Genomic DNA, 144,179 nt, shown 5'->3' with positions numbered 1-144,179 from the left:
AGAAAACTTGTATCTTCTTTACTTTAAAAGATAAAGGGCCCTCAAAATGCAACTTCGTCCATCCAGGACCAACTTTGATGGGTCAGAACTCCAAAAGTAAAAATAATTTTACTGTCCATTTTTTTTGCCAGTCAGAGCCCTTTGGTAGGACATTACTCTTATACAATATTGAGCCTATTAGAATACTTTTAGCTGAGATATAGCTCAGACACAATGCCCCACCATCAACTTCAGGTATGTTGAAGATATGTCCTTGGACAACATTTCTGAGATATATTGGCTTGGGGTCTTGATGGCTTCAACACATCGCTTAGGTTTGCCTACACTGTTAAAATAAAATTAAACAAGTTGTTTAAAATTTTAAACAACCACAAGTTACCAGGTGAATCGCTCAATAGTTGTTTAAAAATTAAACAACTCAAAATTGTTTAATTATTAAACAGTTTGTTGTTTAAAATGTTGACCAAGATTTAAACAACTGTTGTTTAGTGGTATAATTAAACAACTTAGTTGTGTAAGCCTAGATTAAACAACAGTGTTTAAATTGTAAACGGTTGTTTAAAGAAGGTTGTTTAAAAATATGTTTTTATTCACTGAATGTTGTTTACGTTTTATCAAACATTTTACTTGTATGTGTACACGTTTTACATTGAAATCGTTCGCTATTCTATGTATACATGCTGCTGCTAAAACTGAATGTGATTTTGTGATCTGTGTGGTAAAAAAACTGAGCATAATGATAATATTGCTGATGTTAACTATAAGCTTACCTGTACTACAAGCATACTGTATCTTACAACACAGTAAGCTTACAGGCATAGTATCAATTTTTAACCACATGTGGATCACAAAATTGCTTCCAGTTTGTGCACAGCAAACATTTACATAAATAGAGAGCGATACAGGCCTAAAACTTGTACACTTGCTGTATAAAGTTCAATAAAATTCCTTCGCTTCTCTCCACACATGCATGCTTGTCAAAACGGCCATCTTGGATTATGCAAATAATATTAAACAACTCGATGTTTAAAATGCCGATTTGGCGGTAAATTAGCATTTTTTAAACAACTCTGTTTAAATTGATTATTTTGCCTTTTCATTTGTTGTTGTTTTTACAATCAAGCTCCAATTTTTTGATTTTGAACAACTCTGTTTACTTTTCTGAACAACATTCTTTTAAACAGCAAAATTTTAAACAGTGTTCTAACGGTGTACTCCATAGAGTTATACACATTTTTGATTTCGCATGTACATGTATATAAATGACTTAATATAAAAATTAGGTATTTATTGCAACCATTGGTTTCACGCACGTTTGCATGGCGATCATTAGGCAAAAATGACCTGTTTATAATGTTTGTATAATGACTTATGTACAACTCTATGGAGAATGCAAACCTAAACTGATGTGTTGACGCCATCGAGACCCCAAGCCAATATCTCTCAGAAATGTTGTCCAAGGACATATTTTCAACATACCTGAAGTTGATGGTGGATCAAAATGTCTGACATTGGTTTTCAGGGGGGTCAAAATGTTTAAAAAATGTACAATTGGGGTTTTGCATGGGTAATACCTCAGCTAAAAGTATTCTAATAGGCTCAATATTGGATGAGAGTAATGTCCTACCAAAGGGCTCTGACTGGCAAAAAAATGGACAGTAAAATTATTTTTACTTTTGGAGTTCTGACCCCCCAAAGTTGGTCCTGGACGAAATTGCATTTTGAGGGCCCTATATCTTTTAAAGTAAAGGAGTTACGAGTTTTCTGATGTCAGATTTGAATTCTACACAAATAAGTACCCCAGGATACATACTTTTCAAAGTTGTAAAGAGTTCCCTTTATACATTTATGGACCTCCAAACATCGTCTTTCGCGTTGCGACACAAAAATACTCATACATCTCTTTTTTATGGCATGTTTCAGGAGATAAAGTTGGAGTAGCCCCGGGGAGTAGCCTAACTACAGAATACCCCTCTCGGGGGTATAGTTGTATAAGTTGTAAGAGAAAAAGTTCCTAAAATTCCTAAATGTCAGTTGACATAAGCCACTTGTAATTTCGTTCTATTAATAAAACATGAATACAAATTTGACGATATTTTTGCCAAGCAAAGCACTCTGCAAGATATATTTTGCGCACAGCCATTATGATTATGTAGCCAGAGGTTTTAGTGGTATTAAAATCTCAGCTTTTGATTTGAGAAAAGTGGGGGATTAGATGAAGCTGTGGATCACAAAATGTAAACCATGAAACATGAGAAAGCAGTTTAGTTGGTCCAAGCTCCAACAGTGCAGGTTTGCGATATTGTACTTTGTGCCGTTTACTATGATAATCCTGATAGCACCATATTGTGGGAAATATATACAGGGTGTCCCAGAATGATTTGTACCGTGTTTGCAAAAATAACTAAAAATAGAAGACGGGCAGTGTATCTATTTTTAATGACAGCATTATAATGTTGGACATGTCTCCTACTTATTCTGTTAATTTCAGCACGCTACCTTTATTTGTTTTGGCGTGACATGCAATAATGTAAAATCTATGAAAAACGACTCGCATACCTTTGAAAAATGGCACGATACGATTAAATGACGAACGTGGGATGTTTGGCACAGCATTTCGACGACAACTACTGTTGGGGTTGCGCCTTAAAGCTTGCCGGACAGCTGCAATGTTCGCTCTAGTTCTTACAGTCTTACGAGCACCTGAAGCTTCACTCTGCCGATTCCTGACAGTTCCGTGCTCGTCAAACTTCTTTACGTTATACACTATCGTCTAATGAATCTTCTTTGCGTCTCAACATAGCTGCCGGTTTGCCAGTAAGTTTTTGAAAGAAATCCACGCTACTGTACAGTAAATTGAGGAGCCGTCTTTTCTGAACCACAACCAGTTCGATCTCTGCAAGCATTTCAAATGACATGGACCTCACACCACATTAACTATATTTAAAACTACCGCCAAAGAGAGAATGGGATTAGGCCACACATTCTTAATTCCATATAATGATTGCTTCGTAACATCATAAATAATAGATAGATATCGGCTATTTAGTGGAAATATGAACAGGGCACAACTAAAATACCTGCATAACTTTTTTCCAAATAACTTTGTGCTGAACGGTTAGTAATGTTACAGATTTTCAAAATAGGTTGCGTTGTCAAAACTTAGAATTCACCATTTTTACGCAATCTTCTATAACTTCTACTAGAAACGTCCAATTTTTAAAATCTAAAAAATCTGAGAAAGCTAAATATATGTAGAACTAAAAATGCAAGACAATATGACCATTCAACATGCCCTTCATACCAAAAAAATTCCATCTTTCCCGGTACAGATCATTCTGGGACACCCTGTAGATTAACAATGATAAGAATGTTGCGTCGGTGAACAAGTTTAAAATTAACGTATAGAATATGAAAATGATGAATGAACCTATTGATAAAGACGTGATCAAAGGTGTATTTCCGCTGAACACAATGGCGACAAAATTTCATGACAGGCCACATACTTGGCTATATAGGTTAAGTCAATATAGGTTAAGTCAAAGTCAATGGAGTCTTAACAGGGATTTCCCCTTCAATTCCCCGACACAAATGCTGCAAATATATATGCGCGAAAAGTAATGTAGGCCTATGTGTGGTATGTTATCTACTATTCTTAGCATGCTGTGGACCTATCATGAATGATGCATGTCTACTGCTAGCAGCATACCACGCTTTTATGCATAACGGGGCCAATAATAGCATTTTGTGGATTTATAGATCATGCTATCTACTGCTGATAGCATTTCATGTGCTATCTACTACAGTACTGATATCATTTGATGGGTTCATATGCTATCTACTGCTGACAGCATTTTATGGGTTCATATGCTATATAGGCCCTACTGCTGAGAGCATTAATGAGTATGCTATCTATACTACTGGCAGCATTTTATGCATGGGTCCATATGCTTTATACTGCTGATAACATTTTATGGGTTCATATACTATCTACTGCTGATAGCATTTTATGGGTTCATATGCTATCTATACCGCTGATAGCATTTTATGGGTTCATATGCTATCTACTGCTGATAACATTTTATGGGTTCATACACTATCTACTGCTGATAGCATTTTATGGGTTCATATGCTATCTACTGCTGATAGCATTTTACGGGTCCATATGCTATCTACTGCTGATAGCATTTTATGGGTTCATATACTATCTACTGCTGATAGCATTTTATGGGTTCATATGCTATCTACTGCTGATAGCATTTTATGGGTTCATATGCTATCTACTGCTGATAGCATTTTATGGGTTTATAATGATATCTACTGCTGATAGCATTTTATGAGTTCATGTGCTATCTACTGCTGATAGCATTTTACGGGTCCATATGCTATCTACTGCGGATAGCATTTCATGTGTTCATATGCTTTCTACTGCTGATAACATTTTATGGGTTCATATGCTATCTACTGCTGATAGCATTTTATGTGGTCATATGCTATCTACTGCTGATAGTATTTCATGGATTCATATGATATCTACTACTGATTGCATTTTATGGGTTTATAATGCTATCTACTGCTGATAGCATTTTATTTTTTTATAATGCTATATACTGCTGATAGCATTTGATGAGTTCATGTGTTATCTACTGCTGATAGCATTTTATGGGTCCATATGCTTTCTACTGCTGATAACATTTTATGGGTTCATATACTATCTTCTGCTGATATCATTTTATGGGTTCTTATGCTATCTACTGCTGATAGCATTTTACGGGTCCATAAGCTATCTACTGATGATAGCATTTTATGTGCTCATATGCTATCTATTGCTGATTGCATTCCATTGGTTCATATGCTATCTACTGCTGATAGCATTTTATCGATTCATATGCTATCTACTGCTGATAGCATTTTATGGGTCCATATGCTATCTACTGCTTATAGCATTTTATGTGCTCATATGCTATCTACGGCTGATAGCATTTTACGGATCCATATGATATCTACTACTGATTGCATATTATGGGTTTAAATGCTATCTACTGCTTATAGCATTTTACGTGTTTATAATGCTATCTACTGCTGATAGCATTTTACGTGTTTATAATGCTATGAGGTCATGTGATATCTACTGCTGATTGCATTTTATGAGTTCATTTGTTATCTACTGCTAATAGCATTTTATGAGTCCATATGCTATCTACTGCTGATAGCATTTTATGGATTCATATGCTTTCTACTGCTTATAACATTTTACTCGTCCATATGCTATCTACTGCTGCTGATAGCATTTCATGGGTTCATATGCTTTCTACTGCTGATAGCATTTTATGGATCATATGCTTTCTACTGCTGATAACATTTTATGGGTTCATATGCTATCTACTGCTTATAGCATTTTATGTGCTCATATGATATCTACTACTGATTGCATATTATGGGTTTAAATGCTATCTACTGCTTATAGCATTTTACGTGTTTATAATGCTATCTACTGCTGATAGCATTTTACGTGTTTATAATGCTATGAGGTCATGTGATATCTACTGCTGATTGCATTTTATGAGTTCATTTGTTATCTACTGCTAATAGCATTTTATGAGTCCATATGCTATCTACTGCTGATAGCATTTTATGGATTCATATGCTTTCTACTGCTGATAACATTTTACTCGTCCATATACTATCTACTGCTGCTGATAGCATTTCATGGGTTCATATGCTTTCTACTGCTGATAGCATTTTATGGATCATATGCTTTCTACTGCTGATAACATTTTATGGGTTCATATGCTATCTACTACTGATATCATTTATGGCTTCATATACTATCTACTGCTGATAGCATTTCATGGGTTCATATGCTATCTACTGCTTGTTGCAGTTATATGTGTTTATATGCTATCTACTGCTGATGGCATTTTATGAATTCTTGTGCTATCTACTGCTGGTTGCATTTTATGGGTCCATGTGCTCTCTACTAGCTACTGCTACTAGCATTTTATGTGTTCACATGCTTTTTACTGCTGATATCATTTTATATGTTTATAATGCTATCTACTGCTGATAGCATTTTATGAGTTCGTGTGCTATCTACTGCTGATAGCATTATATGGGTTCATTTGCTTTCTACTGCTGATAGCATTTTATAGATTCATATGCTATCTACTGCTGATAGCATTTCATGGATTCATATGATATCTACTGCTGATAGCATTTTATGAGTTCATGTGTTATCTACTGCTGATAGCTTTTTATTGGTTCATATGCTTTCTTCTGCTGATAGCATTTTACGGGTCCATATGTTATCTACTGCTGATAGCATTTGACGGGTTCATATGCTTTCTATTGCTGATAGCATTTTATGGGTTCATAAACTATCTACTGCTGAAAGTATTTGATGGGTTCATATGCTATCTACTGCTGATAGCATTTTAATGGGTTCATATACTATATACTGCTGAAAGCATTTCACGGGTTCATTTGCTATCTACTGCTTGTTGCAGTTATATGTGTTTATATGCTATCTACTGCTGATGGTATTTTATGAATTCATGTGCTATCTACTGCTGGTTGCATTTTATGGGTCCATGTGCTCTCTACTGCTACTAGCATTTTATGGGTTCACATGCTTTTTACTGCTGATATCATTTTATATGTTTATAATGCTATCTACTGCTGATAGCATTTTATGAGTTCGTGTGCTATCTACTAATATCATTTTATGGGTCCATATGCATCTACTGCTGATAGCATTACATGGGTTCATTTGCTTTCTACTACTGATAGCATTTTATAGATTCATATGCTTTCTAATGCTGATAGCATTCATGGATTCATATGATATCTACTGCTGATAGCGTTTTATGAGTTCATGTGTTATGTACTGCTGATAGCTTTTTATTGGTTCATATGCTTTCTTCTGCTGTTAGCATTTTACGGATTCATATGATATCTACTGCTGATAGTATTTTATGGGTTTATAATGCGATCTACTGCTGAGAGCATTTAATAAGTTCATGTGTTATCTACTGCTGACTGCTGATAGCATTTGATGGGTTTATAATGCTATCTACTGCTGATAACATTTTATGAGTTCATGTGCTATCTACTGCACTGCTGATAGCATTTATGAGTTCATGTGCTATCTACTGCTGATAGCATTTATGAGTTCATGTGCTATCTACTGCTGATAGCATTTTATGAGTTCATGTGCTATCTACTGCTGATAGCATTTTATGAGTTAATGTGCTATCTACTGCTGATAGGATTTTATGAGTTCATGTGCTATCTACTGCTGATGCTGATAGCATTTTACGGGTCCATATGCTATCTACTGCTGATAGCATTTTATGGGTTCATATACTATATACTGCTGATAGCATTTTATGGGTTCATATGCTATCTACTGCTGATAGCATTTTATGGGTTTATAATGCTATCTACTATCTACTGAGTTCATGTGTTATCTACTGCTGATAGCTTTTTATTGGTTCATATGCTTTCTTCTGATGTTAGCATTTTACGGGTCCATATGCTATCTACTGCTGATAGCATTTCATTGGTCAAATGCTTTCTATTGCTGACCTACTGCTGATAGCATTTTACGGGTCCATATGTTATCTACTGCTGATAGCATTTGATGAGTTCATATGCTTTCTATTGCTGACAGTATTTTATGGATTCATATGATATCTACTGCTGATAGTATTTTATGGGTTTATAATGCTATCTACTGCTGAGAGCATTTAATAAGTTCATGTGTTATCTACTGATGACTGCTGATAGCATTTGATGGGTTTATAATGCTATCTACTGCTGATAACATTTTATGAGTTCATGTGCTATCTACTGCTGATAGCATTTTATGAGTTCATGTGCTATCTAATGCTGATAGCATTTTATGAGTTCATGTGCTATCTAATGCTGATAGCATTTTATGAGTTCATGTGCTATCTACTGCTGATAGCATTTTATGAGTTCATGTGCTATCTACTGCTGATAGCATTTTATGAGTTCATGTGCTATCTACTGCTGATAGCATTTTATGAGTTCATGTGCTATCTACTGCTGATAGCATTTTATGAGTTCATGTGCTATCTACTGCTGATAGCATTTTATGAGTTCATGTGCTATCTACTGCTGATAGCATTTTATGATTTCATGTGCTATCTACTGCTAATAGCATTTTATGGGTCCATATGCTATATACTGCTGATAGCATTTTATGGATACATATGCTATAGTACTGCTGATAGAATTTTATGGGCCCGTATGCTGTCTACTGCTGATAGCATTTTATGGGTCCATATGCTATATACTGCTGATGGTATTGTAAGTGTTCTAATGATATCTACTGCTGATAGCATTTTATGGGTTCATATGCTGTCTACTGCTGCATGCTGATAGTATTTCATGGATTCATATGATAGGCTATCTACTGCTGATAGCATTTTATGGGTTCATATGCTATCTACTGCTGATAGCATTTTATGGGTTTATAATGCTATCTACTATCTACTATCTACTGAGTTTATGTGTTATCTACTGCTGATAGCATTTTACGGGTCCATATGTTATCTACTGCTGATAGCATTTGATGGGTTCATATGCTTTCTATTGCTGATAGTATTTCATGGATTCATATGATATCTACTGCTGATAGTATTTTATTGGGTTATAATGCTATCTACTGCTGAGAGCATTTAATAAGTTCATGTGTTATCTACTGCTGACTGCTGATAGCATTTGATGGGTTTATAATGCTATCTACTGCTGATAACATTTTATGAGATCATGTGCTTTCTATTGCTGATAGTATTTCATGGATTCATATGATATCTACTGCTGATAGTATTTTATGGGTTTATAATGCTATCTACTGCTGAGAGCATTTAATAAGTTCATGTGTTATCTACTGCTGACTGCTGATAGCATTTGATGGGTTTATAATGCTATCTACTGCTGATAGCGTTTTATGAGTTCATGTGCTATCTAATGCTGATAGCATTTTATGAGTTCATGTGCTATCTACTGCTGATAGCATTTTATGAGTTCATGTGCTATCTACTGCTGATAGCATTTTATGAGTTCATGTGCTATCTACTGCTGATGCTGATAGCATTTTACGGGTCCATATGCTTTCTACTGCTGATAGCATTTTACGGGTCCATATGTTATCTACTGCTGATAGCATTTTATGGGTCTATAAGGCTATCTACTGCTGATAGCATTTTATGGGTCTATAAGGCTATCTACTGCTGAGAGCAATTTAATAAGTTCATGTGCTATCTACTGCTGACGGCTGATAGCATTTGATGGGTTTATAATGCTATCTACTACTGCTGATAGCATTTTATGAGTTCATATGCTATCTACTGCTGATAGTATTTTATGGGTTCATATGCTATCTACTGTTGATAGCATTTTACGGGTTCATATGCTATCTATTGCTGATAGTATTTCATGGAATCATATGATATCTACTGCTGGTAGCATTTTATGAGTTCATGTGCTATCTACTACTGATAGCATTTTATGGGTTCATATGCTATCTACTGCTGATAGTATTTTATGGGTTCATATGCTATCTACTGTTGATAGCATTTTACGGGTTCATACACTATCTACTGCTGATAGCATTTTACGGGTTCATATGCTTTCTACTGCTGATAGTATTTCATGGAATCATATGATATCTACTGCTGGTAGCATTTTATGAGTTCATGTGCTATCTACTGCTGATAGTATTTCATGGATTCATATGATATCTGCTGCTGATTGCATTTTATGGGTTCATATGCTATCTACTGCTGAAAGCATTTCATGGGTTCATGTGCTATCTACTGCTGATAGTATTTCATGGATTCATATGATATCTACTGCTGATAGCATTTGATGGGTTCATATGCTATCTACTGCTGATAGTATTTCATGGATTCATATGATATCTGCTGCTGATTGCATTTCATGGGTTCATTTGCTATCTACTGCTGATTGCATTTTATAGGTTCATATGCTGTCTACTGCTGATAGCATTTTATGGATCCATATGCTATCTACTGCTGATAGTATTTCATGGATTCATATGGTATCTACTGCTGGTAGCATTTTGTGAGTTCCTGTGCTATCTACTACTGATAGCATTTTATGGGTTCGTATGCTATAGTACTGCTGATAGTATTTTATGTGTTCATATACTATCTACTGATGATAGTATTTTATGGGTTATATGCTATCTACTGCTGATAGTATTTTACGGGTTCATATGCTATCTACTGCTGATAGCTTTTTATGGGTTTATATGCTATCTACTGCTGATAGCATTTTATAGGTTCATATGCTATCTACTGCTGATAGCCTAGTATTTCATGGATTCATATGATATCTGCTGCTGATAGCATTTTATATGTTCATATGCTATATAATGCTGATAGCATTTTATGTGTTCATATGCTATCTACTGCTGATAGCATTTTATGGGTTCATATGCTATCTACTGCTGATAACATTTTATGTGTTCATATGCTATCTAGTGCTGATAGCATTTTATGGGTTCATATGCTATCTAGGCCTACTGCTGATAGCATTTTATAGGTTCATACGCTATCTACTGCTGATAGCATTTTATGTGTTCATATACTACCCGGTATCTACTGCTGATACCATTTTATGGGTTCATATGCTATCTATTGCTCTATCTACTGCTGATAACATTTTATGTGTTCATATACTACCTACTGCTGATAGCTGTTCACGGGTTTATCTGATATCTATCGCTGATAGCATTTCATTGTTTATTGGTTCATAATGCTATCTACTGCTGATAGTATTTTATAGGGCTATCTACTGTACATACTATTTCGAGGATTATACTTTTGAGTTCACTGTGAGCTACATTAATTGCTGATAGTATTTTCATGGGTCCCTATGCTGTGTATTGCCGGCAGAATTTAATGGGAATGCTGATAGCATTGCATTATATGGGGGGTGCTATCTCCTTACTTAAATCATTTATGGTTACTATGCTAGGCTATCTTTGTCATGGATGTGAAAACATCTGTCGCACGATATTTTATACTACTTCACATTTTAAATAAGAAATGAGTTTGGTTTGCTTTTTACTGTCAATATTTTATTCATAATGTGAAGACAAAATCTCATATTTCTTCGGCAATGAAAATGAACACAGGTTGGTTTTTGAAAAATATGACCTTTTATATATAGTATACAGCATAAAAATAGTCTGTGCCAAACTGTTATTGTTCAAATTACTTATAAGTTAGATATAACTTATAGGCATTTTACACGAAATTAATCCTTTGTCAGCAAATTTAGCATTAGTCTCGTTTCATTACTTCAAAAAATGTTTCATTTAAAAAATGCGTACCATACTCTGCATACTGACGTCACTGCGATCAAAGTAACAGTAAGAAAAACCAACTTATGACGTCAAAACATCAAGATTGCTTGAGTCTACACCAGATGTGACCAAGTAAAAGATTAACAGTTATGATAAGTTAATTTAGTATAATCATTCATAGTATCAAGCACTGATCTAAATTCGCATAAAAATACTTCGTGTATAGCTATATACTGTATACGAATGACGCTCTACGACCTTGTGGTGCGAGTCCGAAGAACAAGTTAAAAACAATAATAAACAATGATATAAAAGTGCAGCCTCGCGATGTATAATACAAGGTTTTAATGCTGTTTAATAATAAAATAATTGAAACAAAAAGTATTTTGTATCTAATCCAAATTCAAAATAACTCGAGGAAAGGTCTTACTCACTCCAAAACAAATGCGAAACACAACAGGTACAATATAACCCTTTGTTATGGATTCAAACATCAAATGACCACAATTTGGAGGTTGGATGCTTGGCTTTGTTACACCCATCAAGGTTAAATCAACTCAAAAGAGATTTGGTGATAACATTACACATTTGTTTTGTGTTTTGAAGATAGATATATATATCGTGATATATGAATTACAAATAAATTGTGTTTGGTTTAGACATGTAACAGCTGGGAGTCATGGCTTATAGTTAGAGATAAATGAATTCATAGAATTTTGAAATTACACGACTCATCGATTATCCATAACTTACCAATTCATCTTATTGTAATATTAATGTCAATTTGGAACAGATTGTAGCATATTTTGTAACAAAAAGACAATTTTCAGACAGTAATTGCAGCAGAGAGTCATTGATCTGTGGCACGATCCTTTTCAACTTAAAATCAGACAAAATTAATTGCATAAATTTACAATCAAGTTATTGTGTATAAAATAAAAGAAGAAAAAAACTGGTAATAAGAGTTATGAGCTGTTTTAGCCTTTATCCGATTTTGTACGGGACAGAAATATGTTTAGGTGTGTAACATTATGATACGAAGTACGTATTCAGCGTCTCCACAGTTTCTTGATGTTTGTAATATTGTGCCTTCTTTTATTTTATAGACGTACATTTTATAATGAACTATGAATCTGTATTGGTATTACGAAATTTTTAAAAACGTTGATCGTGTTAATAAGATATTATTTAATATTATATTTCTCAGTATAGAATACTCTTGTTTTGTGAATAATGCCATTCTTTAACATCATGCATATCTGCAACCATACAGTACTCGTAGAAAAAAAAAGTTCTAAAAATGGTTCTAGAGCCCTCACATTCGATCCCGCAAAAAGTTCCTGAAAATTCAAGAATTGTTTTAGAGAACCAATACTGGTTGTGCAGCCTCTTTATTTTTAGAGAACCAAAAAAGTGCATCAGAGCAAAGATCCTTTTAATTAAGAACCATCGAGGAATCTCATGGGGTTCTTCTGAGAGGAAAGAACCCTAATTGGATTTTTAAAGAGTGATTGGTACTGCCATACAGCCAAATCCACTGCCATTATTCACTCTATTTGAAATACAAAACAATGGCAATGACAATGACAGTAGGTCTATCAATTGAATAAAGATATTCCTAATAAAACTTCCGATGAACTCTAGGTCTGAACCAACGAACCACTTAATACCGTGCTTTACCAAATGCCAAGTATAAACTTCACTGATTTAAGGCGATACTGAACCAATCCTTGTGTTCCTTTTGCTATTACGCCTATACTTTTTTCGAATTGTTTCTTCGCTTGTTTTTGTTTTGTTTGTTCATTGGTTTGTTTATAATTTAAAACATTATTAAGCGTTATAATTGAGCTTCGTTAATTGAAAAAATTAAATTAAAAAACAAACAGTGATACTGAGGCGCTATTTTTCAGTACATAGGCCTAGTGCACGCATTCACGGTATATAAATAATGATAATAATAATAAATATATCAATAATATTATTAATAATGATATGATAAGAATAAGAATATAAATATGAATAAGAGTGCATGAGCGTAAATTATATTTCTTTCAAAAACATAAACTCGAGGGGTTAGTTTAAGAAAGTCGTAAGTGACATTTTTTTCATTTTACAGTAGAAGCGTTTTTGTGCTTCAATTTTTTAAATTTTAAACTTTTTAATTAACATTTAATTAAATACTTTAAAGACTTGTATGCCTAAGCTTTAAATGTTTGTATATACCAATATTGCCATAATCCAGTAATATTAAATAACCCAATAACTTTCTATTTTTTTAATAGTACTGACCCCTCGAATGGTAGGCCTATTTTCAAAAGAAAAAATAAAGTTATAATAAAGCGACGGGACGGGTTACTATCACCTTAAGTTACAGAAGTACACGATTCAGTGAACTAAATTTGCATACAGGTGTAATGCCGTGCATGGCGCGTGTCAAAGATATACAATAATTGTCAAAATATAAGGTGGTCATATATCGGAACTACTTTTTCATTCAATTGTTATCATTGTCAGTTATTCATATAACACCTTGGAATGGGCTCGTACATTCCATTACACGGGGCCACCTTATCGTTGAATTTTTTTGGTTGAAAACTTAAATTGGTAACTGTAAATAAGCCTATGGGGGAAAAAGAAAAGAAGGTAATCAAAAGTATGAAAGTTTTTTTGAAGTCTAATGATCAGGAAAGATGACCATAAATGCATGATGTATTCGTATTATGTGATCGTTTATATTAATGTAATGAGTTTCCGTTTGATTTAGTGATTGTGCAGCTCATCCCTACGATGATTTAACTCAAAAAGGTCGTATGTCCTTTCATGTAAATTGCCGAACTCTAGACAAATATCATCCGATCTGGAAAAAAAAAAAAGACAATGACAATTTAAACATTTCATCGCACAAATTGTTACACGCTGATTCAGTTTCTAGTAGGCCTATATAGGCTTAAAATGCCCAGGAGATATAAATTTAATAACAAAAAGATGAAAAGCTACAATCCGATTTAGAAATTAATATTAAGTGTGTAATCTTCAAAAACTGACCGACATAAATACCAGAACTGTCATATATTTTTCTTGCTTATTATATCTATAATTATATAAAATTTCAGCCAAAATCAATGTTTTGGGCTTTAATATTGTTTCTGTTCTTCTAATGCCTACATTTCTGTTGACGATAATAATGATGGTTATAAATGGTGATTAAAGACAAAGATAATGGTGAAGATGCTACTTATAAAGATGAAGATGGTCGAGTATGAAGATGAAGATGAAGATGGAGATGAAAATGAAGATGATGAAGATGAAGATGAAGATGAAGATGAAGATGAAGATGAAGATGAAGATGAAGTTGAAGATGAAGATGAAGATGAAGTTGAAGATGAAGATGAAGATGAAGATGAAGATGAAGATGATGAAGATGAAGTTGAAGTTGAAGATGAAGATGAAGATGAAGATGAAAATGAGGATGAAGATGAAAATGAGGATGAAGATGAAGATGAAGATGAAGATGAAGATGAAGATGAAGATGGAGATGAAGATGAACATGAACATGAAAATGAAGATGAAGATGAAGTTGAAGATGAAGATGAAGATGAAGATGACGATGACGATGAAGATGAAGATGAAGATGATCAGATGAAGATGAAGAAGAAGATGATGATGAAGATGAAGATGAAGATGAAGATGAAGATGATGATGAAGATGATGACGAAGATGAAGATGAAGATGATCAGATGAAGATGATCGGACGAAGCCTTATATGAAGATGAAGGTGATGTTGATGATGAATGAAGAAGAAGATGATGATGAGGTTGATGATGAAGATGATGATGCGGAGGAGGAGGGGAGGATGAATAGGAGGAGGAGGAGGATAAGCAGGAGGATATTGTATAATACTATAGGCCTTATAGCATTCAACGGCTATCACAAATGCCGACAGCATCATGTTTACAGCCGGTAGCTTTACTATCGGTTTATAGAGCACAATTTATGTTACTTCAAAACTGACAAATTGGCCACGTCAATCTAATGAAAGAATCAAATAAAAGAAAATAATAAATTAAAATTCTCAATTTCCGTCACCAAAGGGAAGGCAGCTGAACTGAAAATAAAGAACTAAAACGGTGGGTTCTAATTTGAATTCAGGTGCTTCATCCATTTCCCTCTTATAGACAACTTTCTTCATCAAGTAATAAACATGTTAAAACTTGTACCTCAAGTTCGTTCAACTTGTATTATTATTGCCCATTTTTTCTGGTCAAGTTGTTTGACAAAATAAATAAGTCCCCACATTGGCCTCTCTTAAGTTCAAATTCAAAAGCATTTGCATGCATCGGTCTTTGAATGTAGCCTATAGAGCCTCACCTGCATTCGTCAACATACGAAGTTGGTGATATAATTGACGCTAAATTGGACGGCAGGTGGGTTTACTACAAACCACCAGAAAAGATTGCTTTCAAAAACCGAAATTTTGACAGAAATTTACTAAAAAGGGACACTCGAGGCAGACATTCATGCAACTAAAGAAAGTTTTGTTTTAAAACACTCATTCAGCGTTAAATAGTCTCGTTATCTGAATGTGGTACGCTAAATCATGTTTTATTGAAGTGTGTGTTTACTTTCCGTGTACATGGCAGTTTGCGCAATGGCATGGATAGTGATTGAATGGTAAAATTAACCCATGCCCTATATTTGAAAGTTAATAAATATTTACCAGGTTCAAACAATATTAGATTTATGTCAAGGAATATGTTAAAGAATATCGTTTTTTTTAATTTTCATGGAAATAACCATTCTTGTGTCTCAACAATTTTGTAATCTTCGACCCAATTAATCAGCTGCTGCTGAATTTACTGTACACTTTTCTGTCATCTCAAAATAGTAATAATGCTTTGCATGATGATTTTGAAATCAACGTTTTGGAACATCGGTGTTCCGTAACCATGAATTAATATAGACGTACCCCCGGCTTGTATAGTTGTCATGAGTTAAAGAGTTAATGACCACTTTAAGGTTTATTTTGACACAAAATATTTGATCTAAATGCGAAAGAACTTGTAGGCATATTTCTAGGCGACTTGCCCGAAGTAATAAAGTAATGTTTTGGTAAAAAAAAACCCAAAAAAAACAAAACAACAACAACAAAACAATAAAATTAGCATCTGCACATGTAATACAACATTAGAATCAAATTTACATTTCTTACACAAAAACCAACATTACCGAAAGCTACCGAAAACGATCGCGTTCATCGTAAGTCATGAATGCTAGTCATTGCTAGTCATCGATCAATTATTTTACTTAGCAGGTTTAAGATACTGTGGTAAGACAAAGACCATAGAATTGACGATGAGTCAAAACAGGCATAGGTTTTACAATGAAATCTCACACAGAATACTAACTTACTGTCTTGTATTTGATATAATAATATTTTGATACTGAAATTCGACAGTTTGTGACGGTCGTGGTAGCGTAATCACACGCATGCACGCCACGCGAACGACAGGTGTACAAAACAGCTTTTACTCGACTTTTTTCTTGGCCCATGACCGTGAAAATATCACTTATTAGATTTAATACACCTGGTAAAAGAATAATGCTTGAAAAGAAAAAGTTTATGTAAATATTACATGGAGTCCCAGACTGTATTGTGAGATGTAATTGTACTGTCCGCAACCAACCGCACAAGATCAACTGATTGGAATATTATAGTGTATCTCGAGAAAAATATATACAAGGAAAATAGATTCGCAAAGGTTGTTATTTATATTTATTTATTGTAAATTTAATAAAATCAACATCAAAAATATTGAATATATTATACAATTGCATTTAAAGTATGCACACTTTATACAAGATGGAAAATACTACACTCATAAAATTAGAAAGTGCCATAAATAATGAAAATGAAATTCATCTATATTGATTGCACATAAATAATGTGATGCATCATGACTGCAGAGAGGAATTAGCCTGGTCACAAACAGTGCCTGTGCGTATTTTTTTTTTCAAATTTTGTTTGTTTGTTGTTAAAATGTCATTATGCATGAAGTCATAACATGAGATTAAAAAAGCAACAAAACTACGAGAAAAAAACACCAAAAACAGAAACACAACGAAGTATTTTTTAATCATAAGAAATAATTCAAAAACTCATGCCTGCAGCAGCAAACCTGAAATTGTGGGTGGACTTTTTCACGGGACACAATGTAAAGTGAAGGAATGTGGCATATCATTACCTGTTATTGTTAATTGGCACGGTTTGTTTCATTGGGCAATAGGTACGCATCTCAATAGTAAAACCACATTGAATAAAAGGTGTATTCGTGCGTTTGTGTTTTTGCTTCTCTACTAATTATGCGTCATTCGACGGCTATAGCTGATTACTTTTTAATCTAAGATTGTTTTTATGACTTTTATTTGGTAAAATAACCAAAATGGTCTTTCAAAATACATTAGAGAATTTGGCCTCATTAACTCCTGTAAGCCCTCTCATTACCTTTCATAAACATTGCAATGAATGGCTCATTTAATGATACAAACCTGATTTAGACATTTAGAAATGGGTTTGAAATTGATCAAAGCATCTTTCCAAAAAAACCGACATAATATGGCTTTCCAATAATCCGACATAATATTATTTTGTCTACTCCTGAATGCAGAATATCTTCCCCGTAACGTAGCATTGGCATTCACCAAAATAAATGAAAACTAAAAACTAGCTAATTAACTAACTACACTACAAGATTCCTGGCGACGGTGTACCTCTGCTGCACTGGTACTTTGTAGGTACTACTGCTGCTACTACCGAGTACCCCATCCCGTGGTAGCCGACGTTGGTACTACACCAAAGTACCAGCGTCGGCCACCATACTGTAGATACTCCCGTAGTTGAGTACCTATGTCGGTACTCCACCATGCGTCACCTCCGAGTCAACTGCGGTGTACCGAGTAGGTGACTTATAGGCACACCATAGTGTGGGTACTTCTAATAGTCCTTCCATGGAAGTACCTGCACAGTAGCCGCACCTACTGTGTACCCATGTGTCACCTACTGTTTACCTCATGTGTCACCTACTGTGTACCCCATGTGTGAAGTAGCAATGAAGGTACTCTTGTCGTGTTTTTGCATTCCTAATCGAATCGCCCAGCGATCACCGTGATGCGCGTACTCACTCATATTTGGCCGTGACGACGAGTTACGAAGAAACATCATCATTTTCTCAGTTTTTAAAACAAAAAAAGTCAAAATTTCCTGATGTTTATGTCTTCAAATGTTGTGCATGTAAAGATTTGCTGACTTAGATCATATTAGGCCTGGCATTTTCGGGTAATTTTGTACCCGGGTACCCGCCGCAATTTTCGGGGCGGGTAACCGGGTACCAGAAATTGAAAAAAAAAAAAAAAATAATAATAATTTTTCGGTTTTGTAGTGTCTCTGGACCTAGACCTAAATGCCAGGATCATTCATGGTTGACCTAAAAAAAAAATAAAAAAAAAATAAAAATTTCAAGATATTTTGTTATTTTTTATATGAAAATTGATAATTTGTATTCATGTCATAGTCTATTAATGATTTCAAAATGTATTGAATTTGAATGCATTTTGAAATCATTAATAGACTATGACATGAATACAAATTATCAATTTTCATATTAAAATAACAAAACATCTTGAATTTTTTTTTTTTTTTTTTTTTTTTTTTAGGTCAACCATGAATGATCCTAACATTTAGGTCTAGGTCCAGGACACTCCAAAACCGAAAAAAAAAAAAACTTAAAAAAAAAAAAAAAACAAAATTTTTTTTTTTTTTTTTTTTTTTTAAAGTTCGGGTACCCGGGTAGGGTATTTCCTACCCGGGTAATGTAATCTCGGGCGGGTACCCGTTTACCCGACCGAAAATGCCAGCCTTAGATCATATTGGGCACACAGTAACTCTTGAATTGTAAAAGATTTTGGAATGAAAGGTTCGCCAAATCACCGTAGATAACACACGCAATTTTCCTATTGGACTGTACGTGATGTGGGTTGCATACTCCGTGATTTTCCGTTGGTGTTTTTGGCATTTTTCGTCACAGTATAACCACTTCAGTTGTCTCGAATGTTCGGTAAGTAACTGAAGCCGATAACTTAAGTAAGCTTTATTCTCAATTCATCACCAGTTTGATATTAAAAACGTGCTAATTAATATTATTTATAATACCATGAATACGTGGTGCTTTGTTACTGTTAAACTGTATGTTGACAGATGTAAAATGCACATTATTGCCAGGCTAGCCTAGCCTATAAACATGATAAAAAACTTTAAAAGCATACTCATACTGTCACTGTGATTCGAGTCATCCCGGGGAGTATTCTCTGTTCAGTGACAGTTTAAATGTGTATTAGGCGTAATTAAATATCTGGACATGCTAGACTAAATTAAATAATAAAAAAAAGAGTGAGAGGCCTATCTATGCCGGATTTGTCGCCCTAAAAAAAGGGGGCACGCCTGTGTTAATTAACATTAGCATGTGTTCCTCACGGACCAACCTGGGTAAACAAACAAACAAACAGGCCGGAGTGCCCATCTCTCTTTCAAGGACAAGGTGATTGGGGCAGACTCCTTCCTTCATGTAATGTTGCTGGGGGAGGGTCAAAGTTTCAGGCCACTGTACGTGTGCCACCTTGTCCGTGCCCCTCACTACAGTGCCACCGTGGCCTAGCAGGGCGTATTAAAGATAATGCGAGACACAAATGATATATGTGTGCGGATTGGACATATACGATGCAAGCATAAGAAATTGTGCAAAAAAATGAATATGATCGGGGCAAACTGAGAGGCCGTTATTAAATCTACTAAAACTTCAGTTCAGAATATAAATAAACACGTCATAGTCTGGCAAACAGGTGATACAGTATAAACATAGCCTACGATCTGTGCCTAACTTAGGCTAGGACTAGTCTAAAAGGGTCACCTTTTTGTATGATTTCTAGGCTATTACAGCAATTTTGGTTCACAATAGGCCTGTCAGTGACAATCAATGTATATGTGTGTGTAGTCTGGATTAAAGAAGATACACCTTGTGTAGAGGGCACATGCCTAGGGCAGCTAGGCTTGCACAGATTAGGCTTCGAATAGGAAGTTGAGGCCGGGCTTACTATTTTAGTCAAATGACATGTCATTAAAAGATTGAAGGGTAAAAAACACTGAGGCCTAGGCTAATTGATAAATAATAGGGCGGGCTATTATATAAGGCTTAGGCCTATCTTAAATTTTTAAAGACTATTCAGGTCACGGGTCAGGTCAGTATTAAATTCTGAAAAGTTAGGCCTACTATCGGCTTGGCTAATAAAATAACAACATACCGGTACAAATCATGTTTCTTGTACTTTCCTCATTCAATTAGGTCGGTGCCTTGAAGTGAACTGTTGCAGCAACTTAGCCACATGATAGTTGTGAGGAGAATGTGTCGATGCAACTAACGTCTACGTCTACAGAGTTTAGTCCAGAACGAACAGATTGTGTTCCATATAAAAGACCTGGTATGTGTAAGTTTTTTGATTTTAAGGCACATGCTAATATTTTGATTTCATGATGTGGTAGTGGTACAATCATAATTTCACTATTAAAAAGACAATGATCCCTGCCATGTGACAAGGCACTAAACGATAATGTTCCACGTGACATGCCGAAATGACTTTTCCACTACTTTTGATGTGTGTATGTAGGGTCGCCATAAAACTAAATTTGTATTTACAATAAAACTCAAAATCTCTTGAATGTCCCTTTAATAATAATAAACAAACAAGTGCCCTTGGAATGCACAATTTACTAAAAGATGATTATGATCTCATGTGACTATATGAAAACGATCTTTCCTGAAAATCTTTAGAATCATAAAACTCAGAATCTCTGAATGTCCCATTAATGAAATAGTAATACAAATACTGAATCAAACAAACATCTTTAAACAGTCTTTGTGCACTTTCCATTTTAGACTTGTTTTAGTTTTTAGTATTAAAATGTCTTGTCTAAACTTGTCTTTAATTATGTTCCTTGTTTCAGATGAAAAGTTGCACATTGCACAGGAAGGAACTGGCCTAGATACAGCAACAAGCTAAAGACCAGAGAATAGGATGGATGATCGTCCCTACATGAAATATCTTCATTTGGCAATTGGATATTGTACCACAGTGAAACTGACCTATAGGGCACAGTTGCACAATATCAAGACATCAAGAACCCAACCCATCAGCTTTAATATCATACCTCAAAGAATAAGAAAAACTTTGGTGACAACAATGCATCTTGGTCAGAAAAGAATTAAAGGTTAAACAGGCGTCAAATTTCATATCTTGTTAAAAACCACACCAAAGTATTCCTCTGATCATAATGAATCTGAAAAAGTATTGTTTGATCTATAAAAGCACTATGTTCTCTATTTTAATATAAACAAAAATTTCAAGGGTCACATTTTTGGCTCCATGGGGATAAAATTTCAAACACTCTTTAAGATTTTCCTAAACAGTTATGGTTTTTGATACCAATTCAAATAATGAATAGTTTGCACCATCTAAGATGTTTCGGTACATGATGACATGATGAATACTTTGTAGGGCTTTTAACTTTTTTCTGAGTAAGGTGTATTTTTTCTACCAAAGTTTTTCTGATCCCTTAAAGTCTTAAAGAACTCAATTGCAAGCTCCAACGACAAATATCGCACAATGTTTGAAATTCATGCATCATTTATCTACAAATGTTGGAGGGAAAACCATGACTGATAAAAAATTTAATTTAATGAAAAGAGTCATTGAAATATAAAGATGAATATTCAGACCAGGGTCTTACTTAAATGGTGGTGTTCCTCAAGGCAATGTCATTGGTCCTGATTCATTCCACTGATGCCTCGGATAAGTATGTGGTTGATTTGACTGTTGGTGAGAACAGAGCCTATGATGGCACCAGCACAATACAAGCCCCAGTCTATGATGTTATGTACACTTTGACTGATAACAACAAATGGAGGCTGTCAGGTGTTGTTCAAGTCGTAGTTTCCAATCTATAGGCTTTGATTTGTTTGGGCTCCCCATATTAGCATTTATCTGACATTCCCATTTGAGAATAATTTCTTATTATCTTGTTTTATCTTTATATGTTAAAATGTTTGTACATATTTCTAGTGTGCAATTAAACATGTTTTTCAGTATTGCAATTAGTGTAAAAATCATGTAGGCTAATTCAGCCACTCGGCTGCAATATGAACCAATACATAATATTGAAATTATTATACTTAGTTCTCTGGGTTGATGAGATGTACACATTTTAATCTTTACCCAGAGCAGCCAGTGCACAGCGCAGCGGCGCACATCGTTGAAAAAAACCCACCTATAGCAAACAACTATAATCTGTATACCTTCCTCGAGTCAGTAAAGTGATTGTATCTCTAAAGGTAATGATGAGAAGTATACAAAAGTATAAATTTTCAGAAAGGAAATGATGCAAGGAATCCAACTAGCATAACAGATTCCTGAAAAAATTAATAGTTTTTGAGAAATTCTCAAAATTTTATTTCACTTTACTGACTCGAGGAAGGTATATGGACTATAGTACATCTGGTCGGGTTCGAACCGGCAACCTTCGTAATACTAGCATGATGCCTAACCAACTGAGCCACAGAGGCATGTTGCAGAATGGTTAGAGCGTCATTATAGTATTATGAAGGTCGCCGGTTCGAACCAGGCCAAATGCACTATTTTTTTCAACGTTTATGTGTGCTGCCTGCTCTGAGTAAGGCTAAGGGCCTGTGCAATAATCATGAGCCCTGGGGAGCAAGAATTTTGGTTGGGAAGCTAAAAAGGGGCAAGTAATTTTTGGCAGAAAGGGTCCCGGACAAACGATTTTAGTTTAGACACACATTCATGAGGAACGCACTAAAAGGCTTAGGAAAACAGTACGCGGTACGGAAACGTTTACGTTATAAAAGATTTCTTTTGAAACTTTTGCACTATTGATGCGATCAAGCAAAGTCAGTCGGAAGTCTGCAACATTAAATTTTCAGTTATGTATACGATAGTAAAAAGCATTCTATACAAAGCTGAATTTTGCAGAACACCCCATTGAAATTGAACATGCAGTTCCAAAGATATGACCAATTTAAGAGTTTCCAAAACAATAGGAAACAAACGGAAATAGTTGCTTTGTTTGGCTATATCTCAAAATCAATATTGCCGACTTCCGACTGATTTTGCTTGATCGCATCACAAATGGTTTCGCCTATCATGGTCGGTAGGCATCATCAGAATGATGTTTGTTGATCCTTCTGATGTTGTCTACAACCATGATAGGCAAAACGGTCAATATTGAGTAAATGTTTTGGTTTTGTTCAAAAGAAATCTTTTATGTTTAACAACAAATCTGATGAATCTACTTAGTGACGTACGGAAATATTTTTCTGTTCACCGCGCTCGCATTATGTATCAAATATATTTTGGCTGGTCAATGGAAGGGGGGGGGGGCAATTTTTGGCACGCCCATTTTACCTCCGGGGGCTCAATTACATGACAAAATGAGCCAAAATCATGGAAATTTCTGGTCATTTTAATATTTAATTCATGTGTATAACATTTGTTCGTAATACTGTGGGGCTGGAGAATCTGGCACTGAGCCGTCAAAATAATGACTGACCCCTTTATAGGCGATGATAAAAACCCCATGTTCTACGGGCGGAAGGCCGTTGCAAACATATTCTAAAAATATTCAGCCAAAATGAGTAAAATTTAGCCCCAAAACGGCTGATACCGCTGATTTTATATGCTTTTAGCCAAATTAAAAAAATGAAATTCTCCAAAACGCAAATTCTGGGTCGGTCGCCCGGGCCCGTAGAACGGGGTTCTTTTTTCGTTGTCGTACGGAAGATTGAACAAAAAAAATCAACAACCAGGAAAACTTATAAGGACCCCCTCTCCCACTGACTGTCGGTCTGTAAAATGTATAGTAGCCATAGACCCCATTAGGCCTACACCAAATTAATGAGTATAGAGGCCGAGATGCCACTTTTCAGGTTTTAGCCAGGTTTTAGTGAGTCCAAATTCCGCTTTTTTATTCATTTTCAGCCCGTTTTGGGGCTTTGTGGCCTGCATTCACATGCTTTTTCAGGTTTTTCTCACCAGTTTCAGGTTTTTTGAGTGAAACTGAGTGGCATCTCTGTAGAGGTCAAAGATAAACTTACAAATATTCCGGTGGAGTATAATTCTGGCCCGGTTTTTAATACTCGAACAATTGTGAGAATATTTTCAATGTTACACTAGCCACAAATCAAGGTGAAACTTTGTGTTTACTTGGCCAATTTGCAGTTTTTACAATATTTTAAAGCCCCCAAATCAATGTGTTTGTTTATACTAGGCTAAAAAGGAAAAAAATAAGATTCACAGCAATTCTGGTGATACGAATATACCCGGCGGAGTGCAAATTTACAAGGGGCCCATATTGAAAAATGATCCATCCCCATCAGTCATCCAAAATGATGTTTGCCATATTGAACTGTCTTTCTGGTAACAAACCAGTAAATATACCTAAAGACACTTGCAAGAGTGTTGCAAGTCCGTCATGTCATAGGCCGTCAAAAACATTTTTGAAGGCCTATGGGCGTCGTGAGAATTCTAAATTTTAGAAAGTGAAATTGCATCTTTATTTGTAAACTTGACGTCGAATGTTCTATTTAGTATTTGTTGAGTGGTTGGTTTTTTTTGCCTCTGCCGATATAGCTGTATTCCGTGTTTTGGATTGAAAAAAAGATTTTTTTTTAAATTTCTGACCCTGACTCGAATTCCGTGTGAACCTTCGCAAGCCAAGGGTGCAGACCTGGGTGCAGAATAAAAAATTTGACGCTTCCATTTTTGGAAGGTATTCGATCCGTGATTTTGTTGCGGTCGGATGTTATATCAAGCACAAATATATTAAACACAAAATTTAAGTTTTACCACCAAACCTCAGTATTTAAAAAAAGTCTCAAATCGCGGCGATATTGCATTGTGATTTGAGTGACGAACTTGCAATTCTAAGTTAGTCCACCCCGAGGCCGGGACGCATATTTTTTTTCCAACCATAGTCGTGGGCCGTAATACGCTAAACCTAACACTTAAACCGAACCGTGCGCCCTAACCAACCCTAACCCTTTCCTATGTGTTCTGGGTTGATAATATTTTGCATCCCGTTATGGTTGCAGAAAAAAAAAAATAAAGCGTCCGGGACATTCTCCTCCGGCCGACGGCCTCCCCATGTCTTGAAATCAAATGTAAACACAATGTCAGAGCGCACATGGATGTCAAAGGTCAAGCTTATGTGCGGGGTTTCTGTGCCCTTGAATCTTCTTCAGTGTTCTTTTTCAGCTGCAATGTTATATTTAAAAATGTTGTTAAAACCCATTCACTGATTGAAAAATAAAAATAAATCTATCTATTTTTATAACTGTAATAATTCTGTACATTATAATAAGTTTTCTATATAAACTAATGTTATAAACTAATGTGTATTAAATACAGGAAATTCAAAAGCAATAAATTATTAAATATCACGCTAAATAAATCACCCATGAGTTTGAACTCTTTATTATCATAGTGAAGTAAAATTCCATATATATGTGGATAAAGGAATTTTCTTTACGATGAGGTTAAAAGTTCAAACTCGGATATTTACGTCATTGTTTACGGCTGATATTTACGTCGGTATTGCTGTTGAATTACCTCGTATTTAGTACCAGTAGTCGGTATAGAAAACTTATTATAATGTACTAGAATTATTACAGTTGCAGCCGGCTTGATAAGATTTATTTCTGGTTTTCAACAGTGAATGGTAGCAAACAACATTTTTAAATATAATCCGAGCTGTAACTAAAAGAACACTGAAGAAGATTCAAGGGCACAGTAACCCCGCACATAAGCTTGACCTTTGACATCCATGTGCGCTCTAACATTGTGTTTAGGGTTCATACCACTAAATCCGCGTGTGAAGCGGTTTCCGGTAAAAGTTTATCACGACTATAGTCCCAACTTTGCATAAAAAATGTGCAAAATCGGTACAATATTAACAATTTTAGTGTTGCAAATCGTGTTTTGCTAGAACTTGTGAATGTGATCTCTACTAATTTGAACAGAAAACGCGAAAATTTGAGTGATGTTTACGATGATGAGCGCATGAACACACGAGGTCAAAACGCGGTTAGCAGTCAGACGTAAACACGGGAAAATCGGGACTTTTTATATAGCGCTATTTTTCTCAAAAAGTAGACCTAAAATATGGTGTCATTTTCAGATATGTTATGCAGAATTTTGTTCTGATTAAAATGATATCAAATATATATTTCAAAGTAAGACGTAACTCGACTTATAGCCTAAAACGTGACCCCTGTTTTGCACGTAAAGTCTATGGAAAGCTATTTGGTGGCATGTACCCTTTAAGGAGCAATTCCATGCGTTTTCCGCGCGTCTTTATCTATTTAAAATGCACGCGAAGAAAGAGGAGGGACATCAACAAGCGCGTTTATGGACGCCGCCAGGTTTTTCGCTGTATGTGCGTTTGCCGCGAATAGGCCTGCTTTTATTTCCAATTTAATAAAAGTTCCGATTTTGGTAGAAGTTTGAAACCTTTTGATATGAATAAAGAAGAGTTTCAAAATATTGAAAACATTGTTTATTGGTGTTTACATTACAAAGAAGTTTTTCAATTTCATTGTTATTTTTAACCAATTTTTTGTCATTTAAACTCAAGTTTTGGCCTTCAATTTTAATAAAATTACATAAAAAATTAGATTTAAGATATTTAAGTTTCTAGTTTGCTTTATTTATACCACTGTCCAGTATTTTAAATTGTTATAACATTCAAAGTTTAATTTATATTAATATTTAATTTCAAATAGCCATTCATTACATTTGCTTTTTGGACAAAACGGGTTAAAAGTGACGATGGAGGGGGGTAGGCCTACTTGATTGACATTTCTTGTCTTTTTAAATATTCTGTCTGCCGGTACTGAGAATGTTTTAATTTTGAAGTTATGCACTTGCAAAAGATGTTCAAAGAACGTTTACTATTAACATCAATTAATATCTTCATGAAAATAGCAAATCAGCAACCATTGTGCATTCATGTGCATCAAAATGACGAAAAATGGCAATTGTCGGCTATCATGCTTGTGCTTGAAATCGGCATCCTGTCTAAAGTATGAAAGAAAATAACCCAAAATTTCTTACAATTAATTAAAAATGTAGTGAAAAAGATAACAAAATCATTTTCAAGGCCTAAAAACGATGTTTTAGCCTCTTCAAGGGTTCATACCACTAAATCCGCGTGTGAAGCGGTTTCCGGTAAAAGTTTATCACGACTATAGTCCCAACTTTGCATAAAAATGTGCAAAATCGGTACAATATTAACAATTTTAGTGTTGCAAATCGTGTTTTGCTAGAACTTGTGAATGTGATCTCTACTAATTTGAACAGAAAACGCGAAAATTTGAGTGATGTTTACGATGATGAGCGCATGAACACACGAGGTCAAAACGCGGTTAGCAGTCAGACGTAAACACGGGAAAATCGGGACTTTTTATATAGCGCTATTTTTCTCAAAAAGTAGACCTAAAATATGGTGTCATTTTCAGATATGTTATGCAGAATTTTGTTCTGATTAAAATGATATCAAATATATATTTCAAAGTAAGACGTAACTCGACTTATAGCCTAAAACGTGACCCCTGTTTTGCACGTAAAGTCTATGGAAAGCTATTTGGTGGCATGTACCCTTTACATTTGATTTCAAGACATGGGGAGGCCGTCGGCCGGAGGAGAATGTCCCGGACGCTTTTTTTTTTTTTCCTGCAACCATAACGGGATGCAAAATATTATCAACCCAGAACACATAGGAAAGGGTTAGGGTTGGTTAGGGCGCACGGTTCGGTTTAAGTGTTAGGTTTAGGGTTTAGCGTATTACGGCCCACGACTATGGTTGGAAAAAAATAATGCGTCCCGGCCTCGGGGTGGACTAACTTAGAATTGCAAGTTCGTCACTCAAATCACAATGCAATATCGCCGCGATTTGAGACTTTTTTTAAATACTGAGGTTTGGTGGTAAAATCATTTTAAATTTTGTGTTTAATGTATTTGTGCTTGATATAACATCCGACCGCAACAAAATCAAGGATCGAATACCTTCCAAAAATGGAAGCGTCAAATTTTTTATTCTGCACCCTTGGCTTGCGAAGGTTCACACGGAATTCGAGTCCGGGTCAGAAATTAAAAAAAAAAATCTTTTTTTCAATCCAAAACACGGAATACAGCTATATCGGCAGAGGCAAAAGAAACAACCACTCAACAAATACTAAATAGAACATTCGACGTCAAGTTTACAAATAAAGATGCAATTTCACTTTCTAAAATTTAGAATTCTCACGACGCCCATAGGCCTTCAAAAATGTTTTTTGACGGCCTATGACGTGACGGACTTGCAACACTCTTGCGAGTGTCTTTAGGTGTATATTTACTGGTTTGTTACCAGAAAGACAGTTCAATATGGCAAACATCATTTTGGATGACTGATGGGGATGGATCATTTTTCAATATGGGCCCCTTGTAAATTTGCACTCCGCCGGGTATATTCGTATCACCAGAATTGCTGTGAATCTTATTTTTTCCCCTTTTTAGCCTAGTATAAACAAACACATTGATTTGGGGGCTTTAAAATATTGTAAAAACTGCAAATTGGCCAAGTAAACACAAAGTTTCACCTTGATTTGTGGCTAGTGTAACATTAAAAATATTCTCATAATTGTTCGAGTATTAATAAAAATTCCCTTTAAAGGGAAAGCCAGCTTCAATGCAGAAGATGCCTTGTAATTAGTTTGGGTGGTGGCATTTTTAGGATCACTCTTTTTATGATCCATCATGTTTCATGACAGTCCACATGACAGTTCTGTCTTTTTGTCTTTTCTGCCTTTTAGGCTACCCTTAGCTCATTATTAATATAAAGAAATGCAGTTTTAGTTAATTGGCTAAAAACTGCCATCCCAACAAACACAAAACGTTTTCGACATCATTCGCAAAAGGTTATAAAAGGTTGTCAGAAAACGTTTAAATGTCGGGTTATATAAATGGTATATTAAGAGTATAAAATGTTTTCATAACCTTAAAAAACATTTTTTGATAATCTACTACTCAGCAAACAAAAATGTTTTACAGAAAACGTTTAAATGTCGGGTTATATAAAGGGTATAAAAACGTTTCAATAACACTCTTAAAACATTCTTGAACACTTGATACAAAACATTCTAAACATAATGTTATTTTGGGGTTGAAAAACATTTTGCGAAAAATGTTTGCCCAAAATATTTTCAATAACGTTTTAAAAACGTTTTCATGACCTTTATATAACCCGACATTTAAATGTTATTAAAAGGTTTTGTAAAAAACATTTTAAGAACATTTCTGTGTTTGCTGGGTTCAAACATTTTAATATAATGTTATTTAAGTATTGACCCAATATTTGGCAAAAATGTTTGTAAAAATAGTTTACAATAACATTTTTTGAAAACATTTAAAAATATTGTTGTAGTGTGTTTTCATACAAAACGTTTTAAAACGTTATCATGACCTTTATATAACCCGACATTTTAATGTTATTAAAACGTTTTTACCTAAACCAAAAGCCAAAATATAACTTATTTAAAACGTTTTTAAAACGTTTTTGTGTTTGCTAAGGATCCTACTTGCCTTATACATGGACATTAATTTTATATTAATTCGCAATTTATACTTAATATAGCACATTATAAAATGTATAAAGACTGATATTGTTCAATTATAATAGGCCTACATATATATAAATTATACCCATATCAAAAATAGGCCCTGAAATTGCATCGAATTTTTCCGTTGAAAAGACAAAACTGATGTTTAAGATATAAATTATTTCATAAATGACATTTTGAGTCATTTTTATCCATAAAACGATACAGGATATAGGATATTTTTACTTTGACTTTTACGTCCATAAAGGTTTTAATCATGTTATCAATACACTCACATCACATGCTGTGCTGATCTCCAGGAGGTCTGCAAATGTAAATCTAAGAACGCCTGATAACAAGGATTCTATAATTTTCTTTCGTTGATATGCTGTGGAAACTATTATAGGCCTGGCATGAACTTTTAATGTCATATTTCCTTCAAACCATAACTTTTGAAATTCTCACTCGTTTTCATTCGTTGAAACGGCAAAACATACTTTCTTTTTCTTACAAATCCAATAACAGGTCTATTATATATTTTCACCATAAAAAGTTCCGCAAAGTAATTCAAACCAATGCTAGTAGGCCCCCTACCCCGTAATCTCTTTAGCAAACACAGACGATCTCCGAATTAGATAGCCAGCTAACGCTGGCGAAAACCGGGCCAGAATTATACTCCACCGGAATATTTGTTTATCTTTGACCTCTACAGAGATGCCACTCAGTTTCACTCAAAAAACCTGAAACTGGTGAGAAAAACCTGAAAAAGCATGTGAATGCAGGCCACAAAGCCCCAAAACGGGCTGAAAATGAATAAAAAAGGGAAATTTGGACTCACTAAAAACCTGGCTAAAACCTGAAAAGTGGCATCTCGGCCTCTATACTCATTAATTTGGTGTAGGCCTAATGGGGTCTATGCCTACTATACATTTTACAGACCGACAGTCAGTGGGAGAGGGGGTCCTTATAAGTTTTCCTGGATGTTGATTTTTTTTGTTCAATCTTCCGTACGACAACGAAAAAAGAACCCCGTTCTACGGGCCCGGGCGACCGACCCAGCATTTGCGTTTTGGAGAATTTTTTTTTATCATCGCCTATAAACGGGTCAGTCATTATTTTTGACGGGTAAGTGCCAGATTCTCCAGCCCCACAGTATTACGAACAAAGGATATACACATGAATTAAATATTAAAATGACCAGAAATTTCCATGATTTTGGCTCATTTTGTCATGTAATTGAGCCCCGGAGGTAAAATGGGCGTGCCAAAATTGCCCCCCCTTCCATTGACCAGCCAAAATATATCCCCCCCGCCGCATATATGCCAAATTTTGGGAATCCGATTTGCAAACCTTAAAATTTTATGGTCTAGATACATAATGCGAGCGCGGTGAACAGAAAAATATTTCCGTACGTCACTAAGTAGATTCATCAGATTTGTTGTTAAACATAAAAGATTTCTTTTGAACAAAACCAAAACATTTACTCATTATTGACCGTTTTGCCTATCATGGTTGTAGACAACATCAGAAGGATCAACAAACATCATTCTGATGATGCCTACCGACCATGATAGGCGAAACCATTTGTGATGCGATCAAGCAAAATCAGTCGGAAGTCGGCAATATTGATTTTGAGATATAGCCAAACAAAGCAACTATTTCCTTTTGTTTCCTATTGTTTTGGAAACTCTTAAATTGTTCATATCTTTGGAACTGCATGTTCAATTTCAATGGGGTGTTCTGCAAAATTCAGCTTTGTATAGAATGCTTTTTACTATCGTATACAAAACTGAAAATTTAATGTTGCAGACTTCCGACTGACTTTGCTTGATCGCATCAATAGTGCAAAAGTTTCAAAAGAAATCTTTTATAACGTTTCCGTACCGCGTACTGTTTTCCTAAGCCTTTTTAGTGCGTTCCTCATGAATGTGTGTCTAAACTAAAATCGTTTGTCCGGGACCCTTTCTGCCAAAAATTACTTGCCCCTTTTTAGCTTCCCATCCAAAATTCTTGCTCTGCTCATAATTATTGCACAGGCCCTTAGCCTTACTTAGAGCAGGCAGCACACATAAACGTTGAAAAATAGTGCATTTGGCCTGGTTCGAACCGGCGACCTTCATAATACTATAATGACGCTCTAACCATTCTGCAACATGCCTCTGTGGCTCAGTTGGTTAGGCATCATGCAAGTATTACGAAGGTTGCCGGTTCGAACCCGACCAGATGCACTATAGTCCATATACCTTCCTCGAGTCAGTAAAGTGAAATAAAATTTTGAGAATTTCTCAAAAACTATTAATTTTTTCAGGAATCTGTTATGCTAGTTGGATTCCTTGCATCATTTCCTTTCTGAAAATTTATACTTTTGTATGTACTTCTCATCATTACCTTTAGAGATACAATAAAAAGCAATACCTAAATTACTGACTCGAGGAAGGTATACAGATTATAGTTGTTTGCTATAGGTGGGTTTTTTCAAGGATGTGCGCGGCTGCTCTGTGCACTGGCTGCTCTGGGAAAAGATTAAAATGTGTACATCTCATCAACCCAGAGAACTAAGTATAATAATTTCAATATTATGTATTGGTTCATATTGCAGCCGAGTGGCTGAATTAGCCTACATGATTTTTACACTAATTGCAATACTGAAAAACATGTTTAATTGCACACTAGAAATATGTAAAAACATTTTAACATATAAAGATAAAACAAGATAATAAGAAATTATTCTCAAATGGGAATGTCAGATAAATGCTAATATGGGGAGCCCAAACAAATCAAAGCCTATAGATTGGAAACTATATACGACTTGAACAACACCTGACAGCCTCCATTTGTTTTTATCAGTCAAAGTGTACATAACATCATAGACTGGGGCTTGTATTGTGCTGGTGCCATCATAGGCTCTGTTCTCACCAACAGTCAAATCAACCACATACTTATCCGAGGCATCAGTGGAATGAATCAGGACCAATGACATTGCCTTGAGGAACACCACCATTTAAGTAAGACCCTGGTCTGAATATTCATCTTTATATTTCAATGACTCTTTTCATTAAATTTAATTTTTTATCAGTCATGGTTTTCCCTCCAACATTTGTAGATAAATGATGCATGAATTTCAAACATTGTGCGATATTTGTCGTTGGAGCTTGCAATTTAGTTCTTTAAGACTTTAAGGGATCAGAAAAACTTTGGTAGAAAAAATACACCTTACTCAGAAAAAAGTTAAAAGCCCTACAAAGTATTCATCATGTCATCATGTACCGAAACATCTTAGATGGTGCAAACTATTCATTATTTGAATTGGTATCAAAAACCATACAATTAGAGTAACTGTTTAGGAAAATCTTAAAGAGTGTTTGAAATTTTATCCCCATGGAGCCAAAAATGTGACCCTTGAAATTTTTGTTTATATTAAAATAGAGAACATAGTGCTTTTATAGATCAAACAATACTTTTTCAGATTCATTATGATCAGAGGAATACTTTGGTGTGGTTTTTAACAAGATATGAAATTTGACGCCTGTTTAACCTTTAATTCTTTTCTGACCAAGATGCATTGTTGTCACCAAAGTTTTTCTTATTCTTTGAGGTATGATATTAAAGCTGATGTGTTGGGTTCTTGATGTCTTGATATTGTGCAACTGTGCCCTATAGGTCAGTTTCACTGTGGTACAATATCCAATTGTCAAATGAAGATATTTCATGTAGGGACGATCATCCATCCTATTCTCTGGTCTTTAGCTTGTTGCTGTATAGGCCAGTTCCTTCCTGTGCAATGTGCAAATTTTCATCTGAAAAAGGAACATAATTAAAGACAAGTTTAGACAAGACATTTTAATACTAAAAACTAAAACAAGTCTAAAATGGAAAGTGCACAAAGACTGTTTAAAGATGTTTGTTTGATTCAGTATTTGTATTACTATTTCATTAATGGGACATTCAGACCCGGGGGGGTTCTTCGAAAAAATTTGTACGGGGGTGTGCCACGCAGATGATTCTTAAGATTTTCAGGAAAGATCGTTTTCATATAGTCACATGAGATCATAATCATCTTTTAGTAAATTGTGCATTCCAAGGGCACTTGTTTGTTTATTATTATTAAAGGGACATTCAAGAGATTTTGAGTTTTATTGTAAATACAAATTTAGTTTTATGGCGACCCTACATACACACATCAAAAGTAGTGGAAAAGTCATTTCGGCATGTCACGTGGAACATTATCGTTTAGTGCCTTGTCACATGGCAGGGATCATTGTCTTTTAGTGAAATTATGATTGTACCACTACCACATCATGAAATCAAAATATTACCATGTGCCTTAAAATCAAAAAACTTACACATACCAGGTCTTTTATATGGAACACAATCTGTTCGTTCTGCACTAAACTCTGTAGACGTAGACGTTAGTTGCATCGACACATTCTCCTCACAACTATCATGTGGCTAAGTTGCTGCAACAGTTCACTTCAAGGCACCGACCTAATTGAATGAGGAAAGTACAAGAAACATGATTTGTACCGGTATGTTGTTATTTTATTAGCCAAGCCGATAGTAGGCCTAACTTTTCAGAATTTAATACTGACCTGACCCGTGACCTGAATAGTCTTTAAAATTTAAGATAGGCCTAAGCCTTATATAATAGCCCGCCCTATTATTTATCAATTAGCCTAGGCCTCAGTGTTTTTTACCCTTCAATCTTTTAATGACATGTCATTTGACTAAAATAGTAAGCCCGGCCTCAACTTCCTATTCGAAGCCTAATCTGTGCAAGCCTAGCTGCCATAGGCATGTGCCCTCTACACAAGGTGTATCTTCTTTGATCCAGACTACACACACATATACATTGATTGTCACTGACAGGCCTATTGTGAACCAAAATTGCTGTAATAGCCTAGAAATCATACAAAAGGTGACCCTTTTAGAATAGTCCTAGCCTAAGTTAGGCACAGATCGTAGGCTATGTTTATACTGTATCACCTGTTTGCCAGACTATGACGTGTTTATTTATATTCTGAACTGAAGTTTTAGTAGATTTAATAACGGCCTCTCAGTTTGCCCCGATCATATTCATTTTTTTGCACAATTTTTTATGCTTGCATCGTATATGTCCAATCCGCACACATATATCATTTGTGTCTCGCATTGTCTTTAATACGCCCTGCTAGGCCACGGTGGCACTGTAGTGAGGGGCACGGACAAGGTGGCACACGTACAGTGGCCTAAAACTTTGACCCTCCCCCAGCAACATTACATGAAGGAAGGAGTCTGCCCTAATCACCTTGTCCTTGAAAGAGAGATGGGCACTCCGGCCTGTTTGTTTGTTTGTTTACCCAGGTTGGTCCGTGAGGAACACATGCTAATGTTAATTATTCACAGGCGTGTCCCTTTTTTTAGGGCGACAAATCCTGCATAGATAGGCCTCTCACTCATTTTTTTATTATTTAATTTAGTCTAGCATGTCCAGATATTTAATTACGCCTAATACACATTTAAACTGTCACTGAACAGAGAATACTCCCCGGGGATGACTCGAATCACAGTGACAGTATGCTTTTAAAGTTTTTTATCATGTTTATAGGCTAGGCTAGCCTGGCAATAATGTGCATTTTACATCTGTCAACATACAGTTAACACTAACCACGTATTCATGCATGCATGGTATTATAAATAATATTAATTAGCACGTTTTTTAATATCAAACTGGTGATGAATTGAGAATAAAGCTTACTTAAGTTATCGGCTTCAGTTACTTACCGAACATTCGAGACAACTGAAGTGGTTATACTGTGACGAAAATGCCAAAAACACCAACGGAAAATCACGGAGTATGCAACCCACATCACGTACAGTCCAATAGGAAAATTGCGTGTGTTATCTACGGTGATTTGGCGAACCTTTCTTTCCAAAATCTTTTACAATTCAAGAGTTACTGTGTGCCCAATATGATCTAAGTCAGCAAATCTTTACATGCACAACATTTGAAGACATAAACATCAGGAAATTTTGACTTTTTTTGGTTTAAAAACTGAGAAAATGATGATGTTTCTTCGTAACTCGTCGTCACGGCCAAATATGAGTGAGTACGCGCATCACGGTGATCGCTGGGCGATTCGATTAGGAATGCAAAACACGACAAGAGTACCTTCATTGCTACTTCACACATGGGGTACACAGTAGGTAACACATGAGGTACACAGTAGGTGACACATGGGTACACAGTAGGTGCGGCTACTGTGCAGGTACTTCCATGGAAGGACTATTAGAAGTACCCACACTATGGTGTGCCTATAAGTCACCTACTCGGTACACCGCAGTTGACTCGGAGGTGACGCATGGTGGAGTACCGACATAGGTACTCAACTACGGGAGTATAGTATGGTGGCCGACGCTGGTACTTTGGTGTAGTACCAACGTCGGCTACCACGGGATGGGGTACTCGGTAGTAGCAGCAGTAGTACCTGCAAAGTACCAGTGCAGCAGAGGTACACCGTCGCCAGGAATCTTGTAGTGTAACTAACTATAACTAACTAACTAACTAACTAACTAACTAACTAACTAACTAACTAACTAACTAACTAACTAACTAACTAACTAACTAACTAACTAACTAACTAACTAACTAACTAACTAACTAACTAACTAACTAACTAACTAACTAACTAACTAACTAACTAACTAACTAACTAACTAACTAAATAAATAAATAAATAAATAAATAAATAAATAAATAAATAAATAAATAAATAAATAAATAAATAAATAAATAAATAAATAAATAAATAAATAAATAAATAAATGATAAATAAACAAAATAAACAAAATCGTGTGTTGTTGAACATTTTCCCGAATTTGATTGACACAAAATATTTGATCTAAATACGAAAGAACGTGTATTTTTAGGCGACTTGGTCGAAGTATAAAGTAATGTTTTGGTAAGCAAAGTCAGTTTGGCGCTTTATCTTATGGTCTGCTTGGTATATGTTTGTTTGTACCGGGTTCGGGTTAGATACCTAGTAATGACATTGGGCAGGCCGCAGGTGTGTCTTCTGATAATAACACTGAATTATCAAACATCTGCTCCTTCTTTGTAGTTCTTTATCAGAGTGCAAGATATATCTCGTGGAAAAGGTCAGATCATGTATTTTGTGGATTTGTTAAGGGTCAGTTGAAATGTGACATGTTGATGAGGAAAATTGATAACAAAAATATATGTATTTGGAAGAAATAAAACCCAAATTTGCTGATTGCTCAATAGTCCGGCGTTTCAAGCTTTTGACGAGTTCTACATTGTAGAGGCTACACCCTAGTCTATAGAGTATTGTGGGACGGATGTCCCCTGCCCAATTGTATAAACCTTTATATAGGCCCTACATATCACATTACCAATACACTGCAGCCTCATGCTGATATACCATCATTTTAATTGTCTTTAAGAGTGAAAGAACAGAAATAAATACATTTTCCAGCACCTCACACGTAAATAACACCCCAAATTCCCGCAATTACACACAGTTCCCGGAAACAACTCTGATAGGATAGCGTCCAGATCCAGATCCAGAAACAGGATGCAGGATCTGTGATTACACGCACCCACACCCCACCCACTAAACACAGACACTCAGAGATATAGAAAGGGAAAATCAAACAGGAAATGTATGTCATTTCAGGTGCTGTGCAAAAGTAATAAACTGACGTTTGACAAATGACCAAATGCGGATACCATTCATCTCATTCGCTATATGATCATATTCTGTCCATAATTTATATGGCTCATTGGTTTGACATTAACACAAAAGTTTGGTTGGGCACCTTGACCAAAATTTTCACGAACCATCGAGTCGTTTCTAATTGTTATTTTAGCTAGTGTCCAGCCATGCCGTCCGTGCTATCTACCGGAGACGAAACGTCAATTTTGTATAGTGTAAACTTTTCACACTGATTTTTTGCAAAAATACAAAAAGTTCCTAAAAATGTTAATACACGTTTATCAAATCGTTGATTGAAACTGAGAATTCGTATTATATGCATAAATCGGACTCGCTTCCCTCATTGAAAAGTCACGCCAATATTTTTGCACGTAAACCCAGAGAAAGGAAAGCCTACGTTAGTCGTTGCATGTGCAAAAGATCGTGAATCGAACCAGTACGTGGTTGGTATACGCGCTGGGTGGATGGGGGGGGGGGGTGTATTTGTACCTCTTTGTGCTTCAGCCAACTTTCATGATTGTGCAGTAGGTATAGACTGGTAAAATTATAATTTATACGAAACAATCCTCGTCTACTCGTAAGCTTTGGAGTTTGGAGGTATCGAAACTGCAGCCGATTGCGAGTTTAGCAGCAATATATATTTCTGCAACTCGCACTAACAAAAGAAGATAGCCTAATAAAATATACAATAAATAACATTGACATTGTTCATTAACCTAACATTAGAAGGAACTAGATGAACAATAATTTTTACTGTCCCTTTGCAGATGGGCTTGATGATATATTTTGACCATTTGTATAGGCCTATTTATCGATGGCTATATTCAAACTCATTCATGTTTTCATGTGCTCTATTAATGTTTATAACATAAGCCAAATGTCCTTGTTAAGATCGATTCGAACATTAATATTATATTCATCATTTATGATATAATTGTTATCATGTCATAATCATAATGTCTACTCATAAAATGAAGGTTATCGTGAACTAAAAAACACCTGTTTATATTTTGGCCACGCGCCATAAATTACTTTATACAATAGCAGTCGCGTGCCGTATGTCAATAATCAAAAACTTAGTTCCTTCTTTTGTTTACTGTCGCATGAAATAATAAACAATTGTAAATTTCATCGAGTCAAACTGTGTATATCCATAGTATCATGGAAACGTTATAAAAGTGTTATAAACGCGTTTGTTTTGGTCAAAACGTTTCCATATATGCTAACATTTAAATGTCGGGTTATAAAATAAAAAGGTCATGAAAACGTCATTTTTAAACGTTTTCATAAGAACACTACATACAACTCATGAATGCATGTCATTTTTAAACGGTTCATAAGTATGAAAATTACTACATGTACCACAATATTTTTTATAAATGTTGTCGAATATTATGGGGGAACATTTTTGAAAAATATTTCGTCAACACTTATGCTTATAACATTATGTTAGAATGTTTTCCATGAAGTTTTCAAACATATTTTCTGTTATAAATGTTTTATACCCTTTTAACCTGTTATACACAGTGCAGTGGTTAGGCCTACCGTTAAAACTGTCCAAAAAACGATTGTTCCAATGGACTTTGAATCCAATTGAGCCTTTCGGTCAACCATATTTCGAGGATTTAGAGCAATATCGCCTTACCCCTGCACAGATGTTTTCGCCAAACGTTTGGCGAAAGCGGCTATGTACATGTACAGACGATTTTGGCTATTTCTGCATTCTAAACAAAAAGGGTTAAAAAAAACCACCCCCACCACCCTAAAATGACAAAACATTTCTTCGCATAACTTGACATACATTTGTTTAATTTGAAAAATTTAAAAACCTGTGAATAGAGGACACATTTTTCTACCCTTCCAAATTTCTCCTTTCTCAAAATCATTTTTGTTTGGTCAATAATTACAGTTTCCAAAAATGATGCTTTCAAAAAAAGTTTTCAATATCCTATACATGTAATGTACAAAAACTTTCTCGATCAATGTTTCAGATTGATTTAATTGTTTGCTTGTTTTCTTTAATTTTACGTGCATAACTCAGTCACCCATGCAATCATCTTTCAGTATAAAACAATGATTCATTGACACAAATTTGGACATGAATGGGTCTTTGAAGTTTTCATTCAGCAGAAGCTTCAAAAATGATAAAATCACTATAAGCAGATATAGGAGGAGACATAAAGTTTGTAGTGTGATGCATAGTTTTTTCGTTGGCAAGAAGAGATGGAATTTATACTTGTAAATGCTACTCTGAAACAGTTGCAACGGGAACGATCTAGAGTGACGGCTCCCTTGGATAAAGGCGTACAATTCAAAGAAGCCAGAGCCATCAGAGATTGGTTGGACGTCCATGTCCACACACTTGCTCAAATTTGTTTAAAACCATAATACGAAAGTATTCCTCTCATCTCACGGATTCAGATCAAATATATAGTTTGACCTATCTGTGACATATCGTTCTTGAGTTAACATGCATGGTTAAAGCACAAAGATCAAAGATGGAGCTGGTCAGAGGTCAGAAACAAAAAGTGCTTGTTTAAGAAAAAGTTACAATATTAATGATCTCAAATCTTTCGTCATTTCTCCTATTCGGCAGGTGACACAACATAGAAGAACAGCATATTGAACATAAAACATGAATGAATTGATTTTACAGCGTAAGTTATCAATATTATTTATGCTATTGTCCGAGTTTATTGATAATGAAGAATGGGCGGTATAATACCAAGTCATAACATTTAATCGAATCATCGAATTATGTTCGTATACCAATGTTGTATCGATTAGCTCATATATAATTATATAAGGCAAACATTATTTTGTTTTCTTTGTATACACGTGGCGTTACCATGGTCACAAAAGTGAATGATGTACATGTACGGCATTTAACTTTGTTAAAATATCATGTGTATGCACTCTAAATGAAACGGACGCCTGGAAGTTTTGAACACCTGATGTGTTCTGAATACATGCACGTATAAATTCAAAATTGACACCAAAAGTAAAGTGTAAAAACGGCGTTCCATGATGAAAGACAAGGGTTGAATAAAATGGTGCAAATTCGAATAACACCACGCGTTCGTTTTATTATTTTTTTGTTTTAGGCCACAATTCATCTCCTTTTGGCCACTTTTAGCATTAAACTGCATTTTTTGTCGCGCGCATTTTGCCCTATATAGTTTAAAGGTCATAACATACTCGTGTGCTACAGGCTGCATGTATATCAAAATGATAGGGCCGGAAATTTGTATCTTTATGGGGACACTTATAACCCGTTCAGTAGGCCCTACTATCCTTATGGGGCCGTGTACCGTGTTGGGGACAAAAGCCATGTTCCCATCAGCTAAATATGCTTAAAAATGACCTATTGGGCATACCGTGTGAAGCCCACCTCCTTTAATAGGAGCAAGTCTTCACAGGGTATGCCTTATGGGGATCTGAGCCTTGTGGGGACATTTTATACCCATAGAGATACAGAACTTGTGCGTCCCATGCACAACATTATTACCTACACACACCCCGTAGGGGTTGACATGAAGACCGTGCTATACAGCATGTGCATCATATTCTTCAAATCCGGGCTTCAGGCTTATATCTACTTTTGGACAAGATAAAATAAATTCACCCTTCTTCATTCACCTTCTGTAAGTTCGATATTAGCTGAATGTATGAGGTGATGGAGATTTTTATGTGAAGCCAATAAATTGGTGTCATCAGCATAGATTACAAATGAGAAGAATTTACTTGGAAACACAATGTCATTTATATATAAAATAAATAATAAGGGTCCTAAGATCGAGCCCTGTGGAACTCATCTGTACATATGACTTCCCACGTCAGCTCCTCATACCAGAGTTGTAACGAGTCGAATCATATAGCCATATAGCTCGAGTTGAGTTGGGTCAAAATGTCACTGTACAATCTCTATGGGGAAATATAATGCCAAGGTCTGAGTCGATTCATTTCATCCGAGTCGAGCCTTTTCATTTTTTGAAAAGTCAAGTCTCGAGTCATAGTTACATGAAGTCTGACCATAGACTTCTTTTTACAGTCTCTATGGTCTGACGCCCGTACCAAAAAGGGACCCCACATTAAGCACAACTTCCAAAGTACGTTGACGTTAAGATCAGCTGATTCAAAGACGGGACTGATCAATTATGTCATGAATGGTCAGCCTTTCACAAAACCAACGTTCACAATCGGTTCTGCCTTGCCCGGTCGGTCACCCAACCTTTGTGAGCCAAAAAGAATATCCAGGGTTCCCACCCTGTTCAACTATTAATTACGAACACAATACAAAAATATTATAGATCCTATTTTCAATTTAAATATCTTTAAATGAGCCTAGACCTATTATAATAGGCGTTAAGAGCCGCTATGGAATTTCTATTATATGAGAAAGGAATTTCCCCGTAACGTCTGCATGAAAAGAATAAATTGTCTGAAGGGTTGGTTACCCGTGCATTTAAAAGATACGCAAATCTTTTTCTGTTGCGTAATTGATATTAAGGTATTTGCATTGCGGTCGACCGTTATATTCATATTGCTAAGCGAAGCTAATAAATGCAAGCATTGATTTCAGATTGAATGGGTGGTTTTCTAAACCTATAATAACTTGACAAATACCTACAAGCAAGCTTTCACATTACGTGTATTGAAAGTTCAATAAAAAGAGAATTGAAGTTAAGCTTAAAGCTATCCCACGCCCGGCGATGTTTTAAACATTATTGTAATAATGGTATTTAAGTTTGCTGTAAGACTTGTTAAGTATTATTTGTCATATAATAAAACTTGGCTAGACATGGTTCGATATCAATAGGGGCAAATAACTTACTAAACAATCTATAACGCCTCTCTTACTGGTAGTTTATTGCGCAGTTTGCATTTCAATTTAACTTAAGCATTATGATATAATTGCTTCCGTATTTTTGTTAAGAGTAATTATTATGAAATATTTGTGAAGCAAATAGCCCTAAAGGAGTACATGAGTGGAAGCAAAACCAAAAGGCATTAAAATTGACACAACTTAATTTCATCCATCAAACAGTTGGTTTATTCATATACCACACATAATGATGTAGATGAAAAGTCGTCTTCATCAATACTGGAATAACTTTGTCTGATGATGGTGATGAGAAGCTGATTTTTGTTATTCGACCTCTGCCCAGTGCCCTTTTCTCTAGCTCATTATTTGATAGTCATACTCATTGGTCTGTCTTATCCTCTTCTGTAGATATAGCTTTTTCTCTTGTTCCTCCGTCATGTGAATCTCGAGAGAAGTGGACGACACAATGTCGGATCATCTTGTCAGGATGGGAAGAACTTCCTCCGCACTCAGCTGCCTCTGATGATCTAGAACTTCTGATCCAGCGTCTGATCATGAGACCTGTCCTTATTTACAGGTTTCTATGGCAAAAATCAAGAATGTGAACAGAAAACCATGGTAAATGAAACAGGGCCCTCCACAAAAGTCAACAATTAAGAACATCTTTATGTAGGCTACATCATGGATCCAAAAACGTCTTTGACTGAAAAGAATGACCGTCGGAAAAATCTCATTTTTAGAACTACGGATATCACAGACCAGGTCTAAGCATTTCGCAAAAAACTAAATTCCCTGATATTTCCCCAACAAATTTCCAAAATTCCAGGAGAAATTTCCAATTTAATACCAATGTTGTAAGGCCAAGTAAATAAAAAAAAACCATGTTTCTCGTCCCCTCCCGCTTCCTTTTTTGAAGATTTTGCATTTTCCTTTTTATTTTGCAACATTTCTGTCATAACATTTTGTAAGTTGCAACTTCTTCTTATACGCCTTTACAATATAGTATTAGAAGCAAGTTGTGAAGTGTTTTGTGATAACCAGTGGGGTTGACATCGCAAAACAACAAAATAAAAAGAGCCTCTTCATGTTTTTCAGCTTCCCATCGTTACGCTATAAAAAGGATAAAAAGCGTCTAAATTGGGCAATTTAGGGCATTTTTTCAATAAAAAACAAAAAGCCCCTCTTCCTCCTATTTTTCCAAAACCTGGACGAGAAACATGTTTTATTTTTTACTTTGCCTAAACAGTTTCAAAATACCAGACCTCAGCGCGATATAGAAGGGGTGGAGATAACGGAGTCATATGTGCATGCCAAAATGACAAAAATAATTGCCCGTATCTAGTGCCCGCAAATTGCATGAGTTTTCCCTGATTTTGGTGGTTTTTCCTCAAATCTACTGATATTTATGCGTTTGAAAATGGTTTATCAATTTCCCTGAGTGTCTGGGAACCATGCAGAAGGAACTACAGGGTATGGCAGAGAGCTGGAAAGTTGACAATAGTTATATGTAATAATTATTTACAGGGTAGAGTATTCGTAAATATCAGTGATAGATGTAACTCATACTAGATGTAGCCATTTAATTGTTAATCTATGGACTGGTAGCTACTGTAACAGTCCATGGTTAATCCCGGTATGGCTGTATTTAGCAGTCCACTTGAATATCGCCCCCTATTGATCGTTAAAAAGTTAACAACATTTAAGCAACTCCTTGTGGTGGCTGTTGCATTCATTGATGGTACCACCACCCCTACACACTCATAAACGAACAGAATCTGTGGAAATTTCTTATTTACTCCGAACTAATACATCCTGATTATTGTATTTCAAACATGACTTCTGCCAAAGAGAGCAAAAATGTATGTAAATTTACTAAAATATAAAATATCATCAAAATCTGAAAGAAAAAAAGATTTTTTTACAAACATAATTTTCTAAAAATGTTCAGCCAAAATTAATAAAATTTAGCCCCAAAACGGCTGCTTTTACATGATTCTAGTAAAATTGAGAAAAAAAATTCTCCAAATGCACAACTCTGGTTCTGTTGGGCCCGAAGAACAGGGGTTTTTGTTGCCTAATGCCAGCAAAGTGGTCTTTTTTGATATGAATTGTGACATAGATTTTAACATAATTGTTCGAATACCATATTTTAATACATACAGATTTATCACATCATTGGCCTGTTTAGATCAGATACCCCATACATAAACACCTCAAAAGAAATAAGTCCCCCTCTGAACATGTCGTCATAACATCGTAAGGTTTCATTTTGTACCAACAAAACTAACTTTGAAATAATTATATGACTGTTTACTAAGTGCTGTGTGAAAATGAGAGATTTCCATGACTTCAGGGCTGAATGAGCCTAAATTGAAGGCAAAAACCTGCCCTTTTCAAAAGTCACAAAGTAGGCCTATGCTTGTCACAAAAGTTGATTCATGGCTTGTTACTAATGGAAAACCCCATGTGTTTGAGTGCAGTTTAAAATCCTCACCAAGTGAACATTTACTGTAATGTGTATCGATTCTTGATCATTCAGCCATGCAAATCCCCTTGGTGCAGAGTTCAGCACAGTGAGTTGTAAGATGGCCAGTTCCATTCCTTGTCCCAATACGCCTTGCAGTTAACAAGCATAGGCCTACTTTGTGACTTTTGGAAAGGGCACTTTTTGTCTTCAATTTAGGCTCATTCAGCCCTGAAGTCATGGAAATCTCTCATTTTCACACAGCACTTAGTAAACAGTCATATAATTATTTCAAAGTTAGTTTTGTTGGTACAAAATGAAACCTTACGATGTTATGACGACATGTTCAGAGGGGGACTTATTTCTTTTGAGGTGTTTAGTTTGTATGGGGTATCTGACCCAAACAATGGTGTCAATTGTGAAATTCAGAATTAGGGTGCAAAAAACCTTGTTGCAAACAAGTATCCTAGCGATGTACGGATTACACCATGATAGGTTACATCTACAACAATACTTAGGGATGAAATCAAAACTCGACCGTCCGGTTGCTATACGCTGGCGAAGTTACGTAATTAATCGGATTACTTACCATAGCAATAGGTGAAAACAATTTTGAACATATCGCGCTACACTACAAGCAGGTTACACTCATACAATACCGATCTTTTCAAAGATACTTTCTTACAGGTGCAATTGATCAGACTGATATGGTTCAATGCAGATGTACCGCGTGAACGCATCAGTGCAGAGCGGTATATTCAAAAATTGTTTTCACCTATTGCTATGGTAGTTAATCCGATTATTACGTAACTTCGCCAGCGTATTGTTCTAAACAAGAGCTCTTGTTCTAAACAATGGCAGCTAAACAATGGCATCTGGATAGAACCGCTGGTCAACCGCCGGTCGAGTTTTGATTTCATCCCTTAGTGCTTTTGATGAAAGCTATTTAATCCCAGCACCATCCATCGACAAAATTATAACATTATAAATTACAGATACAAGCATATACAAACAAGTATTATTGTAAGACCAATCTATTGTTTTGGCATATTTACGGCTGTTTCATATTAATTTAGCTTTCATCAAAGACACTCTATATGATTGTAGATGAGGTTTTAGGGTATGTATCCCTAAGGCTGCGATCACATAGAAGTATACTATTCGGGTATACGGTGCACGTTTTGCAGGTGAATGCGTATAGCTTAAATCGAGCAAGGCAATTTCATAGTACCGGGTCACATAAGGCTACGATCGCATAGAAGTATACTATTCGGGTATACGATTCACGTTTTGCAGAAGCATGCGTATAGCTTAAATCGAGCAAGGTAATTTCATAGTACCGGGTCACATAAGAGCTATTCGAAAAGGCCGTATACCAGCGTATAGTATAGTATAGTGGGAATCGTATGTGTTCGATTTTAGTGCAGCGTCATACCGCCCTAATTTTAAAAACCTAAACCATATGTGGGTAAATTCATTTTTTAATAGATGCACTATCTAATTCTGCACATTATGACACCTCATTGAATGCAATGTGACCTCAAGAAGTAAAGTTACAAGCATTTGATAAGACGAAGAAAATGGGTAACTGACATACTAGAGCTATAAGCTATATGAAATACGCTCATTCGATCAGGCTGAGTTCACATAGTATACTCCTATATGAACTCAGCCTGATCGAATGAGCGTATTTCAGATAGTGAATACCGTGATACTTCTATGTGAACTCAGCCTAACGGACCAACCTAGGTAAACAAACAAACAAATAAAATTGCTATCTTTTGTCAGGTGGAATAAAATTGTGCCACAAATTACAATATTTTACAAATGACGACAAAACCAATTATTTCCATTGAAAATCTTCTTTAATACTTGTGCATTTTAAATGGTACACAAATGATTTACATTTAGTACAATATTTTCAAAACAATCAACTAAAACATGATTTAAATAAATAGCCAGGGTACAATATGTGCTGTTTATTTTCATAATAAAATTACTCACTTCTTTATTACCAATTTTTCTGCTATGGTGTATGTAGTAAATATGTATTACCCTGTGGCCTTGTAATCAAGAATAATATCAAAATACAAATAATTGCCCCAAATATGGAAGTTTTTGTTCACTGCATGCTTACAAATATAAATATTCTATCTTAATATTAGCAGTAAATCACAGCTGCTAAAATAAAATCCTCAACCAAATAGTCCATTATACCTGCATTCACAGATATTTGTATTCTGTGCATAATATTACTCTGACTCCTCAGTACTCGATTCCTCAGTACTCGATTCCTCAGTACTCTTATATCAATAAAGAGTATCAACTTGCTATCTCTGATCATTCAAGAGACAAAAAAATCGTGAAATTTTCTCTGAACTCGTAAAATTAACTTTTGTGAATTCAGCAAGAAAACCATCCTTACATAAACACATTTGAAAAGTAAAATTCATTTTCTATTTTCCAACCATTTTTAGTACTACTACTACTTGTGGATTACCACCCTTTTAGGAAGGAGTTTAATCCCCTTTAGGGAAGCGTTTTCATATATTTAACAATCTTTACAATTATCTTATTTCATTTGTAATGTTTTAAACCATTTGTGACATTAATGTTGTAACAAAACGAGTTAGCAGGAAATGAACTGTATTTTCCAGTGTCCATTTTTCTACATGATTCATACATATTCCTTTCCCCATTAAATCTTTCAAATTCAAGAAATTCCATTAAGGTTAGGAAAGAGTATTAAACCCCTCTTTCAATGTGTGTCCTGTTTTTCTGAACAATAAATATTAGCAATACCAGAAATGTAAAAGGCATGATAGAGGGCGCTATTACTCATTTCCATCTACAACTCATCTGCTATTTACATAACAGTTCACACAATTTTCTTTACTTACAAGTTTCTTAATATCTCTCACCTATTCAAAAGAATGACATTTAAAAATAAAATTAGCATTATTTGAAGGAAAATAACAACCTGTTCTACAGACAGATAGCTTTACTCCAAAGCCGACCTATTTTCCATCCAATTGAAAGAAAAAATGAAAAACCATGCCATATGCCCTCTGACACTATAGTAAAGACCGGTCTTATGTAGCTTGCCTAGTGATAGTATAGCTTGCCTTCGGCAAGCTCTGTACTAGGAGTGGTATTAATTTTTTACAGAATGGTCTAAACCAGGCAGGGATTGGCCTTACATTTTCTTTACTAGTCACTTGCTTGGGTTTATTTTACTCAAGGATCACTGGATCTTCTAAGGTACTGTGAGGGCTCTGATCAAGAGCTACGGACAGACAGACCTTTCAAGTAAGATCAGTCGGTTCTTCTTGGGTTTTTTTTCCTTTCTTTTTTTCTTTTCTTTTCAAATTTCTGAAATGACCCTTAAAGTCACCAAAATCTGTACAATTGACTTTCCTTTCATGTTTTTTTTTCAGTCAAAATTAATTGATTTTTGCAGTACAAACACTTGATTTTACATTCATGCAGGGATAACAAAAATTTTAATAAATGTCCCCAAAATGCAAAATCTGGGTTGATCAGGTCCATAAAATAGGACCCTCACCTTAGAATAATAATTATCTATTATAGGCCCTACTTGTAACAAATAAAAATAAAATAAAAAAAGTAAAAATATATTAAATTTCTTAAGTAGATACTTAGTTGAGTCTATCACATGATTTCAATACTATCAAGGCCAGTATTATATACTAGTAGCCCAATGTTTTTGCATGCACTCTCCATTCTCCTCTGTCATTGTTGGTTTTCACTATGATTTCACACATCCCGCTATTTTAAATGCCATGTTAAATTTTGCCATTGCTACAAAAATGCACACAAAACATTGAACTATACATTATACACTGGCCTTTTTTTCAACCTACCAGGAAAGAAATTCAGAATAATCAATGGAAAATCACACTCTTTTGTACATGATTAGCGGTTTAGTTTACATGACGGTTGAAATGACACAAACCACAGTTTTACTCATTTAAGAAAAATTGACCTCAAAATTTGTTCATCCAAAAAATGGAGCACTAACTCTTTGTTGGTACTGGGGTTCATTAATTTAATATAATATAAAGATTGCCCAAATATTTGTAATCAGAGAGTATGTTTCTCTCACTGTAGCATGGCAACACTATGAACATAATTATGTGTGACCTGATCTGATCCACTCAGGCCAAAGTTGGAAATTTTGAAAAAAGAGAGTTTATACTACTATCAATAACATGCCCCAGTACAGTACCTACACTAACTGATGGTGATATAATATTTGGTCGTTAAGTAATGAACCTTGTATTGCCCATTTTCTTATGTTTTTATTGTTTTTACCCCTCTCTTTTTGCCTATATCTCGGTTATATTATTGCTGACTTTAGCCTGATTGTATGTGATTTGGTCACATACTAACCCTATGCAATACTACAGAATCAAAACTCAGCTATCTCATCTTATACAACTTGTTTGCTTTTGATCCCCTAGTTTATAGAATAAAACACAAGCATTAGTGGGTGACTCCATTTGAAATCTATACCCCTTGTATAGGAGATTAAGGTCATGTCATCCTTAGGGGGTGTAAGGATTTCTACTGGAATATCCCATTTAAAGAAATAATGCATGATTTGTCCAACCAATGACAGGTCAATGTCACTTCAACCCAAAAATAACCAAAACCAAATTTTTCTGATAATAAAATTAATTTTTAGTTGATAAATGGCAGGCTACCAACTTATAATTTCCATGCAAACACTTTTTGTGTTATTTCCCTTTCCATTATTTCAAGCAGCTGCCAACTCAAGTTTTAGCTTTCTTGTATACACCGCTCAAATTATTTTTTTTTTAAACAATATTTTTGAAATATACCACTTTGAAGATGTGTTTCATACAAATTTCTATTGCAATATTCACAAGAAAAAAACTGTACAAATTCATCACCCGTTTTACATGCTAATTCTGTTTTCTCTTCATTATTTGTTCAAAAATGTACAGAATTTTAATTAAAAAAAAATACAAAATTTGATTTTCACTGCATGTATGCCAAATAAAAGCATTTTCATTTACAGCGCAGGGGGATACTTCACTTTTAGCTGGAGAGGGAATGTGCATTTTCCTATCAAACACAAAAGGCTTTACAGAAAACATTTAAATGTTGGGTTATATAAGGGTATAAAACGTTTTAACATTCAGAAAATATTTTACAATAACATTTTGATAACATTTTAAAAATATTGTAGTGTTTTACATAAAAACATTTTAAAAATGTTTTCCAAGACCTTTATATAACCTAACATTTAAATGTTATTCAAATGTTTTTACCAAACCCAAAATGTATTTATAACATGTTTATAACACTTTAAAAATAAAAAAATTTTTGTGTTTGCTGGGTTTCTCTTTCTGTATGGAGCTAATTTAATAAATATAAGTATCAAATGAGCGTTTATAGCATCAATTTGGTATCATTTTTATAATCAATTGATTGATCACTAAATCCATCCATCAATTGTCATTTATTTTATCACTCAACTACTCAATTAACCAACCAATCAAACCTTGAACTAATCAACAATTTGCCAAAAAAAGTCAACTAACAATACCAGTCAAGCAACCCATAATCACTTGATTGGTTCGTTTATATAATAAGGAAGAACCAATATTGGAAGGTGGGATAAGACTTGCAAATTGTGTGCTACACAGCACAGGATGGAAGGATAAAATTGACATTTGGTAGGGAAGCACGGCCTATACATGGTAAGCTAGACGAGTGTTATTTTTGTTAAATGTGCACAGCACATCCCAACTTCTCTATACCACACTACACTATCTAACAAAGAAGTGCAGAACTTGTTGATGCGCAGTCTCTGTTTATAGAGGAAAAAGAATGAAATTACGTGATGCAACATGATTCAATCAGCCAATCAGAATCCCACTTCCATGTACACATGCTAAAATGGCAATAAAGTGTGCAAGTTCTCTGGTAAATGGTGTAAAGATAAAAGACATGATTCTATAATAATCTGCAATGTCTCACCTATTACATATTGAACATAGTTTAGGTCAGTACTAAAGTATGAATTACAAATGGTATACGCAAAACTATTTTTCACTCTGGTGTGGCAGTGACGTCAAGGTATTGAGGCAGCTGTTTCATGCACGCATCTATGCGGTGTCTTTAATCATATGTGTTTTCAGCAAATGCCAGCGATTTGAAGCTGCGCCCAATGAAATACATGCTGATACCATGGTCACTGCCACATCAAGGAGAAAATGGTAGACACATATACAGGCTGTATCAAAATAATGGGCACTCATTGGTTTTGGCGTTTACAGAGAAGTCCACTTCCATATGCAACATAGGATCCTCTTTGAATGGCTATGATTTATAGTTTATAATCTTTCATCACAGAATGTAACAAAATTAGTGGACCTTATGTTGCATTTTGATGAGGAAGACTTGTCCATAATGATTGAAAACTGATGGGTACCAATCCTTTTTGATACAGCCTGTAGATCTATAGAACAAATCTTATATGCACAATAACGAAAATTACACACCTTGTATGATTTGTTAACAAGATAGAGGTATCTGCATGATAGGCTTTTATGGCGGGTATTCACAATACAAACTGAGGGTTTCAACAGGGTTCACTGTCGGACAAGTATAAACTGTCAACTCATAACGGCAAACCTGATGAAACCACCAATTCAGATAGAGGTAGTTCTATTAATGAAGAGGCTATGCAAGTCTACACTGCACTATAGTTCATACATTTAATTCTCGCTTTTGGATTGTGTTGTATGCCCGCATATTTGCCAGGGAGCTACAAGTATGCCGAGTGTTCCACCAGGGCCAAGAATTACATTGTAATTCCAGAGTTTTGCTTTCATCTTGCAATTACTGATGTAATCATAGAATCATATAAGAAAAGGACAAGTTGTAAGTGGGCAATTTGCTAACAGTGCAACTGGTCTAACTAGACCAAGTGCATATGAAATAAAATGCATATTAAATAAATACTTAGGCTAGGTTTTACAATCAGGAACATAATCCACAAGATGCACTTTATACAAAATGAAAAAAAAAGAAAATAGTTATGGCAAGTCTCTACATCAGAAAAAAATATTTTAAAGGCTGCTTCTAATTTACAAGATTTGGCAATCCACATACAAAATATTTAGTTGTTTCTATAAATGACATCTGTATATACGTTGTCCATCTTTTCTTACATCGTATCCTGTACAATTCATGAAAAGTACATTTCATGACATCAACACAAAAATAGAAAAAGATTATTACTTCCAAAAATGCAGTAAGAAATACCTTGAAATGACATCTATATGTTTTCAATACCTAAAAATATGTTCTGTTACTATGCACAGTTCACAAACACACACTTAAACACTTGAAACAAAAACCAAAAAATACCCGACATAACTGATTTGTACTAAATTTGGCAACACCATTTTGTGGAAAACCATTCATTATATATATATCATAAAAAAAGATTTCTCTGCTCTTGGTAAAATCTACCATATCAAGTTGTTTTTAACCCCTTGAGTACTACCTGCAGATCTAACATTGCCTCTGATTGGTCAATTACATGATATCATTACTTGAATCACCAATCAGAATCGAGCTTTGCAAATAATTCACCCCAATGTTTTTGTGTGGTGAAATTATTCTAACAATGATGACGATTGGTCCAATTGATAATGAAAACTTCTTTTTGGCCAATCGGCAGGTAGTTCTCATGGGGTTAAGACTATATAAAATGTTCACATAAAGTCTTTGTATCACAGTGACACAAAGTGATTATTTTTTTATTTACAAAAATTGTCTTCTGTTTTTGTGTGCTTCCGCTGCATTGGTGCATAAGTTATGGCTTACACATGCATTCACTACATGAAATAAAATCATGGCATGTAAATTTGTTTTACAAGTCCCAAAATTAGCACTTTTGTAACCATTCAGACTTCAACATTCACATTATGGGAATTATCAGGTCTTTTAATAGCTTGAAATTGACAAGTGATCCTCATTTTAACCAAAAATCCTTGTTGAAAATTTGACACCAAACATACACCTTGGCAGTCCAAATAGTTATTGCTATATATAGCCTTGATTTATTAGCCTGGTATTGTTTTGAGTTCCAGGCATTATTTTTAGAATATAGCATCTGCTAGAGGCATTAGTCTTGCCTGTACCAGGAGCAAACTGCCCGTCCAACATGATGGTTGGGTGGGTGTCTGGCTAACATCCTTGCAACCATTGCAAGTCCACTGACCAAAGGACATGAAAGCCACTATGTACTTAGAGAATAACGATAGAATTTTATTTTGCCTATCCTCACCGTGTGATAGGCGACAGGCAGGTCCAATATTTTGAGTAGTGGATGCGGCGCAGCCGGTACCCACTACGATAAAAATATTGGACCTGCCTGTCGTCTATCATAGGTAGAGGATAGGCAAAATAAAAATTCCTATCGTTTATTCTCATTCTTAGTCAGTTAAATATTATTTTAATAACTGTAAACAATTTTTTAAAGCAAAAACTAAGTTACCGTCATAAAACTCCCTCATTATAAAATGAACGAAACTTGTTTACAACTTCACGTATTCTGTTGCGCAGACTGCTAGCGCTGTCGCAGTATTCCGCACTAGTCTCACGATACATCGCGATACATACGCGCACCTCTACAAGCGTGTAAGGCATTATCAAGACGCATGATGACGTGGGGTCGTCACGGCCTGATAAACGGCACCAATTCTTGCGATTGTCCAATCAAAATGTGTATACTGAACTAGACCACTCCCACTGACTAAGAATGAAAAATAATTTGAAATTAGGGGCACCAAGGCCAAGTGCAAGGGTGACTATGAATTTTGAGGCCCATTTAACTAGATCACATACAATCTTACAATTACAGTCCAATCTACTTAATCTGGACCTCTGTTATCTGACTGTGCCATCTTTATAGTAAAACATGTTTATAATGCATTGACACATTATTTCATGCGCTGACGCATTTAGAAGGATCTATCTATGTTGCATACAGTACTCAAATGCCCATTCTTCTGTCTTATAGCACAGCAGATATTCAATGCAGGATTTTCTATATAATTCACATATCGTCTGACGATCTGGACCTCTGACGACTGACGATTGCCTTTTAGGCATGAAACTCAGAGTAACGACTACCTATTCTGGAAGGTCTGTTCTTTGAATTTTTATACGCTCTCCCTTTTGGGATTGAGCACTTTATTCAAAAGATAGTCTAACTTGAGTAAAATGTTGTTAATTCACATATGCATATCTTTCACTTAACCAGCCAATATTTAGTCCCATCATGATCATGATGATAACAGAGATTGCACTGTATGGAGTAGGTAAACAAATGTTGAAACAGTTTCTACTTTCTAAACACTGGCTGGTTTAATAAAAGTAGTTGCTGCTGATTTGTAAAGTATGACAATCCTAATACATTCACAATTGCGCAAGCATAGTGACAAATGCACACAAAAATATATTTTACATGCCATGATCTTACACATCAGGAGTCCATTTCACAAAGAATCCAGATGTTTTATAAGTTAAATAAAGTCAGTAAATTCAATGGATACACACCATATCTAATGGGAGTTACTAAAGAAACCCCTCGCAAAGTTATGAGAAGTAAAGAGTACTCGCAACTGTACGCGGGTTTAACTTACGATACAACTGCCAAAGATTTTTGCACGTGGATGTGGTACATGGACGTGTGACATCCAAATTTGAAAATCTAACCCTGTGTAATGGACACCTAGTAGAATTGAGTATACTGTTTTCACTTACATAATATGCACTATAGTCCAGTAGGCTTTCTCGAGATAGTAGTGTCCATGTGTGATACATGCGCAAAAGGCGGTGTAGTGCGAGATGCGGCAAGAAGCGACTGTGTCATACAGATACACAGCCTTTGATCGCGCATGTATCTGCAGACACTACTGTCTGGAGGAATCGAAATGGACTATAAGAAATATTCACCTTGAGAGCCATGATCCAGAAAGATTACAAAACACCATCAGTAAAAAGTTTTCACTATGTTTGAAAGTTTGCAGTACGAGCAAACTGAAGACCTGAGATCAGTTAGATTTATTGATATATAATGTATACAATTATAAAGCCCTTTTACATATTTACAAGAAAATATACTTCCATGTTTGTTTGTTTTTGTACTGGAAACCAACAAAAACTGATGAGATGTATTTATTTGAAAACATCAACAACTTTCAAACAAAGTGAAAACAAACTTCAATTTCTGATTTGTCAAGTCATCTAAATAGAATAAAATACATACAAAATGTATCTAAAATAGCTACTACAAAGGTTTGGGCCGAGTTCTTTATATTTAACAGCAGCCCTGTTATATTCTTGAACAGTTCAAAAATAACTTCAACTTTACGTACACAGATACTCACCATGATCATAAAGTATTTGTTCCCTCAAAAAACACCAAGGAATGGACTATTTCAGTTGAAATCCATACAACCCGATGGAAGATATAAACTTCCACACACAGAGTATGAATTTCAAATGGGGTTACTTGAATGAGTGACTCCATTTGAAATCTACACCTCCTGTTTGGGAGATTATGGTTTCGTCTTCCATACTGGATGTATGGATTTCAACTGGAAATACCAGATTGTAAAGTCATCCATGACCAAACTTTAAACCTGGATACTTGACATCCATTGCAACCAAAATTAAGAAATCTTTTCAATTTTGGGCACATAATACCCAGGACCTGTATTCTTCAGCCAGGTCCAGGAGAATGAATTTGAGGTGGTATTCATTCTCAAACTTCACAATAGTATCATAAAAACTGGCTTTCAAGAATAGATCAGATCACATTACCAGACCTAATGGGTTATTCCAGTTGAAATCCATACACCCCTTAATCTCCCACTTAGGGAGTGTCAACTTCAAATGGGATTAAATTGCGATTTGAAATCCACTCCCTGTATGGGAGATTAAGGTCATGTCTTCCATAGGGTGTTTGGATTTCATCTGGAATAGCCCAATGCTTTTAACCATTATTTACAAGTACTCCTAAGACAGAGTATACAACACCGGCCCTGGAGTACATGTGCAAAGGTTTTACCATAGCATATACTGTAAAATTACTTAATTCCACAAGGAGCCATGATTCACAATTTCAAAAACCCATAAATTAATTAGTTTAAAAATAATTAATTCCTCACAAAAAGTCTGGTTATTGTTTAATTGTGAAATAGATTGCCTGTGAAATGAAGTATTTATACAGCATCACATCTACATCAAGCACACATCTTCTCAGTTTTCATAACCAACAGTTACTATGATCACTTAATTATATACTCAGAATAACATTCAAGATGCTTCTTCTACCGCGTAACTGACCACTCGTATCCAATGGATGACTTTGAAGAGTAGGTTGTTGACCTTTCACGTGCAGAAGTTCTTGTAGGTTCTTGACCTTTAACCTTTCCAAAGCCAATTACACAACAGCACAAATGTCGGATGTTTTCTATCACAAAACCACTGACTATCTCGTGGAGATTATTTACATAAACTGGTTGTTGTGACCTCAATGAATCAAACATTGACCTTTGACAGCTGACCTCTGACATGTTGACCTGCTTACGTTTTCTGAAGCCATGAAATTCCTAGTAGTGCAAGAGAGCCGTGACCTTACATCACAGGGCACCAAAAGAGTGTCTTTATCTTGCTATGTACAGATATAGTTTTATCCTAATTCAAACTCATTGCATTAAGTCCTTCTTGATATTTTTGGGTGTGGATTCATCATTCAGATGTTTGGTAGTGTACCTGAAGAAACAAAATACAAAGGTTAATACTTAATATTCATAAATGATATTAGGGACGACTTCAAAACTCAACTGCCGGTTGCTTTCCAGTTCCGCTCGATTCTGTCCGGTTATCCTAAACAATGGAACGCGGTTCACCCAACTGGCAGTCAAGTTTTGAAACCACCTCTTATTCATGTGGCAACAGAATAATAGCAGCGGATCTTTGAAAAGTGGATTTCATTCATTGATTTTGTCATTGCACGGACACATATTCGCATTCATACATTACTGCATGACGCTTGCACATTATGGGCAGCCAATGATGAATTTTTATTTTACTTTTTGATTTGGGGAATATTTTAATACCTTTATTACAATGATGGTTTTAGAGAATGAGGATAATGACTGATAAGAGTTTGTTAACATGTAAATGACAAAAATCAATACACTTGCCCTTTAATTTTTTGCCATCACAATGCACTTTCCCTTCAGGGTCATGCATTGTACTGGTGAAAAAAGGGGTGTCTGCATTGATTTCCATCATTTGCATTACCACAAAATCACATTCAGTCATTAACCTGTAATTAAGCATTTGGTTGACCAATTAGACATGCATGGTGCCTTTCAATGAAGCGTTGTGTAAAAAACACCAAAACATTGATCAATCAGATTGAGGCTCTGAAAATGGAAGTAAACACACAGCATGTGTGGGAATCGCTTTTCTGAAAAAACAATCAAGTATAAATTCAGCTTACCAGCAGGGCTTATTCGCAATGTTTATGAAATGGGCATGAGATTGTATGATCAAGCTGGCCTAAATAAAGTTTTATGAACATTTGGGATGTAATCAAGCAAAATCAGAAATATTGATTTTGAGATATAGCCAAACACAGAAAGTATTTCTTTTTGTTTCCTATTGTTTTGGAAACTACTCACATCTTTTGAACTGGTTGTCCAAATTCAATGGGGTTTTCTGCAAAATGTAGCTTTGCAAATGCTGTTTACAATCCTATGGGAAACTGAATATTGAATATGTCTGACTTCAGACTGATTTTGCTTGATCACACCACATTTGGTTCACAATGGCTGCTTTTGTTAATGAACTCAACTTACCTCAATGCATTGAGTAATGTCTCTACTTTGGTTGGGGGTTGATCCTTAAGCACCTTAACACAACCTTTGACCTGATTTGAATAAGAATAATAACATGTTACAGATCAGTATCAGTTTCATTTACTTACAATCAAAATATATACAGGTAATAAAAATTCAAATGTATTTTTATTACTGGTCATCTTGCAGTTTGGTTGCACATTTGATGTTGTTTCAGTTACAATCTGTTAGCGTAATCATAACACCTGCATATCAAGATAATCTTGTAGGAGGGATACACACATATTTTTATGTACATCTTTTACAATATTTTACCGTTTCCGGTGTATCAAATCTTCTGAGGTCACTTACAAAAATCTGAAAAAGGTATCAATATAAACTGGTATTTGTAATTTCATACAACTAGTCCAAAAATGTCCACTTACTTGCAGACGTTTCGGAAACTCACAGTTTCCTTTATCGATGCTATTGTTGCAGTGACGATCTGTGTACAGCAGATGATTTTTGCTGCTTAGCAACCGAGTTGCCAGTTGATTTCTCAGCTATCAGATCGTCAAAGACGTGACTCAAGTTGTATTGCTCCTCGTCACTGTTCCTGGTGTTGCCCCGCTTTCTGATGGTGATTGCCTCCTTAATCCATCTCTTATATCTATCACTCTCTTTGCCTACGATTCTGGCCTCCTCCCAATTGATGACGTGGTTGTTGTCTACTACGTGGTCGGTGATGGCTGATTTGTGAACTACCGATTGGGATGCCTTTCTAGTGGCTCTGGTCTTTATATTGTCACCAATTTTTCAGCCTCAGTTTTATGCTCTTCCAAGCGCCATCGAACTTTCTTCCTGTCTCCCCAATGTATGACAAGTCACAATTTTTACATGGGATTGAATATATCACGTCCGTGGAATGATGGGGATCTCGCTTGTCCTTAGGATGAACCAGGAGATTCCGCAGCGCACAATTGGGTTTCATGGCGGTTGAGAGATGGTATGATGTAGAAACTCTCGAGATGCGCTCTGAAACACCCTCCACGCACGGTATAACAACTAAGCCTTTAGACTTGGTGGAATCATCTTTCTTTGGTCTGTCTTTCTTAGGTTTAGGCTTAGCCATCTGGTCTTTCACTTTTTCAATACTCCATTCTGGGTAACCACAATTTTGGAGAGCCCCTTTGATATGCGTTTCCTCCTCTACTTTGTCTTGCTCTTCCGTGACTATTTTGTTCTTTCTGTCAAGAAGGGTACGCACGACGCCAAGTTTCTGGTGGAGAGGGTGATGTGACCTAAAGTTCAAGTATTGGTCACGTCTTTTGACGATCTATTCACGTCTTTGACGATCTGATAGCTGAGAAATCAACTGGCAACTCGGTTGCTAAGCAGCAAAAATCATCTGCTGTACACAGATCGTCACTGCAACAATAGCATCGATAAAGGAAACTGTGAGTTTCCGAAACGTCTGCAAGTAAGTGGAAATTTTTGGACTAGTTGTATGAAATTACAAATACCAGTTTAACATGAACAGTCCTGATGAACATCTTCAAGAAGGTATCAATATACATTTGCCCTCATTTGTAGGTGACATTCCAATGTATAATCATGCTGAGTTTGAAGACACTGCCATTTACAGAACCAAAATTATAAAGAGTGAAGGTAGAACTTATTGAATGACTTAAGGTTGGTCTGAACCCTGGAATTATGGAAACTTTCGGGCCTCGTAACTGCTAAATTGTTGGTCTAAAGTATATAAAAGTATACATATTTAGAATGGCAAAGACTTGATAAGTTCATCTGTGATGTCAAATTTGGGCCAAAATGCTCATTTTGGTCTAGTCCCTAGATATTTTTGTCTAGTTTTTAAAAATTAATAAAAAAAATAATTTGGCTCAAGAATTTTTTTTTTACGTTGCACAAAAAAAAAGTGGGCCAAAAACCTGTTTTTAAAAAAATTTTGGGCCAAAAATGAGCATTTTGGCCCAAATTTGACATCACAGATGAACTTATCAAGTCTTTGCCATTCTAAATATGTATACTTTTATATACTTTAGACCAACAATTTAGCAGTTATGAGGTCTTAAAGTTTCCATAATTCCAGGGTTCAGACCAACCTTAACTGATCTTCCCTGATCTTAACTAAACTGTACTTTCTGAACTTACTACACTACACTACACGACACTACACTACGCTACACTACACTACACTACGCTACACTCTACTGAAAACTACTGTACTGTACCGTTCTGCACTGTCTGAACTTACTATACTAACAGTACAGTACAGTACTTTATTTTATTGTACAGTACTGAACTGAGCTGAGCTGTACTGTACATTACTGTACTGAACTACATTCTACCATAGTTTACTTACATCTATAGGACAGTTCTTCTGGAATGCACCCATGGGATGGACATGATCATAAAGAATGATAAGTCCTACCATAACTCGTAGGCAAAATAACATGGTGTCTTCATTTTGGAACCTAGAGAAAAGCTCACTGTAAAAATCAAAACAGAAATCAAACAAAATGTTATTAATTTCTTGACTACAAAATATATCAGAAAATGACATGGAATCTATGATATCTGTACATCCAAATCAAATATATGTTACTTTTGTAAATACCGTATTCGTCAAATAAACGCCCCCGGGGGAGTTACATTTTCCCAAGGGGGGGCGTTTATTAGAGGTCATTTAAGCACAACAATTCCCCGTTAAAATCATTAGGTAAGCTTAAAAGTCACGCTAAAATGACGAACTATGAACTTTTGACACTGACTTTTGGTTCACTTCCGGGTTTCTGATGCAGATTTTCGCCATTTATTGCTGCTATTAGGGACCATGTGAGCAACTTGGTAAGCTTACTAGACAAGATAGCATGGAAATATCGGAATTTTTGAAACATCTTGGTTGAAAAAAGTGGTGGGGGGGCGTTTATTTGAGGGGAGGGCGACTATTTGACGAAATACGGTATGCAGGTCATTCAGTTGTACAATTAGCATTCCCTTTTTAGGTAAAGGAGCTTGAATAGACCTTATCAAATCAAAATCAGAAACGTACGGAAAACTAGGCCATTTGGTGTGCGTACGCGTCATAATATGCTCTCGCAATTCACACAAGTGCGTATAAGTGACATTCATTACAAAAAGCGCAACTATGGTAGTCTCCTACGCAGCCAGTTTGGTTACGCTCCCTCCACACAAACAGTCTTCCAATGACCACGTATACGCAGATTCTGATTAGCTAAGAGGGCGACAATGCAAAGTCTATAAGCTGATCAGAAGCGATGCATCTGGGAACTTGATTGCTAGTGGGTTAAACTCCTGGCTGAATAATCAGATACACGAGCAGCACGTGCTGGATGACGTCATGGAAAAAGTGCTAGCCAATCAAAAAGAACTTGTTCGTTATCATTGGCAGACTGTTTGTGTGGAGGGAGCGGAACCAAACTGGCTGCTGTGGAGACTACGACTATGGCAACTTGCGTAGGTCATGTGTCCAAACAGGTGCGTGTTGACCCAGTATTATAATTGGGTCATCAAAAAAAAATGGCTATCTTTGAAAAACTTCAATTTAAGGTCTATTGGGATCCTAAAATTGTTTATGTTGTGCAAGTAGTGTATTGTGCTGATAATGAGTACTAATTATTGTGGGGCTTGTGCATTAGATGCAGTGTTCGAAATATGCCTCAAAAAGTTATAGGCCAGCCGGGCTTGACCTTAAAATGTTACCGGCCAGCCGGCCCGGCAACTAGATGCCAGTCAGAAAAGTTACCGGCCAGGCCAAAAAGTTACAGGCCAATGGCCGGCTGACCGGCCCTATTTCGAACGCTGATTAGACGCATCAACATCTCAGTAAGGGAGCATTATCTTGTACAATTTCACTCCCAACAAGTGATTTATTAACCTATTTTATACACAAGGAAAAATAACATTCCATGATTTTTGCTATTTTTATAACAAAATTATTAAGTGTTGGGAAATACAAGCAAATATAAATGCATCAACCCACAAGCAAAATGAACATGTCTGAAAGCACTGCGCGTAGGATATGGAATGTGCGCCTGTGCATATATACACAATCAATGCATGAAAGTTATTATACTTAACTCTCTGGGTTGATAGGATAAACAAATTTTAATCTTTCCCCTGCGCACATAAAATTGGAAAAACAGTGCATCTGACCGGATTTGAACCGGCAACCTTCGTAATACTAGCACGACACTCTAACCAACAGTTGGTTTCAACATGTGAAATTATTGAACATGTTTATGGAGTTTTGTTTATCAAAATTGTCTGTCATGTGTAAAATGCATGCGAAATACAAAAACTGGTGTTTAACTACCAGACTATTTTTATTTTTAATGTAGAGCCTGGTTCACAGGATTTTTGTGTGGACCAGTCACCAAAATGTTATGACCATTGGGTAAATGGATCCTGGGTGCCTGCTTATTTCGAAGCTTGCTCTCAATCAAGAGGGAACAACATTTTACTCATTTACAGCTCTTTTATCACACACAGGTTGCAATTAAGGCTAATGAACTACCATGGGTAGTCTATAGCTATATTTCAGGTACCACATAAGCACTCTACACTCATAAGCAGAGGAGTTCAGCTGTGTAAGTGTATCTAATTAATCTGCAGACAGCAAGCACATAATCCACTTTAAGAAATGAATTAATTGTCTGTGCTATGTATTAACCACTACATATATTCTTCACCTTGTCTAGATGTCTACTGTCTGTTCACAGTAAAAGCCACCTGGCACAAACATAACTACTGGGAACAATATCCTATAAAAAAACCCTAAAACAAACAAACTTAATAAAAATAAAAAGCATTAATTGAAAGAAAGCCCCTTCAGAATTTGTGACTCCATCTGTGATCTGATCCAATCAGGCCAAATGTGGCAACTGTAAAATTGAGATACTGGAAAAATCGACTGCTCAGTGCCAGAAGCGAGTAAGTGCAATAGCTGCCATGTATAGCTGGCATGTGTAGATGAGTACAAAATACTGTGTGTAAATTACCAAATGTTCACAGGGCATCTATTGCACTTACCCATTTCTGGCACTGATTAGTTGAAATAGGAGAACACAAAATATGGTGTAATAGTTCATAAATTTGAAACAGACTATAATATATAAATCGCACACTTGGTTGCTGCGTAGGTTGTCGATGATAATAACTGATAGGATTAGATCGTATCATTAATATTATCTCCGCTAAACTCACCTGTTTTCAATCATAGCTCTACAGATCAATGCCATTGTGCTTAAAACATCTGTTGTATTCTCTATTGGAAGAGATTTATTCTGAAGATGGAAAAAGAAACATGCTAAATAAGTGAAAAACAGTCCATTTAACTCCAGAAAATGGCAAAAAAAGAAAAAAAAATGAAGGAATTCTGACAAAATGGCCTACACAAAAACAAGACTGGGCCGTGCCAAAACGTGATCGCCGATTGGCCTATGAAGTGAATGTCCTGGTAAACACAGAACAAAACACTTCGTAACCGAATATTGGGACCATTATTTTCTCAGGGGTCAAAATCAGGTTTTTTAAAATTTGGTGGTCACTGCCATCATGCACTTTCCTATGGGCCACAGTGACACACACATTGTGCTTATTGAATCCGAATCACTGAAGCAATTGAACTCAAAACTTGGAGTAACAATGTTTTGGCTGCTGAGTCTCAATGTGTAGTAGAAAACACCATGTGCTACATGTACAACAGGACCAACCACCATTAATATTGAAATTACACTTGTATGTGATTTATGATAATATTTGTAACATAAGAGATATTTTTATATTCATTCATTTTATTTTAATACACAATCTATTGACATTATAATTCCACATAGAGCTCAATGGGAAGCACACAAGAAGTGTGAGATTTTATGAAGCACTAAAGTACAACATAACAACTTGTGCCCTAATATACTCTCATACATACATTCTATTATATTCATGCATGACATTTGGGAAGCTACATCCCGTTGGCATCAGACAAATCCACCTACTATGTTGGAATTAATTAACAGTCTCATGCATTTTACAGCACTCAACACTTAGCTCCAATATGAAAATTGAAGTACAACAATGAGCTGTATGTTGATCCACTTGATTTTGAGAAAACAGACCAGTATTGTAAAGTAAACAAATGATAATATCTGCTCATCTACAGTTGTAGTCTTACTACTGGGATGGCTATAGTGTATTACTGAAACTGCACAGGTGAATAAAAATCAGTTAAGTCCATGTGGTTATTATGGAGCTATGTTTCTGCTATATTCATGAGGGCTGGAAGTGTTTTAGCTGTAATCATCCACACAGGGAGTGTGCATTATAAATGTGGTTACCTGATTGAGTGACTCCATTTGAAATCTGCACCCCTATGTGGGACATTAAGGTCATGTCTTCCCCCGGGTGTCTTCCATAGAGGGTGTATAGATTTCAACTGGAATAACAACAAGGTGGTTCTCGAACCACGAGTCTCGCCTGCTTTTGCGACCGCCTGCTTTTACAATTACTTTTGGTAGAGGTAAATGAATTTGGCGGTTATTGGCTGGGCACGATTATCTGGCTGCCCACCAAGTTTCATGCCCATCCTACAGTTTTTACTAATTTGACCTCAGATGACCCCTGGTGACCTCGAAATGACCTTCCAAAAATTTGGCTTAAAATGTTGACTGTACCCACCAAGTTTCATGCCCATCCGACAGTTTTAAATAATTTGACCTCAGATGACCCCTGGTGACCTCGAAATGACCTTCCAAAAATCTGGCTTGAAATGTTGACTGTACCCACCAAGTTTCATGCCCATCCGACAGTTTTTACTAATTTGACCTCAGATGACCCCTGGTGACCTTGAAATGACCTTCCAAAAATTTGGCTTTAAATGTTGACTGTACCCACCAAGTTTCATGCCCATCCGACAGTTTTTACTAATTTGACCTCAGATGACCCCTGGTGACCTTGAAATGACCTTCCAAAAATTTGGCTTTAAATGTTGACTGTACCCACCAAGTTTCATGCCCATCCGACAGTTTTTACTAAATTGACCTCAGATGACCCCTGGTGACCTTGAAATGACCTTCCAAAAATTTGGCTTTAAATGTTGACTGTACCCACCAATTTTCATGCCCATCCGACAGTTTTTACTAAATTGACCTCAGATGACCTCTGGTGACCTCGAAATGACCTTCAAAAAATTTGGCTTTAAATGTTGACTGTTTAAATGTTAAACCAAGTTTCATGGCCATACGACAGTTTTTACTAATTTGTCCTCAGATGACCCCCAGATGACCTCAGTGACCTTGACCCACTAACCAATACAAACCGGTTCTGTTTCGGGTCAAGATGCACCCACCCACCAAGTTTGAGTAACGTGCGACTCATAGTCTCCGAGAAAACAGGCGGAAAGCAAACTTTAACCAAAACTTTAACCAAATTTGTCACATACACACCCCCCCACCCCCACACACATACGGAAAAGTGATTATATAGTCTCCTGCCTTATCAGGCGAGACAAAAATAAGGCCCTAAAAAGGTTTGGTTGTTCTCCACTGCCCATTCCTGAGAAGGTTCTGGAGAACAAGCAACTATTTTATTTCTTGGCCTAAGAGACTTACCTCTGATACAAATTTGGTAGTAGCATCACTAAGAACTTTTAACATAGGTGTTGCTTGAGCATAGAATAATGACATTCTGTTGGCCATTTCATTATCCACTGCATGTACATAGTCATCTTCCTGTATATAGACAGATAATATACAATATCAATAACAAAGTTAGTGATTTACAATGCACCCCAAAAAAGTTGGAGCAAGTCATAAACAAGCATCATTCGAAAGTTACACAATACTCAAAAGTTACAAGACCCATTTAATTCAATGTTCTGACACATTATAGTGTGTCTCATATCAAGTTGAGAGTAACGCCATGTTGGATTTCCCAGTGGTAGATTCAAATCGAAAGTGCTAACCTAATCTCGCAGGGCGTATACACATATATATAAGGACGATTTGTCCACACTGGCGATACAACCGCATAAGTGCACCGATTTGAATCTACCACTGCAAAATCCAACATGGTGTTACTCTCTACTTGAGATGAGACACACAGATAAGTTCAGTGGTGTAACTAGATTTTATTTATTAACCCCACAGGCAATACTGCTTTTCTAACAAAGCATGATTGGTTAATTACATAATATAATTATCTAAGGAACCAATCAAAATAAAGCTTTTAGATCTCTCAGCAATTTATCCCCATTAGTCCTATTCTTATCATATCTCTGATTGGCTCAATACATGATATAACCTAATACATGTATTAGGATAATTCAGCCAGTAGTGCCATTGGAAATAAATGGGGAGTTACGAATGACAGTATCAGAGGGGGTGCAATTCATGAGGGGGGCGGGGCTCAAGGGGTGCACAGGTCGTGACTGTGGTGTGGAGTTCAATCCCCCTGATGAACCATGCTGTATTAGCTCACCCTGCCTGCAACAAAACTTGCATAAATCCAAAACCTGTACCTAACCCCAAAATGAAACAGAGCTGCAGAAAATATTCTAACATTAGCCAAAAGAAAGGAAAACAAGGCAAGCAAACACCCGCAGACTGCACCAAATCACAGTCTCAGAAGTTAAATTCAATTCATCTGAAGCTATACCAAGTCTTTGTCACAGTCTAGTCATTGCCAGACAATTTCAAGACTTCCTTGACATTATTTACCAACTTTCGATCATCTCTCATTTTCAAGCCCAATGGGGACCCCCTGTACAAACAGTACTTAATTTAATAAGTGAGGCTTTCATGTACAATAATAGCAAGAAAACTCTCACAATTGATCAATTCTATTACTACATGAAACACATGGAAATAAAAACAAGATATTGTAACTTGGCAACACAAAACATCTCCCAGGATATTCCCAGCTTTGGTGTACAAACAAAAATTGAGCTGCATTCAATATATTCCTCGCCACTCTCCCCTACCATCATTGGGGCCTTCTAGACAACCTAATATTAATCCAAATCATTCCGGACCAACCTAGACCAGAAACAGGCCTAGAAAATAAGCAAAAAATTAAAGGGTCCCCTGGACCTTGCCTCTGAAAGTCCAGGGGTCCTCGCTAATTTCCAAGGGTAGAAGGGTTGTAGAATTTAACATTGCTGGCCATCATGGATGTATGAATACTGTATATATGTATTGACTGCTGAATTCTGAAGCTGTATCAACACAATGTTTTTCGCTACATTGTGCTTGCTCATCCCGCACATTCGGAAAATCGGATCCTCATCGGTATTTGACCCAAGGACCCACCTTATTTCGAACGCTGCCACAAATATCTTAAAGTGTAGTATCCATCACTACCTGATATACAACACTCATATCATTGCAATTATCTAGCGCATATTTACCCTGCCACCTAATTAGATTTGGGGATTTGCTCTTGGTGGCATTTGCAACGCATCAGGGAAAATCGCAGGTTTACATTATGTTTGCCAATATGGGTCCATTAGTTTTCAGATTTAAAAATAAGTTACGGTGTAAAAATTGACACATGGGTTTTATTGAAGGTATGAAATTAAAAATGCAAAATATATTGTACTTTTAAAGGTGTGTGACTAGATTGACAGCTTCACCCCCACTTCATCTCATCAAAAACTGACCACCCACCTTTAAGTTAAACAAGCAAAATGATTCTTAAAGCCATATCATAGTAAGCAATCGTAAGGAGCATAATATTTTTTGTGACGTAACTTCCATCGCTAAGTTATTGGAAAAATGATCGTTAAGTCGCTAGCATGACCTAATGTCAAATCCCAACCAGTTGACTTGAAGGCAACTTTGTTGCTACATCGCTAGGCGCGACTATTTTCAAAATGGTTCTTGAGATGAGTGTGACCAATATGGATCAGACCGCATCAAGTACATCACCCTATGATCTCTCTCTCATTGAGATGAGTGTGACTAATCTGGATCAGTCCACATCATGTACACCACCCCATGATATCTCTCATTGAGATGAGTGTGACTAATCTGGATCAGTCCACATCATGTACACCCTATGATCTCTCTCATTGAGATGAGTGTGACTAATCTGGATCAGTCCACATCATGTACACCATCACATGATATCTCTCATTGAGATGAGTGTGACTAATCTGGATCAGTCCACATCATGTACACCCTATGATCTCTCTCATTGAGATGAGTGTGACCAATCTGGATAAGTCCGCATCATGTACACCATCACATGATCTCTCATTGAGATGAGTGTGACTAATCTGGATCAGTCCACATCATGTACACCCTATGATCTCTCTCATTGAGATGAGTGTGACCAATCTGGATAAGGCCGCATCATGTACACCATCACATGATCTCTCATTGAGATGAGTGTGACTAATCTGGATCAGTCCGCATCATGTACATCACCCTCACTCTCTCATTGAGATGAGTGGACTAATCTGGACCAGCCCGCATCATGTACACCACCTCATGATTTCTCTCAACCAAATCACTTACTTGACATTTTAACAATTGACAGTATTTGATTTCCTCTTTCAAATTACAAAAAAATCTAGGGGGATAAAACCACTTTTTCCTACCACATGAATTACCATATTGACAACTTATTTTCCCCCCATACCACTCAAGCCGAGTGTTTTGCTGCATATCTGGGTCGATTACAGAGTAGTGGTGCAATTTGCATTTTAATATGTCTGCTGTTTTGTGCACTAACTTGGGCATTATTGATACTATTAGTCAGTGGGTAGGCCCTGTATAAATGGATTTGTTCACCTTACCATTCTGGATACAATCTAATAGTGCTCTAAACTTCCTGAAGGGCAGGGATGGGTAAATGCAAAAGGTATTGAAAGAAAATAATTAGATAAGTCAAAATATTCTCTTCAAGATTATGGTAAGTGAGAAATTTGTGTGGTAAATCTGGTTTGTTAACAGGGGTGGGTTGGGGTGTGTGTGTGTTGAGGCATTTATAAAGACCAAGGATGCAGACACAATAGTACAGTGACTGTGGACACCCCACAACAGAGGACATCCACAGTTGTCTCTACCTATCAACAACGTAAGCATGAATATAAGACCTTATCTTGTTTGCCAGTGTAGGGTGATGCCTCAGTTGGACAGTAAAAAGTCTGATGAGTCCACGGTTTGGAGATTGGCTTAGGGTGTGCAATGTTGTTGGTTCTAGACAGGAGAAAGTTGTAGGTAAGGTCCTCGTTCACAGGTTTGTACAAGTAGGGGTGCATGGGGAGGGTGTGTGTGGGAGGGTGTGCATACATCAAGCTCAAACTTGGTAGTTGCCTGTTGGTTGTAATTGTAAATGCAATTGGCAAATGTAAAATAGTCCTATTTTCCCAAATGGCTATTGCAGTTGAAATCCACAAACCCCGTATGGAAGATCTCACAGAGGGGTGTAGATTGTAAATAGAGTCACCAATTCAGGTAACCTCACTTGAATTTCACACTCCCTGTGTGGAAGATTACAGCCATGACTTACATAGGGGTATATGGACATCAATTGTAATAGCCCAATTATCCAGAATATATATTGTAAGTAAAATATTACCTAATTTATTAAAAGCCATTTTGTACAGTCAAACTGAACTACAGTAACTGTTCCAATATGCTATAATACATGGACAAGTTGATCAAAGGTACGTCTGAGCCCTGGTGTGTGTGTGCATGCATGTCTCAGTTTACAGCATCCATTGTTTAATAGGAAATATGAAAACCAAATTAAAGCTAAACCTAAACATTCTTTTACATATGAATCTTCAACATTTACAGGACCTAATATTTATAAATTCATACATTTGCACTAGCAGATAATATACTAAAAGTACCTTTCAGAATACCTTTTAAGTATCCTTCAAAACATGTACGAATTCTAGAGAAATGAGTCATTTATTGTTGAAATCAATTTGAGCTATGACAAAAAAGCTGTCAAAGTCTTAACATATTTTGTTGTTTTCAGCAATGTAAAGATGTCTCAGGAACATAACTCCAATTTAAATTGACGATAGTCCTTGTGGCATAAATAAATAGACAAGAATGCGATGCTAAAACAATGGAAATTGATTTTGTGTAACATATATTATATTTGATTGCATTATATTTTTTGTTTTCATCAGAAAATACTGAAAGGCACAACTATGTGGCTTTTGTTAATCAAAGTGCTCAATTTCCAATCAAAAACTGTTCTCAATAACATAGTAACCACCTCTGCAAGCAAATTATTCAATCATACCAATATTATGCTAGGCAAAATTCAAAATTACATTTCCGTATTCTGTTTCGCAACAAAACTACACCTTAATAGCACTTTTCACCGAGTTAATTTCAATTCAACTTGCAATATCCTGAACACAACAGGTTCAGCAATAAATATATCAGCCTCAAACTAACTTCCATGCTCTAAATTATATGTGTAATTCCCAATATTTTCAACATCAACCACTGCATAGTAATTTCAAACACCCATAAAATAGAAGCGTCTTTTCTTGCTTTGCTTTCTTATAGGAAGTCAATAACTACTTACAACTCGTACCCTAAAACGACAAAACCCATCGATCATACCAAAAAACGAAACATACTAGCATAAGCAAAGTTAGTATATTCAAGACATGCAATACTAGTATACATCAGCTTACTATGTAGCTTAATGTGATATGGATTCTAGAAACATGTCGTGAAATTATGTGTGATTCTGCGTATATTGATTGCCGGCAGATTGTTGCCTCAATCACCGCTTGCCCCATCTACGCTGCCTCGATTCAATCAGACAAATTACTTAGTGCTAATAGACATAGCACATGCAAACTAGTTTGCAATAATAATAATACAAAAAAATGGAAAGAGGAACAAAAAGATAAATCATAGTTTAAAGAAAGGCATCTTAAATTTGGTGAATATTAAAAAAAAATGCATTAGCTTGGCTGTGATAATAGCAAATCAGTATGGCTGCGAGCGTGTAGGAGTAAAGTACATCTAGCTCTAAAAGAGTGAAGAAAACTTTTCAAATTACACTTTAGGAAATTTATGATTATGTAGAATTATTCATAAATTGTCTCTGGTTTAATAATTGTGCTTCATAAATATATGAAATTGGTTTGAAGACAAGAATTGAGTTACAGGTATATAGTGCACATCATGCAGAGAGGAAAGAACCTACTCATCAATATGCTCTCATGATAAGATGAAAAGGAGGTGAGCTAATTCAAAGCCTTACACCCACGTCATCTCAAACTTTTTTCTATATTTGTAATTATTTTAATACTCAGTAAAACATTTGTATGCTATGTGCAAGGAGAAAGTTTTACTTTAGAATAAAGATTACAGATTTTGTAGACAAAACAGTTAGCTTATAAATGCTTCACCCAAATAATATTAAAATATGTATTTATTTGATCATACTTGCTGATGCTTATTCGAGTTATAAGCCATTGCAAATAACTAAAATCTGCAAGTGTATAATGGTTATCCCCAGCTTAGTGTTTTTATGTTAAACATGGTTTTCAAATTCCACAGCCTAACTTATGTGATAATAACTGTATGTATGTACATTAATCCTACATTCATGTTAAAATGACACATTTGTCTTTATAAGGTTGTTTTCATGCTATTTGCACCGGTTATTAACACATTTAGCATTTTTCAAAATATATCAAATCTGAATTTTGTTGAATTTTAGGATGTTCTTGTTTAGCAATCACTAATGCTCCAAAGACAAGAAAGTAAGATTTAATGTATTAATTACCAAAAATTGTACAGATTTATCGATTTATCCCATATATTTTTGATACCTCATTTTATTCAAGCAAATTCAATCCGACTTGATTTGAGTATTGCAGATACATGGCCACGGTAAGTTTGGCAATAGGCTATTCCAGCTACAATCCATACACCCCCTATGGAAAACATGACCTTAATCTTCCACACAGGGAGTGTGAGTTTCAAATGGAAGTTACCTAAATGGGTGACTCCATTTGAAATCAACACCCCCTGTGTGGGACCTTAATGTCATGTCCTCCATGAGTGGTGTATGGACTTTAACTGGAATAGCGCAATTTGCTCCTTCACAGTGCTTTCCTGTGCCTATTGAATGGGCTCACTGCAGCATGACAGTTTAAGAGGCTTTTTGCCGAGTTCACTATTGACAGGTTAAGAGCAAAAAAAAGTCAATATGAATTTTCTACTGTTTTGATCATTTCAAATGGATTCAATTTAATGCATTTTAATCACATTGTGCTGGGTGAAATATCAAACTGCAAAATTAATTTTATCTATATAAAGAATTCTTTGATATTTAATTTCAAATTTTCAAGATATTGGCAAAGAAGTTGCTTGTTTTAAGTGAAATATTACCTTTTGTGTAACACTGTGCAACAGATAATATTTGTTTTTGTGCACAGATAATATTTTTCTCATCAAGTAGCTGAAATTTTAAAGCTAAAATAATTAGTTGAAGAGGCTTTTTGCCGAGTTCACTATTGACAGGTTAAGAGCAAATAAAAATTCCTTTAAAAGGAATAGGGCGAGCCAATGAACTGTCAAGATAAAGGTGTAGTTCCATATTGATATTGCTGTATTACTTCGATTTTCACTTGTCATCATTAGCAGAGGAGTGAAATTTTGATTGAAAGAATTAAACTAGGAAGGTTGGTGTTGGAAGTTATCTAAATGACGAAGAGACCAAGGAGAGCAATCAAATTAGGACAAAAATTTTTAAAAAAACCTACACCATAGGACTGTACGGTAAAACATGTACCAGCAGGCTACTTTTTAGTCACCCCACCTTTGTAGGACTACACAACAAAAAAGCCCTCCACCATAGGACTTTACGGTAAAATATTTAGAGGACTAAGCCAATTAAACATTGAATCCAAAACCATTATGTATATAAGATAATGGCCATTAAAATGGGCTCACAGACATGAGTTCATTATTATGTAAATGAGATGTTCAATGTTTGCATGCGATCTCAATAAAAATTACATTCAAAAGGGAAAGCCAGCTTCAATGCAGAAGAGGTCTTGTAATTAGTTTGGGTATAAGGCATTTTCAGTATCACGCTTTTTTAGGATCCATCATGTTTCATGACAGTCCACCAAACCATCAATGATGAGAACATGCACACAGAAAAAGCAAACCAAACATTAACTCCTATAACATCCTGTCAACTCTTTAATTCATTACTCCACATTGTTCTGTCTTTTTGTGCTTTTCTGCCTTTTAGGCTACCCTTAGCTCATTATTAATATTAAGAAATACACTGCAGTTTTTAGCTAATTGGCTAAAAACTGCCATTCTACTTGCCTTATACATGCACATTAATTTTATATTAATTCGCAATGTATACTTACTCTAGCACATTATAAAATTATAAATACTGCTCACTCCAATCATGGAAGTAAGAATGTCTCTTACTTCCATGCTCCAATCTTAACTTTTAAACTTTTTGAATGTGTTGGTTGTTAGTCCGATAGTCCGCCAAGCTATGAATTCTATAGTCTGCATTGTGTGTTTTCTCTTCAATCATTTTGTTGAATGCCATAATAATTATTTAATAATCAACATGATCAAATAAAAAAAGGTGGATTCACTTTAGTCATTTTATTTATAATTGATAGAATTATACAATAATTCATTTGTTTACCTACCTATTTATAATACATGTCAAATGGGGGGTATATTGTTCAATGGGCCTACATGTATAAATTATGGCCATATCATAGATAGGCCCTGAAATTGAATCGGATTTTTCCCGTTGAAAAAACAAAACTGATGTTTAAGAAATCAATTATTTTATTAATGACATTTTGAGTCATTTTTATCCATAAAACGATACAGGATATAGGATATTGTTACTTTGACTTTTACGTCCATAAAGGTTTTAATCATAGACCCTGGAAATAGAGTCTATGTTTTAATCATGTACACTCGCATCTCATGCTGTGCTGGTCTCCAGGAGGTCTGCAAATGTAAGAACGCCTGATTATAAACCATAGATTTTATTCGTTGATATGCTGTGGAAATAATTATAGGCCTGGCATATAACTTTTAATGTCATATTTCCTTCAAACCATAACTTTTGAAATTCTCACTCGTTTTCATTCGTTGAAACGGCCAAACATTCTCTCGTTTTCTTACAAGGTCTTGTATATATTTTCACCGTAAAAAGTTCCGCAAAGTAATTCAAACCAATGCTAGTACCCAATATGGGAACAAACCAAAAGATCGATGACGCCCTATAAACGTAATTAGTTTCGTTTCTCAGCCGAACCCTCCCTCCCTACCAGAAACGTAATAATGAAATGTTAAAAGTTTTGACATAATAATAATAATGACACATTCTTCAGACCGATGTTTTTGTACAAACGTAATCGAGTATTTTTACCCCCTCCCCCCTAAACGAATTCGTTTATAGGACGTCATCGATATTTTGGTTTGTTCCCTTTAATAGCTTTAGCAAACAAAGACGATCTCCGAATTAGACAGCTAGCTCTTAGCTGGCTTAAAAAGGACCGCATGTTGACATAAATTAATTGACTGTGAGGTTGACAAATAAAATCGGTGTGTGAATAGTTAATTTGGTGACCGACTATCAGTTGGCACGGTAATTAATCTGTTTACGCCCTAGTGGTACAAAATGTACCTTGCGCCCAACGTTACTTACAAACTGGCAATCATGCTTGACAAACAAAGAAATGAAAATAATCTGTTGCAACTTTCGGATTTGCATACAAGTAATTCTAGTTCTACAACAACAGGTTTTATTATTTCTTTTAATACAAACACATTGCTGCCTAAAATGACATTATAGCACTGATTAGATATCAAAATGAAGTAATAATTACAAATTTTCATGAACACTATCGCCTCTGTAATTTCCCGAGTATATAGACAGCACGAATATTTTCTGCAACGCTGTGACCAATATGTATGTCAAAACCCAGCGCAAAAAAGTCAATATGAATTTTCTACTATTTTGATCATTTTAAATGGATTCAATTTAATGCATTTTAATCACATTGTGCTGGGTGAAATATCAAACTGCAAAATTAATTTTATCTATATAAAGAATTCTTTGATATTTAATTTCAAATTTTCAAGATATTGGCAAAGAAGTTGCTTGTTTTAAGTGAAATATTATCTTTTGTGTAACACGGTGCAACAGATAATATTTGTTTTTGTGCACAGATAATATTTTTCTCATCAAGTAGCTGAAATTTTAAAGCTAAAATATATTTATTTGAATAGAAAAATTGTCTGTTGCAACACACAGAAGGATTATTCTGATTTCAGCATTATAATGAAGTTTTTGAAAAAGGATTTTTGTGCAAAACATTACAACCATCATGCTTTGAGAAGTACTTTATAAAGAGAGTAATAATTTAAATGCATATTCATTTTACAGCCAAGGAAAAGGCTCTGGAGAGTGACTGATAGCAAGTCTTGACTTGGACCTTTAGTCCTAAGAGTTGCAATTTTTTATTTTTTATAGTTACATATAATCAAAAACAAAATGGAATTTCAAGCAAGGAACTATTTTATATAAACAAGCAAGTCACAAAACATGTATATGTATATGTTTGCAGAGACATGAGAAAGATCACCAAACTAGATATGAACTGTATCATTCCTTAAATATATCTATATGAATGTCATCAAATTAACTGCAAAATAAATTTTCTTGGTTTTACCTTTAATTTAAGAGTCCACTGCAGAAAATAAACAGGAGAAATATGAAAGACAGCAGATAACATAACCCATTTTGGCTCAAAATCATATGTCAAACTTATAATTAATATTAATCATAATAGAAATAATATAGTTTTCATAAATGCCTGAATTCACAGAGAGCATCCATTCCATAGTCTGCTAAAAATACTGTAAAAAGTGGAAATTTTCGCACCATGAATTTGTTGTGTTTTGTCAATTTTGCACTGTTGCACTTGTTTTTAAGTTATTGATTCTAAGCTTTATATACTGACCTATACAAAAATGGAATATTTTGTCCATTTTTATTTTCACAGTAGCTGCTTAGAATGTGAAAAGTGTGAAAATAATTGTAGTGTGAAAAATGTCCACTTTTTACAGTACATCACCTGGGAATCCATAAACCAAATACATAACCAGCCCATTACATATCAATTTTCACACAGCGCATCTTGGGTCTACCTATTCAATGAAAAACTTGGTAATTGAGTCGGAATTCAGTTTCTTTTTATCGCTTTTTAACAACCAATTGCCATCCTCCATATTGTGCAACAATACCGATTCATTTCTAGGTCCCATGTGGGTGCTTTATCCAATATCATCTCGCGACAATGTAAACATTTAATTAATTGACATTTTCCTGATTTGTTCTTCTTTTCTTTGCTGCTTCCGATACATTTTGTGATTGCTTTGCGTACATTGCTTTTTCCTCGGCTCTTACCATATTCCCTAGGTATGCCATGCAGAGGAAAATGCACTATTGAAGATTACCAAAGGGAGCTGCATATCTGTTTTAAATACATAATGGAATTTATGATGCCCTAACATGATTACCATGGAGACACGCACACATGAAGTGTAAAGCAATCCACCAAAATGAGTCACAAGTCGCTCAAAATCAATTTTCACTTCTTTATTATCAAATTAATTTGCCTTTTTCAGCCAAAATCATGTTGAAAATCCCATCCAAATTGGATCTGCTTCTCCCATGATACAGTAATCATGATGCTGAAGAAACAGTAAAAAATAAACACAAATTGCACACTATTTGTGGCCGTTTTTCAAATTTGACTTTGTCGCTATCAGACTCAATTTTGACATCGCTGTCTGCAGCTGAGCCATACCCAACAGACAGCCAAGGTGAGAATTGCTTAAAATATGATACGTATGTGTCAAGACTGACTACATCATGTGTGATAAAACATTTCTAAGCAATCTATGGCAGTTTCTACAGAGTTGGCAAATTTTAACCCTTCCTTAAAAGTATGTTATGTTACAGATTGTAAGTACCAAGTTTATTTTTAAAGGGATTTATATTCTAAAGAAAAAAAACCATATAAAAACAGATATAAAGCTGCAAAAGGTTCTTTTTCAAATCCAAGTAATCTGGTACCCATTTCCATTCCTATCAGGAATCTTGATCACTCTGTTGTGGTGTTTCTACTTGTTTGATGAAACAGCAACACGTTTTGGTCTTGATGACATTTCCTAAGTTCCTGCTTGCCATTTATTGATGAGTTGATCATCAAACATTATAGAAACACCACAAAAGAATGATCAAGATTCCTGATAGTAATTGAAACATTTCTGAGTGAGTACCAGATTACTAAGATTTGAAAAAAACCTTTTCTACTTTAATAAACTATTATATCCTGAAGAATTTGTTTCAATGCCATATAATTGAGATTTACACACATTTAACACAAAATTTACATGTTTTTTTTTTAAATGACAGTTAACAAATCAACTTAAGACTCTTTTCTAAAAGGATATGGAAGTTAATGTGTTATGGGGTACTTTGCAGTCCACTGTACCTACTTTTAGCCTGTGGAAGGTCCCTGTTCCCGCTTGCAGCAAATGACCTACACATGCGTGTAAAGACATACACAAACATTTATTTACCTGATTGGACATTTTCATTCTGCTGAGTGTTCTTCTATAATAACTGAAATCATTCTGGATGGCTGGATTGGTCATCTAAAACACAAAAGAAATAACATTTATATAAATAAATGTATACCAAATTGATATCACATTCAAATAAAAAATTTAAAAATGAAAGAAGTTGACAGAAAAATTGCTGCACAATTGTATGGTCAAAGAGTGAAAAAAACCCACAAAAACACACATAATACTTCAAATGAAACCTCATATTGGAAAATAGCAACATTTTTTTAAATGTTGCTATTTTTGATGTTTTAAAATTACTCGGTTCATGGCCCAACAACAAAGGGTTGTATAAACAAAATGTAAAAACAAATAATGTGTAAATAGTATGACATAAATATACAACACAAGTAGGGATCACATTGTATCACCCTACCAAGTTAGTAGTTCATTGCTATTTGCAATGTAAGCTTCAGAGTGGAGTAATGGCATTTTAGGTAAAATATGCAAATAAGGTTATTAATATTCATAAAAATGCAACAAACATGGTACAAAACTATACAGCACATTGAGTCCACCACTCCCTGTCACCACCATTCCACCAAGATTGAAGGTGGGGCTAAAAATATTAAACTTCCCCCTCATCAGATTAAAGCATGACAATATTTTCAGTCCTATTACTTAGCTCAATTTATGTAAAGAAGAGTTACTTCAATGTTCAATCAAATACAGTGAAATAAATTCCAGAACTGACATTAATGAATTTCTCTCTCCAATTTGGTCATACTTGTAGTGTTAAATCACCTTGAGCAATAAACACCTTTTAATGTGTCCATGTACAACTGACAACATTAATTTGTATTGGTATTCTTCAAGGCTCTATCTTATCTTAGCAAACAACATTCACATGAACCGAGTCAAATTGGTTGAAGAGAAAATTTCAATTTCTTTGACACACAGCATCAGTCTGGCGTCATTATCACGCTCCAATCTGTCAACCCATTCACGTTATCCGAGATGTCGACATCAAATCAGTGAAATCAAAAACGTACCAATTTTGACACTTGATAAATTGATATCTACTTAGTATGATTACATGAGACGCTTGTTAATCACTGAATGCATTTGATATATGGTACTCTCTGCGGATCAACTAGTATTAAAATCAATCAACAACAGACAGCCGACTTCAAAATGACCTGAATATGAAGAAACATAATCTGTTAGCTTGATAAGAACTTGTCTATATTTGTGTATTATTTAATCAAATTATACTCCTTTTAATCAATTTTCTTTGAATCCTGATTTAAGCATGTTGAATCCAGAACAAACCTTGTAATACATATTTAAGATGGGTGACCTGATCAACAGTCTCATCTCGCCATCTATTCATATTAAAATGGAGACTTTTGCATCAGGATTCAGGAGAGAGTTCATATTTTTCTGACAATCCCAGTGAAATTATAGGACTCAAATATATTCCGTTTAGATGTTATGAACAAAAAAGTGATAGCCTCATCCCCAAATGTGGTATACCACACATACCATTCTATGGGCATTGTGAATTACGTTTTTACCTCTAAGATTAAAATGGCTAGGGCAATTAACATCAAAACTTGGCAATTGGATTATTTTGGTACACACGGTTATGCGAGGAACAAAAAATAATACGAAAAAATCTGACCACCTACCTTTAACCTATGCCTTTTTGGTAAAGGGAATGGAAGGAAGAAAGGAAGAAGATGAAGAAAAAGGTAGTCTTTTCCAGCCTGGTTTTGAACCACTAACTCTGGTGCAAATGACTGACAAGACCAGGGATAGCAAGCCATGTGTGGTTTTGTGTGTGTAAGTGTGATCATTTGATTGTTCAAACACATCACATGGATGATTGCGCTCTCTTGTAGCCTTTAGGGCGGTTAGGGTAAAGGGCACTATCAGTGACTTGATCCCATCAGGACTCAAGCGTGTCTCCACACCAAGCGAACAAACTCACCTTGAGATCATCAAATTTGAGTGTAAAGTGTAGTATTTCTGCAAACTGTTTGGCAAGTGCTTGTTGAGTTTCCAAGTGCTGTTGCGGTGTCATGGGCCCTGAGCAGAGTGCATGAAGTAGTTGTGGTACAGTATCCAACGCTGTCAAAAGAATGGAAATGAAAGATGCAATACAAATTGTTATATTAGTAAAATCATTGTAATCTTGGATATAACACAACAAGATTTGATCTAAAACAAGTTGATGATTGGTTTTGGGGGTGGCAACTATCTCATTTGTCTGAAATGCCATCCTATAGATAAATTAGCAAACAAGGTTAGAGTGTTTGCCCTGTAAGCGAGAGGTCTGGGGTTCAAGTTTCCACACAGGTAGATATGTCCGGAGCTTTTTCTCTGGTTTATCTGCAATATGCATGTTATGTCTCCATTTGAACTATGGATCTAAATAAACGGCAGTATGGTTCCAATAAGATGAAAGTGTAGTGAACCTAAATTAATTCTTACAAGTTTGAGAGGAGGTAGAAGACATATATTGATTGACAATACTTGCAAGCAACATAATTCTATTAAAAATTCACTCATTTACAATCTTGCTTCTTGTGTACACAAAATGGGCTATTCCAGTTGACATCCATATAGCCCGTTAATCTCACACACTCCCTACGATGTACATGGCAGATTAGAAGAAAAAAACTGCAATGATTTATAGTGCGCTGCGCACAGGAACAACCCCTAAATGTTGATCCACATGCCTCAGCACACTTTAAAGGTTGTCATTGATCACTACAGCCCCACATCATTCAGGGACTTTGCTGCTTTAAGAGTACACCCTAGACATATCACAATTTGACCTTCGCAGCCAGAATCAGCTCCCCGAGTTTTGTACGGGTTACAACAAGATGATCAGTATTAAGTTCCTTGTCCAGTTGAATTTCAAGCTAATTCAATTTTTCCACAAGAGCATACTAAACCACAGCCAGGGTTCTTTCAAACCCGCAACCCCCTCGCACCATAGTCGAACGCCTTATCGACTGTACTAACTTGACTGCTAAGGTCATGTTTCAATAAGGGGTATATAGATTTCATTTGGAATAGCCCACTCTGATCATAAATGGGCAACAATGCTTTTACTAAGAGCTTTGAATCACTAGTGATGCACACAGGGTCAGTGTCATTCACATTTTATTACAAGACTGGTGTACTACAGATAGTTTATTATTGAATTCTTGGCTTCTACAGGTAAACAACCTGCGGGACATAAGGTGCGATAGGAATAAATATCAGGTTAACAGCCTTTCAAAAGACTGCAGTATAAATAAATAAATGAAGTTGTTGTGATGTATGCCAACCATTACTGCTGGAATTAAAAAGGCAGGTGATACAGTGTTTTATCAGCAGATGATCGATGGAATAATGATAATATCGTGATTTGATTTATCAAGAATTAAGAATGGTATTAATAATAGGAAATACAGCACTGACTTTGGTTCTGAATAAACTTAATGCAGGTGGTTGCAATCAAATATTGAGTCAAAATATTGAAATAGAGGTATCGCAAAGGAGGAATGGGATGGGTTTAAAGGAGATCCCCAAGCTTGATAAGGGGTGTCATATCTACCCCAGGTGCATGATTTTTCTTCGGGGAGGGGGATACCGAAACAGTTTGTTTTTAATGGCCTTAATTCAAGAACCGAAACACCTATGGAGATATAAATGTGATTATTGGCTTCCTTGATTCATTTTTTATAAGATCAATGTATAAATATTACATTTTTATTCCAATATGCATTTCTTCCCTGACTTGCTATTCAGTGCGACATGGGTCGATAGTGACAAAAAATATCTCAATTAACAGAGCTCATCCAGATCTTGCAATTTAGGTATTTCTTGTCAGTATCGACCCATGCTGCACTGAAAAGCAAATCAGTACAGGCCTGAAGAAATGAACTGTGGTAAGTGTAAGATATCTTTTCTGGGCTCCAGCCAATCAATGTCTTTGTCATATTTTCCCAGCGTTCCACTTAGTGACTTCAAGTTCATGATTGTTCTTTATTTCATTAGTAGTCTACTTCACAACCATTTTGTTGTTATTCATACTTCAATATCAACTTATCTCACAATGCTTACAACTTCCAAGTTCAGAACAAGAACCGCTCCCGTTCGAAAACCGGTTTTCTCAGGGCAGAGTGATCACTGGGGATAAGTTGTGTTTTACGGAGGGCATAGTCAGGTGATTACTTTATCAAAAGGGATTGCAAAAGAGTGTAATGCATTAGCTACATCACAGATACAATATTCTCTGAAAAATATTGAAGCATTTCAAAATTCTTAGAAAAGATAGGGGGTGCTTTTTGCATGGTATTGATTGACTTACCTAAATTTTGTGAGTATTCATAGTATCTTTTAAGACGTGCTACTGTTGGACAAACTGACTGCCATGTTGTATCTTGAGCTACTACATATTGTGGCGTAGTATATATAGACTTACCTAAATCTTGTAAGTATTCATAGTATCTTTTAAGTTGTGCTACTAGCGGACAAACTGACTGCCATGCTCTATCTTGAGCTACTACTAGTACATCTTTTGGCATAGACTTACCTAAATCTTGTGAATATTCATAGTATCTTTTAAGATGTGCTACAACTAATGGACAAACTGACTGCCATGCTCTATCTTGAGCTACTACATCTTGTGGCATGGGATAGATAGACTTACCTAAATCTTGTGAGTATTCATATCTTTTAAGTCGTGCTACTAGTGGACAAACTGACTGTCATGCTCTATCTTGAGCTATTACATCTTGTGGCATGGTATAGAGAGACTTACCTAAATCTTGTAAGTATTCATAATATCTTTTAAGTTGTGCTACTAGTGGACAAACTGACTGCCATACTCTATCTAGAGCTATTACATCTTGTGGCATGGTATAGAGAGACTTACCTAAATCTTGTAAGTATTCATAATATCTTTTAAGTTGTGCTACTAGTGGACAAACTGACTGCCATACTCTATCTAGAGCTATTACATCTTGTGGCATGGTATAGAGAGACTTATCTAAATCTTGTGAGTATTCATAGTATCTTTTAAGTCGTGCTACTAGTGGACAAACTGACTGCCATGCTCTATCTTGAGCTACTACATCTTGTGGCATGGGATAGATAGACTTACCTAAATCTTGTGAGTATTCATATCTTTTAAGTCGTGCTACTAGTGGACAAACTGACTGTCATGCTCTATCTTGAGCTATTACATCTATTGGCATGGTATAGAGAGACTTACCTAAATCTTGTAAGTATTCATAATATCTTTTAAGTTGTGCTACTAGTGGACAAACTGACTGCCATGCTCTATCTTGAGCTATTACATCTTGTGGCATGGTATAGAGAGACTTACCTAAATCTTGTAAGTATTCATAATATCTTTTAAGTTGTGCTACTAGTGGACAAACTGACTGCCATACTCTATCTAGAGCTATTACATCTTGTGGCATGGTATAGAGAGACTTACCTAAATCTTGTAAGTATTCATAATATCTTTTAAGTTGTGCTACTAGTGGACAAACTGACTGCCATACTCTATCTAGAGCTATTACATCTTGTGGCATGGTATAGAGAGACTTACCTAAATCTTGTGAGTATTCATAGTATCTTTTAAGTCGTGCTACTAGTGGACAAACTGACTGCCACGCTCTATCTTGAGCTACTACATCTTGTGGGTTTTGTATTGCCTGGAGATGGAAGACAAGAAACAGCGTGTTTATACTGAGCGTACGGCTTTTTGACCCGCTATTTTCCGGGCACAAAATACCGATCATAATCCGCCACCGTTACCCAGCTTGTTTCTACTGAGACCAGAAAGCCGTGTCTCGCACGATGCACGGCATTTTTTTCCTGTAAACCGAAGTACGGAAAACAGATTTGACGGTTAATTATATCCTAAATTTAAATGTCTCACGGAATGCAGCTCATGGCATATGACTCTACAATCACAATTTAGTATTTTCGTAAAATCCAAATTGTATTAATTTACCAATGGATCTAGTAATTGGCTATTATGATAATTAATTTACAGCTCATATATAACCAACTCATTAATTATAAAGATATAACCAACTCATTAACTATAAAGAAGTAGGCCTAGACTAAGTAAAGTCATATCCATTTTACTTCATCAAGTTCATGCGAGTCACACATGTGTCCAGTGTATATAATATCGGAAAGAAGGAACCTACTACATCATAGGCCTAAGCTAGACTATACAAAGTAGAATATAAATCGCGTTATTTTTGCAACACGCATGACCTCGACCCGGCAACCGATGACACGGCTCGTTTCTACTGCGCAGATTACACGCTTTGATTCGGCATGATCCACCTCAAGAGGTGGATCACGAAAAGCGAGCACATGACCCGCATGACACGGCAACCGATTACCCCAAGTCGTTTCTACTGGGCTCGTTACCCGGCACGGCACGGCACGGCACGGCATGGCCCGGAATTTTACCCTCAGTAGAAACACGCAGAAAGAGAAAAAAATAGTAAAAGCAAAATGGTAGTGTAGTTCAAATACATTGCATCTGGTATTTTACCTTCAAGGGATCATAAGTTAATTTGTCTGAATGAGGGTTGGGACTAGTGACCTGTGGCATTTGCTTCCAGCTTCCAAATATCTAGGCATATTTAATTGATTTGCCCCTTTCAGCATACTTTTTTGCACATAATTGTGCCAAAATTAAAAATTAAATTATAAATTTGAAACATTGGTACAGAGTTGAGTCATTTTATGGTCAAGTCGAGTCATTTCTAGCAATTCTGCGAGTCGATTTAAGTCATTTGACTCAATGAGTCAAATGTTGAGTAAAGAGACTTGAGACACTCTATGGAGAAAAGTTGAAAATCTGAGGCAAGTCATTTCAATTTTGGAAAGTCGAGTCTCGAGTCCTGGCTCTTTAAATAAGTCAAGGAATTTGAATTGCAAATCCACTTATAAATAACTCAAAAATACCTTTGTCATTGTTTTCATTTTGCTAGATCGGGTCACAAATAATAAGGGAGTGGCATGTTTAATGCAGCAAATGCAATAATTTAAATTCATTGTTAATTTGCAAATTTAGCTTTGTTATACATTGTATTACCTTGTCTTTGCATCAAATTACAAATAATTCAAAGAAACTTTTGTATCACAGAAAATAACCTAATAAAATTACAACGGGAAGGGTGATATGCCAAGGGAATGCAAGCTCTATTAAACAGGTGCACCCCATTTTTTTTTCTCTAATTAAATTTAATCTTAAAGATTACACCACAAACAAATCAGCACTGTAAATGGTTGGTATCACTTTCTGTAGTAGCATTTTACGTTAAAAAGTCAGTAGGTTCGAAAGTACAAAGCCTGCACCCATACAAATCATAAATATCAACCATTATTTATATTATGAAGTAATTGATAACAGGGAAAGAGGAAGTACATATGAAAATAAATTGAGCTGCTAACATGCACAAAATAGATCACATTATACAGGTCTGTTCCGCTTTACACAGTAATCAACTGCATATCTCGCAAAATCAGTTGAAAGTCGGAAAATATAGTTGGAAGCAATCAAATTAACCCTTCAGTTTTTTCAATTTGTAATTTGGTTATAATTTGTATTATACACCTGCTTGTTTTCCAAAAATTGAAAACTTAATTTTGAAAGGAAATAGCATTTGAGGCTAATATACTTGACAAATTTGCAAATGAGAAATAATTCATTGTAGACCAACTAGTGACTCATATTTGCTTGATGATGGTATTTGGATCTTACAGTGTATAATGGTGACACCCATCTTTCTCACTTCTGGAAAACACATCAGCATTTAATATTGTTAATTTAATAGTGGCCTACTACATTGTATACTGTGATATGGGTTAACATGATATCTAACCGGAAAGTAATTCAAGTGAAGAAAATAAAATGGCTTGCTAGAGTTTACTATCAAAAGAATTTGAGTATACAATGTTTATTTAAAGGGCCAAACAGTGGTTTCCTAAACCAGGCACTTTAAAATACAATGTACATTGAAATTCACACTTGGCATTATAGAACAAGCATACATGTGCTGATAAAATGATGCAAATGGCAAATGAGAAAGATAAAATCTGACATTTATAATGATTTCATGTAATATAAAATATGCAGACATAAAGACCTCACAAAAAGAAATGCAGCCATTACCATGTCCATAGCTTCAGAACTATTAACCCTAACTGAACTGAATCTCACTAAAGCTCACTATGAAAAGCACTGTGCATGCATGGATTCCACATGATGTGATGCAATCAGCCTCAGAAGTCATATATACCCAGGGAATTGCTGGCCGGGCCAGCGAAACCCCAGTGGGTACAGACCGATGATCTTGTGTGTGGCATGCGAGGGGTCGGAGGGTCGAATCCCAGGGGTGCACTGCCAAGTGGCTTCTTTGTTCATCTTCTTTCCTTTTTCGTTTGTTCTTTCCCTTCTGATAGCAAAAAAACATAGATAAGTCACACTTTAATATAGCAATGTCTTTTGGAATTTGCAGGAGAGCATTAAATAGCTCTTCTGGAGCCTTCAAGGAAAGCTGTTTAAGCATTTACAACAGAATGTAATTATGTAAAGAGAGAATAGTCAACTAAGGGAGCTACACTCACTCTCCTAGATCAGAATAAAGGAGAGTAGTAGAGAGTGATTGCTCTCACGCTCCTCAAAAGGCAGTCCCTGCTTTAAACGTTAAATGTAAAACCTGCCATCATCTTCGCGCTGGATTCAAATCAATACAATGTGCTGCAACTTTAAAATCCAGGGGTTTTTCTTTTAAAATACTGCTGTGTTATCAATATTGAACGAAATTGGGCTGAAGCTAAAGGCATATTTGTAACGGCTGCATTACTTTTTGTAAAGTCTTTACTAGCTTATACAAGGGACTTATACTGAGTGCTAATTGGCCCAGTCTACCCAACTGATCATGGCTGTGATGGTTATTCTATGTAGGCTGAAATAGGGCTTTGTGCCAATACAGATCTGGTCCCAGAAAATACTAATAAATATCTCTACGGCGTAGGGCCAAAGTGGCCAGCGACTTTCTTTCTAGTGCAATGATCTTATGCACCAGGTAATAGACCTTTTCATATCAAGATCGGAAAAGTTCGGAAAACCGCGATATTTATTTAGTAAACTAGGGGGTCAAATTGTACCCAAACTGGCAGACAAGAAATGTCATGAATTACGACACCCTTTTGCGCGAAAATACAGCTTATTAAGCCAATTTGAACATGGGGTCATCGCAAGAAATATTTTCCTAGCATATTGAGCTAACACCTCAGCTACTTGGTTTTTCAAAATAAGATACTAATGGAAAGAAATGGATAATGTCCGTAATTTTTCGTCAGTTAAATTTTTTTCCAGAACGTGTTTGTTTACGTTCATCACCTCTTCCATAGTCAGTCTTACACAACGCTACAACCACACGCTTAATTGCACGTTGTGTATCATTGGCAAAAGTACCTCTCTCGTCCCTAAATTGACAATCGAAAGTTCATCGTAGTTATGATGCCTGTTACACATTGGAACTTCGCACTGTACATGATGCTGAAGAGGTACTTTTTATGCGTCTTGCGACCGGCGCATGACTGGGGAAATTATTTCATGCTTCGGGTTTTATCGGAATTACTCAGTATGAAAAGGTCTATTGCGTTATATAAATATATGGCTTCTTCAATGATTCTCATTATCTCTTTACTTTTTCTAGAAAGTCTTTTTGTGTGAATGCAAAAATATCTTACGTGTCAATTTTGGTGGAAACCTTTTTTCTGATTGCAGATATCACAAAAAATGCTTCTCTTGCCAAAAAAGCAAAAAAAAAGGCAAATGAACATTAAGATATTCCTACAATCACACTGTGACTGTCTCTCTACCTGCCTCTGTCTGTCTATCTGTCTGTCTGTCTGTCTCCATATAAGGCAGTTCACAGAGCAGATTTGCAGACTTTTTGTCTAGTGCAACTATTCAGTGACATAAAGGTGAAAGCGTGTAAAACTGTACACAGTACCTAAAATCATATCCACACCATCAGTAAGATAATTTATAAACATTTTCCCTGATAGAAACTGAATCCTAATCTTGTGCAAATCAAATGCAGCAATAACAAAATTCCATCTTCCAGTCCAGTTGTTGGTTACAGTTGATCAGGTTCTTCTACATAAATGTCATGAAATATAAATGCTAGAGATAAACAAAGGGTCAACTTGTTAGCTCTAGGCTGCAATTGCATGGCTAAGTGAAGCAAAAAAAGACAGTAGAGAAAGAGAGCAAAGATGGAGAGAGAGGAGGTAAAGAGAGGGTGACAGATGGATAGAGACAGGAATTGTCATGAAGATATAAAGACATGAGGAGATAGTGTGTAGGGAGGGAGGGAGGGAGGGGAGAGGGAGGGATGAAAAAGAGAGTGACAAGGAATGTGAAAAGAGAGATTTAATCAATTGTTTCTGAAAGTACGTTATTTCTTACACATTTTTATAATGCACAGTACTAAAAGAATCAAGTTTTTTTTGTGTTATCTAAATAAATGTCAAATCATACATGTTCAACCCCCCCCCCCACACACACACAATAAGGGATATCATTTTCTTCAGAAGGGGGTTCCAAATTTATAAAAAGTTGGTGTCAATAAAATTGTGACCCCCCTATTTTGTCAACAAAAAATTTATGACCCCCCAAACAACCGATACACCTTACCCCCTAAACAGGCTATATTTGTATTGAATGCAGTCTTTTGAATAAAATAAATACACTATCTGTGGTCATCTTGTGACTCCCTACATTTTGGTCATCAAAAATTTTATGACCCTCCGCCTATTTTTCTTTCCAAAAATTTATGACCCCCTTCCGAAGAAAATGATAGCCCTCTAAGTCAAATACAATGACAAAAATATCTTCCTTGGATAGAACTTTTTGTGACAGTTTATGCCACGGGCACGCATTGTACCGCTTGCCAGTGACCTGCCAATGCCAGCTATAGATATTAACCATCTTTGTCATTTACAAACCTACAATATCCCTTACACAAGAGTCATTTTGTGAAAACATCCTTCCTTCCATAAGGCCAACATATTTGGATAAATAATAAAATAACACAGGTTATTTCATGAGCTCTGTCAGTTGAGAGGAAGCTAGCAATCCATCCAGGAGATTATAAACCGAATATACGTGGGTAGGATGATTGGCTGAAAATTGAAATATTATTGAAGCGATGGTGAACTTGGATCAGTAATGCCATCAAACAAAATCCTGGGTCTATGATAAGATGGATGGCATCCATATTCAATTTTGATTTTCTACACAAGGTTTTATCTATGAGGGGACATGCAGAGGAGGTGGGGACAGGTTTTTTCGGGGCATAAGGGGGGCAAAGTGAATTTCAGGGGGGGCAAAATCAACCAATTTTGTGCAAAATTACTGCAAAAAGTGGAAATTTTTGTAATTTTAGGTTTTTTCTGGGGGAAGCAACAGTTCTGACTGGGGCATTTCCCCATGCACCCCAGAAAATGAAAAAAAAAATGACACAGCCTGTGCATGACCATAAACATTTGTGACATTGTAATTTTTTGTATTTTACAAGTTGCCAAATTATTTTCTGCCACTTCTCAAGATTCAAGATTTCCCAGTAAGAACCCCCCCCCCCCATTCCCCCCAGTAAAAACCCAAAATCACAAAAATTTCCACTTTTGCAGCAATTTTATGCAAAAATAGTTGATTTTGCCCCCCCCTCTCCCTGAAATTTACTTTCCCCCAATTCCTGCCACTGCTACTGGCCTTCCCACATTCCCGCTTTTTTCTGTGCCCTGATGGGACCAACCATGGATCCATCATTTGATAAGCCAAGGTAGATTCATTCTTACTCTTTCCCTATGCAGTAAGATTTTCCCTGGAGATTTCCAAAGATGCCATTCTATCCCCCCATACTCATGGCTCAAAAATAGTCTCATCTCCAATGGTATAGTTCAAAACCTCCATTCAACAGCATAGCACAAACTTTAATCTCACAGTTGTAGAGGATGCATTTTTGTACCCAATTCATTCAAATGTTATTTTATGAGTGTACAAGGATATGAGCTTCACAGAACTGTGCCTTGCTAGATGAGCATGTTTGAGACCCTAATGATAGTTATGTAATTCACCCAATCCATTTATTTGATTAATGTGTTCTCATCAGTGGATTACATTACCGCAATGATGTTCAAGTGTCATTTTGCCGCCAGAAATGCCAGTCCGTGCATCTTAATATGATGATGACAACGAAGCATACAGGTTTGGATTTATATTCCCAATCTAGCCATCAAGCAAAATCAGTCTGAAGTCGGGCATATACACCAGAACGAAATTCAAATTTCACGATATCTTTGCAAAACGAATTAATCTGCAAGAAATATTTTGTACATAAACATTATGTAGCCAGAGGTTTCCAGTGATATAAAAATCTCAACTTTTTTGAGAAAAGTGGGGGATGAGGCTGTGGATCACGAAATGCCCTTTAAGTTCCAAAGATATGAACAACTGAAGTGTTTCAAAAACAAATTAATTTTTCCAACTTGCGACCAATTTTGCTTGATCACATCACAAATGACAAGAAATCATCAAATTTCTATTTTGTTCACAAACCTGAATCTAAAAGAAACCACACAAACAAAATTATGATTTCAAGCACATTTGTATATGTATTATTTTAAAAATTATCATTTTTACCTTCTTTTTAAAAATTTAAAAAAGAAATTCTATCCATTTTGTTGATACATGTGTTGTTTTAAACTCAACATAAAACAGTATAAAAACAGACTTTCAGATCAAACCTTGAATCTTTCTTCATCCTTATCACTATCAGAACTCCTAAGATGAAGTGATGGCATTGCCCTTTCTTTTCTTGTAATTTTTGATCATCTATTCGAAATGGTGATTGTTGCTTCTCTTTCACACAAAAATATCACATGTTTCATTCAATCACAAAACATTTCAGAAGTCATTTGATCTTTTCACTTTGTATGTGATTAGGCCTCAGAAAGTCAATTCTGAGCAGGGCGATGTGACTTCATAAGGGCAATGTCGGGGATTATAGGACACAATCGATGGGGAGAGATGAGGTCCGACCAGGTCCGACCGAGTCTCCTACACAGGTTACGCTCCTGTGGAGGGGCGGAACCAAACTGGCTGATGTGGAGACTAAGCCAGTTTGCGCCGGTCTGATACTCGTCTTTGACCATGCGCAGATCTGGCTGGTCAGGAAGATATTTAATATCCCGAATTTATAATATGCCTACCAGTTCCATCTATAACCGATTTGCTAGAGAATATTTGTTACCATGTTTAATAAATTCATTATTAATCGTATAATAAAATGTGGCCAAATGTATATTTGTGTACATAGTGTGTGGATCTACTCTTCTACGGACTTGGCTACTAAGCATGTCGGGAAGGATATGGCGGTATGCTGACCTGGGTCAATATGTTCTGGGCAGATGAGGTCCGACCAATTGCCTACGACCTTGTGTGCGATCATGTGTAACAGGCAATTCCCGATAATAATAGCGGTTCCCTGTTCTGAGTTTCAGAATTGACTCGGCTGACCCACACTTCATATTCGGGCCTGCACTTGAATTCATTATTGTGATTTTCCAAAAATAAAAATAAGAATTGGTAAATTTTGCCAACAAAATGATGAATATCTGTGCATTTATTAGTGGGCCAAAAATCAAAACATCCATTTCGCTACCAGTGATTCAGTCAACTCATTGCGATCGATGGCGTCTGATAGCAAATAACAACACATTTTACACTGATGTTTGGCCATATAATGAAAGTCACAAAAATAATGAATTTTTCAGAAATTACCTGATGGGAAACTCAAGATCGACTTTGCGAGGACTTAGATGCTGTTTTCTTCCTATTCTCCCTTGTGTTTATCTTGGTGCCCAAGAAACCTCCCATTTCAAAAGGTTAACCTTCCATCCATCTCATTGTCTACAGATCACATAACTTATTAAATAGTGGTAATATGGTCACTGAACCAGCGTAAGCCGCACATTGCAACATAATACCAAATCAAAGCCTCCTATGTCTGCACTAGTATTAACTGTAATTAGTTTTACTCATCATGCTCATCACCTGGGCTCAACAATGGCCATGATGTGTAGAAATTGTAGTTCTGACTGAGCATTCCCAGCAGGTTGAAATTGATGATTTGATGAATTTGAGCATTTTTTTTTTAATTCTTTTAAAATTTGAGACTATTTCTGTGCACTATGGATCATGCTCATAATTCCATCAGGTGTCAATGTGAGCATCCCACATATCACTTTTCTCATTATTCCAACTCAATTTAATGCATCATTTCACTTGGTATCAATTTAGATTTTACATGCATGAGCAATAGGACCATGCCTAATGATTTCCATATAATAGTACAAATCTTGGAGATTTAAATCCTTTCTTTAGGGATTGGTCCAGGTGTATGTGTGTATAGGGGGAAGTGAGGGGGTAAGGGTGGCGAGTATGTACAGGTTTTCCTACATGTAGGGCCTATCCAACAGTGGACCTGATTAAGTTTTTATTATCCAAGTGCGAACTCACCCTATACTGAAATGCATTCATAACGCTTTTGTATGGCAGATAAAATATGACCATTTCCTAAGAATTTGTCATTTCATGACTCACTGCATTCAAATAGAGCACTGCTCCTCTACACTACCATTCTCAATATGATTCCTCCAATTGATTATGCTATCAAACAAAACAAGTACAAAGTCAGAGAAAATAAAATTCTAGTTATCCCTTCATTTCCATAAATTCAAAAGCTATGTTTTCCCAAGATGTTATCATCCAAGTGAGAGAGTCAGTTTCTAATATACATGTAGTGCTTATTAAAGTCTTAATTTGAATTTTAGAAACAATTCACACTGCGCACCATTTATAACCACATCTCAAGATAGATTTTGCCCGACATAAGACTCAAATTTGCTCCATTGCATCACAGTCGACGATGATGATGATGCTGGTAGCAGGAAATTAAACACAAGTAGATGACATGTCCAATAAATGACGTACGTGCCTAAATAATTTGTACAGAAAAGTCCTCGTTCAATAGAAATCTTCTTTAGGGAAGCTTTTGAACAGTGAACACACAATCAAGTTGAACCAGATGTCAATAATGTCTGACATATTATTTAAAGCAAACTTGTCACTTCAAATACCCTTTTCTACCCATTTTGTTTAGTATGATATTAGAGCAGAACCAAAAGCTTAATAATTCATCTTTAATTGAGTTTTAAGATGAACTTCAAATATTCAGGCTTGTAAGCCAGATTTTTATTTTTAAAAAGTGGACTTTTTTGAGGGAGAAATGTGTAAAGAATGGACTTTTAGTTTTTTTTTACTGATCATGGTCTGTGTCGAAAACTTTCACTCATGAAAGTGGAAACTTTTGTAATTTTGTTCTCAATAATTTGGACTTCAAGAGTATATATAGTTAAGTTATTTACAAATCAAAATTTAACACAAAATGTTACACCCATGATACATGAAGCATTAAGATAATGACATTGAAATGTGTTTTAAGAAATTGTTAGTGTAAGGGATCGTTCACAAACACTTGTTAGGGGGGCCGATGCAAAAAAAATTCATCGCAAAATTTTTTCGGGTCCCCCTGTTGAGATCTCCAAAATTTCAGGGACCCCCTTTTTGACATGAAAATTATGGGTCAACACCATAGAAAAGCATATTTTTCCCAGGAAAATTTGTGGTCATTTTTTTCAGCCCCCCTTAGGAGGGTCAAAAAATTCAGGCCGCCCCCCAACAAGTGTTTGTGAACAGTCCCTAACTACATGTATATTCTGGTGTGGACTTAAATTTTAATTTTAAAAGCATCAATATGATAAGAAATGCTTAACATGATCTATAGAGAAGTTAGGATGACAGGAAAATGCTCAAGGAACACATTTAGCTTCTTTGTAATAGCTACAGAACAATACACCTTTCCCCAAGACATAACCATAATAGATTCACATTCTGAATACATCATCAATATGATATGATGTGAAATTGATGACATTCATTCAAAATGAGAGTGTACTGTGCATAATACATGCCTGCCTAGGATGAATATAACATCTTCACAAACTTGTGAAATGTCACCATCATTTATTACGGATATGTTAATCAGAATTTGAGGTGAATGCATGGATTGTGATATTTTTGTTGTGCCATTTCTTTTTCATGTGCCTTTAAGGTGGTACGAAAGGCAAAATCAAGTTGCTCTGGTTGAGATTAAAATAGACTTGTTCCCTAGAGATATGCAAAATAATCTTAATTCTAAAATTTGAGCCAAATCGGACAAACGGTTTTTGAGATATTGCTGTTGAAAGATTCTTTGTATTCTATTGTTTTTGCCAATATATTGATGAAGTTAATGAGGAAAATTGGCAAAATGTGCTCATTAATATTAATTTTTGCCAATATGCTAATTAGATGTGCGGGAAAATCACATGTTAATGTTTTAGGCCATAGAAACACATTGGCAAAGTTTCATGTCAAAATCATATAAAATAAAAGTAAACACATCCCAAAAAGAAAGTATCCAGTTTGATTTTGGTCCATAAATCAAATATGGGGTCTTAAATCAAGACCTCCCAAACGTATGTTACAGATGAATTTATTCCGCACAGTTTGATATCTCATTTGTCCAAATCGATGCAGAATTGATGGCACAGTGATCTTTTAAATGCCATCACCCCAATTTTAAAAGTTGCAATAATCCCTATGATGTGGTTTTCCTGCTTCTCACGATTCTTCATAAAGGTACACAATAACAGAGACGGTCTAAGACTGTTTGACTTCACTTCATGTGTTTTATTCAATACAGATACTCTTTTACTCCTTCCTCAATGTTTTACCCTTTACACTTCGCAGTCAAAAACAATGACTGCCAGACATCTGCGGCGCATACTCTTGATCTATCGCTACCCATATTGAGTATCATCACCAAATCAACAGGAATTTACTGCAACTTTTAAAATTGAGGTGATTGCATTCAAAAAGTCATTGTGTCATCAATTCTGCATCGATTTGGACAAATGAGGTAACAAACTGTGCGGAATAAATTAATCTGTGTAACATACTTATGACAGCGTTCAAGATTTGACTTACGTTTGGCGGACACGCGTGAAAAAAAAAAAAAGTATTTAGGGGTGAAAAGAACCAAAATTCTTGAATGTTTATATGTTTCCAAGGGTAAAATGTCATCTAGTTTCAGATTTTGGCACTTAAAACTCCCTATCTTTTATAGATTTTGAGAAAAAATCATTTTTGGTCCGATTTTGGCGAAAATTGCCATTTTGGGGTGACAAAAATTTTGACTTGCAGATTTCCTGTGAGTATATGAACATGAAAACTATCAAATAGTGCCTAATTTTCTATTCTAATTGTGTAACAAGGGTACAATTGTAATATTAAAAGCATTGAATGGGATCCATATATTTCTTTATTTTTTTTTTTTTTTTAGAAACTTGAGGGTTCGGGTGACAATTGATTTAGAAAAATATACAATATTCGCATCATTTTCAATTTGAAAACGCCATATCTCCACAATGGTATGAGCTATAGGGATGCTTTAAGTGTTTATTTGATCAGTATTTCATTAGCTAAATGGTGATATAACAAACAAGTACGCTAGATCTACAGAAAATAAAATAACTTGCAAAATGCTACCCCCACCCCTAAGGATTTTGAGGGCGTGAAAAAAGTCACAGATTTTGCAAAAAAAATAAGTCCTTCAAAATTGGGAGGTTTGAGGCTAAACAAAAGACATGTTGCCCATACCAATGCCTCCCTCTAGAGCAACATGTTTTTTGTTTAGCCCTGAGTATCCCCATTTTGAAGGACTTATTTTTTTTGCTCCAATTTGGGGACTTCGGGCAGAAATATGCCTGTACAGTGCTATGGGGAAAATTTTCAAGTTGATAATTGTGCATTTTTTATGTCAGATTCAGTTTCTACACAAAATTTCACCCTAGAAAATGTTCCTTTAAGTAGGATATCTTTCACTTTAAGTTTCCACCATTCTGTCCGCCAAACGCAAGTCAAAGCTTGAACGCTGTCTTATGGGAGGTCTTGATTTAAGACCCATTTTTGATTTATGGACCAAAATCAAACTGGATACTTTCTTTTTGGGATGCGTTTAGTATGAAGGTTTATTCATAAGATATTGGTATAATATTGGCAAACATGAATATTCATGAGCATATTTTGCCAATTTTCCTCATTAACTTCATCAATATATTGGCAAAAACAATAGAATACAAAGAAACTAAAAACATGTATATCTTGACAACCGTATGTCCGATTTCCTTCAAACAAAAACTATTTTGCTCAGTGTATTTAGCTTAACTTATTCAATCTATTCAAATGGTTCTAAATTTACTTTCTGTTTTCCAGAAACATCGTTTCGAACCCCCTTAAGATGTATGTTTTATGAGGGTTAGGCCAAGTAACAAAAATAACATACATGTATATTTTTGGAGATTTTCAAATATTTTTGTTATTTTTCCTATTTGCTCCCTTACTTTATTTCTAAAATTGTTGTGATAAAAAGACATGCTCAGAAGTTCTTGGTTATCATTTATAAACACAATGCAAACACTTTCTTCAAGCTAGGGTTAGGGCTTTGGGGAAATAACAAAAATATCTGGGGGCCTCCCCGATTTGATGTGTTGATAAACACTTTGCAATTGCAATTTTACACAGAAATGAATGGTAAAAAATAACACAATAACAAATAATAAGGACCTCCCTCACCAATTTTTGAAAAAGTCCGGACAATATACATGTTATTTTTGTTACTTATAAGGTATGATCAACCTGTTAGTTCCTGGGTTGTAGACCCCACTGATTTACTTCAAATACTGTCCACTTATCTAGATAAATGGGGTCACTGTCAGTGCCAATATTACCACAACAATAATTGCCAGTTCAATGAACTTCAATCAAAAATACAACAGATAATGGAACTAGAAATGACAAAAAAGATGAATGGAGACACAGTATAACCATACAGGTTAAAATATGACCGGTGATGATGATGAATCCACCAAATTGATGATGAATCCACCAAATTAACATAATCCAATCAAGACAAGTGCGCATAATATGCACATTAATTGCTCTGAAATCAAATTAAGACATTAAGTAATTGCCTCTGAGCATTACAAATATACTCATCCTAATGACATCATTAACGATAACAAGCCAGTCGTTTACAACAAGTGCATGGATTCAGCTGTACACGCAATCAAGATTTATGATGCTTGCAAATCAATGGGTTAATTCAAAGTAACTGATTTCTTACATGACTTGGTGACTTTCTTTAACCCTGGGCTTTAACCTCTACAATATTGGAAAAAGCCTTGAGGCATTCAAGGCAGCTATTGATGATTATGCAGTAACAGTACATAGCTGCCCTTTTGTCAAATAATATCCTATGGGTAACTGACAGTATTTCTTAATACTTGTGTTCAATCTGGTGCTAAAGTCCGGAGGCACTCAGAGCAGCCTTTGTGTCAGTGTCAGCACAAATCCTTTCCAGGATCAGCAAGAGCATAGCTGCCCTTTAATATTTTATGGACTTAATGACATCCTAGTACAAGTGCATAGCCTAAAAGGAACATACATCTTGCAGCTATCACTTCTGTCAACTAAAGCTGCTTCATCAATATATTTTCACTGCAAAAGCCTGCAGATGCTGGCTTTTGCAGCAATGATGATGCCTCGTCAGTATCTGACGTACAGCCCAAGGGCACTTAAAATTTAAGCTTGCAACATAATAGCTGCCTCAGTAACCTCTGGTCTATACTACAACAAACTAGCGTACTATCCCCTTATTATTTAGCTGAGCCATTTCTCACTTGTTTCCGAAATCCATCTGAACCAGCAAGCTCTCACAGACATCAACACACCATGATGGAGAAATACAATTCCGTGTGCCACTCACTTTATCTGTCTGTTTCTCTCCTTCTCTGTCTGTATGTCTGTCTCACTCTTGTCCTTTCTATCTCTCTCTGGCTCTCTCCGCATATAAGTCCAATATGAAACCAAATCACATCTTCCCAAAAACTTGAGCTAGGAAGACGTTGGGATGGTTTCAAGCAAATAGTGTTTACACAGGCAGTGCTGTACATCATTTCTTACAATGGTGATGGTACAAAGTGATCCTTATTAACCCCCCTTTTTCTATCAGCCTGAGTCTGTGGCAGACAGGTAGTACTGTGGGTGAGAATATATGCTGTGGGGGACATGAGGAGCTGAGTAACAATTTATGTCTGATTAATTTTTCATCTTTTGCAAATTTTGAGTTGTTTCACTTGTTTTTTAATTCACAAAATTTTCACATTTTCACATAAGGGTCAGTCCGTGTCGAAACAGATTGAGTGTACACCCACCCTCTTGGATTTTGCTCTCCTTTGGCTCAGGGGTACCTTTCATGGATCCCTAGGTGAGGTCACAAGAAAAAATTCAAATTCCATTTCGTTTTGAATGGCGGGCAATCAAAGTTTGGCGACCTCGACCAAAAATGTGAATTTAAGGGGTCCAAATGACAAAGTGCTCTCTTTGAGGGGCACTTTCTTCTTAATTGAATCAGTTGTGATCCTCTTTTTGAATGTGGTCACTCACTGGCTGTGTCTGAAATACCTAATGCCAAAAAAGATAGATTTCGAAATTTCTTTGGGATTTCAGAGGGGGTCAAAATCAGCACTTCGTACTGTTCAATCAAATTATCTTGATTTTGAAGGACCCATGATAATGTCACAGTGCACTTATAGGTCCTAATTATGTTCAGAATGGATTAACCATATGCCAATGTCTATGAGCAATTAATAAAAAAGAGAAATTTCTAGACCCCTACAGAAGTTTAGGCCACCCCTAAAGTGGTTCAGCCACAAATGGCACTTAAAGTCGGCAAATTTTGACCCCTAATAACTTTAGGTGTACACCAGATATGAATTTCTAGTCTTTTGCATCTGAAAGAATGTAGTTTAATGTTACTAGGAACATAAGATTTGTTTTGTATTTTTTGTGTTTTAGTATTAAGTTGACGCTTTCAAAAATAGTCATTTTTGCCTAACATACCATGCATACAGGATACGGTACAAAATGCCAATTTTAGTATGATATTTTTTATATTTTGATCACTTTATAGCCATTTGTATTATTTATCCTGATATTTCAAGTTGCTCTTGAGTCAAGTAATAAGAAAAAACTACTTTCTAATCCTCTGTATGGATTTTTAAGGGGGTCAAAAATGCACTTCCCGGCAACGATGCACATGCAAAGTACAGGGGGTCAAATTTTCAGAATGCTCCCAATTATGTCAAGTAATATATCAAATTACTCGTATGGTCATGAGGATTCCAAAATGTATAGTTTGTTATGTGTCAGACCTTTCAGGAGGCGCTATATGAATAAAAATGTTCATAGGTCAACGACCTTTTTGAAAGTATCAAAATACAAATAATACAAAACAAATCTTATGTTCCTAGTAACATTAGACTACATTCTTTCAGATGCAAAAGACTAGAAATTCATATCTGGTGTACACCTAAAGTTATTAGGTGTCAAAATTGCAGATTTTAAGCGCCATTTGTGGCTGAACCACTTGAGGGGGGCCTAAAATTCTGTAGGGGGTCTAGAAATGTATCTTTTTTTGAATTGCTCATAGACATTGGCACATGGTTAATCCATTCTGAACATAATTAGGACCTATAAGTGCACTGTGGCATTATCATGGGTCCTTCAAAATCAAAGATAATTTGATTGAACAGTATGAAGTGCTGATTTTGACCCCTCTGAAATCCCAACGAAATTCAAATCAATCTTTTTGGCATTAGGCATTTCAGACACAGCCAGTGAGTGACCACATTCAAAAAGAGGGTCACAACTGATTTAATTAAGAAGAAAATGCCTCTCAAAGAGAGCGCTTTGTCATTTGGACACCTTAAATTCCCAATTTTGGTCAAGGTTGCCAAACTTAGATGTCCCGCCATTCGGAAACGAAATTGAATTTGAATTTTTTTCTTGTGACCTCACCTAGGGGTCCATGAAAGGTACCCCTGAGCCAAAGGAGAGCATAATCCAAGAGGGTGGGTGTACACTCAGTCTGTTTTGACATGGACTGACCCATAACTTCTTTACATTGACCACATACAAAAAAGGAATATTGTGTTGTTATTTTTGTGGTAGCTGTTTGGAGAGCAAGCGTGAAAATAGATGATGCTCGAAAATTTCTACTTTATACTAAAACTAAAAAGGTGAGAGATACATAATGTAGAGTACACAGTCTGCAAGCACTGGTTTTTCTCAATGCAATTTAAGTTTTTTTATTATACAAAAATGTATGTACATTTGTATTGCAAGATCTTCTCTGAAATATGAAATTGTTCCTCAAAGAACAATTATCACAAAATTGCTGTAAACAGAAATCTTAACAAAAAGAGCAAAAAAATAAAATAAAAACCAAAATATAGCAAAAACATGAATATAGGGTTCATATCAAGTTCCAAGCTTTTTATTTGAACTTTTGATAAATATTTTATATTTACACTACCAACTGATCCTTGAAGATATTTGAATGGAAAAAAAGCATGTAGCAAAACCATTATTTGGGTTCATAATATCGACACCTAGCATTTTAATATTCGCTTAAATAAGCAGCATGGTAAATGAGCTGTTCACAAAGCATCTTTAAAGCATATTCTGTGGCAAAATAAAAGCGAGCCACAAATCTGGCATCAAGAAGTCATAGATTGCACTATCTTACTATGGCAGTTCATACAGCGTAAAATTGATGTGACTAAATTGCACAAGATTTAATTATGACACGGTCATCATCATCCCAATGCTGTTTTCATCATCTGCACACAATGGCAGATGGGGTTCATAATTGGTTGATTAGACACGTACAAATGTACATACATGGCTCTGAGGACCTTACTCATTGCAGGTTTAGTATGTGTTTACAGGCTATTTCTACCACTGTTCTTTGGAGAACAAAACTATTGTTCTGTATCCGCTGGGTCTTTTTAAGTTTCTACATTGAATAACAATGCTTTGGGTTTCTATTTTCTGTTTCTCTAAATTGTTAAATCCAGATATTGAAGAGCATGAAAAGGTGTGAGAATGCAATGGTGCAGGTCAGAAACAGAGATGCTGGGGTTTTCTCGAGACAGTAGTGTCCACGACTCTGCATGTGATAAGGCAATGCATCTGTAGCGCGAGATACACATTCTTTGATTGCGCGTACATGTATATCACATTAATACTACAAGGATGCCAAATGGACCATAAAAGTTTGTGTTTGGGGATAAACTGCTGCTTTTAGCTTCAAAATGACACCTTACTTGTTGAAATCAGATACAGTAAAAATGTTTTATGAGGCAAAACAAGCTCAGAATTCTTTTTATTTTCTTTATATTTTTCCATCTTCTTTCATTGTTATCTGCCAATGATTCAAGCCACGAGGTGGTCTGTTTCGATGTGATGGGTCACAATTGTGCTTGATTGGTTATGTGTTCCATCCTCTCAGAAACATTATATTTAAAGTAAATTGAGATGCAAAAAAGATAATAAATCATTTCAAATCAAGATTGGAAAACCAGGAGCAGCGATATTTATTCAGTTAGCTAGGGCATCAAAATAGGGAACAAGAAAATCATGAATCACAGTACCCTTCCGATTGAAAATACAGCTAATTTAGCTAATGTCAACATGGGATCATCATGTAAAATATTTTCCTAACATATTGAACTAACACTTCCGTTATTTGGCACAATATGACAGTATTGGAAACAAACCAATATCACCCGAGAACCGGCCGCCCAGGAAAGAGGTTGGGTAGGTTGGTTCTCGGGTGACATTGGTTTGAAAGTCATGGTAAAAGGGACCTATCTACATGTAGTAACTTTGATTTTGCTGTCACTTAACAAGCATTTTTTCATGCTAAAAGTGTAAAGGGGTGCTTAAAAAACAAGTTTGAAAGTTCACATGGGGTGCTTATTATTAGGGGAGGAGCTTTCCTGTAGGTCGAATACAGCATTGATATGGCCAACTAGAAAGCTACAATGTCTACAGCCAAGTCATGATTTGCTATGAATAAAGGTTTTAATTTATAACATGGTTCAATAATGTGAGTGGGCACAATTAGACTTGCCCATGTGTGAAATATTGAACTTCTATTTTAAGTAAACAAAATAGGTCATATGCCTATATATAGTCATAATTTCATTGTATCTTTAGTTAACTTCACATACAGGAACACCCCTTGCCTTTTGTGTAATTGGTTATAGCAATAATATTTGAATCTAGGCATATCTTGTGAGATACACCTGCTCTGTAGTGCTTATTTTCAAGTTAATTTGCACTTATTTTCACTAAATTCAATAAATTTTGAAGTAAATTTGCATCAGTGCTATTTCATGAAGTATACAGTGTATATTCTGTCCCATTTCAATTTTGTTTTGCTTAATACTATTTTAACCATAGTATATCATACATGTATGCTTACTGTAAAATTGTGCTTTTATAGTGGAGTAAAATGCTTTCAGAATAACTGTGGGATACTGAATCAAGGGAATCAAACCTTCTGAATTCCAAAAAGGAAATAAAGCCAAGAAAGAAAATAGCTGATATGAAGTGGCTAAGCTAATGGTGGGTGTGGAAGAGGCACCAGCCCCCCTCCTCCCAGCAAGTCTTCAAAATCATGCAAAATTTGTCAGCCTTATTTTGATGATCTTAGTGAATTTTAGCCTCACAGCCCCCTTTCCCCAGTAATTTTACCATTTTTCAAATCCTAGATTTGTTCTGGTAATCACCCAATTACCCATGGAATCACTGGCCTGGGCCAGCAAAACCCCTGTGACTGATCGGTGATTATTTGCTTAGCACACAAGGGGTCTGAGGTTTGAATCCTGGGGTACATGTACCAAGTGACTTCTTTTTTTGTTAATTTTCTCCTTTTTGCTTCTTCTTAAAACTTCCAATGGCAAAAAAACACAGGCAATGTTAGGGTTAATGATTCTACCAAAGAACACCTTGTAAGTGAAATCATCTCAATAATCAATTGAGTGTTTGAGTATGCTGACTGTTCAGAGCACCACCATCACTGATTTTCTATTATCCTTTGCAATACTAATTTCATGTTACTTACAATTCTAATTTCCTCTCCTGCCCCTCTATATCGTTGTAAATCTTGTAATATTGTGTCTGCTACTGACAAGGTCTCGTTCACCTTTTGGTATATATCTTTCTCCATCTCTGTTGGTTGTGCATCTGTGTAAAGAGAAAACCGCAGGAAAGAAAATCATTGATTTGTGAAATCTTCTCATCTGTATTGCAGCTTATCAAATACAAAGTTCTGACAACTTTCATATCATCCATAAGAAGTATGCGATGTATCACATAAAAGCTGAAGGGTTTTACTTATAAACAGTTGTACGCATTAAGTCCCACGGAGCTTTGCAAATAAAAATGTTGACAGGACAAGTGTCTTTTCATGCAAATGGAGTTATACATGAAACGTCTGTACATCTTTGCCTTTCACATACCTACTGTGAACACTAACCATAAGAATTTGTTCACAAGCATATAAGGTACACTTTACAAAGACATCAGTCTACTTTGCAGAACAATGAACATTATATTTGGATACAATACTATTTATTTAGACTACAATACAATGCAATTTAGGTATACTATGCCTTTTACTTGATACAAAGCTACAATGCGAAGTCATAGGGGACTCGGGTTGGATGCGATATCGCCATTTTTTTACGTCGCCATTGGATTTTTCATGTAATTTTATGAAATGTTATTGGGGTTTGACAAAGTACCCCACTGTAAGTATGTTATTTTTCAATTTTTAACAGCTAACTGTGTATTTTAAATGGGCCGTCAGCCTTGGTACTTTCATCAGCCTCATATGTCATGTGTCACATGTCCTATACCGCCTGGAACCTACTTTATTTTTAGAAATCTATGAAATTTATAGGTCAAGTAAAGTAAAGAAAATAAACAAACATCTTAAAATTGACAGTCCCTGGCATAAACAATTTAAAAGAATTTAGTAATGGTGAAGATAATGATCAACAATACTTCAACCTCAAAATATGGTCGTGCTTTTCTGCACCTTTTAGAATTACCAACTGATGTACATCTTTTAAAAACAATATCTCAAATAAAATCCTTCAAAATTTTATTCAAGGCACAACATTTCATCACCACAGGGAATATCAAACAATTTGTAATTTCTTCTCTGCTACAATAAAACATTTAAAAGAAATATTATGAGTAAAAGCCAGCATTGCACACAATATCGATATCGGAAACATGTTTATTTGTTTTACAAGCAGATTGTGGCTCGATATTAGCAGACCCTTACTCTAAAAGTTGATATTTTTGTGTGATTTAATTTTCGCATTCTGTTAGTTTTATCAATTGGTTTTTAAATGTGCGATTCTTAGCTTCATTACATTAAGCTATAAACAATATATTTAAGTGTTGCTATTTTCGCGGTAGCTGCTTGTAACATGAAAGAAGCGAAAATAAAAGTAGTGTGAAAAATTCAACTTTTACAGGCCACCGTGGCAAGATTTCCTGAAGCGCAGTTTGGCGTAATCTAATTTCGACCCAAATCCAATTCCAGCTTGACGCCAGCAGTTCCCGTCAGCAGTAGACGACTTTAAAGTGGAGGAAAAAATAAAAGTTAGCTGTCGGCAGCAAGCAGCTGGATCCTGCCTGTGAGAATCTATACGGGTCCGTGTGTATCTATAAACATACATGGGATGCTACTTGTCTTTAATTGTCTGTGTTGGGCTCATTTGTTAATCACCATTGTTTTCTCAGACCTGCATTTAACACACACCACATATACCAGAGCTGTTTCCACGAAATCAAAGTTTCAAAATTCCATTTCTGAGTTATGGCCAAATTCATATTCTCCAAATGCCCATATTGATCAGCATCTCTGGCGACTTTCTGCTCATTTTGTGGGAACATGCCTCATATACCCTATTGTTCAAAATAAACACCTTAAGGGGTACTACACCCATTGATTTTTTTTTGCATTTTTTTGCATTTTGTGAAAAAAAAAAAAAAAAAATTGGACAAAGTGGTATGCAAAATGAAGGGGCAAATCTTCTCGTTTTATTGGTGGCATCGGTATCAACGTAGCTTACATGCTTTTAAAAGTAGAAGCCAAAAGGTGGTACATCACTGATGATTTAAATTCACTTCATTTTGGAAAGCTTACTATCAACAGATTTCGTTAAAATTTTGGATATGTGTTGCTAACACGTTAGGGAAATAAAGTTGATATGTAAAATGGGAATAAGTGGTTCCTGATTTCTTTTATGACTTCATGAACTTGGTGCTCCACAACTATCAAAAAAGGAACTGGTTAAAATGCTTCTATTTTCAATGTTGAGCTATATTTTGTATTTTTAACTTGCGACATTATTTCACTGAAACTTAATTAAGCCACAGGTAACAGGTTACCACAACCATACTACAGCAATGTTGAAAAAAATTGTATTTCTTGTCACCTATACCACCATATTGGGTAGTTTTCCGTAAGCTTATCTTTTGTGATTTTGGTAACTATTTTATATTTATTTGTAAAATCCATCTCAACTAGGCATTTTAAATTGTACTCACCATTTACATCCCAAGGTATATTAGTATATCCACCTTGCACTTCTCGATATATATCCAGTTAAAGACAGAATATCAAAATTATTCCTCATTATGATATCACAAACTCTCACATGTGTATTCAAAATTGATGCTTAAATTTGACCTGAACCAATTGACCTATAACCTGACATACGGTGACCTAATAGCCTTTTCTTCTCCTAACAACACATTATAATATTATTGACTAATGACTATACATCCATTGTGTATGTGTTTATATATTTTGCATGCACCACTAGATTTTCTATAGAGAGTATAACAAAGGATTTAATGTATTCTATTCATGTACCCTACTTGAACATGCTGAATAGAATAAATCATGGTTTGTTATGAAACACGCATCCGAGTAACTAGGATACAGTAAACAAAATATATATAGGGCTAAAATGACTTACTACAATTGTTTAAAAGCACTTTTTTCTTCTTTTTTTCATATTTTTTTTTATTTCACATGATCCGTGCATATATCGCCTAGCTATAAATGAAAAAATATTTATTTAGACCAATCAAACCAATATATGGGTGTAGTACGCCCTTAAAGGTGAAAAATATTTTGAAAGGGGGGATTTATTAGGAGCAAATATTTTGATGAAAAAAAAGCTAAATTGGGGCAAAAATTACGAAGTACAACTCACTTCCGGTTTGTTTCCGGGTTCAAATCCAAGATGGCAGCGGCCATATGCAAATACCATATCAGTAACACCAAAAATTACATCTTTAAGGCATTTTATTGCAAGAATGTGATTTACTTTAGGTGAAATTCTAGATAATTTAGCAATGAATTGGATAGAAGTTGACGTTAGAATAGGGTCTGTCTATATAATTTCACGATCTAGTTGACAAGCAGCAAATGTCAGTTTTAAGCTTACAATCTCATGATACGGCATGGACATTTCTGCATTTCGGTCACTTTTTCATTGAAAATTATGGGGGGGGGGGAGGTATTAGGGTGGGAGCGTTTCTTAGGAACAATTGTTTTCCCACAGTGATGGTTTTCAGTTTTTCAGTAAGCATTCTTGTCCACATAATGACAATTTAAATATAGAGCACACAATTCCTTCATTCTTTGCCACTTTCCACTTGATTAAATGTGTCAATCTCTCTTGTCTCTTCAATCCAATCCAAGTCTACTCGTCAAAGCACACAAATGCCATCAAAAAGGCAAGCGTTTGGCACATTTTGAAGAAAGCGCCGTGTTTGCGTTTCTACCTTTCAATGTAAGAATGTAAGTTTATTTTAAAGAATAGAACATTTAGTTTTCATCAGCGTAAGCATTGCCATAAATCTTGATGTGATTTTAAAGAAGTGATAATAGTAGTCAAAAAGCAAATTTCATTGCACTTCACTATTTTGAAAGCCCATACAAATTGTCAGAAAAAGTCACTCAAATATACTAAATGACAAAAAGTGCAAATTAAAATCTGTGTATTAACCTTGGAGAGGTAAAAACTGCTTGCGATCTCTTTACAATTTTGTTCTTTTGTCTTTAATTTTCCCTTTCAATTCATTTATTATCTTTCTTTATCTTTTTCTTTTCATTTTTTACTTATTTTTTGTTTTCATTTTTTACTTCCTTTTTTCTTACCACAGTATGATTGACTGCCTTGCACCCATAGGGCAAGCAAGGTTGCAAGACAAACGACAGTTTGCAGGAAAGCAAGCAGTCAAAGAAGGTGAACCATACATGGAAACTTGGAATGAAGAAATCAATGGATAAATGGAAAAGTGCGATGGTCAAACATACATGTGCAAGGAGACCATAGAGGAAAAGGTGTGGCAGTGATGTGAGCTTTCCATCTGCAAGAGCTACAACCATGACAACTGGACACACAGTTCTGAAGTTCAAATATGAACAGCTCGAAAAAGAATTATCACATTTGTTTGACTGGTCTATCCTTTATTACTTTTTTTTCAGATACATATAGAAATATATAGTTCTTGTGCTATTAGTTTCATCCAAATAAGTGACTTAAAAACAATGTGTTTGAACCAACAACAACAAGCAAATTTTTTCTTCAAAATTGGTTATTTTCTGCCTTCAGAAAAACAGCATTAACAACCTCTAATAATTTCTTTCTATAAAGAAGAAAAAATCTTACTTTCAAAGTCCAAGAAGATATCATATTTGGCACCGCCATCTTCGCGTGATAACAACTTCAACAGGTTGCCCATGGCAACACTGACAGGCTATGCTGATTGGTCAATTTAGGCTTCACCACCTGTATAAAAACAAAATAAAATAAAGTTAGTCAGTTTTTAAATCAAGTCGTACAAATGATATTTAAAACCAGAAATTTTTGTTACTATCCATTATCCATCATATAATGCTTCTACCCCGTTCTATTGAAAGTTCGATATATGTGATGCGATCAACCAAATCAGTCTGATGCCGGAATATTGATTTTGAGATATAACCAATATATTCAACTTCCTTTGTATTTATTGTTCTGTGGAACACTAAAATGGCCATATCTCTGGAACCGTAAATCAAATTATGATGAAGTTTTTAGCAAAATGAAGCTCTAAGAGTGGCTTATGTAATACATTTGAAAACTGAATTTTGATTTTGATCGACATCAGACTCATTTTGCTTGATCGCATCACATATAGCGAGGCACCATATATGTTATGCCAGCTACTGCCAGGGCGTCATACAGGCTGTATCAAAATGATTGGTACCCATCAATTTTGATGTTTATTGATAAGCCTGCCTCTTCCAAATGTAGCATTCGATACTCTCGAAATGACCAGAATGTATAGTCTGAAACAAAGGTTCGCTAGTCGGAAAGTAAAAAAGCGTTTGCTACTAAGGATTAGGTTTAAGGTTGGGGGGTGAACTTTAAGACTAGCGACCCATAGGACTAGCAAACCTTATGCCTCCGTCAGACTTTCCTGCCAATTGCAGCTGCAGCAAGCGGCATGACGTATCAACCACTGACAAGCCTTGATAGTGTCTATTTGTCAGCAGACACGGTTGGGGGTGGGTCACAAAACAATACAGATAACCCGAAAAATCATGTTTGGATGTAAATTACGTTGATTCATATGGCCATTGTTATCAAGTTCAACCAGTCATTCCCATGTACAAAATCGGTGCAGACGCAAAATATCACACCCGAGAGAGTCAACCCGAGAGATCACTGCTCGCCTCCGCATACCACATTACGCGCAACGCAAACATTCAAACAATACATGCAGCCGAGGAGTTCAATACCTACCCAGCTGTACTCTATTGTCTCATAAAACACCTAAGCAAGAACCAATGAAATTAAAGGAAAAACGACAACTGTTTAAGAATGTGATATCATACCCAACACAAGAGGTCAAAATAAGAAGTACAACATGTGACTGAACTTTGCCTTTGGGTACTGACATGACAATACCTTATAAAGAACTACCAATTCAGTGAGCAGAGAAACAAAATCTAATAAAAACATCTCCCCAATGTTTACATGTCCTCTGTAACATTCTCAATTTCTTGTTTGGTGCTAGGGGCAATGGATGTTTTACACCATCTACGTCTCCCATTGCTTGTGTAGTCACCTTCTACAAGAAGCTTTCTACAAAATTAGATTTGCACAAATTATCATGTACCATAGTGCAAATCCATCATAAAATTAGATTCCTGATTTAGGAGAGTGTGTACATGTACGTATTAAAGCGGTGTGTATGAGCATGATTGATGGGATCCCCTTCTTGTAAAATTTGCAACCATAATCATTCAACACTACTAATCTTTATGTTCCCTAAATATTGCTAAAATGTATAGGAGTGCACTTTATGCTCCCCAATTGTGTATTGCTAAAATGTATAGGAGTGCACTTACAGAAGACCTGGGGTCCCGGCCTGGGGTCCATTTCACTAAACTTTCAACCCTCCGTAACTCAAGTAACCATTCGTAAAGTTACGAATACCCAGTACCAGACGGAACTTTACAAAGAGTCCCTGTAGTAAATCCCTATTGCTTACAAAGGGTACCGTTCGTAAGTAAGTGAAATAGAACTTACGAAATGATTTCCAGACTCACAAAGCATCGTTAAGTTTAGTGAAATGGACCCCAGGTAATTATCTAAAACCCTAGTGAGAGAACTATATTTTAAATGCTTCACATTTTTGATAGTCAGTGTCAATTTGAGTGTGATAACTTATCTGCGGAACGTATACACACATGTGCAAGGCTTTGCAAAAGAAAGGGTCAAAAATTTGAAACCTCAAAATACAAAGGCAAAATTCCTTGTAGGGGGGTAGTGAAGTTCAGTGGAATTTTCCTGTTTATTTATAGTGGGTCCAGGGTTGAAACTGCCCCACCCACCCCGAGACCACTTCTTTCATCAAAAATATATGCACTACAAAATTTCACCTGGGTATTTAAAAGACAAAATGATCAGTTTATAATATAACAATCGTATGCAGCCATCCATGCCTGACATGTTATTTATACCTCCACATAATTATACAGATCACAGCCCTTAGCTCTGACATAGCTAACGTATGTGGCCCTCACAGCCTTGGTGAGCATGGAACCTACATTGTATCCAGGGTCAGCCCAAAGGGCTGGAGGACTGACAGAGTTTGGTGAAGGCAAGCATGAAGGGCTGGACCTTTCCTTCTCTGGAAAGTGTATTTCTAAGGCAACAGAGCTATACCATTTTTTACCCTATGCAGCTGTTTCACTTGTGCGCATGTGTACGCTTTGAGCGAAAGCTAGCGATTTGAGGCTGCACCCAAAGAGATGGGCACTGACGACGATGTCACTAACACATCAGGGTGAAAAATAGTATAGCACATAGCTCCTTGGTCTCTGATACGGGGACAACCTGTCAGTACAAAACACTGTCAATCCGAACCCCTGTCAGTCCACAAACCTGTTAGGGTTCCTAACCCTTACTCTAACCCTTGCCCTAATTAACCCTGACAGGTTTTCGAACTAACATGGGTTCGGATTGACGGTGTTTCAGACTGACGGGGAGACCCCTCTGATATTCTACTGATATACTGCCACTAGCTTGGTCGTACATGTATCCCTGGCACGCTCTGCATGCAATTTGAGGACATAGTGTTCACACAGGATCTGAGCCAGTTCTACAACAGAGTTTAAATGTAGTGCTGAGGACAGTGGCAATGAAATCTAACAATGAACAAAAGCATTCATTATGATCACCCCATTTCAGTTGAATTAAGAGCCTGTAACTTGCATTTAATTCTATATCTACTTCCTAATTTCAGCCCCTAAACAATGTAGCTCAGGCAATCCTACAAGAGAGACTATGTGTATGTACCACATTGGGCTATTCCATTTAAAATCCACACTACCCCTGTGGAAGATTTAGCTAAAGTCTTCCACAGAGGGAGTATCAATTTAGAATAGAATAGACAATTAGGTAGCTTCCATATGAAATACTTACTACAGTTGTGGAAGATATAGGTAAAGCGATAATACAGGGGGAGTATGAGTTTCAAAATGATTAACCCTGACCGATTACATTTGAAAAACATACTCCCCCTGTGGAAGATATTTCCAAAATCTTCCACAGGGGTAGTGTGGATTTCAACTGGAATAGCCCATTGTCCCTTTAATCAAGAATCTATGCTGCAAGGTGTATTTCAACAACACATTGATCTGTTTATATAGCGATCCTAGCCATCCATGCCTGGCATTAGTATGCTTACACCGTAACACATGTTATAACACCTCCACATCAACAGTTCACAGCCCTTAGCTCTGGTGACAAGATCTGACAATGAATGACAGCGATCGTTATGATTCCATTTCAGTTGAATTAAGAGTATGTTTGCATTTTATTTCCAATTTACTAATGTCGGTGCTTAGCTCAGTTGAATTTGGAATCCGTTTCTACATTTTAAAACTCAGATTCTATAGCAGGTCTAATTTTAATAATTTTCTTTGAAATATCATTTAATTATGGATTTGATTGGTTCATTTTTAGTATCACTGTGAATTTCAAAAATCAATTAATACATCAGATTGCAAAACATATCATTTGGCCCCTTTTGTTTTGAGAGCTATAATAGTTGTCACTCTCCTACACCTCTCCTTTAAAATGCTTTTGGTGTGAGCTATAAATCACTCCCCTTAAATGCATCAGTCTAGCTATTTGTTATGACTTCACCAAATAGTTTCTTAGAAGTTTATTCACAAACTACAACTAATTATCAGTAAAACATACTTGAAATCTATTATCTAGATTTTACCCAATTACACTTTTTGCATTCTAGGTGTCCTCTATCAGGCATTGTAGAAAAACTCTCCTAGATCGCCCACCAGCACTCTCCTTAAGGGATCTAAAATGAGCGTTTATTGCGCTTCGATAGTATTTTTGTGGGACATGAGAGCACCTCGGACCTATCGAATTGCATTCTAAATACTGAAGCATGTCTTTCTGATATCAAATAATTTTCATTTTTTGAAAATCACAATATAATACAAATTTTATGACAAATTATAAAAATTTGATATTTTTCAAATTTTTGATATATATAACAGTCCTCGAAGTAAATTATATAAATCTAATGATATATTCTTAAAGTGTATGTAGCAGGGAGGAAAAGCCGACGGTCAATTGAAAATTTTGACCTTTCATATTGAAGATATGGATTTTTTCCCAAAAAGACCTAATTTTTTTGGTGTTTTGGGAAAAAAATCCATATCTTCAATACGAAAGGTCAAAATTTTCAATTGATCGTCGGCTTTTCATCCCACCTACATACACTTTAAGTATAAATCATCAGATTTATAAAGTTTACTTCAAGTACTGTTAAATATCAAAAATATCAATTTTAATAATTTGCCATAAAATGTGTATTAAATTGCTAATTTCAAAAAATCTAAATTATTTGATATCAGAATGACTTTCTTCGTATTCAGAATGCAATTCGATATGTCTGATGTGCTCTGATGTCCCAAAATAAATACTGTCCAAACGTTCATACCCCAGCCCTTAATAGCTCGACCATTCTCCTTAAAAATGTCAGGGGAGTGGTTTGAACAGCTCTCCTTAATACTCTCAAGGGGAGCTGTTGACAGCAGAAAAATTTAAAACACAAGGCGTGAAAATGCTGATAAATGCCACAGGTACACTATTTTGATCCTTATAAATGACAATCCAATTTGGCAAATTTACTATACAATGTAGTGTTCTGCACTGGGTATTTGAGTCTGGCCAGACTCACTACATGTAGTCTAACATCTTTGGTGAGTATAGACTAGACAAATTATGATTAATCACTAATGGTTTGTTTGGAAACGAGCAATCCGTAACAATCTAGCAGCTCAATCAATTTGGGCACGTCTTGTACATAAACATGACCTATTAACAGCTTACAGCTATCAAAATGTAAGTCCAGGGTTGCTAATGTTATTCTTTGTCTCCTCATGATACCATACTGCAGTACATACATTAATTCAGTCGGTATTGCTTAAGGCTTGTGGGCCGTCATAATATTGCTGTGTTTACACACATTACCTCTAAATCAGGTCGAAAGAGGACATGTCGATTGCTAGCATCATAGCAAGAGAGTGAATTATCAAAAGAGGACATAGATCCATAGCATGAAATTAATATTTTTAGTAGCTATTTTTTAGTTTGACCAAATGCTAAATGTAAAAAAAAAGTGCAGTGATTTATAGTGCTCTACGCACAGGCACAACACCAAGATGTTGATCCACAAGCCTCAGCACACTTTACAGGTTGCTGCTGACCACTACGGCCACACATCATTCCATAAAATTATAAACCATTAAACAACAACTCGGGGACTTTGCAGATTCAAGAGCGCACACCCTAGACATTCCACAAATTACCTTCGCAACCAGGATCAGCTCCCCGAGTTTTGTACAGGTTGCAACGAGACAACTAGTGCAGTAAGTTCCTTGTCCAGGTGAATTTCAAGTTAACTCAATTTTCCACAAGAGCATATTACACCACCGCCAGGGTTCGAACCCACAACCTCTCGCACCATAGTTCATACATCTTATTCAAACCATCAAATGATACCTTCGGCTATTAGCAACATACTTAGACTCTAATTTTTAGCCTTATATGCCCGGCTTATATGGACTACATGTATGCAGTATTCGAACCAACTTTCAAAATAACCAATATCAGCGTATCGCATTACAAAATGTGACTCAATCCCGACAATTAAACTGACCCAGTTCCCTCCCATCATGACATACAAATTGCGAGTGCACGAAACCTATGCCTCAGGCTGGTCACTACTAGCTACTGACAGTGGCGTAGCCAGTGGGGGGGGGCAGGGGGTCAACAAATCACAACTTCCGTCGGCAAAAATATTTCCGTCGGTACATTTACAAGTTGTGCCCCCTCGGTTCCAAAATCTTGGCTACGCCACTGGCTACTGACACTTGATTGGATGAGATTTTGCCACATATGGCTCTAAACTAGAGCTATCTTGACAACTGTTGAAGAACTGTTACCTGCCCAAAAGTGTACACAAATTATAACTAGAATTATGTGTTTCATAGTTAATGTGACCCCACATCAGAGGTTTGTAAACAATAGAATTTTACAGAAGTTTGTAATACAGAGAAAATGCAAATAATTCAATATCATTCATTTCCATAAATGTGCAAATAACATGACACAAACTATATACCAGAAGAGGTGATCACACTCCATCACCTACCAAGTTCGAAGTTCGTCGGTTATTACATTGTTGAAAGTAAGCTGCAGAGTGGATTAATGGAATCAAGCAAAATATAAAGCTCAGTAATAATTCATAAAAATATGCAAATAACCTAACACAAAACTGTACAGCATTATGAGGTCACCATTCTGTGTCAAATTAGAAGTTAGTCGGTTATCACATGTCTACAGGCTGCAGAGTGGACTAATGATTTGGCTGTTTATGCATCCGAGTGATCCGACCATACAGCTGACAGCCCTAAACATAAACCCCACGTATACAATACAATGTTGAGGGGCCCAAGTAGCAACTATTTAGCTATGTTAATGTTATACTTAGTTAACTGTCACAACAACATTGTTTGATCATACTGATCACATTTTCAGATTAATTCCAACCTTTAAAATCAGCATTGGCTATGAAGTCATGTGACAGAACGCATACAATTAAAATTCAACTACGAGATGCGTTAAATTAAATTGGATGCCACATTTCCGCAAGAAAAGTCAATATGAATAACAGCTTTTATACTTCACCAAAAAACATGTCTATTCTTGTTTACCGATACATTTACAAGTAGTATTTCTAATGCCAAGTTGTTTTGACAACTGTTACATAAATTTCTGATCTTTGGCCAAATAAATATATAAAGATAGACATCAAATTAGTAAAAATAGCCTAATAAACATGTAACCATGGTAACAGTATATATAAAAATTGGTGCCTAACATTAAAAACACATCACACGGATTCACACAAATAATAACAGAAACCATACTTGGGCAAGATCCCACTGGAGTTTTGTTAAGTACCGTACTGACGGGAGTATAGTCCCACCTTCGAGTAAAGTCCCACCCCCCAAATTTTCGAAACATTTCAGAATTTTAAGTTATTTATTTTTTCGGCTTTGGAGTGTCCCAGGACCTAGACCTAAATGCTAGGATCATTCATGATTGACCTAAAAAAAAAAAAAAAATTCAAGATGTTTTGTATTTTTAATATGAAAATTGATACTTGGTATTCATGTCATACTCTATTATTCACCCAAAAACGGGGTGGGACTATACTCGCGTCAGTACGGTACTGTAATAGTAAACATTTTTGCAGTACAATAAGTTTCGCGCTTTTCGAGCACAACACAGCTAACACGAAAATAAAAACATGCGAATATGTTCTTTTATTTGTATCTATGTAAGATAACTCAAAATCACAAAATCGGCAAAGCGTAAAAAATACACACGCTGAAAATGACCACTTTTACAGTATTTCATGAACTCATTATATTTAATTATTGGGATCTCCACTGAACCAAGTACATTCCATCGTGGCCTTTTAATAATCTATGGCTCATCGATTCATACAAAAAAAAACAAAATCATCATCATTGTATTGAATATCAATATCAGGGGAATATACACCTAGACCATGTGGAGCTTGACTGTGTTTTATCATTACCCACAAAGCATTGTAAAACTTGTACTGGTCAATATGGTGCCAATTCCACAGGTCTCAAAATACTGATTACGAGGCTATACTGTGAACAGACTCTTCAAAAAGGAGTCCTTATCTGACTCAAATCTGTTTTCTTCTGTTCTGTTAATTTTTCATATGAAAAAATAAACGAAAAATAATTAAAATTTAATAAGACATACTTTTTTTTAAGCTGTTTCTACCAATTTCAAATAATGTTTGCACTTTTGAAGAGTTCACTGCATTATCTATATATTAAAAGGCTGTCTGTGGTCCAATTAGTTCATGTAAGAACTGTTTTCTATCTTACATTGAGGCCTTCCATTTATACATGTATGTATGTTTTCAAATTTCAGGTTGAATTGCTCCAGCAGCTTTGATATGCAAAAACATGGATAACATTACCCCATAGGATAGTACATGTAAATACTTCCGGTTGTGGTTATCACAATTCACCAAGTTTTTGTTTACAAAAACGAAACATATCAAGGCCATTCAATTTTATTGGTGTTTGAGCTTTTGATCGGGTCACACCCCTTTAAAATGTGTGCAAGTTTCACACAAACCAAACTATTTTATTTTATGGAAATTCTAGCGCACCTTCCACATTTCTCACGGAAAATGTGAATAATGATTGATTTCAAATATCAGATTTATCACAGTGCATTGTGGGACATGGTTCCAATGAACATGATGGATGCTGCATATGTATGAATGCATTTGCCAAGTGTTACAAATTTGAATTGCTCAAAGGTATTACACAGTATTATTGTTGGTGCATAAATACACATTCTGCATACATGAATTCATGTGTGGACAGTTTTTAAATCTATTCTAGCAACATTTGTTTTAAATTATTATTTCAAATTTATTGAAGCCAAAAATAATAAATGTGAACATTCCTTTCTTGTACGCCTATTATGCAAAGGCATACATGGATATTATCATATTGGAGAGAACATTATTTATAAATTTGGCAAGAATCATCAAAGAATATACATGTAGATACACAGTATTTACTTGATTAAATGCCCCCTTCATTTAGTTAATATGTGGCCCATGTATTGAAGCCGACATGTTGCATTTCAAACCAGAAGTCATATTTTGCGAGTTCTGAAGTTGCATTTTTTCAATGAAAATTCACTCCTAATAAACGCCCGCCTTTCCGAAAATGCAACTCCCTGGGGTGTTTATAGAGTAAGTACAAAAGACAGTACTTTTTCACTTCAATTCAAGTTTCTGTCTAGCCTATGTACAGGGTGGGCTCTCAAGCCAAATTACCTTAAAAATTTGCAAGGGTGCTGGATTTTTGGAGGGCCCTCAACTTTTGCACACAACATATCATGCCTATCATCTGAACATAAGAAGAACCTGGAGTCTAAAAAATAGGTTCAATTTGACAAGGCCCAAGTGAAAATATTACTCTATTTGTTGAAAGTTTCATCACTGAACCTGTGAAGCACTGACTTTATCTTCTTTTTACAGTCTATGATCTGATGAAACTGTCAGCAAAAACATTCCAAGTTTTCATGTACATGTAGTCTACAAATTATTATGAAACCTGATGAACCTGTTAAAAGATCAATGACCTGGAGGGCCAGCAAAATTGCTGACTTATTTTAGCTCTGCCCATAGATAGTGAAGCTCTCCCTAGATACAGGCCTACTTGAATTGGGCAACATTTGTCAGTTATTCTATAGCAATATTATATTTCTAAAATCGTGGTAAATTTACAAATGCATTATGATTTAAATGAGGGGCATAAATTTGCTGTGCACTTCACAGGCAATATTATTAAATTAAACTAGATAATCCACACTTGCAATTCCCATTCTAAAAATTTAGGCCTTGATAGTCCAGCACAGGATATCCTGTTATCACCTCTCTCAATCACATAGGCAAGAAGTTCAAAGTTACTCAAAACTACATACATAACATAGGAACATACTTATTCCTTTGATTTCTGAGGATGAGTTTTATATTCATGCATTACCAAAGTGCATGGTGATGTGTGTAAAGTGAAGTATGGATTTGTGAATTGTGTCTGGAAGATGAGGCTATGGCGTTGACTGGTAGAGGCACATACTGGGATATACACAGGAGGACCAAAATCCAGGTCTGGTGTTGCAACTCAAAACACATTGGTTCTACCGTATTGTTTGTAATAAACGCCCCGGGGGCGTTGCATTTTTCCAAAAGGGGGGCGTTTATTGGAAGTGAATTGTCAGTGAAAAAAGCTTTAAAATCGTGTTCAATTTCCCGATGGTGCTCCTATTAAAAGGAGGGATTTACACTATACATGATGGCGGCGCCCACAGAAAATGATATTTTCGTGGGGAATACAACAAAATTACACCTGTAAGTACATGGAATTAGTGAAATTCTACCATAATTAGGCAATAAAATGGATGGGAGTTGAGTCATAATAGGTTTTGTCCATTCAATTTTGCGATCGTGACTGATGCAAGTTTTAAGCTTACCTACACGATATGTCATGGAAATGTTCGTGATTTTTGTCAAATTTTCACAGAAAAATTGGAGGGGGCGTTTATTAGAGGGGGAGCGTTTATTACAAACAATACGGTATGTGAGTACTGTATAAACTATTGGATACACAATCAGTGTGTTTCTACTGAGTAAACAGTTGACGGTGAATTCAAGATAATTAGTGGGGATGCAAGGATATGCGGTAACAGCCCCAGTAGAAACAGATCGGGTTAAGGTGAATGCCAGGTGATGTGAGACTCGACGTCAACCACCTTTTGAGGTGGTTAATAGTGGTGCATGCGCAGTTACATACGCAATAGAATTAATTCAGGTGACGATTTCAGTGGGAGACACCGGAAGTAACTTGAATACTTGTGCAAGCAATTAAAATCTGACCATGAAGGTCACAAAAATATTTGGACTTCCGCCCTCCCCACTTAATATGCGGGTTACCCTACATTTGCAGAAACAAGAAATGACCCAGTTGACGGTGAGATGAGAAGCATGGTAATGGGAGCATTGGGAGGTGCCCATTTTAAACACGCTCCATGTGTATTTTTACACAAGTGAAAACGCCCTTTTTTGTATTTGATTAAAAAAACACCACTTTTTTCTGCAAGATAATACACTCAGTATCAAAAAGAAATTTAAAATTAAATTGTATATAACCATACTGACATTGTAATACCTTTACTCAAAAACAATTTATCATAATTTCAATTTATGCTTTCCATTCCAAGTCTGATTAACATACCGGCACAAAATAATACCCTTTCGCTATTGGTTTTATCATTTGCGGATGAAGTTTTTAAATTGTCAGATGTTCAGCAAATCACTCCTAGTCTACTATCAATAAACAAACCAGAAACATATCAAGCGAAACAGCAATTTTATTATTACATACCTGCTGTGTAAATTTCCTCAAAATAATGTGATTCCTATAATGTTCTGTGTTCCGTTCTTTCCCATCAACTACAAGCAGAGCAATCTAGCTACTTCAACTACTGTCACTCTTAAATGTAAAGATGTTCACACAGATCATGAATAACGCTATTGACACTTTTATTGAAAGCCAATATTTGTATTGTACAACCATTTCTCAATACACAGGAGTCAATTGATGACTGCGCACTATAAATTTCATTCATAAAAACCACAACGGTGATGTCATTTTATCAATATCTGGCTGATTAAGCCTTCAACACCCATCATATTCTTGCAGATTTTTATAGCTAGCTCAACTGGCACTATTTGAAATTGAATAGAATTATCATCATTCTAAGGTTTACCGGGTACCTGAAATTTGTAGATTGATTGGATGAATGAGGTCGATTGAAATGTTTAACATCAGCTATGTTACATACAATATCATCATACATATTTTATCAAAATTATATTCTACATTGTTATTCTGTGATGTACATACATAGTTAGAGCAAAGGAAAATAATGTGTTGTCAGACATATTTCTGTGGTATCACTGTGTGGAGTGTACACACATATGCGCCATGTGCGGTCTGGAGGTAGAGCACAGGCCTCATGATTGTGAGATTGTGGGTTCGAGCCCCGCTGTGGCCATACATGTTGTGTTTTAAGTAAGGTGCTCAATTACTCCTCTCTACCCAGGTGTATAAATGGGTACCTACATTCTTTAATGCTGGGTAGGTAACAGAGGAGGAGATGTAGCGATCCTCTACAGCAATAATACAGGAAGGAGTCTGGCCCAATTGCCTATGAAAGAGAGATGGGCAGTGGCTGGCAGTGGGCAATCTGTTCACTGTTTATATGCAGGTTCACTACCTTTACGAAGGTTCAAATGATTTTAAAATTTCATCTGGTCAACCAGGCCACTTTTTGGCTATATGGAATCATTGACATTGTGACCAAAACCTTTGGTCTTCAGCTGGGTGGATGACCTGGGGTCCTTCGCTCCTGTTTAACCTCACCTTGGACAACCTTAGATCATCCACCCAACTGAAGACCAAAGGTTTTGGTTCCAATATTGGTGATTCCATCTGTAAGTAAGTAAATTCTGGTTGACCAGATTATAAAATTAATCACAATTTAATATTCCCCAAATTAAATTTTATTTCAAGGAATTTTAGAAACAAACAGAGAGAGAGAGAGGAGATGGAGGTAGTAGAACAAAAAGAAAAGAGAAATAAAGGAAATTGTAAAAAGAAAATTTTAAGAACTCAGAATTAAGGAGCAGATGTATTCAAAGGTTCAGTTCAGCAAGAGTTTACAAAGAAATGCGTTTATCATTTATGCCAAAAAAATCCTGGCAAAATTAATCAAACAGTTTGATCCAGTGATTCTCAAGTACAATTTTATAAATCTCACAATCACAATAATTCAATTCCAGTTTTGCATAAAAGCATATACAATGCAACATGATCACATGTCGTATCTTATTTTAGTCAAATTTAGCGCATGAACAAGCCTTCAATAAAAGCACCGCATTCATTAATTCATATTGATTACAAAAGCACTTCATTACGGAAGCTGAACCACTTAAACTCTCTGATTATGCTCGGATTGTCACTACAGCCGCTACTTTGCCCTAAAGGATGAGTATGACACTCCAAGATCAAGGTCATGACCTTTTGCAATGACAGTCAAGGCTAATAGAATAAACTCAGTTGGCTTTGCTGGTGTGTGAGAGCATGCCAAAGGCAACTTGACAAGAAATCTATAATCTATAGATTTCGCACCAAGATCTGTACATGAACAGTGATATACAGTTACAATGTACAATGTACCCTGGGACATGCTTCGGCCTGAGCAAGACCAATGTCAAGACCATCAGGTAGACTGCTAGCGGTAGCCCAATTTGAGTACTGGCTAATTTTACTGCATGTATCCAATTGGAATGCTTACCATGATTACTCTGGGCACAATCTTTTGAGGGATCAGGGAATAGGCTACAGGGTATCACCACCCCTAAAAATTATTTTTTGGTTTTTGTTTTAAAAAAAATTATTAATTACTATTTTTTTGTGCATCTTATTCTCCATTACCTGGTAGTTTCATTTGTGCTCATGAATATAGAATCAAAGAATTCAACTTCCACCACAAATCCAAAAGACACACAAATCCAAGAGACATACAAATCCAAGAGAAAAGTAATTTATAATAGCAAACTTGCCCCGACTCCACTTCAGCAAAAATCCTGAAATAGTGTGTAAATACTAAATATGGGTTAAAATTTCCCAAAGGGCTGAAATAAATAAAGGTTTAGAATTAAACAGTTAAAACCTTTCAAATGTTATCACTGTACATTGGATTTTTGATCTCGTATAGTCTGGGAAATGCAATAGTATTTCTTTCACAATAGATAGCCAATTTACACACCAAATGCCTATGTTTTGATCTTGCAAAAAAATATTTTCGCTTGATTAAAATTGAATACTAATATTTTTGGTTGATAAAATCTGAAAGATAATTCACAACTTAATTTCAATCATTTTATTTGCTTAGGTGCTAAAAGTAAGCTTAGAAATATATCATGCATACTGTCAATGACCTGTTAAAACTAATGAAACTTTCACAAATCAACACACTAGCATAAATTGGAATAAAAAAGATACCGTCACCTTTTTTCCTTTTCTTTAAGGCTTCTTAACCTCAAGGTGCATTCCTAATTTTCATATCAGTACTTTACAATCAGGATCTGTGTTACAACTCAAACATGTTTATTGTTTAAAGTGAAAACCGGGCCATATCAATCTTGTAAAGTCTGATTCAGACTCCACATCGGTGTGCGATGCGATGCTTTTAAAACTGAAATCTGAGCCAGGTTTTTACAAGCTCGGAGTGGTGGAAATTTCATCCGCGATGAGAGTTGAATTTTGTTGAATTTTTTTGCATCGCACTGTGATATCGCAGCCGTGCACGATTGTATGATTGGCTGCTGGAAAATCAAGGTTGGCAAAATGACCATAAAAGGATATGCAGACCCCACATGCTTTTAAAACGTTGTGATGAAATTAAAATGCACACATTGAAATACATTTTAATTTAATCACAGGATGTTTAAAAGCATCACATTTAGATACTGTTTTTTATTGTATCTAAATGTAATGATGATTGATGATAAGTATATAAAAAGTATACATTTCAGAAAGGAATTGATGCAAGGATAGTACTAATTTTCTTTGTTAAAAAAATAAAAAACACACACACAGGATAGGACAGAGAGAGGAAATAACACATAAACTGGCCTCAAACAGAAATTTATAATTTTTCACAAGGTCATATCTTAAAATCCTCTCCATAAAAATGAACAAAAAATGCACACAGGATTACTTCAATACTCTACTCTAAACACATATCAGTAACCAAGCAGTTGTCCAACTGACACAACAGCAAAATGCACTGACATGGAACACCTTCCTGGACCAAAATTCACATCCCAACAGATTTCTTTGCCTGGGTTCCAATTATTTGTTTGTACATGAACAAAATTACACACAGGATAACTTCAATACTCTACTCTAAACACATGTCAGTAACCAAGCAGTTGTCCAACTGACACCACAGTAAAATGCACTGACACGGAACAGGGACCACATTCACAGGCGAATAATTGGAACCCAACAAAAGAAATCTGTTGCGCTGTGAATTTTGGTCCAGGAAGGTGTTCCATATCAGTGCATTTTGCTGTTGTGTCAGTTGGACAACTGCTTGGTTACTGACATTAGAGTATTGAAGTAATCCTGTGTGCAATTTTTGTTCATTTTTATGGAGAGGATTTTAAGATATGACCTTGTGAAAAATTATAAGTTTCTTTTTGAGGCCAGTTTATATATATATACCCCTACTTTTATATAGACCTGCAAATGAGGACCTGCAACCTTTTCCTATCTAACTAAGGAGACTAACACAACCTTTCTAGATGGTATACTATAAAACAGAGCCAGAAAGTTGCTGGGAGTTCCTCGGTTGCTGGGAGTCCTCAGTTACTCTGTTATTTTCAGGCATACATGTACATGTGTCCTCGTTTGCAGGTTTATACCAGCTAGCACCCTCCCTCCCCCACACACACACACATTACAAGTGACAACTAATCAGAACCAATCACTGCAAACCAATCCATTGTAATTAATTCAACCATCACTAATTAACAAATTTCAATTACATAGCGTATATAGAGAGCGAGAAATGAAATGTAAATATTGAATTTTCATGAGGCAGGGCAGTAACCCATTAGAAGATGAATGCAATTATCCTATTGAACCTACTTCACTTCATCATGTGGGTGAATCTGAAGAGGAGTTACAGCTGCTTTTTGTACTCAGGAGTAAAATGCTTTACAGACATTTCTTTAACTACTTTCCATGATTCTTGTATCAATATTTGGTTAAACACAAGAGTATTAGACTCTTTCCGATTTTTCTGATTTATGGAAACAAACTTATGCTGTAAGTTCATAATCGTGAATTTTATGATGCTAAATGAACTTCAATTAAGTTGAAAAGGGCAATTTTGCCAGATATAACTTTTGAAGGGTCACACTTTTGGACATTTTGTATATCGATGACCCCCTTTTCTAATATTTGTGAGTGCAAAAATGGTCACTGTTCTATGTGACAGTGACAAATAGGCATCAGAAAAATCAACAATTAAGATGCTTTTAAGGGCTCATCACCCAACTTTGCAATGTATTTTTGTGGGGCCTGAGAGCACATCAGATTATATTTTAGGTCTTTTGGGGAATATATCTCCAAAACAAAATTTTTATATGATGGATAGCTTTTCATCCCAGCTACAATATATGATTGATGATAAGTACATGATTTATAAGTTTACTTTGAGGACTGTTAAATGTTAGAAATTTAATTTTAATTATTTTTCATAAAATTTGTATTATATTGTGAAAAAATTATTTGATATCAGAAGGATATTCCTTGTATACAGAATGCAATTTGGTGTGTCTGATGTGCTCTCAGGTCCCACCAAAATACTGTGCAAACATCACTTTCCGAGCCCTAAGTTGTTAATTTTACAAAAATAAATTTATCTCATCAGGGATTTTTAGGGGACGGTTATGCTTATGAATAGCCAAGGCATTTTTGTACCGTCCAGTGCGCAATTGCCCATTCAAAATATGGGGGCCAGGTCACTGGTAAATCAAAGTCCTTCTCAAAAAGGCATTTCATAAATCTCACTGCCAGCTTTTTTTTTAACTGCAGTATCTCGTTTTTGTGTGGAAATATTTCCAGAATGAACTTTCATATTCAAGTATTATTTTAGGGTAAATTCTGGCAGGTGCCAGGTAAAGTATCCAACCTTTAATGCAAACAACTTCAGGAAAAGACACTTAAATGTTAAAAACATAATGACTTACTGGTACACTTGATAATCCCACTCCCAAATAAAATGCTTTTTCCCCTCACTCTTTACAATGAAAAATATCAATCCAATTATACCTTCTTGGCATGTGCATTTTAAAATTGTAGTTCTATTTGCTGAGTTAAGTTGCAAAATACAGTAAAATGTGTACTGCTGCCTCATGTCATAAATATTGTTATTGATTATGATTATTTTCTTTTATATTTTGTGTGTGTTCATATATCGTTTTTCAATGGACACCCACAACTATATTCACTGTATTTAAAAGTGTCAAACCGTAATAAGCTATTACTCAATTGTCTCTTTTTACATAAAATTAACAATATTAATATGAATGATCTGCGTGCTAGTCATAGGCTTCGTCATAAAAAGTTTTGAGAATTTTTCTCAAAATATCAAGAGCTATCTCAAAAACCACTGAGCCAATTAATAGGCTAATTGTACTCATTTTAATGCATTTTTCATGCTGATTCCAAATATGGTCATGAAAATTGACAATTCTGAAATTTTGGAATTAAAAAAAAAATTTAAAACTTGTCATCTGTAGTCGACACCTGTGTGGAGAGAGTTAATAACACACCAAGCAGCCTTTGGATAACATCTAGTTTTTCATCCTGATCTCTTTATTTGGTCAGGCCTCGGGGAAGATACTGAGAATGAATCGAAACAATATTTCATAGAAAAATTTTAATTAAATTTCTGATACCAAATGATGATGTACCATGGTCATGGTTTTTATAAGTATACTATGTATGCACCCGGAAAGGCATTACGATGCACTGCATATTCATACATTTTATATAACCAACTTTCTATATACCATTGTTTTCAAACTGTCAGGGCAGAAAATGAAAATACAGAAGTTCACTCAATTTGTGATAATCTGTAGCATATTCAACAAAAATAAGCACACATTTTGAAAGCGTTCTTCCTGTTTTATACAATCATGTCTAGGCCCAGTCGTTGAGTAAATCTCTAGTCACAACATAAACATGATAAACATGATGAAGTCAAATGTTTTTTCCTGTTCTATTTTTATTTCATGTATTATTAAAGCTACACAGCCAGGTAGATTAGTCAGACTGCATCTCATGAAATCTTTAGTGCTAAATCCAAAGCAGAATAAAAATTGTTATCTTCTGAAGATAGCACTATTTTTATTACAGCAACTTATGCAGCTAAAAAGTCTAGCATGAGCAAAAGTGCTATACATTATATCAGATTTGATCTAGTTTTGAAAACACAATTATATGTGGCCAATGAAGTTGTTTCTACAATTGAGTTATAAGTAATAGTATCTAGTCTGCTAATGATCTAAGCTTAATTTTAAAGCTGAAAACCATGTTTCTTTAGCATGAAATAGAAATATGTTTGTAAACTTTGTATGTAATTGTTTTATAAATTTTTAAGGTGAATTTTACTCTATTGTTTTGATTTACCAATACTATGCTCATATTTTTGTTTGCTTTTTACCAGTTAAATTGAGGTTTAAAACCGTATGCCAATTGATGATTTTAGCATCCTCCTCCTGATGCCTAATGACAATTTGCATATAATTTGCATAAACGTGACTCTTCAGGTGACAAAGTAACATGCAGGGTAAAGCTTTAAATACAATGTTATACCCAAATGCTGCTTTTACTGCAACCTGAATGACATTAGCCTACTTTGATGTTCTCATCATCAACTTATAAGTAGAGTCTATTACCACTTTCGTAACATTCATTCACTGTGTTCAACAAGCTCAAACTGATCTCATTCAATACAGTACAGAACTTTGTAAAGAAAACCACCCAAACTTGTGTTGCAGTTGATATCGTATACTGTTTAAGTCCTTCCCAATCACCAATATTCTTGTGAGTACTGAAATTGAAGAAGGCTTACATAAATAAGCGGTGTCTTTAAGGGACATATTAAGTGCGACTTGAATTAGAACAGGGAGCTGTATTCGGGTAATATTTGTGATGTAAATTTTCACGATGCAACAATTTCACAAAAGTTTTGCTTGATTGTAAGTTTGCTGATTCAAGTTTTCTTCCTAGACTTTGTACGTGTAAGTTTTTAATTTTGTGCACGCTAAAGATAACCTTGAAAAAGCACAAACAATATTGATATCGTATGCGGGATCGTATGTACATATGAAAATGTCCACTTTTACAATACAGGTCCACTTCAGTTAGGCTCAACTGTCAACTATATGTCTTTATTTAAGGACTGGTGAATGAAAATTATCCAGTGTTCTTCAAATTCACTCACTGTTGAATGAAATAAAAAATTATCAATATGATTGAAATTTTGTTGAAATCTGTTAGGTTTCAAAGGACATTATCTGCATTTTGTCAGGCATACACTGTGGGTTGGGTAACCAAAGACTAACCATTTTACTTTTCGGCCATCACCTGATTTTTGACACCAGTTGGAACTTGAACATGTAGAAGCTTACATGTAACAGTCAGTGCAATACATCGTATACATGTGACTTTTCAATCATTTGGCAGAGAATAAAAATAATTAATTAAAATTTATTTAATTGCTCCTGAGACTTGTAAAATAGCTTAAGATGTGTGCAGCCATTCACCTATATTTTCATAATACATTGCACCAGATAGTATGCATTCCAATCAATCATTGAAAACCCAGTTTCGCCCAAATGACAATCTTGCACTGATATATGCAAAATCAGTTTTATTACCAATTTAAAATAATTTTTTTTTATTTCATAAAATTTGACCAGCTCGTACAGGCTCAGAAGATGCTGCATTCTGATCTTGGGCCCATTTAAAAAAAATAATGTTCTGGTGATACAGAATCTATGAAAGTAGCCGTAATGATCATTTTGCTACTGGTATATTATTTTACACCAGCCTATATTATATTTTTATTTGAGGCCTGACAACATTCTACAACGTACAACAATTAAAAAAAGGTGATTCAGTACCCAGTATCTCACTTTTTGATTTAACAACCATTAATTTCTTTCCACTTATACTAATAGTCCCAATTTATTTTCCAATTCACCAAAACAGGACATGATACGCCCGTCCCGCCATGTATCACCTTTCGCAAATCAGAAACCTTAGCCTGATATTAATACAGCTAAATGCAGCCGGCTTGTTATGAGGAAATTTCAGGAATGATTGGTTGCTGAGTGATGCTCACGGCTACAGTTGACATACATGGAAGATGACATTTTATGAAATATTTTACACCATGGGTTCTCATGCAGGTGAAAAGGCTAAACCTGTGTGGGCGTCAAAAGAATTGAAATTAACATTTTTTCCCTGGTTTCAATTAATTTTTTGATCTAAAATGAATAGTTCCAAGAGTACAAGAGTTTTTGAGTCACATTTGGGTATGATCTGACTCAATTGGACATTTGATGACACAATACATAGAACTCTTTTGATTCAAATTAATTTTTACTTCCCCTCCATGTCTCTATGATATTGCCTTGATCAGGGCTGTATATGACTTGATCTGACTCAACTGATAGAGCTCTCCAGAGATGCTTCTCAGTTTCACACACAAAAAACACCCTGAAACTGGTGAGAAAAACCTGAAAAAGCATGTGAATACAGGCCAAAAAGCCCCAAAACATGCTGAAAATAAACAAAAACATGGATATTTGGAATAAAAAAAACCCTGAATTCAGGTAAAGCAATTGAAATTCGGAAGTAAACATTGCAGATCACAACCAGTATGGCCCCTGGAAAAAGTTGCTCAAATGACACGTCCAAGAAATTGTTAGCATAAAATCTCTTAAAAATAGAAAATTTTGCTTTGAAGATACAGATAAGTTATAAAAATAAATTTGGTTACAATAAAACCTCACAAAGAATTGTTTTTTGTTTGAAAATTGATTAAATGACTGAAATAGTTATAGTTCCACGCTCTACTCTATCCACACAGTAACTATCGTGTCGTCGTGGTCGGATAGTAGGTAGATTTTTTTGATCATTGGTTCTTGTGTGCACAAATTAAATCAAGCACTGGCTTCAGCGCTTGTGAAAACAATTCCCTCTTTTCTGATTTAAATCAGTGTCAACTAGATATTTTAAAAACTAATCCAAATCCCATTGTTTTTAAAAAGACAACCTTACATTATTTTATACATGCTTTTTTTTTTTACATCACCACTTGAAATGTCACCCATATTTTTCTAGATGAAGAAAAACAAACTTTCATAGCCTGAATATGTGCACTGTAAAGTTATTTCCAATCCATGACCACCCTGTGGCGAGCTATTATAAACTTGTATAATTTTTCCGATCCAAGTGCCACACTGCAAAAACACCACCTACCCACCAAAACTATTTCATGGTGATCACAGATCACAGATATAATGTAATCAAAAAATAACCGTACAATTGTAAATACCAAATGTGCCACTTCAGGATGTACAAGCTGTATCAAAATGAGTGGTACCCATCTGCTTTTGGCGTTTATTGACAAGCCTGTTTCTTCAGTATCCAGCATTGGATCCTCTTGAAATGCCCAGGATTTATAGTTTTATGAATGTATAACATTCATCGATAAAATAAAGTAGCTCCTATATTGCATTTTGATGTGACAGTGTTGTCCACAATCACAGGAAGCTGATGGGTACCAATCATTTGGATACAGCCTGTGTATGTATGATTTCAAATTTTCTGCTACATTCATGCTATTATTATAAGAACAAAGTCCAAAATTTTGATTAGTTTGGTACTTTGGTTAGGTACTGGTTTGGCAAATAGATTCACAAAAATTTTATCATGGCTCTGTATTTGGCACTAGTGTACCTCACAATGTGATACTGCATTTTTAAAAGTGATAATTTTCACAACGGTTTTATTTTTCTATTAATTTGGTGGATAGAGGTTACTACTTTGGTGGATAGAGGTTACTACAGTTAGGTTTTAAAAACAACATGAAGAAATAACATTTTGTCATATTATTATAATAACATTATAATATTTATATCAAATTTCATCATTACTATGTCTTCAGAATCATTCTTTTTTGGTCAAAAACATGATTTTTAGTAGAAAACATGATTTATGGTAAAAAAACATTTGGTCAAAAATGTGATTCTTTTAAAGATGTGATTTCTTTTGTGTCAAATATGAGTTTTTTATTCAAAAATGTGATTTTTGGTGAAAAATGTGATTTTTGGTCAAAACTGAGATTTTTGCATAAGCATAATTTACTGGGTGGGCAATATAATTAATTTTTGCCCTCAAATCAGGGAAAATAATTTACTGGGTGCCGGGGGTGGGCAACTTGTTATTAATGGCACCCAAGTTTACCATTTTTACTCACTTTTTTGTGGGGTCACATATAGGTTAAAATCAATGGCCCAAATTTGGGCCCCCAAAATTTGTGAGGGCCCTCAAACATTTAAGATCAAGGGCCCAAATGGCCCTCAGAAATTCTGGCTTATTTCAAGGCCTGCATAGATGTCTAGGTATTAAAGAGGTAAACTATAATAACCTGTGTAATTAATATTATGACAAACATGCAGACTATTAAACTATTAAAGGTACAGGAGCCTTGCACTGTTTACTACAAGCTCTAATTGAAACTATGTTGCACTAGCTTTCTGTATACAGATGGTCCCATACCATAGTGCAGAGCTACTACAGTCTACGGTATGGATTTCCTGCCTGTACTACTCATGTAGGTATGAGAGGCAAACCTTGACACACATTTGCTAGTCAGCCAAATTCGCCTATAGGCAAAATATTAAATTCTCGATCATTAGAGCAAACTTGGAGTACGCGACAGATATTTGCGCCGAGTGTACTACGAAAGACCGGCGCTTACGGGCGCAAACACAGCTTTTGAGAATTGACCAATCACACAACCGTTGCTAGGCAAGGTCAAGGTCAAGGCGCGATCGTGTTATTCTATGAAAAGTACGCTGACGCAGAAGGTTCATCCTCTCATGATCGAGAATTGGTTATTTTGCCTATAGAAATCTTGATGCCAAATTGGACAAAAGAAGCATATGGTCCTACATGTACTTCACAGTTTTTTAATCTCCTATTCAATAGTATTCATGTTGCGTGAATCACTCTATTATGGACCATCCTTTTGATACTTGAGTATTTGGACAAGCGGAACAGTTTTGACAGGTCTTTTGTCTACCTCTCTGTTTGTAAACAAACGAGGAGGTCGAAATTGTCCTCCTCGGCGAATACGAAAGGCAGCGTAATAGTTACACTCGTCGAATGTGTGTCATCAGCCCTCAGATCGGCCCTCAGACACACACATACAGGCATAGAGTTCTGCAGTAGCATGTTTTGTTGACATTTTGTGTAATGTTTACATCCATGACAGTTCTAGACTAATACCATCAACAGACAACTCAAATACAAAGGATGTCAGTTGGCCAGAGGAGGCTTAAAGGCATTCCTACAATGCACTATGATTGGGAAATTTGATCAATATAACCTAATTTTAAAGGCAAAGTCCCCATTGCCACACACACAAAATGGTCATTTTAAAACTGCAGCCAACGAGCTAATAGTTGAGACTTATGACTGATATTTGATTTTCTTACAGGAAACATTCATATTGTCCCACTGCATTAATTTTATTCCTAAGTCTCGATGTTTTGAATGTTAAATAATAGGATGAAAATACCAGATATTTGCACACAATCCCAATCCAAGGTATGATCAACTATACCACATGTGTACAAAAGCCAGACATAAAAGGTTAGAAACCCCATTGGGTTGTGGGAATGTCTTTAAACATCCTCTGTCAGTTGGCAATCTTAATGTTATGCAACACTATCACTCTTACAATGAGCAGAAAGTCACTGAGTCATGCAATTCAAGTACCAATATTGATTACCTGAAGTGGCCTACTGCAAATGACCAGATATAACCTTTCTGATTTTCTTGTTATTTTGCAATAACAAAACCATGTTTTAGAATTAATTGTCATGTCAATTTGGAGTTATTACTTAGGGGCAACTAAAACTGATATGAGGTACATACTCGGCAGTGGGGTTTGACTTCCACCCTTTTTATTTTACCCCCACCCTTTTTATTGAGGCACCCTTTATACTGAAAATTCCTGACCCCCACGCTTTTTACTGAGGCACCCTTTATACTGAAAATTCTTGACCCCCACCACTTTTTGCTTTTTCCGCTATTTGTAAACTGACAAAGTCGCACGCAATTTGGTTTGAAGTATCAAGTACGTCGAATTCTGCACCTATTTCACATGTGCGAGTCCGATGTTTTTCTCTCCAATAAGTTAATTGATACATTACGTGAACAATGCAAATTATATGTGAAAAACTACTACTGCACTGTAAAATAAGCATTTTAATGAATAACTGTACTTTTTATGGTGTTCAAATGTTGTTCTTGTCATGAAACTTGGACGACGCTGTGTTCAGCGACTATATCCTACTTCTTCCGTGTTGCTTCGCTCAATCAATTATGCATGTTAATGACGCCACTCATATACCGATCAATGTAAAGAAAAATAACACGCCATGGAAAATCGGACATTTGCATATGACGTAGGTGTTTTGGCAGCGCTTCCGGGGGGAGGATATTGTGTACATTGCCCTGGATTCACGTAAACAAGCCCGAGCCTGCATCAAATGGAATTTTATCTTGCGACATAGTGTGCAAGTTTTGGTGATTTTTCTTAGAACTATGATTATTTTATCATTCAATAAAAATATACTGTAAGTTGGAAGAAGCCCCACGCTTTTTATTTTAATCCCACGCTTTATATCAGTCCACGCTTTTTACCCAAAAAGTTTAAACCCCCACGCTTTCACCAATTTTCAGAATTTCGAACCGGCACGCATTATAAAGCGTGGACTGCCGAGTGTGGGTAAGTTTTATATGTTTGGAATCTGTATTGCCTATTCTGAAGGAATGATTGCCATGTAAACAAACCATCCCTGGGCCCATATGGACATGGTGTACTACTTTCCAGTACCCTGTTTTCCATGGGTGACTGTAGGAACCCATGGATTCGATCCATGTACGTAATAGTACACGTACGGCACTACTATACTATATACCCTGTGTGGGCTAGTCATACTTTCATTGCTACGACTTGCCCTGAACGTCCATGTATGTTCGGAAGAGACGGATACATTGCATGAGAGCCTGCCAATTTAAGCTTCCTATAATATCAATTGCACATAACATACGAAGTCACAAACTTACAAACTTCAATATATGCACTTCAAATACAGCAGACCAGCTGTTAATTATTACTGATCCTGTAGAATAACTTACATAATCGTCCATTTCATGGAATCCCGTTGCTCAGAATTGCCCATTTCATTTTTATTTGTCAAATGCGCTGTGGATGTGCTCCATTAATCACAGGTGTGAAACTGACTTTAAACCACTTGCAGAAAAGCCAGCCTTGTGGCGCTGGGGCATGACGTCATCGTGGACGTATACATGCAAAATTTCCGACGGACATATAACCCGTATTGTGATTGGTTGCAAAAGCCATTCTTTGAAATCGTAAGCCAATCAATGAACGCGACAGCCTTTTACGGTATTAATTAATGTGACTCGCCAGTAAAGTACGTCTAACCTGATTGGTTTACAAAACTACTTTGATAATTGCTAAGCCAGTCAGCATGCTCGATGCAACAACCTCTAGAGATTTTCGAGAGGCGAATTCACATGGTGATCCAGCGATCGAGTATAAATTCAGCTTGACAACTGCTCTCGCGCGAGATCGCAGGTGCAATATTAACAATACATGGACACAATCAGTGCTGTCATTTACACAATGGAATAATGAATTATTTATGACATGCATCGCTGGATTTTACGATCGAGGTAAGGTTTTTGGCCTGTCCCTGCGTGAATATCCTTAGTTTTCAGCATCAAACATACTTGCGATGACCAGTTTTTTGCGGACACTTTGATAAGGCTAATGAAAGTCGATTCAAAGTTTCCCGTTACCCTACTCCGCTCAAAACAAATTGCTGGCCAAATATTTCATTATTTTGAATAAATGTTGATTTCTAACAAACTTTTTAATATACAAATAAATAATTGTGTTTTTAAATATATCATAAATCTCTTTCTGTTGATTTTCAGGGATTTTCTTTGCAGTAGGAGCATGGTATATGGCTAATAATGAATTAATAATGAATACCTACTCAATTTTCTGTCCCGCACTTTTTGATCTGCTCTGATCTCATCCCGTAAAAAATATTGTGAAACTTTTGATAATAGTTGTACAATCATCTTCATGTGGTTGTAAACTACATCTGTAAACTACAAACTGTGATTTATCACATGTATACATGGGCAGTTATTGGTTTATGCCTGTAACAGATGCAATAATGAAATGGTGTAAAATAATGAATAATGAATAATGAAATGGTCACCTACACAGTCATGAAAATGTATGTAACGGGAAACTGGGAATTGACTTTCATTAGCCTAACAGGTAACTTTTATAGGTCATAGGGTAGAAACTATAGTTGTATAATTTGTACGAAAACAGCATTTGTTATAGGCCTAAAATGTTTACAAAATATATTGGTCCATACGTTGTGCTTGTATTCAGTTGTTCGACGTATAACCCCAGGGGGGGTCACTCCCATTGTGGCCTGTACACCATCCGCGATAATCAACTTTTGAAAAGCACCCTAAACAAGGATTTAACCCTTGGCTAAAACAATACCCTAAACAGGGATTTTATTCCTTGTATCAAATTTCATACCCTAATTCATTTCCGCGTATTTTAGCAATTGCAATTTTGCTACCCTTTTCCCCAATATTTTCATGTTTTTGACACCCTAAACGCGTTACGCTGCCAGATCGTGCTTACCCACCGAAAAACTACCCTTTTACGCTGCGTTTTCATTATCGCGGATGGTGTACAGGCCACGATGGGAGTGACCCCCCTGGGCGTATAACTATACTACTCTACTCTAGTGTACTAGTACTATATTTTGATGCTGACCATTTCTTCCAATAAGTACAGTCCTCTGTGAGTCTTAGAACTCCCGAGAGTATAGTCGTACTGTGTGCGGTGCAAGCCAAAAAAGGGTGCGAGCGGACACACGGATTCGCTGAGGCGAGCATGAGTGAGAGTGCAGCTGAAGTGGGACAACAAGTCCTTGTTGAGACAAGGAGTGTAAAAAAGAAAGCTCCATCAAATTCTATGAAGGCCTGTTAGCATTGTTAGTGTTTAAATTTAATCATTTGTAAGGAAATCTACATGCATGATTTTGCCAGCCCTAGCCCATGAGCCTATTATACAAATCATGCTTGCCTTACCATGCTTACTTGTAAGTTACAATTATTTAGACTGGGGAAAATGGGAACCTCACGTCGAGGCCGTTAAGTACTTACAAACACGCTTTCCAGCTCCCTTTTCAGAGATTCAACACCACTTTTATCACAACGTTATAATGCACAAGGCCTCTGGTTCTTATAATCTCTGCTTCTCTGTTGGTTTTATAGAAATCCAAGGTCTAAATCACAGTAACGGAGCGAAATGTTTTGTCTTTCCAAACTTCAATTTCCGGGTACAACAAATTTCCGCATTTCCGTAAAAAGTAACGATGACTTAAAGTTCAATACAATGAAATAAAATTAATTCAATATCTAAAAATAGTGTGATTAATATAACTTTTTATCAAGATTTCTTATGAATCATAAATTGTTTATTCCACTATATGAAAGAAGTTTCTAATTGAGGGTTATATATACCATATCATTTTATTAAATACCGGTTATAAATAATTAATAAGCGCTGACTGCGCGGTAGAAAATAATTAATCTCTACAACATACACTACTATTACGTTAACATTTTATTATGCGTGTTTTGAAGTGAAGATGTCCTTTAGCAATGTTTAGTGTATGGTTTAGTAAAAGCGTCTATTTAATTGATTGGGGAACGGTGAAGTGAGTAGAGGGCGTAGAACTTTCTCCCTTGGCTTCACCCCAGGTGAGGTGCGGCAGGTGCTTGGCTTAAGTTTGTTTGGTTTTGGTAGGCCTACTGTGTCCAAACCTGCATGATCATGATCAAGTACATGTTCACTGAGCTGAACCAGACAAGGCTCAAAACTTTTGAAGTCATCTACAGCATGAGCAGGGCATCGCCATACAAGACAAAAAGAATCCTAAAAAAAACTTGAAGACTCAATAAACGAATGAATAATGAACTATATTGAAGTGTTCGGAGTAGGCCTACTGAGCTTTGAGTCCGGGGGGCACTCCCACTTTGGAGGTGACGCATATGTCAAGGGCTGTTAAGACCCCCTTTTTCAGCGTCGCTCTCACTTAAAGACCCCATGTTTTTTTACGAACACTGATGTTCTGTCACCCGAAGACCCCCTATTTTTCCATTTGATCTGTCACCCAAAGACCCTTATTTTTCAAGTTGAACAGCAACTTTCATTTATCACTGATTTTGTTAACAATAAAAAAAAAAAAAAAAAAGAAATTTGATTTTTGAGGTTTTTTGACGCTATTTCAATCATCGGCTCTCACCCAAAGGTTCCATTAAAGAAAAGGTCATGTTCTCACCCAATTACCCCATATATTTTACATTTTGCTCTCACCGAATGCCAAAAATCATGCTCTCATCCAATGACCCCATATTTTTTTACATTTTGCTCGAATGCCCCTTACTTATAAGTGTCAGTCCTACACCTAGGCCTATATCCATTTTATATTGAAGTGCCTCCCCCGGGCTTTGAGTGCAAATGAATGAATCAAATGAACGGAATGAACGAAATGAATGAATGAATGAATGAATGAATGAATGAATCATGAATGAATGAATCATGAATGAATGAACGAACGAATGAACACATTATGGAAAGGTAGGCCTATACAAAAAACGATTCTCTTATAAGCCATCTAGGCCCTATGCACAGTTTCCACCTCGATACACCTGAGCACACATTTTCGCCCAAGACTGAGCTGCACAAGCAGTGAATTGTTTCCACACAGTCTTTACATTAGGGCCTACACGGTTGAGTGAAGAACTGTGTGACTGAGTTTCTAGCTGGAAAACAGGCCTCTGTGATTGGTTTTTGTCAGTATAGCGTAACTTTGGTTTTGGGTGCCCGCGGGCATTAGGTGCCCCACTGCCCCCAATGGGCACCCAAGCTGAGGGGGCACCCTTCGGGTGCCCCCTCAGCTCGGGTGCCCGCGGGTTTGCACACCCTGAGCCCATAGGAGTTACGCCACTCATTTTTTTTGTGTCAATTTGAACCTCTTCATCCAATCAGAAAGCTAACACTTCCCCCTAAAAACACTTTTCCAGCAGGTCAACAGATATATTAACGCAATTCAATTTTATAGCAAGGCGAATGTGGTAAATCTGTTAAAAACTATACCTATCTAAGCACATTTTTTGACCAAAATGTAGGTTTTAAAAGTCAAACCTCAAGTGTTCCCTACAATATTTTTCTGTCATTAAATGAAAGAGCACGCTTATATTGTCCATATAGGGCCTATTATATAGCTTCATTTTAATGAGCAATGGCCAATTCTCTTTAAATTGCAGATATTGTGCAAAAAGTTATTTTCGCCTGTTTTGGCATAGGCCTATACGGTTGTAAATTCAATGAACTATATGAGTATGACTTATGACTTTGCTAAAGAGCGCTTACAACTTGATATGCTATTGAAGATACATATTTTTTTCAGCTTTTCCTCCCAACTACATACACCATGTACATTTTAAGCAAATATAGGCCCCAGTAGGCCTAATTAGATTTACAAATTTTACTTCGAGGACTGTTAAATATCAATATCAATTTTTAATAACTGTTGCCATAAAATTTGTATCATATCATAATCATATCGCGCATTTCAAAAAATCAAAATTATTTGATATCAGATATATATATATATATATATATAGGAAGCAAAGAAGCGAAGAATAATTAAAATGTCGTAATTGAATATTTTATTTCACGAATTTTCGGGCCTCGCCCTTCGTCAGGTGACAAAAATAGTGTTGTGAGGCCTACACAAGAGAAACATTTAAAACATGATTAAAACGCGAGCGCAGGTGAATGGTGGGAGCGACACGCAAGCGACACATGAGCGACAAGCGGGTAAAGCGTATACAAATACAGCGCGTTAAACATGTTTAAGTTGGAAAACAAAACCTCAAGATGCCAGGTTTGCCAGTAGCTCAACATTTCTCCGGCAGTGGACACAACACCACACACATCAAGATTTCCGGAGTCTACAAATGCCACGGTGACGACCAAGCCAGAAGAGACATGGAACAGAAATTAATCTTCAGACTCGGCACCCTTCAACCCAATGGACTCAATGCTAGTTTCAACAGTTTTAAATTTTAATCATAATTTTCTTCAGCGCTCCCTTCTTCTTATACTTTTTCGCGCGGTTTCCCCTTTTCACTCCACGCGTTTCTACCTTTAGGCCTCGCTTGTTACGCTCGCTTGCGCCCCGTTTTTATACATTTTTTGTATTCTCCGTTTTGCGTGCAATTTTTTTTTTTATTTTTTATTTTTTTAATTAAACATGTTTAACGCTCTCTTTTTTTGTATACGCTTTACGCGTTTTTACCTAGGCTTACGCTTGTGCTTGCGCGACGCCTATAATTTTTTTTGTTCTCGCACACGCGTTTGCGCATTTTATTTTTATTTTTTCCGTCTTGCGCGTTTTGTTTTCCAACTTAAACATGTTTAACGCGCTGTATTTGTATACGCTTTACCCGCTTGTCGCTCATGTGTCGCTTGCGTGTCGCTCCCACCATTCACCTGCGCTCGCGTTTTAATCATGTTTTAAATGTTTCTCTTGTGTAGGCCTCACAACACTATTTTTGTCACCTGACGAAGGGCGAGGCCCGAAAATTCGTGAAATAAAATATTCAATTACGACATTTTAATTATTCTTCGCTTCTTTGCTTCCTTCATCAAATGTCGACGCAGTTAATTTTCTACTATATATATATATATATATATATATATATAAAATATAGGCCTAAGCCTACAAAAAATGTCAATAGTTTAATTAGCCTTAGCCATATTCCCGGTCGTCCGTGATTTTTAAAAAACAAACAAACAAAAACATGCGTATTGTTGATGGCTTGAGGATTTGGGATTTAGCCTATTAAGCTAAAGATTATTTTTTGCGCATGCGCATGCTCAAAATTGCAGACGAAATTAAAAACCAAGCACGTAAAGCTTAACAATGTCATGACACGATTTGAAGTATTATAAATAAGTCCGATAAGTAAAGGTAAGCTGAATAATGACTTCAACGGTAAGATTAACTAATTACTAAGGTTTTGAGTTTTGTGAGCTTTTTTAGGTAGTTAGCGGCTTGCTGAAGTCAAGACACTTGAAAGTAAACAAACATAAAATGATAAAAAGCATAGCCATAGCCTAGGCCTACAAAATGAATGTACATCACCCTGACATGCATACATTTACATGCATAAAGCCTGTCATGGCTATATAATTTACATCATGCCACATACATACATTTACATACATGCATAGCGGTACAGTCATAGTACCATGGTACAAATGAAACCCGGGCCTGGAAGGCTTGGTTGGTAGTAATGGTACGGTACTCATGACGTTATAGTACGTATATTTAATATAATACATGAATATCAATCATGTACTTTATGACTTGCAGAAGACAGCATGCAGGCTGCGCCTGCGACTCGGTGAACCGCTGCATGTCCTGGGCTGGCCTGCCTGGCATTGCTGGGTACATGACGGGTACATGATTGAATAGGCTCATCATGGGCTAACCTAAAGCCTATATTATATAGCATAGCCATACCCATATTATAAAGCGTAGTAGGCCTAGCGCAAGCTAGCCTAGCCTAACCGCCCTAGGGCTAGGCTGGGGGCTATATGCCAGCAATGCCAATGCCATGGAATGCAACCTGCCAGGTTTGTCATGTATGATGTTGTATACCGAACTTACCGGTACTAGTCATTACCACTACCCACATGTACCCGGTTGTTGCCTGACTTTAGGGATTTTTGAGTGCGCCAGCGCCGCAGTAGTATACTGTAAATACTGCATAGCATATATACCATGTATACTTGTGCAGTAGGCATATTTACGAAATTAGACATATTCCCATCCATACAATGCATTTGCCATGAACACTAAAAGAACACCATGACATCATGAGGCTTAAATATGGACGTCTTTTTAGTCAGGCCAGGTCTAGGCTAGTTATTTTTTGCACATATTCACAGTTAATAGGAGCCACTTTTTGATTCCGAACATATCTGGCCTGATTACGGGTAAGAAAACAACGGTCAATGCCATGGGGTTAATACAAAATTTACTGTTGAGTGTTGGTGATTTTACTTTATGCATTGTCTGTGTATGGCCTACACTACAGTACCTCCACTACTGGCACTAGTTGGACCTGGAAACAGACATTATCACATTTTGTTTTACAATGGTTAATGCTACCACTTTTAATAACTGTGTTGAGCCTACCAGTTGTTTTTTGGGTGTTTTTTTAAATTGTACCGTAGTGAAAACGGAAGTGGGATGCGGGGGAGGGGAGGTCAGGACTACCACCCCTAAATTTTTAAGTGGAGTCCGACCCCCCCCTAAAATCTTAATAAAAAAAAAAAACCAATATTAATAATTGCCCTCAACATCCCGGGTCAACATCTTCCTTTTTTGCATGAAAAACAGCAGATTTTTTGGCTCAAGTAGGGTAAAATTGCAAAGGTGTAGGCCATATACACACAGACAATGGCATATGAAGGCTCATCAAAATACACCTTCATCTGGGGTTTTAAAGCCCCAAATGAAGGTGTATTTTTAAAAATAGTCTGAAATTGACATTTTTGCGGACAACAGAAGTCCCAGTAAAACCAGAACAAAATTTGCTCGTCCTCCGCCCCCCCCCCCCCCCTAAATTTCAATGCTTCCGCCGCTAGGATGCCAATTTGAAGTTATTTTATTATTTGTGGGGAATCAAAAGGCACAACAAATCTTGAATTCAGTATTCAGCAGATGACATCACTGGTATAAATATAGTGCTACTGCTTTATCTTCAGTTGATAACATCACTGGTAACAGTAGATGACATCTCTGGTAATAAAAGTATAAAACTGGTAATATTTGCTATCTTCAGTAGATGACATTACTAGACTGTAATAGTGCTCATCTTCAGTAGACAAAATGTCACTGCTAAGTTACAGGGCTATCTGCTATCTTCAGTAAAATGATGTCGCTGCTTATAAAAGTCTTATAAAAGTGCCATCTTTAGATCAGTAGATGACATGATTGACAATTGACATTGCTTGTAACACCGATAGTGCTATCTACAGTAGATGACATCACTGGTGCAGTGATAGTGCTATCGTCAGTATATGTCATGGTTTAATATATTGCTATCTTCAGCAGCAGGTGACATCACTCATGATCACTGGTATTTTATATAGTGCTATCTTCAGATGGCCTCACTGGTAATGTAGTAGTGCTATCTTCAGCAGTCAGTATAGATAGATGCCACTGATAGTGCTTCCCCTTCCCCTCCCTCCTTTCACCTCCCTCCCTTCCCCTCCCTCTCATCATAATAAATCTTCAGTATTTATATGACATCTCTGGTAATAGATGACATCACTGGGGATAGTAGATGTCATATTGCTATCAGTAAATGGCATCATTGGTAGTGCTATCTTCAGCAGAGGATGTTTAAAGACATTCCCACAACCCAATGGGGTTTCTGACCTTGTATGTCTGGCTTTTGTACACATGTGGTACAGTTGATCATGTCTTGCATTGGAATTGTGTGCAAATATCTGGTGTTTTCATCCTATTATTTAACATTCATAACATCGAGACTTAGGAATAAAATTAATGCAGTGGGACAATATGAATGTTTCCTGTAAGAAAATCAAATATCAGTCCTAAGTCTCAACTATTAGCTTGTTGGCTGCAGTTTTAAAATTACCATTTTGTGTGTGTGGCAATGGGGACTTTGCCTTTAAAATTAGGTTATATTGATCAAATTTCCCAATCATAGTCAATTGTAGGAATGCCTTTAAGCCTCCTCTGTATCTTCAGTAAATGCCATCTGGTAAGGCAAAAAAAAAAGGTTTGTCTCAAAGCTCGCGCGCGCATTTGTAAATTCGTGAGATTTGGAAAAAAGAAATGCGGATTTTTTTTTAATTTCAATTTTTTTTGTTTTTTTAGTTTAGTTTTTCCGGAAAAATTTGGCAAAAATCAGATTTTTTCTCCAAATACCATGAAAAAAGTCGGGAATAAAAAAGAAAAAAAGAAAAAGAAATTGCATTTTGCGTTTGTTTTCAAACCACTTGTGAGCTTTGAGACAAACCATTATTTTTTTTGGCCTAATAGTGATATCCTCAAAGTAACTAGTCTTGTTAAGAGTGCTATGGTATAGATGGCACACACACACACCCCACACCCCACACACACACCCACCCCAACACACCCCTACATGTTCTATATGTTACAATCGAAGACGTACAACATTTTGTTAGCATTTATACCGAACATTTTAAACAAACACAAAATGTATTTTTTTTTCCAAATGGGTATAATAGCCCATAAGGGGTTGATGTCCCTTGTTGAGCTTTTCTATGGTGTAGACAGAAGATCTTCCACACACACATCCACATAACTGTTATGTACACACCCACAAATGCTGGTGGTCGTTTAAAAATAGGGATTTTAATGAGCATGGTGAGTTATATCTAGTATTTTAAATTAAAATGTATATTTATTTCTCTGTCATTTTTGTTTTGCAGTGAATAAACCCAAAAGAATCATCATGGATAATCAGATTCCATTTCAACATGAAACTAGTTCAAATGCGAATGATAGGCTGGGAATTGAAGTGGAGATTTTTATGACAGGTGTCCTCCAACAGGTGGAAGAAACCATGGAAGACTTATATTCTTATGCCAATCCGATCATGGTCCCTTGCCCACCTTCAAGTTCAATAGATGCCATGGATCACAATCTTTCAGATCCAACCTTGAAAGCACAGGTTAAAAACTTTCTAGATGACGTTTTGGAGAAAGTTGATGAAGCATTGTCGCTCAGGCAGCTCCAAGCTACAGTTGAAAACTTTTTAGACGACATATTAATGGAAGTGGATGAACTGGTTACATTCAGGGTTTCTTCAATAAAATCCTTTCTGAGTAGATCTAAGGATATGGGTACTGAAGTAGAGACTCATGACACATCAATCGCAGATCAGAACTCATCAACACACAAACATCTTAATGAAGTGGACATAGAAGTTCAAATAGTGATGGATAATATTCTTGGTAATCTGAAAGATCTCCTTCATTTGCAAATTGAAAAATCCGATTCAAAACCAGTAGAAGCAACTGAAGATAAAGATATAGGTGTCTGGAAAGATGATGAACAATTCATTAAATCTGAAAGCCTGACCATCATGACTGTGGGTAAGCGAACAACGAATGACTTTGAACAGAACGATAAAACAGAAGAACCCGAGATCAAGAAGCAGAGATGTTCTTTCAAAGAAAGTGAGATTGTTTTTAATAAAGTGATTGATGATGAAGGAACATTGAGTTTGTTAAACCAAGTTGGTTATCAAGAAGTAGTCGAAGTAGATAAGCATACCTCACAGGATGATGCGACATACTCCACAGGTTCGGTAATAAGAATGCTAAACGGATCAGAGAAAAATGATATTTCAATAGAAATATTTAAAACGAATGAAGAACATAAAACAGAGGAAGGTATAAACATGCTTCCTGTCAACTCAATGGAAGGCCAGCAGTTAGATGAAAAGCCTAATAATCAAGCGAATAACACAACTGCAGATGAAAAAAGTCAGTCGGAGGGCAAACGCAAAGAGACATTGATGATCATTTGTATGATCTTTCAACCAAGAAGGTAAAATCAGAGCAAAACAAAACAGAAGAGAATGAACACAACGTTGTATTGAATTATTCGCCACCTCACGTGTCTGAATATGTTGATCATCAAATAGAACTGGAGAGAAAGTTTGACGATCGTGAAAAGAGCGATGCATTTGGAGACGAGACCAAGGTTATCAAAGACGCTCCGGAAGATCAAGAGGTACCAAGCCTTCTATCACCAGTGGAGGTCGCCCAGCAGACAAGCTTCTTTCCTGATACAAATGGTAGGTGCGAAACTCGATACTACAAACAAAAAATATTAAAGCCATTTGTCTTAGATTGGTTATCAATAAATTTCCTTTCAGGCAACTGTGAATTCCATGCATCCATAAGATCTATACCATGACATTTTTAACACAATAACATAACTTATAAAGTATGCTTTAATAAATAAAAAAAATTCTAAATAATTGTTTGTTTTAAATTTATTTATTTCAAATGCTGTACAGATACAGAAGAAAAACTCCTGACTGCAACATCACCAGTAATTGACAATCTTTGTGACTACAACAAGTTTCCAGAAACAACACCAGAAAGTGTCCTCATAAAAGATGAGGAAAGGCACAAAGGTATGCCTTCTTAGTATTGTGCACCGTTAACTTAGGCTGCCCCTAGTAGTTCAAATGTCTGTCCTATTATGGTAGGGGGAGAAAGAAAAGCACCGCACACGCATATTCTTTATAGGATAGTCGTCCTAATAAGTTTAGACCCTTTATATTGAGATCTCTTGCAAAACCCCAACCCAACTCTTAAGACATGTTGCAGGTGTCGCCCAACCGAGAGTCCAAATTTTAAAACTCGTTTGTCACACAA

General features: G+C 35.9%; 2 protein-coding genes and 1 long non-coding RNA gene across 3 annotated transcripts; 1 reads left to right on the top strand and 2 right to left on the bottom strand.

Annotated features, from left to right (window-relative positions):
- Positions 1 to 33,134: 33,134 nt before the first annotated feature.
- On the bottom strand, positions 33,135 to 36,230 carry LOC140138005 (uncharacterized). Its single transcript, XR_011856934.1, has 3 exons — positions 35,878 to 36,230; positions 34,467 to 34,602; positions 33,135 to 33,914 (listed from the first exon to the last, which is right to left on the bottom strand). It is a non-coding gene; the product is annotated as an uncharacterized lncRNA (long non-coding RNA).
- A 20,381-nt stretch (positions 36,231 to 56,611) lies between these two features.
- On the bottom strand, positions 56,612 to 134,998 carry LOC140138011 (CYFIP-related Rac1 interactor B-like). The gene is made up of 11 exons (XM_072159843.1): positions 134,813 to 134,998; positions 107,589 to 107,708; positions 102,947 to 103,068; positions 83,314 to 83,419; positions 79,693 to 79,832; positions 77,715 to 77,789; positions 65,688 to 65,807; positions 63,286 to 63,365; positions 60,422 to 60,548; positions 58,060 to 58,130; positions 56,612 to 56,965 (listed from the first exon to the last, which is right to left on the bottom strand). Exons 2-11 carry the CDS (start codon positions 107,659 to 107,661, stop codon positions 56,899 to 56,901), a joined length of 981 nt encoding a protein of 326 aa, XP_072015944.1. The 5' UTR covers positions 107,662 to 107,708; positions 134,813 to 134,998; the 3' UTR covers positions 56,612 to 56,898.
- A 7,236-nt stretch (positions 134,999 to 142,234) lies between these two features.
- Positions 142,235 to 143,929, top strand: LOC140138474 (uncharacterized). The gene is made up of 2 exons (XM_072160359.1): positions 142,235 to 143,590; positions 143,816 to 143,929. Exon 1 carries the CDS (start codon positions 142,241 to 142,243, stop codon positions 143,342 to 143,344), a length of 1,104 nt encoding a protein of 367 aa, XP_072016460.1. The 5' UTR covers positions 142,235 to 142,240; the 3' UTR covers positions 143,345 to 143,590; positions 143,816 to 143,929.
- The last annotated feature ends 250 nt before the right edge of the window (positions 143,930 to 144,179 follow it).

This window comes from Amphiura filiformis, chromosome 17 (genome assembly GCF_039555335.1).
Source record: "Amphiura filiformis chromosome 17, Afil_fr2py, whole genome shotgun sequence".
Taxonomy (NCBI): Eukaryota; Metazoa; Echinodermata; class Ophiuroidea; order Amphilepidida; family Amphiuridae; genus Amphiura; species Amphiura filiformis.
Note: the sequence above shows the minus strand (reverse complement) of the source record. Positions and strands in the feature narration are given on the sequence as shown.

What these genes read in the sequence shown, in the direction of transcription:
- LOC140138474 (XM_072160359.1), top strand. Translation starts at nt 142,241, where the DNA reads ATGGATAATCAGATTCCATTTCAACATGAAACTAGTTCAAATGCGAAT.
- LOC140138011 (XM_072159843.1), bottom strand. Translation starts at nt 107,661, where the DNA reads ATGGGCAACCTGTTGAAGTTGTTATCACGCGAAGATGGCGGTGCCAAA. An exon ending in TATCTTCTTGGACTTTGAAA is followed by an intron (nt 103,069 to 107,588) that starts GTAAGATTTTTT and finishes CTCTTTACACAG; the next exon opens with ATGCACAACCAACAGAGATG. An exon ending in AGAGCTATGATTGAAAACAG is followed by an intron (nt 60,549 to 63,285) that starts GTGAGTTTAGCG and finishes TGATTTTTACAG; the next exon opens with TGAGCTTTTCTCTAGGTTCC.